Below are 144,179 nucleotides of genomic sequence, written 5' to 3' on the forward strand. Positions count from 1 at the left end.
GAAGCTATGGAGAGTCTTGAACTTGGTCTGTAGCCGAGGCAAGCCTTGAACTTGTGATATTCCTGTCTCTGTCTCAGCCTATTGAGTATTCAGGACTATAGCCAACACCCCAGGTCCAGTTTGAATAGAATTATTAGCTGATTATCTTAAAAGTATACTTGTGATAAGGCAAGCACAAGCTATCAATTAGCTTACAGAAATACTCAGGGGAAAAATCTTACCCCTTCATCAGAAAGACAAATTTTGATTCTATAAATATTCATAACATTTATGTCATTTTTAGAAAATTTCCATCTTTCATTAATCTTTTTAAATTATTTTCCCAGAATCACTTCTACTATAGTTATTATTTAAAAGCTTTTCCAGCTTCTCAGGCTATGAACCCTTTAAAAATCTAATGAAAACTGTGGCTCCCTGCTCATAATGCAAGACTTATAGCCCCAAGAGCGTCCCAGTTTGAGGACAATTGTCACGGACAGTGGAAACTGCCATGAAAATGTGGACCATCAGGTCTAAATATCTGATCTTACTTGAACAGATTAATTACTTTAGCGATCTACTTTGGAATGTACGTTTTGGAGGCGCTCCCAGGAAATGCTCATCTTCGACATTGACCGGTCCTAGCTCTATAGCAGATGGCCTTTGAATGGCAACATCCATTATTTCCTGGTTCTTGAGGAAACTGATCCGCACTATAGAATTTTGACTTTGCCGTCCCCCATAGTTCTGTGGGACAGTGTATGGTAAAGAGGCTCCTTATACACTCGATGGGCACACGCGTAAACACGTGTGCAAAACCACCTGTCTGTTGTCTGGAGAGCTATGACAAATACAGAGAAACAAAATGAAAGTAGAATGAGGACGTAAGGAGGGGTTGTGATGGGACAGAAGTTTCTACTTTCTGTGTAATTAGGTGGTCACTAAAATATCATAAGTGTGCGGGAGGTGTTAACACGTGGTTCACGCTGGATTACCCAGGATGCTTAGTGTTGGGTAGACGAAGGAAGGCAAACCTGAAGGCTGGCAGAGCAGAAAAGTGACACAAACAGTGTCCAACCTGAACGTAATCTGCCAGGTTTGGAGGAAATTCTGGAACAAGTGCTAGCAATACTTCTAACTTGAGTTTTGCTCTCATTTTCAAAATGCCCGGGAATGATTGTTTTCTTCCATTGTAAAGATTCATAAACAGGGTCAATGTGCAGGTCAATAGTTCCTGGTCCCGGCCCAGAATGATGTACAGATACTATGTGCAGACTTAAGAAAGCAGAAAAAAAATTTATGATGGTTACTAATACATGGTAGGGTGATCAAAAAATACCATTGTCATGGTTTGAATATGGCTTGGTTCACAACAAAACATTACTAGGAGGTGTTGGTCCTTTAAGAAGGATTAACGATGTTCTCACAGGAGTAAGTTTGACCTGAAAGGACTGGATTATTTACCGTAAGTGTGAAGTTTTATAAAGTGAACATGGCAGCTCCCTTTGGTCTCTGAAACACATGCTCGCCTACACACATCTCTTTCTCTTTTGCTTTCCCATGGGGAGCAGGTACAGCATAAGACCCTCATTAGAAAGCAGGAAGAGGCTACATCTTGGGCCTGCACCTCTAGACCTGTGGGCTGGAGGCATCTGTTTTCTTTATCACCCACTCATGCTTCAGATACTTGACGAGAGCAATGCAGAACAGACTGAGCCACCTGCAACTATTCTGAGCACCTTTAAATGTCTGTAGGATGGAGATAACAATAGATCCCATCACATAAGGAAGTCATGAGGACAAGGAAACTTGAAGGGTTGGAACAATGCCAAGCAGGCAGTGAGGACCCTAGAAGTCTGAGTTGCTACTGTAATTACTGTTATTATAATCATTACAACCAGTAAAAATTCCAAAGCCAGTCCGTTATAGAAATAATTGAAATCTGAATACTATTCCAAGCTTGACAAGAGTCACCTTCTGGATTAACTGTGAGCACAGATTAAACAGAGAGAGATTTATGGGGCCAGTGCAGATTTATGGGTCCTGTCCTCTCCAAAATAAACAGCCCTCAGAACCTTATAACATACACACACACACACACACACACACATGGGGAGCAGAGTTGTGTCAGGTTGTAGAGGTGGGGAGTGGCAGCAAGGGAGGGTATGGTAGCCCTCTTCTCACTACGGTTTTCCTTCATCCACCCCCCTCCACAAGGAACCCTAGTAGCGGAGAGGGAGGAGAGCGACAGGCGTTAAAGAGTTTTTCTCTCTTTATATCTAAAGGATGCTAGGTCACATCTGGGACAGGAAGACAACATTGGAGCCTTTGATTCTCTTCTGAGAGACTGGATAAGAGGCAGAGGGAGGTGCTTTTTTAAGGAGACAGAGGGAGCTCTGGTTCACAACCTGCCTCCTTCGTTCATGCCTCTACAAACACAGGGCTACCTATGTGAGCAGACGTTTTTGCCAGCTACAAAAACAAGCTGAGTGTGGGGGAGCTACCACACGCCTTATCACTACCCCTGCCACTCAAACGAGGTCTGCAGATCAGCGACGCGGGTATCAACTAAGAGCTTGGGAGAAGTGTGGGATCTTGAGCTCTACCCAATTATGCGAAATCACAGTCTTCGTTTTGACCTCAGACGAATTATTTGTACAAGTGCCTATTGTGGGCCGGGAAGTACTGCTTTAGACCATTGAGAACTGAGCTGAAGCCAGGAGTGGTGGTGCATGCCTTTAATCCCAGCACCCAGGAGGCAGAAACACGCGAATCTCTGTGACTTTGAAGCCAGCCAGGTGGACACAGCTGGTACCAGGACAGCCAGGGCTACCCAGAAAACAAAACAAAACAAAACAAAACAAAACAAAACAAAACAAAACAAAAACCCTATCTTGGAAAAAATCACATCAAAAAAAAGAGAATTAAGATGGGTAAAGAAGAGATATAAAAATTCTTGTCAAATATCTGTAGTCTATTAGGAGCAAAGATGATGACATCCTCATCTACATCAAGAATGTGGTAAAACAAAGCATGTAGCCAGTGATATGCAATATGGCCTCTTACTGAAAAGTAACAGAGGTGTAAGTGAACAGATCTACAGACTTGGACATACGGATCCTCTAGCTAAAACTTGAGCTATCGCTAATAGCATGAGTGCAGTGTGCACCCCAGTACTGGATAGCATCACCATCCTCTTTCACAGAAGCCAGTGGGATGTTTTCACACAGCAGCATCAGCACATCTGGCCCAGCATCTGGTGGTTCTAAAAAAGTCTATCTTTATTGTATAATAAACCAAGGTCCAGAAACCAGGAAGCAGGACATGGTTCTGCGGTTTACCCAAGCCAGTCTCTGTTTCATGATTAAGTAGAGTGCAGATGGGAAAGCATTTTCTAGGCATGGATGATGGAGGGAAGGGTGAATTGGGAGGCCAAAGTCCTGCTCTGTTTTCGCTGGTGGAATGATATCAGTATAAGCAAGGTTTTTGTGGCTTGTAAGAACTTCCTCGCATGTGTCTTTTCTGACCCATGCAGAAACCTTCCTGTAGATACCTTGATTGGCTGCACCAATTCACAGACACAGAAAATAGAACTTTGAGAAATGAATCAAGTTGCTTAAAACAAAACGACCAAGTGTAAAGTTAGTTCACATAACCAAATGTGTAAGTGAAGAGAGGGTGTTTTTAATTGGACATCAAAAATGAGAAAGGGAAAACAGTAAGAAGTGATTTTTTTAAGCTAGAGAGAAGAATAAAAGAAAAGAAAAATGCTAGTTTTTAAACTGTGATTTTGCCTAACACTTAACCATCTTGCATAAAAAATATTTATTTACTTTTTGTGTCTGACTGTTTGGCCTGCATTTATAGTGTGTATGTGAATGGTACCTGCAGAAGCCAAAAGAGGGTGTAGGGTTCCCTGGAAATGGAGTTAAGCACAGCCGTTAGCCATTGTGCGGTAGCTAGGAACTGAACCCAGGTCCATCTGCAAGAGCAGCCAGTGCTCTTGACCTCTGAGCCACCTCTCCAGCCCCCTCCTTATATTTTTAAATTGTGGTCCTACTTCATGTTACTGTTTACTTGACATTTTAAAATGCCTTAGTGAAATTTCAAAAACTGTGCCTGTCCATTCTACCTAAAATCATGAATATGTTTTCCAAAATTTCTTTCTATGACCACTTGCATGGTTACTCAGTGTGAAGCTGCTTATCCCAGAACTTTGACCACATTTAATCTTTTTTAAAATTTTTATTTTATTTTTATTAACTATAGTTTATTCACTTGTATCCCAGCTGTAGCCCCCTCCCCTACCCCCTCCCAAACCCACCCACCCTCCCTCTTCTTTTCCTATGCCCTTCCCCCAGTCCACTGATAGGGAAGGTCCTTCTCCCCTTCCATCTATCAGGTCTCATCAGGACTGGCTTCATTGTCTTCCTCTATGGACTAATAAGGCTGCTCCCCTCTCAGATGTACATGATCAAAGAGCCAATGCATGAGTTCATGTCAGAGACAGTCCCTGGTCCCATTACTGGGGAACCCTCTTGGACACTGAGCTGCCATGAGCTACATGTGTAGGAGTTCTAGATTATCTCCATGAATAGTCATTGTTTGGAGTATCAGTCTCACAAAAGACCCCTGTGCCCAGATTTTTCGGTTCTGTTGCTCTCCTTGTAGAGCTCCTGTCCCCCTCCAGGTCTTTCTTTCTCCACTTTCTTTCATAGAATTCCTTGCCCAAACTCTACCCAAAGTTTGTCTATGAGTCTCAGCATGTTTTCATAAACTTGCTGGGTCGAATCTTTCAGAGGTCCTAACTGCCTTGTGGATCTCTGGGTTTGACCTGCGGAGGAAAGCAGCATTAGTTAGATGTAGGGGCAGTCATTGTTATAGCTTCCACTCATAAAGAGAATAAAAATCTCAAATTTTTAATATTTTAATGTCTATATTTGTTGTGTTGGGGAGGTGTGCACATCACACATGTCACACATGGAGGTCAGAGAACAACTTGAGGAAACCGATTATCTCCTTCCACTGTGTGGGTCTTTGAGGTTGAACTCGGGTCATCAGGCTTGGGAGTAAGCACTTTTAACCTACCGAGTCTTCTTGCTGATCCCCAAACCTTCAATGTATAGGTTTGGTGATGGGGAAGAACTTAGACATGATCTGCCTCAGCCATAAAATGTTGTGTGGGGACATAGTGACTAAAAGAGGGAAAAAGTGATTTGCTTAAGGTCCCAGGCCTAAGGCTTTATTAGAACTTGACCCCAGATGCTCAGTTTACAAAAAAAAATATTTCTTTTTATTGATTAATTAATTAATTTACTTTTTTCTTTTTTTTAAAAAAATATTTATTTAATTATTCATTTTACATCCTGGTTGTAGCCCCATACCTTTCCCTTTCAGTCCCACTTTCCTTCCCTCTCCCCTTACCCCTCACCTCTTCCTTGGAGAAAGAGAGCTCCCTTTCCCATTCACCCCAGCTCATCAAGTTGTATCAGGACTGAGCATGTCCTCTTCCCCTGTGGCCTGGCAAGGTAGTCCTGCCAAGGGAAAGTGATCAAAAAGAGTATTTCAAACAAGCTAAAGAGTTCCCTTTATTGATAGAAATTGTTGTTTCTGTTTTTGGCCTGCAGGATCAAAATAATCTCACATCACCTGCTTTCTTTCCCTCATAGGACAACCATGGAGCCCCATTGGTTTCCACATCTTTTGCTTCTTCTCATCTATTTGAATTCAGCAGTGGACTCACAGAGACTTTTGCAAGAGACCCTCTGACATATTCTCCTAGTTTTTTTGGATAGGATCTGATGATGACTGTGTATCCTCAGTACCTGACATGGAGGCAAAGCTTTGTGGTAACAGCTTGATGGACAGGCTTTTTAAAAGCTTGGCACAAACACCACTGGGGTTGTAAGAGCTTTTTGCAGAGAGTGTTAACTGAGTAAAGGAGCATCCTTCTCAGAGTGTCCCTATCCTGTCCAAAGGAAATCCCAGAGATAAAGAGGCTGGAGGCAAAGAGCAGAGTGCATCTGCCTTGTCTTCTCCCCAAGGGAGTGAGGAGGCACTGCTGTTGCCATCTACTTCCGCATCTTTGCCTCACACATGGAGTTAGTGCCTATAGTTCTTCAGGGAACTCCAGGCCTTCAGCACTGGACTGGGCCTACAGAGGACTTCAGCATCATGGACTGAGGCTCCCCTCTCTTCTCATTCTCCAGTAGGCAGGCTGCCGTTGTTGAGCACCCCAGCCCCAGTCACAGAAACCAAGCTAACAGATGCCCTTTTGTCATATGTTTGTACATTCCGTTGGTTTTGTTCCTCTAGAGAACACCAGCGACCATACTACTCAAAGCAGACTGTTGACATTTCACTAGATTATAAGTGGGAGAATCTCCATCTTCTGAGAATGTAATGGAGGGCCCTTGAGGTCCACCTGCTTACAGCGACCCAGTTAAAACACTGCAGACTCCTCTTTGAATCCCTGCCTTTTCCTCTTTAAATCCCTGCTGGGAGGATCCAGGAACACTTACTGCACCTTGAGGAAGAGAGGGAATGTAGCATAAAGAAAGATCCAGTGAAAGATACATCACCGGCCCTTTAAAGCTCTATACTAGTTTGATATCTCAATTGCTTACTAGAATCACCTTGAAAGAGAGAAAGCTGCTTCAGGGGATTGCCAGAGAGATGCTGACAGGGACTGACAAAAGAACATTGCTTTCCTAACCCCCACTGCTTCAAAGTCCCTCCAAACCATGCAAGGCCCCCATCTCCTGCACAAGGCCACCAGGCCAAGTGGCAAGCTGCCAGCCTGCTGTAAATCCACTTTTGAATTTAACCTTCTCCCTGGCCTCCCCATTAGGATGGCTGCACAGACAAGGAAAACAAGAGGCGTCCCTCTGTGACTGTTAACCACCCAGAACAAATTCAGAGGATGAGCCAGAAAGAGAAACTCACAGCAGCGAGGGCAGGGGCGTGCATTTCAGAAAGCAGCGAGGGGCTTTCTAAATGACGAAGAAATAGGAACAGGTTGAAATGAAAATAACCATGGCATGCAAAATTATCAGCGTCGGTCTACAAAGGAAATGTTTAAATACAGCCAGAATCTTTGGAACGTAACCAGAGGACTCCTGTTGTCTCCAAAGCTATTCACAATAAATGGCCTCTGTGACTGCAACGTGCCAATTAAATAGTTTGTTTCTGACTCAACTTTAATTTGGCAGACAGCTCTGTTGTAAATCCGTACACTGGGACTAGGGAAAACTTGTTTCTTAGTGGCACACCCCCAGAGTTGACTCTTTGCTTAACACAGAATGTAAATATGTCACTATGTTGACTGGGAGTCAAGTGAAAAATGCCAATTGAAAAGAAATAGCCAAGTCCCAGATTAAGAATGCTTGAGATGTTCTAATTTACTAACCAGGACTTGCGTGACAGAGAAGGCACCAGGGCCCTGATGATATGGAGCAACTTCAGGAGTTGTTTTTTTTTTAACTTTTATTTGTGTGTGTGTGTGTGTGTGTGTGTGTGCACGCATGTGCACATGAACACACCATGGAGGTGAGAGGAAAACCTGAAGGAATATGTGCTCCCCTTCCACCATGTGGGTTTCCAGGGTCAAACTGCTACCATCAGATCTGGCTGCAATTTTTTTTTTTTTTTTTTTTTTTTTTTTTTTTGCCTGCAAGCCACCTCACAGACCCAGTTTCAAGACATTTTAAATTAATTAACTATCTCAGATACTGCATCCTGACTACAGTTCGCCTCCTGCTTCTCCTCCCAGGCTTGGCCCCTCCCCTTCTCCTCCATATCCACTCCTTCGTTTCCCTTCAGAGAAGGGCAGGCCTCTCAGGGGTACCTATTAAACATGGCGTAAGAAGTTACAGTAAGAGGCACATACCCTCATATCAAGGCTGGATGAGGTAATCTGATGTGAGGGAAAGAGTCCCCGAAACAGGCAAAAGAGTCAGAGACAGCACCCACTCCCACCGTTCCGAGTCCCACAAGAACACCAAGGGACACCACCCTAACATTTATGTGGAGGACCTAGGTCACACACAGACAGGCTTCCTGATTGCCGGTTCAGTCTCTGTGAGTCCCTGTGAGCCCTCGCTAGTTGATTCTGTGGGCCGTGTTTTTGTGGTATCCTTGAAAGGGGGAAGGAAGGATCGTAGAAGCCAGAGGGGCCAACAACCTCAAAACTTTTGAGGTGAGATCGAGAAACTGAACATGGCCACCTCATCATCAGGGGACAGAATTACATCTGAAGACTAGATGTTAGTCGGGGGATAAGACACAAGTAGCTTACTTGACATAATTCAATCTTGCAAAGGTCAGTAATCATATTTAAAAATGTTTGCCTTTGCTCATTTCTATTATTGATTTTGGGTTTAGCTAGGTGGACCACAAACAGCTGTCAGCCGATTGGAATGTTTTGGCAGACTTTACGGGGAGAGCCCTAGTTTTACTACAAAGCACTCTGAGGCAAGCCTCTAGAACTCTCTAGAACACAGCGATCTTTGTTGTAAACTGTGAATGATTTGTTTGCAAAGAAGAAAACTGAGTACTTTCCACCAGATTTTCTGAATGGGCAGGTACAGTGAATGCTGGGAGATAGTAGGGTAGGAGATTGGCAACATCTTAAGCTACCAGTGACCCTGTTAGACTAAATCACAGGTGGCTGTAAAAATCCGGTACCCATTTATCAATTAAAGACCTGATTGGGGACTGAAACGAGAATGGAATAGTTGAACCTGTACCCACCTTGTGACTTCTAGCAAGGGTCTAAAACCATTCCTAAGGTGCAGCCTGGCCTGTGGATGAAATAGATCCATGAGTAACTGCAATAAAACTATCACTTTGCAACATAATATAATTAAGATAATATGTTTCAAAAACATATTCTCTTTAGTTTTGAAAAGTTGAATATTTGCAGGAAAACTTCAAAAAGGATACAGACTTCCTATACAGCCCAGTTTATATAACTAAGGTATCTTTGTCCACCGTAACAAAGCTGGTTTGCTCCTGTTTTCTCGACTCCAGATTTACCTGGGTTGTGTATTAATGCCTGCCTTCAGTTCCATGTAGGATATTCAATTTCACTAGCAGGGCCATTTTCCTTTAATCTCCTCTGGTCTGCAACCAGTCTTTTTCGTTTCTAGTCTTTAGAGGTTGGTCTCTAAATCCAACCATCAGAGGCAGAGCTGTGGTTAAACTGTAATACTAAAAGGGAGAATCTAAGCACAGGATTTTGAGTTTTCTGTAAGGAAAATTTGTCCTTCTTTTGTGATTTGTTCAGTTTTGTATATTGGTTTAGAGTTTGACTCATATATACACATATAAATTATACTATGGGTTATAACTCAGTACTATTAGGTTATTATTATTGTCATTATTCTGGTTGTTCAAATTTTAGCTTTGACCATCTAGACATCTTTAGGGTAATTCCTATATCCTTTTTACATGACCCATTCCTTTAAGGTTTTGAGCCTTTTTTACTGTCTGTTACTGCAAGACAACCAAGGATTATATGATCCATGCCCCAGGCCTAGAATTATGCATTCTCCCAAAAGCCTTGATTCTAATTGCTTGGAGAAAAGTATTTTAAAATAAACATCTTCCTGTTGGATGCACGGTTAGCTATTGGGTGTCATTAGCTAACAGAACAAAATACTACATAATTGTATGGCGTGATACACAACTGTGCAACCACACAATGAGATAAGTATGTGTAAACCTATCTATCTAGATATGTATCTGTCTATGCTTATATGAAGTTAAACATGAGTTCATACTGATGTCTCAGACTAATCCAGTAAAACATGGTCCTCCTGACCCTTCCTCCTTGCTTATCCGTCACTTTCCACTCCAATAGCAAGAAATCTGGCTTTCGTCCATCATCCACTTACTTACACATCCAATATTAATATCCATATCATGCACTTTCAGAATTTATCCCGCATTCTCAGAAACAAAGTGACCAGCAAGGATCCCATGTCTACCCTAATGATTCCCAGTGAAAACACTGTGTGGTTAAGGAGTTGCCCTAAGTGGATGCCTTAAGCGGGCACCTCCTTTACCACACAGTCCCATAAATTTATCACATACCATTTCTAATATAGCTTGATTTGTGTGACATAATCTGCGTTGCATCCTGGGTGCTGTTGGAGCTTGCATATATTAAAGTAAACTTCTCAAGATGTAGTCTTCTGTTGTTTCGAGACAATGCTTTCATTTGTACTTTCGTTTTCTAAACACACGTAAATTTCTAGTTAGCCAATATGGTTAAGAGTGAAGTTTGAAGGAAATTCTTCCTGGTTGGAGGTCGGCCTGGGAATATTTGTAATAATCCCACCTTCCCCACTTTCTTCTAACCGATTTAGTGTGTCTGGTTTTATGTTGAGGTCTTTGATCCACTTGGACTTTAGTTTTGTGCAGGGTGATAAATATGGATCTATTTGCATTTTTCTGCATGTAGACATCCAGTTAGCACCACTTGTTGAAGTTGCTGTCTTTTTTTCCATTGTATGATTTTGGCTTCTTCGTCAAAAATCAAGTATCCGTAGATGTGTGGGTTTATTTCTGGGTCTTCTATTTGATTCCATTGATCCATCATTCTGTTTCTATGCCAGTACCATGCAGTTTTTATTACTATTGCTCTGTAGTACAGAGGTCAGGGATAGAGATACCTCCAGATGATCTGGTGTTGTACAGGATTGTTTTGGCAATTCAGGGTTTTTTGTTTTTCCATATGGAGTTGAGAATTTTTCTTTCAAGGTCTGTAAAGAATTGTGTTGGTATTTTGATGGGAATTGCACTGAATCTGCAGATTGCTTTTGACAGGATGGCCATTTTCACTATGTTAAATTCATTGGCACAGGAAATAACTTCCTGAACAAAACATCAACAGCACAGGCTCTAAGATCAACAATCAATAAATAGGACCTCATGAAACTGAAAAACTTCTGTAAAGCAAAGGACACTGTTGTCAGAACAAAACGACAGCCTACAGACTGGGAAAGGATCTTTACCAACCCTATATCTGACAGAGGGCTAATATCCAGAATATATGAAGAAATAAAGAAGTTAAAAAGCAACAAATCAAGTAATCCAATTTAAAAAATGAAGTACAGAGCGAAACAGAGAATTCTCTGTAGAGGAATATCGAATGGCAGAGAAACACTTAGTCATCAGGGAAATGCAAATCAAAACAACCCTGAGATTTCATCTTACACCCATCAGAATTGCTAAGATCAAACAGCCAAGTGACAATGCATACTGTAAAGGATGTGGAGAAAGGGGAACCCTCCTCCATTGCTGGTAGGAATGTAAACTTGTACAACCACTTTGCAAATCAATGTGGTACTTTCTCAGACAGGAATAGCGCTCCCTCAAGATCCAGCTATACCACTCCTAGGCATATATCCAAAACATGCTCAAGTACACAACAAGGACATATGCTCAACCATGTTCATAGCACCTTTATTCATAATAGCTAGAACCTGAAAACAACCCAGATGTCTCTCAACAGAAGAATGGATACAGAAGAAAATTGTGGTACATTTACACAATGGTATACTACTCAGATATTTAACACAAGGAAATCATGAAATTTGCAGGCAAATGGTGGGATCTAGAAAAGATCATCCTGAGTGAGGTATCCCAGAAACAGAAAGACACACACGGTATATACTCACTTATAAGTGGATATTATACATATAATATAGGAAAAACATAATAAAATGTGTACACCTAAAGAAGCTAAGAAAGAAGGAGGACCCTGGGTAAGATGATCAACCCTCACTCAGAAAGGCAGATGGGATAGACATTGGAAAAAAGAGAAAACAGGAAACAGTACAGGAGCCTAACACAGAGGGCCTCTGAAAGACTAAACCCAGAAGGGTATCAAAGCAAATGCTGAGACTCATAACCAAGCATTGGGCAGAGTGCAGGGAATCTTATGCGAGAAGGGGGAGATAGTAAGCCCTCAAGAGAGCAGGAACTCTACAAGGAGAGCAACAAAACCCAAAAATTTGGGTCCAGGAGTCTTTTCTGAGACTGATGCACCAACCAAGGACCATTCATGGATATAACCCAGATAACCTAGAACCCCTGCTCAGATGTAGTCCATGGCAGCTCAGTATCCAAGTGGGTTCCCTAGTAATGGCAACAGATGCTGTCTCTGACATGAACTCAGTGGCTGGCTCTTTGATCACCTCCCCCTGAGGGGGGAACAGCCTAGCCAGGCCACAGAGGAGGACAATGCAGCTAGTCCTGATGAGACCAGATAAGCTAGGGTCAGATGGAAGGGGAGGAGGACCTCCCCTATGAATGGACTTGGAGAGGGGCATGGGAGGAGATGAGGGAGGAAAGGTGGAATTAGGAGGGAGGAGAGAGGGAGCTACAGCTGGATACAAAACAAATAAACTGTAATTAATATGAAAAATAAAAATGAAAACAAAACAACAAAAATAATCCCACCTTCAGTCCAAAAGCACTGTAAAGTGTAATCTGAGTTGGCACTCTACTTATGTTAGTCAGGACTATTGAGAAGATTGTAGCTAAGAAAAATTGTAAATGCATATATGTATTATAAATTATGTGACATATAATTTTATGTTATATTAGAATAAATTTTATATTATATAATTAAATTGTGTATAAAATTATATAATTTAAAATAATATAAATATGTGCACATATACATATTATTTATAATAAAATATATAATATATATGTATATAATACACACACATTTGGCTTATAGAATATGGTCTCGGTAGTCTAACAATGGCTCTCTTCTTTCACATTGGATAGGCTGAGATCCAGCAGCTCTGCAGTTCATGAAGCTGTTGTCTCAACAGTCCCAAACTTGAGCTAAAGGACTAGAGGATCCCCAAAGAATGATTGTTCTTCAGTGAAAGTCAAAATGCCGAGAAATCTGGGCTTTGGTATCAGCGAAGGCCAGCAGCAGCAGCAGCAGCAGCAAGAGCAGCAACAACAATTACTGTAGCCAAAGCTTACCAGCAAGATGGAAAGACAAACAGGAAAAAAAAGCAAATAATTTTGCTTTGGCTCTCCTTATATCAGGGCAGCCACCAGAAGGTCTCGATACATTTAAGGAGGCTCTTCCTTCTTCAATTACTCTAATAAAGAAATCTCTCAGAGAGATGACCAGAGGCTAACAGTTAGCTGCTAAGCTAATATACATAATCCCTCGTGGGTAATTCTAGATCCTGTCAAGTTGACAATTAATATTAGCCATCATACCACCCAAGAGAAAAATAAAAAAGCATTAGTTAAAAATATTAAATAAGGTTTGGGAAGATGACTCAGTAGGGAAAGAGATCTCCTTGCCATCATGAGAACCAGAGTTTGAAACTGCAGAACATGCTTAATGCTAGGTATGGTAGCATGTGTCTGTAATCTTAGTGCTCTTATGGCCAGATGGGAGGTAGAGATGGATGATTTCCAGAGATTTACAGGTCAGTTGTCCTGGCACATACAGAGAGAATAAGAGAGCCTATCTCAAACTAGTTGAAGTGAGGGACATCACCTGACCTTGTTCTTTGACCCACATACACAAGCTGTGGCATGTACACTTCTGGCCTTAAACGCATAAGCACACACACCTCATACACACAGAGACAGAGAGATGGGCAGGCAGGCAGACAACGAGTTAAAAAAATGCTGAACAATAGTATAGCTGAGGTTGAATCCTGAGACATGCTTACTTCCACATAAAAATTTCTGTCAAGATCAGGAGCATGGACCATCAAGAAAGTGAGAGGACAGCTTGCTCTCTGTCTGTCAAGCCAGTATACTGGATGGTTCACGTGATTTCTCTTGAAGCACTTTGGGTGCTGAGTTCCTCCTCTAGGTGTACCTAAGTTATTTCATCTCCCCATTCATTTTCATTCATTTTTCTCTCTCCTAACCATACTGCTCCTTACCTTTCTGTCTTGCAAATGCTCAGCTCTGTGTCTGAAGGCCCCTGGATCATGTCAACTCTTAAAAACTCCAATCATATATCACTTGGTCAAATCAAATCAAAGATTCTTCAAGGAGTAGTTTTTATTTTAATTTTTTTTACAGATATTCCCTCAGACATATCTTGAACTATCGCCATTTGCAAACTCAACGTAGTGATGGATTCTAAAGCCCAACAATGGAGCTTAGTGTGGGTCGCCTGCTATTCTAACAGCCCTACCATAAAATCTCAACATCTCTGAGCAACAAATCATTCCAGAATTTGTGGGATTGTCATATTGACTTTCCCTGGAGAGATATAAAGAAATGCTTATAAACCCCACCACCACCACCACCAAGGACATCACCAATAAAAGAATTCTACCCACATTCAATGTGATGGTTCAGTGAGTTTCAGAAGCACAGGCTGCACAAAGCCAGTTGCATCACCCTAATTCCCCCTGGCACCTACACCAGCAGCTACACTACTGAAGAATCCCAACCAGTCAATTAGTTACATCATATGCAGTCTTGGAGATAGGAGGGACTGCTGCCCTCCTACTCATCCTCTGGGTAACATGTCCCAAGACATCTCTGCCCCAATGAACCAATGCTGACTTCCAGGTCCAACAGGGACCTCATTCTGAGGTTCCTCCTCATGAGGTTGAAAGGGCCCAAGGAGAAAGAGTGTGTGGTCATGGAGAATGTCAGGAAAAGGTCAAGAAACCCTGGGCTGGGGCTGGGGCTGGGGCTGGGGTGCTCGATTCCTGCTTTTGCTTCGAGCTACTCAAATGTTTTAGGGATGGGTCACATGCTGGCTAAACTAGATTGTCAACTTGACTCCAACTGGACTCACCCAGAACCCAAGCTGCCTGGAGTTCCTGTGAGGAATTTTCTAAATCAGATTACTAAACCCACCCTAAATCTAGGCAACACCTTCTGCTGTTGGTCTACATAAAAGGACATGGATGAAGGAAACTTTGCTTTTGGCCTTCTTGCCTTCACTCTTGCTGGTGAATCTATCTAAACCTGTTGCTGCCAACTCTTTTTAAGATTCCAACATAAACTGAAGACCATCAGCTCTCTGAATTCTCCAGATTGGGACTGCTAAAACATGGATTCTATAGACTGAATAACTACCAGTCTCTTGTATTTTTAATCAGGACACAACAATTATTAGACTATCTCAACCACACTTTGAGATGTATATATATATATGTGTGTGTGCGTGTGTATTTATATACATATATAAAACAAATGAACATATATATATATATCCATTTTCTTGGTTTCAGTTTTTTTTAGAGTCCTGAGTAATGCAGTACACATGTTATATGCTTAGAATAATTACTTGACCCTTAAATCAAGGCTGCACAGTTTCCAGAACATATTGAAAAGCAACAAGGTATACAGAGTTTATGTACATCATCTATGAGACACAGCATATGCTCAGTGGATGGTGGGGTATTTATCCAACCATGGACTTAAACCTGTAGCCACACCTTAGTTATGTTTCAGGACCACTAGGCTCCATGACTCCATTGTTTTTATGGGCCTATGCATAGCAGACTTGGGGACCACCCCACCACTGTAGCCACACCAGGTATCCTTGGTTATCAAAGAAACAATTGCATGTTAGCATTAGAATTGCATGTTCACTGTGCTCAGCCTCATGCTTTACCTTCTGCCTTGACCCTTCCTCTTCTGCCATTTGAAATTGTCATTAGCCAGCTGTGTGGGCTCTTGGCCTTCTAGGACCATGTGCATGCATGTGCTTTAAAATCCATGTGTCTCTTAATCACAAGGTTTAAACCGGGTACATTCATTCTCAGGGAAATGGCAGGTGAGCCTCTCCAGGTGGGAGGCCATGACATTTCTGCTGGGTGCCACCTCAGCCCCCTCCCCCGCCTCCTCCACAGTGGAGTATTTTAATAGAAGGTTAATGGAGGGCACACAGAACAAAAAGAAAACCCTATCATTGTTATTCCATGTTTTACTGTAATAGAGGTCAGCCCTCCTGGCTCCTTCCTCATATCCATCTTCAAAATGAATTGTTTAGCCTATGAAAACAAAACTAGTTTATTTATGATGCCAGAGAAGCTGTAAATGTGCTCCTGATCTGTGCATTGACTAATTAGATTAATTAAGCCTGCATGCATTTCAGAGCAGGCAGGCAGGTGGCAAATAACTTTTGAGATGATTTATATGATATATTCCATCAAGCTTGCCGTTGATAAATAATATTGCATTCATTCCATTAAGATATCGAAGTGGAGGAAACAGCGCATTCTTGGCTGAGTTCTTACCATCAGAGCAACTGTTGGGGTTACTACAAGAGACATAATTCATGCTATTTAAAACAACAGGGAGAAACCACACAAGCCAAGTCTCAGACTCAAGTTTGTCTTGGCAATCCCTTTCCTTTTGCATATGTGATTCTTTGCTGTGGATTTTGGGGAGAGAGACGGGACCTGAATCTTGATAGGTCAGAGTCATTTGCTGTCACATTTTACTAGAAAGTTCCATATCGTGGTCTTTATTAATAAACTTATTTTAAGTGGTAGCTCTTGTCAATGAGGGTGGTATTGGGTGGATACCAGCTCTCTTTCGCTGTGGTCCTAAGATGCCAACATACCTAAGAACTACTAGCAATGTTTATACAAGTGTGTAAACCTGAGCCCCACTGCCAGAAGGTCTATATGGAGACGATTCCACTGTTTTTTTTCTGTTCTTATTTTTAACCAACATCTAAGATGTCAACATTACCCCTTACTATTTGAACCTTGTGGTTTGGTCTTTGCTAACATAGGATTCTCAAGTCTGTTGGCTATATTAGCCTTGTTTTCTCTCTGAGGGTACTGAGGATTTGCTAATGATTATAAAAATTCAGACCTTCTGTCTTCATTTGAAAATTTTGAAATCAAAATCCATAAGGTATGCTGCATTAAAACAAAGCACACAGGTGATTCCTATGTGTACTGAAATTGAACAACCGCACTCTTGGGGCAAGAAATACTGGCTATGGTTGTCACAGAACCAGGCAAAGTATATTCTATTTCTTCCCTTTAGGTACTGTCTTGCTTAGAAGACAAAGATGCATCTATCACTTCGCCTAGGCCATCGCATCTCAAAGGATAATGTTGGACCTGGATAGACTTTAATGCTGGAATGGCCTGTCTGCTAGATCACCTTTTGTCTTCCTGGCCTTTCTGGTTTAATTCTAAGAGGCCCGCACAATCATTTCCATCCTGTTGAGGGCTGCTCCCAGCTTATTTCTAGGACAGACAATGGGAAGGAAGTGATTCAACAGGAAATCCCAACTACTATTGTAGCATTCCAATGTTGTTATAAAAACTGGCAGCAAAAACCCATACTTGAAACATGCCCCAATACAAACCTGATATTTTATCCAGCCCAGCTAACCTTTTTCAGTAGAGGAGACTGGTAGAGACAGTGGAAAAGAAAAGCCTTTGATGAGGAAGTTAGAGCAGGGCAGAACGAGGTAACCAAGAAAATGAGTGGCCTGTCTACTGTAGAGAGGATCAGTTAAAGCCAACTGCCCACCAAATTCATTTGACAACATCTGTAGCAAATCTTTGCGCCACTGAAACAGGAAGAAGGAGTAGTTCAAAAGCCATAATGGAGAAGCTAACTATAAGATGCTCTCTTATCATTCCATACTGCACCAGACAGGCACAAGCTGGATGGAAAAAAAAAAAAAAAAAGAACTTTCAAGTCTGGGAGGGAATGTTAGGTGAGATAAGCAGATGGTCCTCCTTCATCCTTCTTGTTAAACGGTCACTCTCCCCATACCACAAAGGAGCTAGAAGCTGACTGGAGAAACCCTGTGTCTCCTGAATCATTTTGGCATTGATTTATTCTGCTCATGACTGTGTACTGTTTTTTTTTCCTTTTATATCAGATAATCACATCATTCATAATAATTTTTGTAGCTATTTCTATCAGCCTCATAAGGAACAACTATGTGAGTAGAAATGCTTCCAAGGACCTGGGGTGAGTACAGGACTTTCTTTGAGGGAGACAGAGAAGATTGGAATAGGCCTAATGAGCAGCTGTGCACCGGAGCCTCTTTCTGGATGGGTGAGCTATATATTTGCAGGGAAAGAAATATCACTCAACCTTATAAAAATATATCCTATGTCCTAGGGATAGGGAGCGAAAAAGCCCATGGTGTAGAGCTTCCCACCCTAATGCAGAGTTCTTTGAAAAGTGGGAAGCCCACATCCTTGAGTGCAAGGAAGCCACAGCAGAAGAAAAAAAAAAAAACTTGGCTGCAAGAGGACATCAGCTTTTGAGAGCTAGAGTTTGTAGTGATAGGTCAGAAAAGTAAAGCAGCAGACCTTCAAAACAGCCTTAACAAAGGGAAAGAAAGGGAATTTTTGACAGCCCTTCCCTGATTGGCTGGAGATGGTTGAAGATCCAGCCAATCAGGGTACACCTGCTCTTTTTCCACTTTGGCCATCTTCCACCTTCCATACTTTCAAACTCCAAGGTGCAGGAAGATGCAAAGACTTCAGGACTCGGCTGTAGCCACAAAAAAAATGTCAGAAGACTTGGCTCCCTGAGCCTGAGGCAGAGGTTCCTGAAGACAAGGGTGACTCTTCTGAACCAGAGCAGTCTGACAGGGAAGCTCTCCTCCATGAGACAGCCTCCAGAACACCATCACCAGCTGCGCACAGACGACAGACTAGACCCGAGACCCTAGTCTTCAACACCTGCCAGAGACAGGACACCTACTTTTTTCATTCCAGCAAGTGACCTACAAACTTTTTGTGCAAAGCACTGCTTTCCGCTGGCATACTGAAACTCTTCAAGTGTTTCAAGCTGTAACCGTTTTCCCATCCAGCACCTCAAAGCCCTGAGAGCTCAGGGCTCTACCACTCCCAATCTGATCTCTCTACTAGCCACCCCAGAGCCAACTTTGAATTAGAGCAGAAACAGTTCTCCACTGTCATCCTCTTGCCAAGTGGGTTTTGGAGTACTTCCTTCTACCTGGCAAATAAAGTTACTTTTATTTTCCTTTTCCTGTCTGCCCACTCCATTCTTGGAGGGGAAGGCAGACAAGAACCCAGTGGGAGACAGAAGACAGTCTCCATCTGGTTCACTAGCACATTTTAAATGCCTATCCCACGAAGCATTGTCACTGAGAGGTTCTGCATGCCACTCTAATTTCAGGATTATTCGCAGTTAAACTGCTTTCTTTGATAAAGAAGGGCCTGTTGGAAAATGGATCCTTGAGAAGTCTACCTACCTGGATGTAGCCTTGTGAAAACGGGGATGACTTGATCTTGGCAGTGGAAAAAGCCAGGCACAAGCCCCAATGTTGTATAGATATTTGTTTCTACTGGGAACCTCTCCTGGAGAGAAGAGCGAGGCTTGCTAGGTCTCAGGAAGTATATAATTCTTACAAGACTCAGAAGGTAAACAAAACACTATAAGTCTCAAGTTATTAAAACTTAAAAGAGCCTCAAGGCCTGTTTCCAAGGTTATAGAAGTAGTAAAATTTTCTGGGAAGAGGAGACTCTCTGACCAGTGGAGCTGTCTGCAAATGGTCCAGAACTTGTCACTTTCACATCACTATGCTGAGCTAGGCTCTTCAGTGACCCGTACTCCTGTAAATAATGCCAATAACCTCACTAGTTCACTAAGCTGGATTTGAATAGAACCATTCTTCTTTTGATTTGTCTATATCTTTTCTGAGATGAATAGATGTTTGTTCAGATCTGCCCCCAGGAAAAGGCATGCAGCACCCAGGCAATTAAAACATAAATAAAATTAAACCAAGAGCACGTGATTTGATATTGTTGGATTCTTTTTTTTTTTTTTTTTTTTTTTTTTTTTTTTGAAATTCTGATGGCTGGACTTTAATCCTGAGGTTTAGAGGCAGCTTTGTTCATTACAGAATTTAAATAAGTCCTAATACCCTGTAAGGAAGATAAAGGTGTTATCATTGTTTTCTTTTTTGTTCAAAATTAAAAGAAATATTTTTAATTCAAACTTAATATACATGCAATACGATAATACAGTAGTTATTATTGAATCCAGAAAATTCCATAAGGATGATTAGAATATCCCCAAGCAGCTTCAAATGTTCTTTTTTTTTTTTTCAATGCAGTTTATTCAGGAACCTTGAACAATCCTCGGACCGTGGGGAAAGCCAGCCCACAGCTTAAATAGCCTCTGGGTAGCCAACCCAGGCGTGCCACGTGGGCAATGCAGATAGGTCCACATACATGGAAGCAAGCCAGATCCTCAGCCTTAGCCAAACGTGGAATTGTTCGTGACAGAGAGCACTCACCATCGGGAAGGTGGAAGGCGGAAACCAGCTCCATCTTTAAGGCATAGCATTCCGCAGCTCTCTACAGTTCCCCCTTTTTGTTTTAGACGCATCAGGCAAGAGTAGAGGTCTGATCTCTGATATTAGAAATAAATTGGGACTTTGTACCGATGTTCATTTAGGTGTCATCCACCCAAAGAGCATCAGACCCGTCCGATACCTTTTTCTCAGAGGCGGGACCTGGGGCATCAACCCGCATGCAATCAGACATGCTCTTCTCTGGGTCGAAAGCGGCTGACCCTGAGTGCAGTGCTTAGCCTCGCATCCTGAGCGTATCATTTTAGCTTTTTATGGTATCCAACCATGCTTGGGGAGAATGTCCTGCTTCAATGGCTGTAAAGGCCTGAATGATCATGGCTGCATCACACTGTTGTGAGACTCTAATCTTGCATATATACCACAGGCAAACCAAGGAGACCAACATCAGAAGGCCTGCTAACGCTCCCATGCCCGCCCATTCCTTCAGATGATTCATGGCTGCAGCAATCCATGTTGATAATCCTGTGGCTAGTCCTGCGTCCACTCCGGTAGAATTTACTGTGACAATGGTCACTCTCAGCTGCTCCATCGTAGTATCGAATTCTCCAGTCCAATTACCTAAAATACAGCTCGACAATTGTTTAGACAGATTTGCAGCACAGGAAAAATTCTCATGTTGTATGCTAGTGACTCAAAGTCCAGCATACTTTCATTGACAGCCAGGTTGAGCGATTTGCCATAGGGTATCAATTTGCTCCTGCAAGAGGTCAATCCTCTGATTGACCACCATCAAGCTTCCTTTTAGTTGAGCATTAATTCCTTTGTGTACAACTAAGGCATGAGCTACATTGGCTAAATGATTATTCAGGGTCTGAGCAGTCTGCCTAGTATGACTCATGGCTAATGCCCTGGTGGTAGCTCCAACAGCCGCCAATGAGATGGTAGTAACAATGGTGGCTGTAGTTCCAAGATCCCTTTTCTGTCTGGAGAGAGTCATAGTGTGAGGGGCATCAATGGGCACAGGCACCCAGTGAGGCATGCGAGTAACCAGGGCATACCTAAATTTACTAGCATTCCAGCATTGGGCAAAAAAGCAAGTATCATTACCACAATTACTTGGCTCTATCTGGCTAATAATGAATAAAAATGGGGGATATAGACAAACAGGTGTGGGCTTATAGGAAATATTATGAGAAGCCTTAACCCCTCGTTGGAACATCCTGCGTCAGTTCTAGAACTAGCAGTGGTGGTGTCCGAGGTCTGAGTAGGTTCAGGAGACCATTGCCCCCAGGGGCGAGACGTGCTCCATGCCAATGTTGGATTCTTTTAATTGGTGATCTCAGTCAGGCTCCTGTCTCCTTACAGCTTTATGTTCTAACAATTCATAAAATGTTAAGTATCATAATGAGAGATAGGCAAAAGGTATGTTTGGAGAAGGTCAAATGGAGAGTTTCAACTGCATGTATGTAAAGTGCACTGCTCATTCAAGGCATCCTTTGTTACTATGATTGAGCACTAAATTTAGAGGGAAAATTCTTCAGAGTAAGGCCAAACAGAGATAAGACACACATCACAATTCTTAGCATTCAGTTCTTTCAGGCACAAAGCTGTAAATTTGCTTATTAAAGTATGATCTCTCACAAATACATGTATCCAAATTTGTGACCATTGCCACAGCCCATAGAGTGGTCCGTCCATTACTCCTCAAAGTCCCTCCTCCCACAAAGTCCCACCAGTTTTCTCCCATGAACCTCAGCTCTGGAAGGATCACTGCTTTCAGTCAATATATTTTTGCATTTTCCATAATTTCATCAGCACATAACCACACATTTTAAATGCCTCATTCCTTTCACTTTACATACTTCTAAGATTTGGGCATGCTGTTTCATGTGTCAGTGGTTCATTTTTCTTTATTTATGAGTAGTGATTCTTTGTAGAATCGGATTAGGGTGTGAGTCCCATTGAATTATTTTTCCAGTTTAAAATTTTTTTAATTTATTACATTTTTTTTTCACTTTGTATCCCAGATGTAGTCCCCTCCCTCATGCCCTCTCAATCCCACCCTCCCTCCCTCTTTTCCTCCCATGACCCTTCCCCAGTCCACTGATAGGAGAAGTTCTCCTCCCCTTCACCTTACACCTATCAGAATAGCCAAGATAAAAACTCAGGTGACAATACATGCTGGAGAGGATGTGGAGAAAGGGCAACCCTACTCCATAGCTGGTGAGAATGTAAACTTATACAACCACTTTGGAAATCAATTTGGTGCTTTCTCAGACAATTAGGAATAGCACTTCCTCAAGATCCAGCTATACCACTCCTAGGCATATATCCAAACTATGCTCAAGTACACAACAAGGACATTTGCTCAACCAAATGTGTAGCAGCTATATTCGTAATAGCCAGAACCTGGAAACAACCCATATGCCCCTCAGCTGAGGAATGGATACAGAAATTGTGATACATTTACACAATGGAATACTACTCAGCAGTTAGAAACAAGGAAATCATGATATTTTTCCAGTTTTGACTCCTCAACACAACCACCATAAACCCTCATCTCCGAGTATTTGTCTGAACATATGTTTACATTTCTTTTGGAGAAATACTTGGGAGTTGCTTGCATCATTGGGCTCTTTGTCTTAGCAATTAAAAAAAAACTGGGTGGTGGTATTGCCTTGAGTTTTTATTGTTCATTTGTTTGGGGTACTAGGGCTCACATCCAGGGCCATGGAAGTACATCTTTTTAATTTTTATTTTGAGGTGCGGTTTCTTGAAGTCTTCTCTGTGGTTTTAAGTTGCATCTTCTTAATGACTAATGATATTAAACATTTTCCCACATGCCTTGTCATGTATAAAAAGAGGATATTCTGATTCTTTTACACTTTATAAATAAAGTTGTTTGCAACATTAGAAAAGGAACAACAGATTCATCAATTATAAGTAAAGTAGATATTCCAACTAACCATAAAATTCCCAATAAGCTCAGGACAAAAATAAAATGATTGAGTAAAATAGAAAACATATCTAAGTTCAAGGATCATAGTGGACAAAAGGGCCTTGATTTGGGGGCCATGGATACTGAGATTAACACAGGACAGAACATTAAGGCCCCTCAAGCAGGGACCTCAGGACATGGTTATTTACAGAGCACTTAAAGGTAAACATAGAATATTTATATTGATGCATCCCTGCCATTTTTTCCCCCAGAGACCAATTATGGTATCTTCTGGTGACAACCTCTTCCATCTGCATGTTTCTTCCATGATAGATGGAAACAGACACGGAAGCAGCACAGCCTGCCAGCCAATTCAGAGCTGATACCTGGATTAGAGTATACCATCCATGCGGGGTATTTTCATTATTTTTCTTCATACATCCCTTGCTTCTCTGGAGTTGGAAGGAAGATGTGGAAGCGTGGAATGTCAATCTAGACATCCAAGGGCCTTTCTGAGTGAACAGACAGTGGAGAAAAGATCATGAAGAGGTGCTGAGAATGGTGAAGGCAGATGCAGTCTGTATCTCCATAACGAGTGTAGTGGGCAGGAGCATCATCTCACCACGCTGTTTCTAGTTCTCTTAAGGGGCAGAGGTGAATTCAACTTGAGGGAAAAAAATGTTTCTCTGTTTTCAGAAAAAAAAATCTTAATGAATTATTTTTGATTGTCTCAAGCCGAATCTTGAGGAGGAGTAAATCAGATCTCTCCAGATGGAACCAGGGCAGAAAACCAATGACAAAATGACCCCATATAGTGTGCTGGGAGCAGTACCCACGTGTAGATCCCGGTCACACCATATCCAATTCAACCTTCATGATCACATTTATGGCATTATATCTTTTACATGCATACATATATTTATCAGTCTCATATATATATATATATCCATTTCATTGCATTTATATATATATGTATATATACATTTCAAATTCTCTTTTTAAGTGTATTTTTATATGAACATATGTGTGTGGTATGTACTTGGGGGCACACGTGTGTGCAGATGTGCATGTATGTGTGTGTATGTATGAGGAAGCCAAGGGCCGACCTGGGGTGCCTTTTTCAGTTGCTCTCCACTTCATTTATTGAAGTAGATTCTCTCACTGAACCTGGAGCTTGCTAATTCCAGCCACTCTAGCTAACCAGCTTACCCTGGGACATCCTGTACCTCCTTTCCCAGTATTGGGGATGACATGCTTGCCATGCTTTTATGTGGGTTCTGGGACTATGAACTCTGATCCCCATGCTTGCAGGACAACTGCTTTATCCCCTGAGCCATCCCCCAAGCCTGTACACTGTCTCTATTTGTATGAAAAAGGAACAACGTTAAAACTGAGGAAACACGAATTAAGTATGGACTTCCATTAATTAGAATGATCACCACTTGTTTATTCCTTGTAGTAAAATTTCATACCGTTTTAGTCATTTTTCTATAAACGTTAAAGTGTTCTGAAAACAACCTTGTTTCCTTGAACCACAGTGTCTTCCGGACTTGTCTGGAATACCTGGGTCCTGCAAACATCACTTCTTCCGGTTTTCTTTGTTCTGGTTACATTCACCTTCACATGTCTGAAGAAAAAGAGAAAGAGCAGGGTGAGAAAGAGAAAGAATTACTCTTGTGAATTGTCCTTCAAGGATTCAGGTTGACAAGAAGAATGTGGAAGGTGTCATGTTCCCTGTTCAGTTTTAAAGCAGCCGACCTGGTCTTACAGGAGTCAAAAATCATATTGTTTCCCTCTCCTATAGGCTTATTGATTCTTTGAGTATAAGTAATGCCTTCTCTTTTTTTTTTTTTTTTTGCATCACAGGTTATTGTGTACTAAGCAGGTCCTTACTAAACATGTTAATTTGAACCTTATAATGCCACTGATGAGACACAGCAGCAAGGAGCATAGTCTAAGAAAACGTAGTCAGCTAATATGCTCATCAGTTAGGTATAACAAGTGTTTGCCACATCTTTTTTAAAACGAACTCCCATTAAAATTACTCAAGCAATTAAAGATAGCACAGATTCCTCTTGTTAGGGGAGCTTCTCCACCCAGGAAAAAAAAATATTAAAAAGGTTTTCAGTTCAACAAGCAAAAACCATATTTTGAAAGATTAATTTCCATCTTTTTGACATCCTTGTCACTCAAAAATAGAAAACTTGATTTTGGGGTTTCAAACTCTGTCACTTAGAACGAATTTCAAGCTGTGGCTCTCTATGTGAAAATTCTGCAATAATGCTTTTCTGGCCAAGTCATCACGGCCTTCAAGACAGAATTTGTGGCAGAGACTCTGGCAGCTTCTAAATGGAGCAGATTGAATATTGATGGGACATTAAGAGTTCCATAATTAAAGGTGCTTCTTTCTAGCATTTCCTTCCATCCATTCAATTATTCAGGAAATGTTTATTGAGCACCACCCATTTGCCAGACACTGCTTTAGCAAAGCCTTTCTGCTTCTTGAATGAGATGTTACCTGAATGAATTAGAAACTGTATGAATGGAGGAAGCAGGGGATATATGGGTGGATGGATGAATGGATGAATGGAAGGATGGATGAGTGAATGGGTGGTAGAGTAGATGGGTGAATAGATGGGTAGATGGGTGGATGGATGGATGGATAGATGGATGGACAGGTGCATGGGTAAAAGCAACAAATGAATGCCTGGATGGATGAATCAGTGAATGGATTATTTAACAAATGAGTAAGCAAAGAGATGCCTTCATGGTCTAATCACTGTCGTCAAAAGGAAGGGGTAAATTTCAAACACAAGCACTCCTGTTTAAGATAGACTTCCAGGAAGTGATGCCACTGTGGATCTTCCTGTTGTGGATGTGATCTCTTACAACACCCATCTCCTGTGAATCTGCCATATGGGTTTTGATGTTACTGTTTCCAACCCCTTCCATGTTTCTACTCAGAGAGGGAGCTGCATATCTTTACCAGGTCCTCCTCCTCCTCCTCCTCCTCCTCCTCCTCCTCCTCCTCCTCCTCCTCCTCCTCCTCCTCCTCCTCCTCCTCCTCCTCTTCCTCCTCCTCCTCCTTCTTCTTCTTCCTTCTTCTTTCTTCTTCTTCTTCTTGTTCTTGTTCTTCTTGTTCTTCTTCTTGTTCTTCTTCTTCTTGTTCTTCTTCTTCTTCTTCTTCTTCTTCTTCTTCTTCTTCTTCTTCTTCTTCTTCTTCTTCTTCTGTGTTCTTTCATGTAACCACTAACTAATAGATCTGCTTCTCTTTTCTACCCACCAGGATCTGCTCTCCATTCCATACTCCAGTTTCTTAGAGATGTGAGACCTAGTAACTTGCTATCATGGGCAGGCCTATGACTTTTTATAGTTGTTGTTTTTCTGTTTACTTAGTTAAACTTTCTATTGTGAAGAATTTAAAATAAAAAACAATAAGCAAAATAGCATACTTTATATTCTTATCATATAGTATCATATATGTTCGTGAGCATGCTGTCAACATAGGGCTGACCCTACCCCATTTGTTCTCTCATCCTCTAACCCTAAGCTGACCCAACCACAACCATCTTCTCATCCTGTAGCCCTGAAATGGTCATGCTCCAGCCATCCCTTCAGCCTCCGGCCAAAACAGACCTGTACCATCTATCTGCCAGCCTCCTACCCAGAGTTGACCTGTCCCATCCATTTCCTTATGTTTTAATCTACGACTGGCCCTGGCCTACTCATCCCTTTAACCTCTAACTCAGAATAGAGCCTGCCCTATCCAGCCCCTCAGTTCTGTCCACACTTAATATTATTTTGAAGCAATCCACCCAGCATCACGTATTTTCTTTTAAACCTCTTCTTAATGATAACAATTTGTTTTAAATTTCCAAATTTCTCAAAGTAGTAAAAATAACACTTTCTGTTTATGACAGGACGCTGTAGGAAGTAAAAAAGTTAACAAAATCACCCAAATACCAAAGGAAAATGAGTGAATATATTTGTAGTGGTGGCAAAATTTGAGACTAGAAACTGCAATTTGCTTTCTTTCTGTTTCTTATCTCTGTACCTGTCTCTTTACTGGCCTAGTGAACTCTCAAACACAGTGGCTTTCTCTACACATGGGACAAGCCCGAAGCACCACCTCTGCCCTAACTGATGCTACAGTGGCCTTGCCTGGATCTGATCCACTGTGATCCACTGGAAGGAGACACAATCATTGTGGGAAGTAAAGAGAACTACTGTTTATTGATACTTTCCTTTGACACCAGAAGTGTAATTTATATAAACGAAACCAATCTAAACAATAAGTGTGATTACTTGGCCTGTGAATGGAAAAAGTGAAATTCAAAGAAAATAGGCAGTTTGCTCAAGCTTCAGCTTTTTTGATATACCATCCTCCTTATTCCTGGATCAGGTGTTCTGAAGCATAGGACAGACGGACAGTAAATAAAGAAGGCATTTCAAGACACAGACTACAAGTGAGTTTGATGTTTGTGAATCTTAGATACATACGGCGATATGAAACTCTATCCTTAACTCCCTGGAATCTGAGTTTCCTGACATAAGTCATGCTCACAATGTCTTCCTTGCTGGGCTGGTTGTAAGGGCTGAAAAGAGGAATGTATGTGATGTGATGTGTTTCACTCTGTGTCCAACTTAGGGTAAGAAACGAGTAAATGGTTGTGATTGTTATCATTAGTAGTACAATATACTACTCCTAGTGAGCACAAAGAGATGATTATTGAAAGTAAAAATAAATCCAGGGTCACCAACTGGGATAAAAGGCCATGACTGTGAAATGAAACACTTTGCCTTTATTATTTCCTAAAAAGAGAGCTCCAAAGAATGATAGGCATGCATTACTCTCCAAATCAACTGAACACACTTTGCCCCCGTGCAGAAATTCAAGAAAGTAGGACTGAGGAAAGAAGTTACTAAAAAGGGAAAAACTGACCCAACAAGTGAAATGTTTGAGTGGTTTTATCCAATTAAGGTAGATATTTCATCTCTGCTTCCAGTTCTAAGGAGATGCCAATAAAATTGCTTTAAAGAGGAAAATTGTCCCAAAGAATGGTCCCAGCCTTCTAAATCTACCTGAGACTTGGTGGGTGTATTTAATGAAGAGTGGATAACTACTTCTGCTTGCTCAGCTGAAAAGCATTGGTCACGAAAGGAGAAAGACAATTCTGGAGAAATTCCACCCTGGGACTCTACACTCTAGACTCTAGATAAAGCTGTCCACTTCAATTTGTTGTTTCCCAGCCAGGTTTCTTGTCACAGAGGTGATAGCTCTCTGAGGGGTGGGGGAGGGTGTCAGTGTGGGTGGCTGTCTGGCTCATAGGAATGCTACAAAGAAATCTTGAGTCAGTGACACTCAGAAGCTTTCTCTAGCCCCATGCGGAAGTTTCTGCAACCGCCGAATCCTGGTAAAAGAAAGATCCAGATAGATCTGTGAGGTCGTTTTCTACCTGAATGTCTCTGTCACCCCTTGCCTCAATCAGTAAAATCGAGCGGCCCATTTCAAAGAGTTGAAGATGTGCAGAATGCTTTTGCATATTCTTTCTACGAAAGACCTGTGTAGGGGTAGAGGGGTGGATCGGTAGCTAAAACTACCGGGTGCTCTTTCAAAAGATCTGAGTTCAGTTTCCAGCACCTACATACGGCAGACCAGAACAGCTGTAACTCCAGGTCCAGTTAATTCAATGTCCCCTTCTGGCCTCTGAAGGCACCTGCAGGACACACACACACACACATGCAAACACACAGATACACACTCATGTACATCAATAAAAATAATTTTTGAAAATAAAAGATTTAACTGATTAAACCCATGCGAACATGACACTGGGTGATGAAATAACAGGGCTTTATAAACTTAAAAATGAAAAACCAAAAAAAAAAAAAAAAAAGTGACCAAACTTGGGGAATCCAGCTCAGTGGCAACTATGGAACTGTAGTACCAGCTGTGTTAGTTAGGGTTTTATTTCTGTGAAGAGACACAGTGACCAAAGCGATTCCAGAAAACAACAACAACAACAAAAGCATTTAGTGCAGTCTGGCTTACAGGTTCAGAGATTTCTCCATTATTGCCATGGCTGGAAGCATAGTGACATGCAGGCAGACACCGTGCTGGAGAAGGAGCCAAGAGGTCTACATGGGGATCTGCAGGCAGCAGGGAGAAAGAGAGGGACACTGGGCCTGGCCTCAGTGTTTGAAATGTGACAGCCTGCCTTCAGATAACACACTTCCTCCAACAAAGCTACGCCTTCTCTAACAAGACCACATCTCCTAATGGTGCTGCTCCCTATAAGCTTATGGGGCCATTCAAACCACCACCACATCCAAAAGAGATTATTACACCCGCTTAAGTACTTAGAAAGAGGGAATAGATGGGGAAGAGCCTGCATAGAACTATAAGAAAGATCGTTTGCCGCTCAGTTGCATGCCTGCCGTTTTGTCTTGTTTAGTACACCTCCCACAGGGTCAAAAATAAACTGTTTGGGTATTGCTACCTATAGTCTGTTAAATTCTTTTTCATGAGAAGAGTATCTTGTTTCCTATACTCTTGTCCACACTAAGTTCTAAAAATGTACTCGGACATCTTAAAAAAATTAAATACCTAATAGAGGTGTTGAAAGATGCTAAAGTGTGTGTCTGTGTGTTTGTGTATGTTTGTGTGTGTGTGTATACGCTCGCACACTCGAGCGTGTGTGAAGAGTCAGATGCTGAGTGGCCCTTGGAATGGTTCCAGCAAGTCATTTCCCTTTCATTATAGCCAGCCACAATTTAAAATAAAGACTTTCTATGGCAGAGAAAAAAAAAAAAAAAAGAGGAATCACAATGACTAAGGTGAGAACCCAATTTCTGCACCTAACATCTCAGACTTTGATCTTTGAGAATAACTGGGAGTGCTTTTCTTATTCCACTCTCCTGGTGAAATCTTAAGTGACATTCAGAATGGAAGTACTATAGAAAAATAACATCCATGCAAAATCTGTGATTCCAAAGAGAATAAGTTCCTTTAAGAGTCAAAAGGGTTTGCTGAGTTTCAAAGTGGGATATGGAAGATATGAGAGCATTCTCAAAAGATGAAAACAAGAAATAAACAAGAAACATTTAAAATACTTAACATCTTCGGCCATTAAGGAAATAAAATTTTAAACCACTTTGAAATTTCATTTTACCGTACTCAAAATTGTCAGAATTAATAAAAAAATGACAGCATATGCTGGTGAAGATGTGGAGAAAGGGGAATGCTTTTCACGACTGGTGAAAAATAAAAACTTGTCCCTCCACTATCAAAATCAGTGTGTGCAAGTTCCTCAAAAAGCTGAAAATAGATACCACAAGATACAGCTCTACCACTCTTGGTCATATACCCAAGGACTCCACATCTTACGACAAGGATACATGCTATCCATGCCCATTCACTGATTTCTTTACAAAAGCCAGAATCTGGAAACAGCCTAAATATGTTCATCAACTGATGAATGGATAATGAAAGCACAGTATATTAACCTAATGGGGTGTTATTCATCTGGTCAGAAAAATAAAGTTATGAAAGTTGGAGATAAAAGGATGCAGCTGGAAACAATCATCCTGAGTGAGGTAACCCAGACCCAGGTGATGAGCACTGCATGTTTCCTCTTGTATGTAGATGTTAGATTTTGAGCTGTACATATCTGTGTTTCATTCAGAATATTCACAGACATTAGATAGCTAGTAAGGAGTCAGGGAAGAGGAAGTAATTTTTCCGAGGAAGGAAAATAAAATATAATGCTCTAAAGAGACAAAGGGAAACTAGAAAAAAGAGAATTGAATGGAGAGAGAGATGGAACAAGAGAGTAGGTTGGGGATATAGAGAGGTATACCTAACACTAAAGGCCTTTTGGAAAGCCATATGGAAACCTACTGTAGAAGCTTCTTAAAATACATACACATATAACGGAATGTAAATAAATGTTACCACATAATTTGGGAGACAGTGCTCCAATTCAACATTATATGCTACCAAATCAATCTCGCAGCATCTCGGATGGGTTACGTATTTTTTGAGTCATTGGCCAAAGAGGTCCCATAGACCCTACCAAATATTACAGGTTTATTATTTATGCTATTGGTTACTCTCCACAATGGGAAAGCCCTATTGCTGAAGACTCCACATACTTATGTCAAAGAAAATGGAAAAATTGAACTGATGCCCAAGTAGATGCTTCACTCCTACTGGCTGCTTTCACAGTGCTAGAAGGTACTGTGCATGCTACTGGAAGAGACAAGTAATCATCAATCATATTCAGCTACAAACCTTGTGAGCTATAATAGTGAACTGTCTATAAGGTAGAGCCAATTGTGCAACAGTGGCATGAATGTTATGGAAGTAACCAACACATTTCCAGTTAGACTGATGGTCTTCAAGAACCTGAGATTAGACAAGTCATGAGCTCTCGGGAGAAATGTGCTGCTAATGTAAAATGACTCCTGGTAACATACGGCTATGCACCTAGATCAACGCATCACTGTATCCTCATCAAAAAAAAAATCTTCTTCTAATAATAGGTATTAATTAACACAACTGGACAATTTACAGACATTGAGAGACCTTGAAACACTTAGCCCTAAATGAAGCTCAGGAAACTATGGAGAACAGGAGGCAGAAATATTATAAGAGAAAGAGGTGGTGGATGGCTCCAAGGAAAAAAGTATCTTTACATAAAAAAGGGCTAATTACATATTATTCACATATAAGACCTGCGCAGATTCAAACCGGACAAAAGCCCAGCATTGAGAAGAGGAAGTGGACACAAAGTCCAACCACTAAGAAGCTATTTGCAATTGGTACCTGCTAGAAGAGAGGAAACCAATTTTCTCCAACAGAATATCACAGTGTGTATCAACCTCATTTCGGGGCAGTCCTTATGTTGAAGAGTAGTCTGGCCAACACAGACTTTTGATTTCTTATTTATTTTGTGTCTACTCTTTTTTCAGAAGAAAGAACATGAAGAGTGTGAGGGTAACCGGGAGAAGATAGGAGAGGAGAAATGATATAATTAAAATACATTATTGGGCAGGGAGTGTTCAATTTGAAGGGTCGCAGGAGAAAAATTCCAACACAGGGTACTAAGGTCTGGTATGGAGGGAAAGTCAAGCATTGACCTTGGATCTGCTGATATTTGCCTTTTTGCCACTCAGTCTCCTCTCTCTCCCTCTCTCTTTCTTTCTCTCTCTCTCTTCTCTATGCTAACAAGGCTTCTGTCCTGATACGACTGTATCCACACTGGATGGCCAGAGCATGCCTCTTGTTTTCAAGTTTCTCATAGTCTTGGCAGTAACCCACTTGTGCTGCCCAAGCCAAGTATTCTTTGCCATCCCTACTTGGCCAACCCATAGCAACATGGAAACTGTGATGTCTGCATTTGAAATGCAAGTTGACACTTGGCCCACTTAATGATCATGTGCAAAATGTGGCTTAATGACAGCAGCTTTAGCTACAGTGTGTACTATGGTTTTCCTTTTTTTTTCAGTAATGCCGTTACTAACAACCACTGTAAACTTTTCATTATGGAAAATACCAACTGCGTATGTAAATAGGAAGGGATCATGCACTGGCCTGCACCCACAGACAGCTTTCCGATTAGTTTTCAAGTCTGCAACCCTAAAAAAGAATTGCATAGTTAGCAAATCGGTGTGATACTGTACAGTTACATTTTAGACTAAAGTCACATTTGCAACGTGGCAGTTTTGGCAGCCGAGACTTTTAAGACCACATCCTGCCTGGCTTAGTGGTGAAGGCCTATTCCATCATTACTGGGCTGATTTAGTCTAAACTGCTGAAGTGAATCTACTCAAGATAGAATGCATATGCTCCTTTCCTTTAAAATGAAATGTGATTTAAAAAGGTCATAAACATTTTCCTTTTTCAGGTTGCTCCATACGGACCTCCTTTTCATCTCTGATAGCAGTTTGGCAAGAAAATGTGTTTACTGCTTCTGATCTCACCCACAAAAAAAGGCCAATGAGGTAACACAGACCATGCCAGGCTCCCCTAATAATTCATTACACAGCTCATATGTGAGCTTGTCTAAACATTTCTTGAAGATGCTTCTATTTATAGCTTGTACCAGTTCTGGATAAGCCTGGTGGAGGCCATAAGATAACAGAAGAGAATCATGAGGTTGTGGTTAAACAATGGAGCCCACGGGCATCCGTGGTTCTCCACCATTACAACATTGGTTAAATGAACTCCAGAGTGAAGAAGCAAAATCAGTAGTCACATCAGCGAAACTTTTTCTTTATTGCTAAAGTGCTCATCCTCTAAACCAATAAATCCTTATATAGTTGAAAGTGAGTGCATTTCTTAAATACTCCAGATGCTATATTTTATACCTCAAAGTGCAACCTAGACTGGTGGCATTGAGGTCTGCTGAACAGCTCTTGTTTCCAATAACCACCATCTGGATATCTGTCTTTATTAAGGTGAAGACAATTATTATGTATGTACGTGTGTATGTGTTTTGATGAGTCTTTTAAAAATTATTTTATTTTATTTATTATTACCTATCACAATTTATTCACTTTGTATCCCAGCTGTAGCTCCTCCCTCCATCTTCTCCTAATCCCACCCACCCTCCCTATTCTCCCATTATGCCCCTTCCATAGACCACTGATAGTGGTGGACCTCCTCCCCTTCTATCTGAGCCTAGCCTATCAGGTCTAATCAGGGCTGGCTGAATCATCTTCCTTTGTGGCCCAACAAGGGTGTATCCCCCAGGGAGAAGTGATCAGACAGCCCCTGATCCACTTACTAGTGAACCCACTTGGAAACTGAGCAATCAATGGGCTTCATCTGAGCAGAGAGTCTAGGTCCTCTCCATATATGATCCTTGTTTGGAGTATCAGAATCTGAAGGCCCCCCTGGGCCCAGGTATTTTTTTTCTCTGTTGGTATCCTTGTGGAGCACCTGTCCCCTAACATCAACAAACCAAGTAATCCAATTAAAAATTGAGGGTATAGAACTACACAGAGAATTCACAACAGAGGAATATCAAAAGGCAGAGAAACACTTAAAGAAATGCTCAGCGTCCTTAGTCATGCAGAAAATGCAAATCAAAACAACCCTGAGATTCCACTTCATACCCATCAGAATGGCTAAGATCAAAAACTCAAGGGATGACACGTGTTGGAGAGGTTGTGGAAAAAGGGGAACCATCTTCCATTGCTGGTGGGAATGTAACTGCTTTGGAAATCAATCTGGTGCTTTCTCGGACAATTAGGAATAGAGCTACCTCAAGATTCAGCTATACCACTCCTAGGCATAAATCCAAAAGATAGATGCTCAACTACACAAGAAGGACATTTGCTCAACCATGTTCATAGCAGCTGTATTCATAATAACCAGAATCTGGAAACAATCTAGATGTCCCTTAACCGAGAATGGATACAGAAACTGGAACGTTTACACAATGGAATACTACTACTCAGGTATTAAAAACAAGGAAATCATAAAATTTGCAGGCAAATGGATGGAACTAGAAAAGATCATCCTGAGTGAGGTAACATAGAAGCAGAAAGACACATATGGTATATACTAACTCATAAGTGGATATTAGCCACATGATACAGGATAAACATATTAAAATCTACAGTCCTAAAGAAGCTAAACAACAGAGAGGACTCTAGAGAAGAGGCTGAAACCTCATTCAGAAGGGCAAGCAGGATAGACATCAGAAATAGAATACAAGGAACAGGCCAGGAACCTTCCACAGTAGGCCTCTGAAAGGCTAGGTTAAGCATAGTAACGAAGACGATGACTTTGCATTTCCAAACACACTTCCTAGTGTCACAAGCAAGTCAAACCTTTCACAGCACCACAAAGCTAATCTATATCACATTGCCTACATTTCCTTTTTCTGAAGCATACTCAACCTTGAAAAGGCGGGGGTGTGAGGGGCCCCTCCTGGAGATAAAACTAGGTGACAACTAGCACAGGGTAGAAAAATCTCTATCAAGGAGAAAAAGAAAAGCAACATAAATCCTCAAGAATTGTACTATGACAACAGTAAGTGCTCAAACACATAAAAAATGACAAACACTTGTGTATTCTGTGTAATCAGGTTTAAACCAACTTGAATTGCATTAGTTAGAAAAGTCTGTAAAATAGTAATTGAGTCTTGTTTCCTGGATAAATTTGTTGTGATACAAATAGCTTTGAATTAAAATTCATTGGTTATAGACCGTGTTTATGTTTTTACCACTTAATGACACTGCTTTTACAAACATATCAAAATAGCTGTCACCCATCAGTAGGCTCAATCTTGAACCCTGTGAATTCAAACGGGTTACAAAAGCACCCTGGCACCAAATACAAAATTGTGTTTTGTTAAGAGAGCCATTTCCTTCAACAGCCCCAGCTTTTCATAGGTGACACGTTGAGTTTCTCTATAAGAAGCTGCATGCATTTCCATAATGACCAGAGGGACACCGAGTCTGTCTGTCCAGGTACTTTCTGGCGCACCATCAATCAGGCAAAAGACTAAACAGAATAATTGAAGGGGGTCAGGGTTTTGGTTAATCACAAGGGTACTTGACCTGCAGTTACTAAGTATATTTCAGGTCTGAAGCTCTTATGCCCAAGACAAAGAAACCAGAGGATTGTTCTTTGTATTTTTATTTTTTGTCATAGTAGGAGACTTGTATATATGACTGAACATATGCACTTTGCACTGCAAGCCATTGGCTGTCTCTGGACATGGGGCAGGTTTTGCATTCTCTGCTTGCCTTGCCTGGGGGAGGGGGCAGTTACCTCTAAGGCCATCTCTTCGTCATGCGGACTCCAGCTTCAGGAAGGCAGCCACCTCCTCAGTCAGGGCCACATAGTACATAATCTACATATGTACAGAACTCAGACTGTGGATAATCCATATGGTTGATAAATTACTTGTAAATACATCAGCATACTCATTGTGTCTGCCTCAGTTTCCACATTGGGGTATCTAAAGTGCACATCCAGATTCTGACATTCAGCACTGAAAGGTGAGTCAAAGATCAAATCTCCTTTCCAAACACAACTACACAGAGGTTTTGCCCATCTCTAATCTGCTATAGACACTCCACTTCAAAAATGATTCTTCGTTAGCTTGGTAAGTTGCTGTATTTGTTTTGTTTTGTTTTGTTTTTTTATAACTATAGAATGAGGGCTGGGGAAGCAAGTTGGTGATAGAATGAGAGAGACGCTTCATGAGTGAGACACTAAGTTCCTTTATCAGTACGAAAATTAATTATTAGTTATTAATTATCTAATGGATGATTAATTAATGCCAAGGAGAGATTTCAGTTGAGGCAGTGGTTGCCTTGCAAGCTTGAGAACCCGAACCCAGTTCCCAGAACCTCCATTTATAAACAGAAACTCGGGCCTGGTGATATATGACTACAATCCCAGCACTGGAGAGGCAGAAGCAGGCAGATCCTTGCTGCTTACTAGTCAGCCAAGATAGCCTGCTTGAAGAATTGAAGGCCAGTGAGAGACCGTGTCTCAAAAATCAAACAAAAGGAAATTAACAAAAAATATCCACATACATGTGTATATATATATATATATATATACAGACAGACAGACACACACACACACACACACACACACACCACAGAGTACCTAGAAACCACCTGACAAAGGGAAAGGATGGACAAAGACAGACACCTAAACCCTGGAAAGTTCAACTCAGGAGGCCAGATGCTTTGGGTATGAATAATGACAGAAGAGGATGATGGCTGGAATCTTCCTGATGGAACACTGTCACATAGACTTCAAGGGACTCTTTCCCATCCTGTACCTTGTCTCCATACCTAAAAGCCAGATGGATGTGAAAATGTTGTGGAGACAGAAATATCATCAATCCGTGGTCATCAACTAAAACCACACTGTCTTGGATTCCACACCAACCTGGCTACATCTTTGTATGACCTCCATGATCTTGTGCACAAGGTTTAAAAAGTACTGCCTGTCTTCAACAACTGGGGGCTCAGGCTTCTTTAAGCATATGGACCAGATTATTATGAAGACAGGGCAAGGTCTTCTTTGTCTGGTTGAATGTCAGTCTACAGGCAATCACTTGTGTGAAAGGATGAGTGTCATTGTAACTTACATCAAATGGTAGCAAGGTGAGAGAAGGGAACCGCAGATCTCCAACCATGCATGTATGTGTGTGTCCCGGGTGGGGCAACCTTCATCTGCTATAAATAATCCAGTCATTGGGAACTGTCAATTGACTTCTGTGGGGTTGTGAAATCCTCTCAGTCTTCCTGTGCTTCTTTGTCCATTCACATGCAATCACAAGGTCAAGGCATCTTGGTTGCTAAACTGGCAAGTGTCATCTGCTCCTTCAAATTCAAATTTTTCCAGTGCCATATCTTGTACCAGAACTGTAGAGCTTAGGATGTGGGGAAATAATCATAAAGGCCTCCTTCTTTCCTTCCTTCCTTCCTTCCTTCCTTCCTTCCTTCCTTCCTTCCTTCCTTCCTTCCTTCTCCCCACTCTTTATTTCTCCCTTCTCTTCTCAGTTCTTTGTTTGGATCATGTTACTCAGGGAAGCATGAACTGAACAATCACAGGATGCACAATGTCAAAGGAGACACTGATGGATAGTGTCCCAACTCTAGTACTTTCTCTGGGATAGGGTGACAGACAACGATTTTACCCGAGGGAATGAGACCAGCCAGTGGTGACTCTTGGGTCTTCTCCCAACCCAAGTCTTGTAAAGTAGAAAATATCTTATTAGAAATATGTAATCATTTTAAGCTTACTTTATGCAAATTACACCCTATTAAGGAGGCTTGTGAACAATCTTTTTGAAAACAAGTTTCTGTGGGCTTTTTTGGCACAGCTGCGATCGACGGTACTAAATGCCAGCAGACTTTGCATATTTAAAATATTTAATGATGGGGAGAAAATATAAAATTAATTATCTTTGTGAGGAAAAAAAACCTGTCAGACAGCTAATTTATTAAAAACTAGTTTAGAAAATTACTACATAAAACATTTCTAAATAAGAGAAATTGATCTACCTAATAATAGCTACCGGAACTACACGAGTCATGCAGAATTTGGATTTATGTTGCTCTCCAGTCCAAATAATAGATGACATAAATTACGCTTATAATGTACAATCAGCTGGCCATGGCAATCTTGGGCAGAAGAAAGGCTCATCATACCGTGTTCACAGGTCCTAAGGTTTTATGCCAGAGCTATTTCACCGAAGGCAGGAAACTTTAATACTTCGACTCTGCCTGTAAAGTATATTTATTTTTCTGCAGTGTACTATGGTTCCTACGGCTTATTTCAAGACAACTAGCATCCCACTGCCTTCATTATTTTCGGCTTTTCGTATTGGAGATCTCTTCCCATTTTCAAAACCATGTGCATTAAATAAAAAACTCATGTATGCCATCATAATACATGGGTGAGGTGGCCAAAATGGCTAAGCAATCCTGCGTTATTAAAACATCACATTTGTCTGAGACGTTCAACTTCACATAAGGAACGTACTGTTTGAAAAGAATGAAACTCTACGATTTTATTGCTTGGAGATATTTATGCACATAGCTTCCTGAAATGGAAAGGCACACACTTTATCACCCTGCTCCCATAACTCAAAACTGTTGAATAGATTTAGTATTTTTAAAATGAATTAAAACCAGACCTGGCCAATTTAAGCTCCAAAGCTGGTGGTTTCCATAAAGTGTAAGAAGAAAATGGTGATGACGGAGAAGCCTCCACTGGTGTGAGGTATGGAGCTTTGAGAAGCCAGAATGCAGGGTGCCAAGGTAAGATATAGGTTAAGAGTAGGGAATGCAAGCCAAGTCAAATGACAGAGAGCAGAGCAGGGCAGTCGGCTTCCTAGACTCCAGAACATTCTTTTTTTTTTTTTTTCTTTTTTCTTTTTTTTTTTTTTAATGGAGGCAGTCCATGGCAGAGATCTCTTCTGGGACCCTAAGATGAAAAACTGCAACTTGCTGTTGCCTCATTCTCCCAGAATTGCTATTTCTAGACTTGTAGGGAGACGGTCACCAAAATCGTAGCCAGCTCTGGTTTGTCTGCAGCTTGACAGCTGACCTCACTCTCCTTGCTCACCTCAGCCATCACGGGGAGTTCATTTATGAACCTCCCACCAAACGCCATTGCCCATCTGGACTCCTGAAAGCGAATGGTCCAGAACTTTCATGGAGATTTCCCACACTGCAACTTAACTCATTCTTTTCATTCTGGCTTTAGCGATGCCTTAGAAAAGGAAAGGCTTGGGCTTTCATCTTCTCCAAGTCATTTGGGAAGTAATTTGTTTCATGCCTTCTTCCTGCGGGAAGACACGGAGATAAACAGAGAGCTGAGTGAAACCATAACAAAACAACAGCAAGATCCCGACGGAAAGATGCGTGTGCGGCACAAATGAGAATCTTCCAGATACACCCTACATCACTGGTCATAAGCAGACAATAATGACCTTTCACATGGTTGTAAAACAAAGGTTTTTCTGTGGAAGCTGCCACCAGCTGAGTGGGGCTATTAGCAAGCCATTGGGCCATGGGCTGTACCAGACTAGAAGCTCTTAGGGGAAAATTTGCTTTTTCTAGGCCCCTGCCTTCCACATTCTTGTGGTTCTGGCTTTGTTCTTCAGTTGTCTGATCCCAATCCAGAGTGTACATTAACATCCTCTCTAAGATCAGAGATGTGTGCCCTCTGGTTAACGTTAGGGAAAGCAACATGCGATAAGATTGGCTCAGTCTTCAAGCTCATTCACAATTTGTTACTTCTTATTGGCAGTTTTTGATGCATTCATGATTACAGAATTGTTGATATATATATATGTTATATATATATGTATATATATATATGTATATATATAACAATATGTTGATATATATATATATCAACAATATATATCATACATATGTATATATGTATATATATATATATCTTTCTCTCAATGCTTGTTTCTGTAAATATAAAATTGTAACATGGGCACTCCTCTATATTGTAACCTTATATTCATAGTACATTCCTCCAGTCTATTAGTAGAAATCCTGCCTCATTTTTATTTTGTGGTGAATGGGTGGTATGGACATCTGTATAGGGAGGGAGTGTGGTGCGTGTAGGGGTCAGAGAGGGTATCTGCTCTGCAATCTTCCATCTTAGTTCTCCGAGACAAAGTCATCACTATGCCTGAAGCTTGCCATTAGGGCTAGGATGACTGGGCATTGCGTTCCCAGGATCCACTTATCCCACAACACCACAGGGGTTACAGACACATATTTCCAAGCCAAGCTCTTAGGCAGGTGCTTGGGGTTTGAATTCATGTCCGTGCGCATGCACAGCAAGCACTCTTGCCCACAGAGACATCTCTTCAGACCCTGTTCATTCTTTCAATAGCCATATAATGTCTCACAGTGGAAATACACTGAATTTGCCATCCATTGCTATCAAAAGCTAAACCTGGCCTCCAGCTTATATTTTTTTCCTTTCTGAAATTAAATAATAATGCATTTATATCGTTAGATATTTTCACTTCTCTATTGTTGGTTTTCAGGAATAGCATTGTTAGGGTAGAAAACACACACACACACACACACACACACACACACACAAAATTTTAATGGATATTTCCAGGCAGGTTGCTTTCAAAAACTGTTTTAATTCACACTACCAATGTGTGAGAAAATATTCTTTCTGTATTCCTGTCAGTAACAGATGTTTATACTTTTTTTTTCAATTTTTAGGAATTGCTTTCTTGTCTTGAATCTATTTAAATGTTTCGCTATATAAGACATTTACATGATTCCAGAATCGTATTCCTGAAATCAACTGTATTCAAAGGAGCTTATTCTTGCCAGTGACCCATCTTTTCCTTGCCCATACCTAAGAACTTTTGCTAACTTTGAGCTTATTATTCTCTTAAAGTGTTTTATTTGTGTGGGTGTGTGTGTTTACATGAGTGAAGATGCTCTTAGAGGCACTGAACTCTGTTGTAGCCGGAGTTATAGGCAGTTGTTAGCCATCCATGTAGCTTACAAAATTTGGGTCCTCTGAAAGAGCAGGCAGAGCTCTTAGCTGCTAAGACAGCTCTCCCCGTGCTGCATTTTATTGTTTTTAACCCTTTGCCACTCATAAAATCTACCATTTCAAATTTTATTCTTACTTCCATTTTACTTGAGATACATGTTGTTTCTCATCTAGGCAACCATGGATGCCAACGTTCCTTGTTGTTCCTATGGATACCAAGCACTGTGCTACACGAAGGACCCTCAATTAATGAACCTCAAGGTCAATTTCAATTTCCAACTACTCTAAAACAGTCACTGTGAATAATCTGAGGGTAAACCATGTTTTCAAGCATATTTGAGGCTGCATTCCTAAAAATTAGAGTGTTGTGTAAAGGGTACATTACATGAATGTATAATTGTGTAGATATTAGGCATTTCATGTCTACTAGAAATAAGAGTAGCTGCTTTTGCAAATTTTCAAAATTCTATACTCCTAAAGCCTTAGATATTCATCAAGCCAACACATGAAAAATGATAGCTTCATGTAATTTGTGTTTCTTTGTTAGTGAGATTGTGAGTTTTCTCATATGTTTAGATGTTATTCATTAACAGTCTTGTTTTAAAAAAATAGAATTATTTTTCCATGTATTTTATCAATTTTTCTTTGGACGGTTAGTCTTATTTTCCTTTAAACTTTTTTAGCTTTATGCAATTTAGTGATCAATCTTTTGTGGTTAGAATTTCAAATAGTTTTAAAATTTTCCATCTGTGGCTAAGAGCTGCCTGGCCTCGAGAGAACATCCTGTTGCCTTTTTCTAGGCCAGAACTGGAATTCAGAATCTGAAACACTGTTTCTACTGACTGTGAGATGCTTTTGCACGATCATGAATTCCAAAAGCTTCAACTTAAAGCATAAGTTGGAGGACCTTCTGGTCAGCTGAGGACCTTTCCCACAGTGCCTCTCTGTCTATGGAACTAAAAGAAAATACAGTGGTGGGGCAGGTGTGGGATAACAATTACATACCTTTATGTTCAAATAGGGATCAAAATGGAAAGCGAAAGAGCCACTTGTGCAAAGCAAGTTGAAATTCTGGGTGAACAAACTCCCTTATGTGTTCAGTTTTCTGTGGTTTTCACCTCGACCTTCTGCTCTGTGCTTCACCCTCCATGTTCTTGGTTCTTCCCTCTGGTGAATTCTCCCTGCAGCACGAAAATGAAGCCTTGCTCTCTCAGCTGAGCGGTTTTCGAGCCTCTTTTCTGTCAGGAGAGTGCTGGGCCTGAGGGCCTTGTTAATCTCTTCGAATTCTCAGCTCACACCAACCTTTTCTTCCTGCACTTATGCGCTGTTCAATCCATTAGATCTTGCGTAGACTTTGTCGTCTCTCTTTGGCTTCTGCTGTGATGCCTGCGAGACATTGTCTGGAAGTTTCTAAGGCCCTCGGGTCTGACAGAGATAATCTATAATACTTAATTTCATTGCTGAGCACTCTATGGCTGTCTGATTCTTCAGAACTACAGCAAGAGAAATCTGTAAAGTATTTCATTCCTTATCCTTTATTATATGTCATGCTATCAGGAGTATTTTCTTAATTTCTGTATTATCTAACATCCAGAAAAAAAAAAAAAAAAAAAAAAAAAACAAGGACATCCAAATCATGCCCTAGGTCCTAAGAGTTCATGACATTTTATGAAATTTACAGCTAGAGAGGTGGTCCAGCTGGTGAAATACTTGTCATGAAAACAGAAGAACCTGGGTTTGGTCCCTAGAAGTCACATAAAAGCAATGTATGACCACATCTCTATGCCTTCAGCTCTGGAGATCCAGAGGTGGATCTCTGGAGCTCACTGCCCAGCCACTGAATCAGTAAGCTGCAGGCTCAATGAGAGACCCTGGTTCAAAGGATAAAGTGGAGGGATTGATTGAGGAAGTCACCCAACATTGACCTTGGGTGTCTTTACATACATCCAGTCAAACATAAATAACACACACACACATGCACACACAAACACACACTCACATTCATGCACAAATGCATACACACCTTTTAAGAATTTAAAACTTATTTTTCCTACTTGGGAAAATATCTAAGTCAATGATCGTCAATTAGCAGTAGTTTTTCTCACTTTGAGATATTTGGTAATGCTCAAACACCTCTGTGGTCCTCACACTGGGGAAGAAGGAGTAGGTAACACAATTTTGTGGAAGGTGGAGGCTGCCGATCTGCTAGACATCTGAGGATGCCCAGGAAAAGCCCTGTCTCCCACCAAGGAGTTCTCTGCCCTCAAGTGCACTGCTGATGTTGAGAATTTCTGACGCAGACAAACCCTTGTATTTTGAGGCTGAAAATGCTTAGACCCGATGAAGTGAGAGGGTGGGGAAGGTCTTTTGAAGCTCTGAGATCAGAGCGAAGACCCAAAAACCATTACTTCCTGCTCCCCAGCCATTCACTGGCCACAGCTCTCTCAGCCGGCCCTTGACACAGAGACAGGCCACTCATTTTAAGCACATTGTAAACATTCTTAACCATTAGAAGTTTGAATAAATGGATGTGATTCAAAATCATGGCAATAGTCAGTCTTGGTTGGTGCGTGGTGACCGCTCAGAATTCTGAGTCCTTACCAGCGTACTTGTTGGCTTAGTGATGAGGGATCAACAGTTTTCGATCTGCTTCTACAGTCCTGGAAATTCAGGACGCTTTCCCCCCTTGCACACTGTTTTTACCAATGCAGACAATCCAGAATCACAATGGGTGAATATCTGTTTAAAATGCCAAGCAGTCCTAAAACTTCTGATAAAAAGTAGACCTACAAATTTCACAATTTCCTTATTTTTCATTGCTGAGTAATACTCCTTTGTGTAGATGTACCACAATTTCTGCATCCATTCTTCAGTTGAGGGGCATCTGGGTTGTTTCCAGCTTCTGGCTATTACAAATAAAGCTGCTACAAACATGGTTGAGCAAATGTCCTTATTGTCTACTTGAGCCTCTTTTGGATATATGCCTAGGAGTGGTATGGCTGGATCTTGAGGAAGCGCTATTCCTAGTTGTCTGAAAAAGCACCAGATTGATTTCCAGAGTGGTTGTACAAGTTTACATTCCCACCAGCAGTGAAGGAGGGTTCTCCTTTCTCCACATCCTCTCCAGCATGTGTTGTCACTTGAGTTTTTCATCTTGGCCATTCTGATGGGTGTAAGGTGAAATCTCAGGGTTGTTTTGATTTGCATTTCCCTAATGGCTAATGAGGTTGAGCATTTCTTTAAGTGCTTCTCTGCCATTCGATATTCCTCTACAGAGAGTTCTCTGTTTAGCTCTGTTCCCCATTTTTTAAGTGGATTACTTGGTTTGTTGCTTTTCAGCTTCTTTAGTTCTTTATATATACTGGATATTAGCCCTCTGTCAGATAAAGGGTTGGTGAAGATTCTTTCCCAATCTGTAGGCAGTCATTTTGTTTTGCTAAGGAAATCATGAAATTTGCAAGTAAATGATGGGACATAGAAAGGATCATCCTGAGTGAGCTGTTGCAGAAACAGAAAGACACACACAGTATATACTCACTCATATAGACATATAACATACTAAAATCTGTACATCTAAAGAAACTAATCAAGAGAGAGGACCCTGACTAAAACGCTCAATCCCCATCCCGAAAGGCAAAGAGGATGGACATCAGAAGAAGAAGAAAACAGGAAACAACCTAGGAACCTGCCACAGAGAGCCTCTGAAAGGCTCTGCCCTGCAGACTATCAAAGCAGATGCTGAAACTTATGGCCACCTGTTGGGCAGAGTGCATGGAATCTTATGTAAGAAGTAGGAAATAGTAAGATCTGGAGAGGACAGGAACTCCACAAGGAGAGCAACAGAACCAGAAATTTGAACACAGGGGTCTTCCCAGAGACTCATACTCCAGCCAAGTACCATGCATGGAGATAACCTAGAACCCCTGCACAGATGAAGCCCATGGCAGTTTAGTGTCCAAGTGGGTTACATAGTAATCGGAAGAGGGACTGCCTCTGACATAATCTGATTGGCCTGCTCTTTGATCACCTCCCCCTGAGGGGAGCAGCCTTACCAGGCCACAAAGATGACAATGCAGCCCCTCCCGATGTGATCTGATAGACTAAGATCAGAAGGAAGGAGAGGAGGACCTCCCCTATCAGTGGACTTGGGAGGGGCATGTGTGAAGAAGGGGGAGGGAGGAGCTTATGGGGGGGATACAAAGTGAATAAAGTGTAATTAATAAAATAAAATTAAATTAAATTTAAAAAAGAAAAAAAAGTAGATCTAGAAATCACACTTGTATTTTTTTTAACCACGGACTATTTTTTCCTCCAAAGATATATATTTTTTCCTTTTAAAAAAGTGAACGTGAGGCCTGTGAAATGACTCAGTAGGTAAATCACCTGCTGCTAGAGCCCTTGCAATGTTGTAGCGGGGTAGTGGGGGTCTGTAACCCCTGTGCTCCTGTAGTTAGGAGGGAGGCAGAAAGGCAACCCCCCCCCCAGGAGCTCACAGACCAGTTAGCAGGCAAACACAGCAGCAAGCAACAGGACACACTGTCTCAATCAAAGCAGAAGGTGAGAGCCAACACCCAAGAGGAGACTACCCTGTAGTTTATAGACATTGTTGGACTAATTAAATGACATCAAACACCTACAGTAAGGATGGCAAAGGGGGGCGGTCCTCGGCAGGCGTTTGGTCTGTTTTCTTGTATCTCTTGCTTGTCTGGTAAGAGTGAATTCATACACTATGCACACGAATGTTGTGAAATGCATAGAGAGCAAGCCATCCAACCTACCTTCACATCTAACAGCTTCCTTGGCCAGAAAGACTTTTGCGGTAGCCAACACTGTTTCCTCTCCAGCCATAATGTTTACTGTTATACTTTCTGCGCCTCTCAGCTGAAGCAGAATGAGAGAAGCAGGGCTTTGATTTTAGTTTTGTTTTGCTTTGCTTTTTTTTTCCCTCCTACAAAGAGAGAACGAAACCCCAAGTGGCCTTTTCTCAACCTTCAGAAGGGAAATTTATCCACTGAATTCTGGAGAACATTGTATTATTATTATTCTGGAAAAAAAATCGATTAACTTTCTACTGTCATGATCATACTCCAGAATGATTTGAAAAGCGGTGAGTTCAGGCCACTGTCTGACAAAGTTTCATATCAAAAGACTGAAACCTTGAGAGAAATGGAAGTTTGATCCAACAGAATCAGATTTTTTTTTCAGGCAACTCTTGCTCTTATTTGTGCTTTTCTTCTCAGCTTAGGAAAAGGGATCCCATTTGGAAACTCGGTTATCTGGGCAGATGCAGCATGATGCTGGAAGTCTGCTCACCATTTGTATTTACAAAGCTAGTCCAAGTCAGAGCTAATGCTTAGTTGTTTTCATCACGTCACTCGTGCTTTAGTTAAGCATTTTGGAGCCACTGGTTCTTTTTAAGAGTCGAGCTTCTCTTAGAGGAGTAACAATGGTGTGGGCGGAAGTCTTAGAAGTGTAAACCCAAATATGCAAATGAGATACAACATGAGCTACTCAGCATGACCGCATCCTGTTTGTTGGTTGCACTGCCAGGGAGGCAGGGTCCGCACTGTGCCTTGTGGAATCATCAGACTTCTGATCTGTAATCGTTTGTCATGGCTTTCAAACTCAGGTATGTTGAGAATAAAACATTCCTTTTGTATTACTCTTCAACTCAACAAACTGCCTACAGAACACAAAAGATGGATAGACTGACAGACACCAGCAGATAACTCTTGAAGGTTTTACTCAGTGCTGTTTCCATAGCACTCCACAAGTAATGATGACACAGGCCATCTCACTCCAGGCCAAATGTTCAAGCACAGGCTTTTGAACTTGCTCTTCAGAGTTACAGCTCAGTTGAACTTGGTGACTTGCTTGCCTTAGTGATGTTCAGGTGTGCCAAAGACAGATTTATAGGGCACCCATCACTCCACATCAGCTAGTTGGGCTTATTAAGTGGGTCAAGGACTTTCTCTCATATTCTTGGACTGTTCACAGAATAAATGCCATGAGAATTAGCATGAAATTCAGCTGCACTTGAAGGGATCTGTCTGAAATTAGGGTTGCTCAGGCTAATGCCTTGGGCACACCAGGGATTCCAAATTCTAACCCCGATTCTGAAAAATCACTTATAAGAATTTCACTAATGGCGCCACTCTCTTTTAACTCTGTCCTGTCTCCCTTATGAATGGAGGAAATGCTGCAGCTTCCCAAAGGTAGACAGGAAAAGTCTTAAAAAGGTCTGGTGAGATAATGCAGTCGGGCACAGCACTTGCTGTGCAAAACTGCCAACCTGAGCTCGGTTTCCGGAACCCAGAGTGGAAGAAGAGAGCTGATCCTCGAAAGTTGTCCTCCAACCTCCCCATGCACAGTGTGACACAGGCACATGCACACACACAAACACACACCATGCACACACTAATGCACACATATCATAGATATACAAAATAATTACAAAATACCTTCTGAAGTCAAAACTAAATACGCCCTTTATATGAAACAAAGGCCTGACTGTTGTTTGATACGGCCAGGGCATGTGTTAGTGGCACATATGTATAATCTCAGCACTCTGGGTGGGGATGCAGTAGGGTCTTTAAGAGGTGGCCAGGTTGTTGTGGGGAGGCTAGGTCATTTCTCAGAGCATTGAATGAGTTCTCACTCTCAGGGGACTGCATTAGTCACCATGTTGGTGACGTGTCATAAGGCAAGGCCTCCCCTTGTGTTTTGCTCCTTCTCCACTAACACACATGGCCTCTGCTCTTCCACCATTAGTCAGAGCAACAAGAATGTGGCCCTCACACATCTGTACTTTTGTACTTTTCAGCCTTAGAAAGTACAAGCCTAATTAACTTGTTTTCTTTACAGATTGCCCAGTTCAACTCAATATATTTGGTTATAGCAGCAGAAAATGGACTAAGATGATGCTCAAATAATTTGATTATAATGACTTTAAATGTTAAGAACAACAGCTGAATTCATGGCCATTGAAATAAGAGTCAGTGCTCAAAGTGACATTATATTTTCTCTCCTTTCTGACCTCTTTCTATTTTCACACTGAGTCGAAAGAAGAAACTTGACACTTAATTTACATCTACTGGTGAAATAGGGCTAGGAAAAGGTGGCTGGCCAGTCTTATGGTTGCTAGGAGCCATTGATGATGATCTTCTCATTTGGTGGACAGAGAGTGAAATGTTTTCATTGCCTCTGATTTCTGGAAAGTTGGGTCAAAATCAATGGTGAGGGTGTAGTTGAGAGTTGGAGAATGGACATGTGAAGGAGGTCAAGACAGCATATGTCATGGTCCTCCTGTGAGAAGAATAAGTCTGATAGACAAGGAGGTGAAGTTGGGGTGCAGGAGATTTTGGGTAGGGCGTTCTTTTGCACTCAGTCTGTGCAGTCTAGTATGTACTGATAAGGCATGCTTTGTGCCTAAGAAAGTGTGATTTGGGGGAGCTCACTCCTTGCCTCCTTGCTCTACTTAGCTGGGTGTGGACCTCAGCTAATAATCTCCTTCTGTCCCCGACACTAAGGCTCTGACCCGTTCCCAGCCCTGGTCCAGAGTGAGCCATGCTTCTTCCTTCTCAGGGTTCATGGTTCAGAGCTGTGTTTGCCAAACAGGCTCTCACCAAGGCCTTTAATGGACCGTTTAATAGCCTTACTGTTTCTGTATCAACACTGAAAACACTAGGAAAAAAATAAATGTACGTAGAATAAGAGGTAATTGCCTAATAGAGTGTATAAAGCATGACATACCTAAACAACATTTAAGCATTTTTATTTGGAAGGCAAAAGGAGTAACTTTTCATTTAGGAGAAGTTTAAGAGGAGAAACACTTTTTAGTCATATGAACTTATCCTTTGAGCTTTGATTTCTAAATTTGGAATAGAAATAACTATGTCTCTGTCATATACACCAGAACATTTATAAGGTGAGGAATAGGAAAAAAGAAAGGAGAAAATGACTTCTATCTCTATTTGTGTGGGTGTTTTAAAAAACAGTCATCACTTCGGTATGAAAGTGTCACTGTATCTGCACCAGATGACAAATTTCATTTTAATTTCCTTATCTAGTCACATATTTGAATAGTGTTAACAAGTCACTTCTACTCTGACCCGATAGAGACAAGCACAAAAATTCAAACTCATAAGAAGAATAAGGAACTGCATTGTTACAGTGCCGGCTCCATCCCCCTACCTCTCCCCCCACATGCACTCACATGCAGATACCCTGCTTCTCAGAAGAAGTGTGTGAGCTTCTAGCTGTGCTCGGCATTCACAGCACACGAGGTAAACCGTCAGGCGGTGCCTTCCAGCGTGGGTTGCATGTTACACCCGGCCAGTGTAGGCCAGTAGGTGCCCCTCCCTCAGCCACACATTCCCAATCACCAGCACAGCACAAACCAGGCACGCTGGCCCACAGCTGGAGGCATGAGGATCAGGACCTCAAGGTCATCTTCAACCACAGAGTGAATTTGAGGGTAGCTTACATGAGACCATGTAAGAAAGGTAGGGGTTGATACGGGGAGGAACAGAAAGAAAATCAAGTCTGAACTATAGATGCTCCTCAACCTTCTTAATGAAACCATCAGAGCTGAAAATATGTCAAAAGAGATCAGCTACATTTTTGTACTCAGCTCCTTTCCATTAGCCTTGGGTATCATCAATACAATGATTATTATAAAAAATGAATTATTATTGACTGCCTTTGTCTTGTCTTCTGTAGTTTTTTTTTAAATTAAAATCAAACGTTTTCAATTGCATTTATTTACTTAGTGTGCAGATTTGCCTGCAATGATATGAGTGTGGAAGTCAGAAGACCACAGTCCTCTCCTTCCCCCAGGTAGGTCCCCAGACTCGGATCATCAGGCTCATCAGTAATCACCTTTGTCACTGGGCCATCTCACCACCCTTGTTTTGTATGACTTATCAAATACCAGGCAATGTGGTACACTCAGTGTTGGGTTTTGCCCCTTAATCTGGCCTTATCCTACAGCTCCATGAAGCTTTTACAGATGCTGGTCAGACATACAAGGGAACACAAGGAACTGTGTTTTTATACTATTTCCCCCTGACAGGTACCCTCCTTCTGGGAACAAATGTGGGCTCTGGATGCCTCTAGAGGCACCTGGTGCTCACAGGACATGAGCTAAACTACCAGGCAGTGCCCTCCGGGGTGTGTTGCCCCATGTCTCCAGGCTGGGAGAAGGTAAAAGGCCAAATACAATGTGTACTAAATGCACGTTGCTTTCATGCCACCTCAGAATCAGATGCGAACCCCATTAAATCAGGGACCTTCCACAAAGGAAAAGCCCAGGCTGACAGAAAAATATCCAAAGAAAGTAAGATGTTTAGGGAGGCGCTGGGGGGTGGGGAGGAGATGGTTCTGTAGAAGGAAGAACATGGCCTAAAAGACAGGAGAGGTAAAGCAAGAGAAAGGGCTGGTCAACCTAGACAGGCAGGAGGAAATTGGATTTATTGCTCATGGAGTGGGTGATGAAGAGACCCACAGAGACTCTGGGAAGCACAAAATCTTCAAGAGAGACAGGAGTATTTGGAGGGTTGGCTTCTACTGTCTTGAAGATACTTCTAGGAAGGGGACAGGGAATAAAATTTTGGAAGATGAATGAATGAATGAATGAATGAATGAATGAATGAATGCCACGTACTCTTAAACATATTTTTAATGATAAATTGGGGGCCTAACTTTGTTCCTGGACAAATACTTCTTCCCTTTAACTGTTTTCTGAAAATCCATTGGGGTATCTGAACACTAATAAAAGACAAGACGTGAGGCTAGTTCTCATCATAAATTCCCATGACTAAAAAGTTACTGCAGAACTTGGCACTGGGAAGACCCCTCAAGAGGTGGCTTTGAATAAAATCTGCATCACTCACTGAGGAACCTTCTCTGTGGGGTGTCTGGGTTTATTCCATCAACATCCCACCTCTATAATATCAGAATATTTTTTTCCATTATAGCAACTTGGAAGTCTTTTGCATCTTAAACCAAAGGCAAATGACTGTGAGGGATTAGAAGCAGGAGAGAAGAAAGAGGGGCATGTTTTCATCCAAACCACAGATGCTCAACCATCTCCTACAACTCACTGGAAAATAAATAAAGCCATATTGATGTTTAATATTCCAGGGATTACAGGACTGTTACGTGATCCCTGTGACCCAGTAGCTGAGGTATGTCATCCATTTAAATGATGCTGGTTTATTACATAGCGTCTTGTAGGTGGGCTGGGGGTTATTAGGCCTGGTGCCTTCACAGCTTGGCCATCTTTCAAGTCACAGCCTGCATTTTCACTGGCCAAAATATTTCATGTCAGTTCTCATCGTTAAGTCAGTGAACATGAAAATGTGATGTCTGTTCATTTTCACCCTCCAATTCTTTACCCTCGTTTGTCTTCTTTAAATTTCTCAGGGCCAGTCTCCCCCATCCCTCTCCACCTTCCCTGTGACGATTATGCAGAGACTCGGTTATATGAAGGCTCAAAACTTTGTGTTTGTGCTGTGTGCCTCTGCAGTTTGCGTGGAGGCAGGTGTGTGTGCACATACATGTATGCATGCGTGTGTGCATGCATGTGGAGGCCGGAGGACAACCTCAAGCATCCTTCCTTGGGTGATGCCAACCTTTGTTTTAAGGCAGGGTCTCTCACTGGCCTGGAACTTGCCAAGTAGGCTAGGTTGGCTGGCCGCTCTCACCAGAGATCCATGCACCTCCCTCTCCCCACTGAGCATCACCAGTCCTGGCTTTAAAAACCAAACCCAAACAAAAAGCATAAATTCTGGTGATGAAAATCATGTCCTTGAAGGTGACACGCTCTACCAAGGGAACTGTTCCCTAAGTCCCTATTTTCATTTTGGGGAACAGTTTTTTTTTCTCAGAAATAAATCTGTCCAATTTCTAAAAATTCATTTAGCTGATTAATTCTTTGTTGCTCTTTCGAGCACATCGAATTTGCTGCCCATCTTTTCAAAGGATTTCTCACTAATATACCTTCATGGCAATTTGTGCAGGCGATCATCTGCCAAACCCACATTGCAATGCTGTTTTCATTTGACAGATCCTCATACTCTTTTCCATCCACGTAGAGATAGTGATGACTCCATAGATCATCTTTATGTCACCTGCCAGAGAAGAATTAACTCACTAGTGCTTTGTGGCTCCGGCAGAGTCTAGATGCTGCCAAAGCAGAGGCTGGCTCCTTGATTTACCAACTTTCCTTCCCCACGGTGTTCCCTGCAAAACTTCACCCTTGAGGACTTTTATTTTAAAAGGAAATCAAGCAGCTTTGCAAGGGCATCGGCTTTGATGGCTCGGTGGGAGCACATTGAAGGAACGTGTTATCGAGTGGGGGATATATATTCCTTTTATGTGCTGCAGATAATGAGGTATACTGATTAATCTAACTCACTGAGGCAAATCGCTACATAGTTTTAAAAGGTCTACTCTTCAGTGCACAGTAATTAAATTAAAGTTAAAATACTGTAATTATTTAGAACCAGGATGCCACTTTTTTTTTAACTGACTTTGTGAACTTATAGGCTCAAATAAATGCAAAGATAAAATGGCATAGCACAAGTTGGCTATATATTATCTTGTCTATCTTGGATTTGGAATTAAATTACTCTGGAGTTCAGAGGTTAATAAGAAATACAAGATCTGTTCTCCATGTAGCAGTAGCTTTATGTTGGCAGAATTTAAAATATCAATAGAGAAGGTTAATTGATTATTTACATAGAGGCATGAAGTTTTAATGTACGCACAGGTATGCATGTCATACTGGAGCTGTCTCCTCACTTAAGACTTCTTATGCAGCAAGGGCTGTACATTATGTATCCTATGTTCTGGGACCCACAAACAAACCAAACCATCAGATAGTTATTGCTAAAGTTATTTTAGAGGTAGACATCATTCACTACTTACTTTCTTACTTTCTAACTTCCTCCCTTTTCTCCTTTCCGTACCTCCACGGTCAATCTTTATTAGCTTTGCCAGTCTTTATCTCCCAAGCATCTGTTAAGTCTTTTTCTTAATTATGCCACACTCACTCTAAATTCAGAACAAACTGCCGCCTTCTCAATGCACAGTGACTTTCTTCTGGTTCTTAAATGTTTAGTCCTCTAACTTGCCTCAGTACCTTTGCTTAGATTTTTCTGGCTGTCTAGACCACTCTTTCTTCACTACCTTTGCCTGGTGAAGTCCCTTTAACGCTGCTTCTCACAGTTAGCTTTCCCTGTCAACTGGACACAGCAAAGCATCTCCTGAGAAGGCTCTCTCAATTGAGAAGATACCCAGAACAGATTGCCCTAAGGGTATGTCTTTGGGGGGTTATCTTGATTGTCAATTGACTGTAGGAGACCCCAACTCACTGTAGACAGTGCTGTTTTGGGGGATGGTGGTCCTGGGCTCTATGAAAACAACAACAGCAAACAAACAAACTAGCTAAGCATGAACCTTTAAGAGAGGCAGTACCGGTCCTCCGTGACCCTGCTTCAAGTTCCTGCCTGGGTTCTTGCCCTGACTTTGTCCTAGGATGGACTGCAATGTAGAAGTGTAAATAAACCAAACAAACCCTTTCCTCCCACTAAGTGCTTTCTGTCACAGTGTTTTAACCACAGCAACAGAATGTAACCGGAACACCACCCTAGAAATGATTTTCTCTTACACAGGTTCGTTTCATCCTATTTCTTTTCCCCACAGGACTTAATGTAGTCCATGAATATGCACCTTTGTAAGTAGTTATTTGACTGCTACATCTCTCATTTTCCTGTAGACGCTGTGAGGATAGAAGCCTGCCTGTCTTATTTATTTATTTATTTATTTATTTATTTATTTATTATTTGCTAGTACTTAGCAAAAAGCTGTCTTTAGCAAATGCTTTGGCCAAATGTTTGCTTCCCCCACCCCCTTACTTTAAATTACTAAATACAGAAGGATTCAAATTTGTTTCAAGATTCCAGGAAAGAACAGAAAAGTGGAAGCCATTTCACAATGTAAAACTGGCTTCCTGTTTGCTGTATTTTTATGGTTAGAGAAAGAAAGTGTCACTAGTTTGTCATGATGCCTGCAATGGTACACTCTCCTGTGAACAGATTAACATTTTCTAGAAACTCAGAATAGATAGGAAAATTTGCCAGCCTGATTAAAACCAACAATCTACATTGATCTAATAAAAACACATAAAAAAAAGGACTCTCATGAAAATGGTCAGAAGAAGCAACCAGAACATTTAGACCAAGGAAAATGAGTTGGAAACTCATAGCCGTGTCAAAGTTTTAGCGGCTGCTTGGGTAAAGGAAAGCATTCTCCAACACACAGCCAATGATGGATTAGCTGACCACCCCTCAAGAGGGAGCCCCGCCCCTCATCTGCCATGCAGTGGTGTGGGTGAGGGATAGGTGTGCCCCCTCACGCCCTGCAGCAGGTGAGAGAGCTAGCCCAAGAGTGTGAGAGAAGATGCGGTTCTGCCCTTCTTAGGTTGCAGCACCTAGAGAGCAGGCCCTGTACCTTGTCTGGGCAGCACAGTAAAGCTGGCCTGGGTGGCTAAGGCTCCAGTGAGCTGGCCCAAAGCTCTGAGAACAGAAGAGCTAGCCCTGTCCCTTGCCAGCTGCTGTGCTTGGGTAAGTTAGCCAGGGCACTGCTGGGCAGCTGGCCCTGGTGGTGTGGGTGCAGGAGAGTCTGACCAACTCAGCTATCACCCAGGTCTTTGAGTTAGCCCGCCTATGAACTGCTGGAAGGGCTGGTTCTGCAGATTCAGTGCTGCTGGATCTCCATGACACAGGGCAACAACAGGATATCCAAGAGGAGTCCTGGTGAGGATCAAGAACTGATAGTGCTGATAGTGTAGCAGAAGCCAGAGGCCTCCAACCAGACCAGTGACTCATTGCAATGAACATTTGCAAGGAAAGATGTTTGGACAAAAGGGTCTACTCTGTAACATCTGCTGACACACTGCAGCTTCGAGGACAAGGTGCTGTTTGTTTGTTTTTGTTGTCATTTGTTTTCTTTTGGGGGGATATTGCAAGGGCAGAGGGTAAATATGAAGGGATGGGGGGGATGAGTGGGTTTGGGGTGCACAATGTGAAATTCACGAAGAATCAATAAAAGTTAAAAGAATAAAGAGGGAGCTCCTAAGTACAGCTGAGTAGCAGGTCAAACGGGTTCCCTCTGGGAGCCGAGCTCTGCCTTTGGTGCCACTCAAGCATCTCAGTTCAGCATCCAAAATATTTAAAGAGCATTTAACAGGCTGTAGCATTTTCGTAAACTATGAAGGGGAAAGCACAGTTAAAATGTAAAACAAGATTTTGCAATCCTTATTCTCATTTTATTCTCCATGCCAGTTGCATGTCACAAGCGTCCTTACCCCTCATCTCCACAGGTCCTCACTCTTCCTCATCCTCCTATAAGCAGATCTGCACACCTTTCTTCAATCGATCATTTTTACGTTAAGCAGACGTAAAATACCTGAAGTCTTTAGCTATTGTTTGTCCATTCCCCAAATCCTCAGCTCTCCAGAGGTTCACTGACTGTCCTTATAATTCAATGATTATGCTTAAAATTTACTACCATTTTCCATTGTGTTGGAAATGTGCAATTTCAAATTGTTACGAAGCAAATAAAACCCAGATTTGAGCGTCATAATTTATGGGGTAATTTGATGTGGTCTTATATTTAAAACCTTTGTCTTATCCCTCTTTCAGGCACCTAAGAATAGTGGAAGGGAAGTGATGTTGCCTGGATGATGCCTGTTATGGGGGTTATGTCTGAGCAGGATAAGGCACTGACAAGGCTCTGTGAGTTGTGGCAGATACTAGGCACCAAGATACAGAGTCAGAGAGGAATATGACAGACCAAAAAATAATAATAACCCAACCAAGCTGTCACTGTATTTTAGCTAAAGCCAGCAAGGAGGTTTCAGAGAGGAAGACATCTGAACCACTGGTCATTAATACGTCCCAGGAAAACTGCCTGGGGTAATTAATCCAACACTGAGGGTCAAAAACACTTACTGCCGTCAATGTGCACAAATGAGCCAAGGACCACACCTTTTCAGAAGTGAGTGGCTGTCCCTTGATGAAGTGTTTCTAATGCCCACTGTGACAGTGAGAACTAGCCCCTCAAGTGAGACATATCAGGTAATGTGGGTGTCACAGCATGCTGTGCTGTACGGTGCCTTCTGCCTCGGATCCCATTTGAGGTTATCTTTTTTGCTACCTAATGAGACGTTTTAGACTAATTACAGGCCTCCCGCCACCGTTTGAAAGACAGGAGCAGTGCTCAAAGAACAAACTGTGGTGATGATGTCATGCTAGGAAGAAAGAAGATGCCACCTGGTCCCAGAAACATGGTGTGGAAAAAAGGTAAAAAACCAAAATGTACTTCATCCTATTGATGCAGAAAGTCGTTCCCAAGTAAATGCTAGACTATAATAGTTCAAAACCACACACCTTACAGGAAAGTGTGACCACTCAAAGACTAGTTGGATGCCAGCTACCATGGGCTATGTTTTAATTGAAAGGGATTTCCAATCAAATCCCTTGTAAAACTCACGTAAGGAGTTCTGTATTGGTTGTGAACTTTCATGACACAGTGGAACCACTGCCCCGGGCCTGTTAGGTTTGTAAATTATTTACAGGCTATTCTGTAATATGCATCACATTTGCATGTTGTAAATATTTGTATATGTTGGGTGTTTTACCTTCCTAGATAGCTGTGTACCACCGGCATGCCTGGTGCCCAGGGGGGTCAAAAGACGCCATCATATGCCCTGGAGCTGGGGCCACAGATGGTTTGAGCCACCCCGTGGACGCTGAGAATCCACCCTGGGTCCACTGAAAGAGCAGCTTCTAACTGCTGAGCCATCTTGCCAGCCTCCTCCACATCATGGCTTCTTGATACAATGCTCTTATCTGATATATTTGAAACAAACACTGCGTGCTTATTTCTCTCTAAATCCTCACAGTGAAAGAGAAATTGATGCTATTTGTCCTAATTTCCTGACTTGTATTCATCAAATTGCTTTTCAGAGAGAAATAGGAAAAGGATAAAAAGGAAGGGACCTGCTAACACTCGAGGTAAGTTTACCGTGGAGGAGGCCATCTCAGCATATGTCTGTAATTTGATAGGAAGATCCTCTGTACAGACTCCTACAATCAATTGTTTTTGTTCTTTAATTGAATGCATGTGTCCAAAGATAAAGTGTTTCAGTTCAGAGGGCAGGGGATTCATTAGAAGAAGTCCCTAATAAAAGTGATTCAATCTTTGTATTTAGCTTTTAATATAAAAAATTAATTAACATCTGCATTATGAGACTTGACCTCTCCAGGGAAAGATAATCAATTCCCCCAATCCACAAGAGGCTCTGCAGAGGACGTAATTCCTAATTGTGGTACTGATCAATCATGTCAATGGCTCAGGGGGACTGTAAATGATGCACAGAGTTATTGGGCTTGGGGCTTCTTAAAGCCAGTTGTCAACACCATAGTATAAATATATACTTACAATGGGACTGTTTAATTATAATATTGATTAAATTATTGCAGCTCCTGGCATAATGTGTGAAGGTGGCATACTCTCTGGAAGGAATACAAGACAAATGAAAAGGCCATTTATAGCTCCACAAATCACAAGAAAACTGTTCCTTATAGCCCCACAATGCATACTTTCACTGCAAAGGATGCTTGCCTCCCTGAGGAGAAAGAAGAGTTTTTAGTTGAAGATTAGATCACTTTCCTCTGGTAGGGCTGCCTTGCCAGACCATGGAGGAAGAGGATGCAGGCAGTCCTAGTGAGAGTTGATAGGCTGGGGTCAGATGGTAGAAGTGGAGGGCTCCCACTCCCTGAGGACTAGAGGAGGTAGATAGGGGGAAAGAGTAAGGGAGGATGGGGTCGGGAGGAGACGAGGAAGGGGGTTATAATCAGGATGTAAAGTGAAGAAATTATAAAAAATAAAAAATTTAAATTTATTATTTATGACAATTTATTCACTTTGTGTCCTGGTTGTAACCCCTTCCTCATCTCCTCCCTGACTCACCTTCTTTTCACCCTATGTCCCTTCCCTAGTCCACTGATAGGGGAGGTCCTCTTCCCCTGCTATCTAACCCTAGCCTCTCAGGTCTCATCAGGACTGGTTGCAACCTCTTCCTTTGTGGTCTGGCAAGGCTGCCCCCCACCAGGGGGAGATGATCAAAGATACAGCCACTAAGTCCATGTCAGAGACAATCCCTGCTCCTGGGCATATATCCGAAAGATGCCCAACCATACAACAAGGACATTTGCTCAACTATGCTCATAGAAGCTTTATTTGTAATAGCCAGAATCTGGAAACAACCTTGATGTCTCTCAACAGAAGAATGGATACAAAAATTGTGGTACATTTACACAATGGAATACTACTCAGCAATTAAAAACAAGGAAAGCATGAAATTTTCAGGCAAATGGATGGAACTAGAAAAAGAAATTTAGATTAAAATATAGAATAGAAAAAAAAAGAACCTCTGGGTTGGAGATTCGGTTCTGTGATTAAATACTGCATCTACATTAGGAACTGAGTTTGATTCCCTCATACTCCACATATAAAGCTAAGTGTGATGACATACACCTGTAATGCCAGCTCTGGTGAAGTGAAACAAAGGGATGATTAGAGCTTACTGGTCTACCTGTCTAGTTTCCCCTGAAGCTTCAGTTTCAGCAAGAGACCCAGTCTCAGGAAAAATAAGGCAGAAAGCAATTGATGCAGAAAGCAACATCAACCTCAGGACTAGAAACACATGCAAAGCCATGTACACATGCATAGTTACCCACAAAAAAAAAGAGCTGAGGACATAACTCGGTGGACAAAGTGTTTTTTGTTCAACAATGAGAACAGTGAGGACCAGAGTTTGGTTCTTCAGAATCCACATAGGTATGGTATCCATACCTATGGATAGATATCCATAGGTATCCGAAGTCTGGTAGGCCTGGCAGCTGTTTGCAATTTAAGCACTTAATGAAGAAGAAACAGCAGATACTTGGAATAGGATACCAGTTAGACTACCTAGAACTGGCAAGCTCTGCATTCAATGAGAGAGCACCTTGCCTCAATAAATGAAGTGGAGAGCAATCAAGTAAGACACCTATATCAACTTTGAACCAACACATGCATGCAAACCTGCACACACACACATGCAAACACACAGGCACAGATACCAAATTCACATACACATTTTTTTTAAAGTTGAGGTAAAGTGAAGTCATTTCAAAGACGTCATTTTTTTCTTACATCGTTTTATTATTTATTTGTATATGTATTTGTATATTTGTCTGTGTCTGTATGTGGATCTGTACACATGGGTGCAGGGGTCCAAGGAGGCCAGTTGATAATCATTTGAGTTAATGCCAGCTCTCTGTCTGTCTGTCTGTCTCTCTCTCTCTCTGTGTTACTATACATTTTCTTGCTGTGAATAAGACCACTGATCATTAAGGTTTGGTTTGTACATGTTTTCAGTTCTCTTTGATATAAACCTGTAAATGGGATTGTTGTTTAAATTTGGCTTATCGCTGCCCTGTTTCTCACTGAGGCTGCGCCATTTTCCATGCCCACCAGTGATGATGAAGGTTGCAGTTTTCTCCACCCTTCCTGCTTGCCTTTTTCCTGCTTTTAAAATGATCATCACTGTAGAACATGAAATGGGGTCTCACACTGTGCTTCCCTGGTGAACATTGTTTATGAGCTTTATCCTGTGTAATCGCCTGCCATGTGTAGACCTTCTTTGGAGAAATGTCAACTCTCTTGCCCATGTTTTAACCTCTCTTTTAATCTTTCTATTATTCTATTTTATATGTTCTTTATGAATATGAGATATCAAACTTTGTCTTGTTTATATTGCAAATATTTTCTCCCCATTCTGAGTTTGGGTTTTCTACTTCCTTCATAGTGTCCTTTAACACATAAGGGATGTTTTTAAAAGTGTGTGTGTATGTATGTGTGTGTGTGTGTGTTGTGTGCACTTTGAGTGGTGCCTAGGCATGTGCATGCATGTAGATGCCAGATGATGGTGTTATATGTCATCCTGTATCACTCTCCATGTTATTTTCCAAGACAGGCTCGCTCACTAAGCCTAGAGCTTGCTTTCTTCTCTCTCCTGAACTGGGGTTGCAGACACACACTGTTATACCTGGCTTTTCCATGGTGCTGGCATCTGAACACATGCCCTCATGCCTGGAGAGCAAGAACTTTGCCCACTGAGCTGTCTCCCCAGCCTCTGTACAAGAGTTTTGAGTGCTAGTGAAGCCAAACTTGCCCACCTATTATTTTACACTTGTGTATCATTCGCAGAGACTTTTGAAAAAGCCAAGGAAAGAAGCATGTGCACCTAAGCTTGTTTCTGGGAGTTTTGCACTTATGGTCCTTTGATTGAAGATGAAATTTGAGCCTGTACTGCCCAAAAGAAGCACATGGAATGGTTGGTACAAAGCTGAGATCTTTCATTCTGTAGACTCCATGGAACTGCCAAAAGTGGAGCTGCGGTCCACTAGCTCAGGTTTTCCCTCCTCCAAAAGTGATCCAGCTTGGTTAACCATAAAGTCTAGCAAATCTTTCATTTGACATAGTAAATATGAGGGGCACATTTTTTCCAAGGTGGATAAAATAACAAAAAAGCTAAGACTAGAAATGCATGAGGTTCATTGGCAAGTTGGCACTGACAAGGTTTAGATAGCCAAGAAAATTTCTAGTCCCCTTCACAGTACTCATCCTACCTGTTCATTTCTTCTTCATTTCTTCAAGTCATGTGTTCACAACCAAATGTCTACTTCATAAACCTTGGTCAAATCAATGGTATCTTTGAGAGAAAGACACAGCAACTTCTGGCAAGGGTTCTCTAGCCCTCCAGGTATGGAAGACAGAACAGAATGTAAAGTCTTTAGCAAGGCCTGGTCTATTACCACATGCACTACAAATCAGACTATAATAGCTCATTGGACTGATGAGACATGAAACATGTTATTGAAATATCCACCCATTTTTTTTCTTTTCAGAAGAAAGTATTACTATCATATTTTCACAGTTACAGTTCTTTGTAGGAAAAAGAAATGTTCAAAGTAACTATTAGAAATATCTCTGTGAGGCAGATTAAACATTACATACCTCTAATGTAAAAGCATTAAGTGCTCCTAACCCATTTGTTCTGCTAATGTTCATGCGTGCCTGCGTATGCCAGGCCTTGTGTGCATGGCCGTACTACATCTTCACTGTTGTCACAGACATTATTGATGAGTAGGGGATGAAGCTAGGGGAAGGAGCAACTGCCTTACATTAGGGAAGCTGCTCTAAGGTGAAGACAAAGAATGAACCAAGTTGCATGGAGGCTGAGGACTAAGGGTGGCTTCATGGAAGAATGCCTGATTTGAAATCTGAACGTTCAGGAGCAGTGAATCCTGGGAAGAGAACTGTGTAGATTGCGTGTAAATTATTGACAGAAGACAGATCACATGGGAAGGCTCTGAGGTAGAAGGAACATGGTGGCCTGAGAGAGAAAACATAGTTGGGTAAATGCTTATCATATAAGCAAGAAGATTTGCGTTCAGTCCCTGAACCCACATAAAAATCCTAAAATGTTGATGTGTGCCTTTTTTTAACTAGGAGGAAAGAATCAGGAAGATCCTTGAGGCTTGCTGGCTGGCCTGTCTAGCTGAATAGGAGAACTCCATTTCCAAGAGAGAGAGACAGAGACAGAAACAGAGACACACAGAGAGACCCTGTCTCAAAATAAACAAACAGTGAAAGACTCCTGAGAATGACATTGGTGGTTAAACTCTGGCCTACACACACATGTATGTACACATATACATATATATATATATATATATATTCATATATACACTCAAGCACACCTTCACATACACACAGAGATTTTTTAAAAGAAGAATGTGACCCTCTTTCACAACTGAAGTTGCTAAACAGTTTGTTATGACAAAAGGGGGTGTGAGGGAGCTGAGATCTGAGACCACACATGCAAAGGGACTCTTAAACTACACTAAGGATCATGGTCTTATTCTGAGGTTCATGTGGATTCTGTTGATTTGTCCTGGGTGGAGAGCAACAAGAGCTGATTTTAATCATTTTAGTTGTTAGTATAAAAATAAATATGTTGCAAGAGATGAGAATAAGACACACGCAGGAAGATAACTATGGCAGTGTTGAGGTAAAATACACATGACATGGTAGTAGAATAATTTGGGATTTACCTATTTCAGTGGGTTCATGAGTGCTTCCCCCAAATTCATGTCTACCTACAAATGGACAGTGTGATGCTATTTGAATACTCAATCTTTTGCAAATAGTTAAATGAAAATTAGTTTGCACATGGTTAAGGTTCACAGAAAGCCAATAGCTAGTATCCTTTCAAGGCCATGTAAAGACAGAGAGAGACCTCCCAAGTAAAAGTCTGTGACAACAGAGTCAGGTATTGGACTCATATTGTCACAAACCAAGAAAACTTTGGATCATTCCATGCTTATGAGGACAAGGGCAGACTCCAACACTTTAGTTTTCAGAGGCAACATTTGCCTATATTGACACTCTCATTTTAGATTTCTGATGTTTTAAATGATAACAAAATCAGCATCTGTTTTTAAGCCATCAAGTGTATGGATTGTTATAGCAGGAGACAAGCATAGAGATAAGTGGAGGTGAATTGAATGGGTGGGTGTATGAGAATTATCAACTGTACTTGACAGTCACATGACTATGTGGCATTGAGGAGGATATCAATTAAAACCAACTCTAAGTTTTCTCACTTAAGCAGCTGGGCATTTGGTGTCACATATTTAGTAGAAACCACGGGGGACAGAGAAGGTGAGAAGGGGATTTTTATTATTATGGTATTCAAACTACATTTATGGGTGGTTAATACCACTGGCTTCTCTCCCAGAGGACCTGAGTTCTATTCCCAGCACCTACATGGTGGCTTCTAATCACAGGTAACCCCAGTCCTGGGGGATCTCATGCCTAGTGGCTAAGCCCTCACAAGTGATGCAAAGAGACATCCATGTAGGCAAAACACCATGCACAAAAGAGAAAAACAATTTAAAAAAATATATTTGTAGGTAGATAGATGGGTTTGGCCAACTGGAGCACAGAACTGTAGTTTGAGCATGAAAGTTAAAGAGCATTGCTCTTTGGTAATTTAACCTAAGTGGTAAATGAGAACATTCTGCTCACATGATTCATAGGAGCAGAGCCGGATGAGAGGAGGCTCGCATAGGGCTTGAAAAGCACCAGCATTTGTTATCAGGGAAAAGAACAAATGTTCCCCCACTGTGTTATTCCACACAAGGTTTTCTCATGGCCCTGCCGAGGGTGCTATTTGTGGGAACAGCAAACCACACTTCAATAGGTTAGGGGGACACAATAAGAAACTGGACGTGTCTCTGAGACATCGCTCAGCCTCCTTGCCTCACGTGCATCCAACCCTGTATTCGGTCCTTAGCACTAAGTGAAGCTCCTCCCATGATGGCACACAGCTGTAATCTCAGCATGGGGGAGAAGGCAAGAGGATCAGAAGCTCAAGATTATCCTCAGCTGCACAGAAAGGTCGAGGTCAGCCTGAGTGTATGTCTCTGAAGAGGAGAAGCCAGGACGGAGTCAGGTGTGGTTTCTGAATAGCGGGATACTCAGTGTCTTGTAAACTGGAAACGAAGGAATTCTGTTCTTACAGAAGGAGGAATATCCTCTATAAATATAGTAGTATATAAATATATAGTATAAAGATAGTAAAATTGGTGGACTTGAGGCCTTTGGGTTTTTATTGCCATTGTTTTTCATGCACTCAAAGTATCATTTGCTAATGTAAGACAGAAAGTTGATAGGCTTTAGGATTTATGCCAGACACTGTCCTCTGCACAGGATGTTTAATAGTGATAGCAAGTCAAAAACCAATTGTTTTGATAGTCCCATTATACAGCTAAAGAATGAAGTCACAAAAAAAAGCACATTAACTTTCTTGCTCCAGGCATCACATTTGGCAACTTAAATCTAGGGTATCTGAATCCATAGTTCATGCCGTTGATCTAGATACTAACCTTCTCCAGTTGAAATTGTGACTAAGAACTTATGGGCCCAAATTGTGGAAGGAGCATAACTTTTTGTTGTTGTTGTTGTAAGGCTCTTTTCTGCATGGATAGGCATTGACACTATGGTGATAGAGGTTTGGGGTTTGGATACAGATAACAAGCTGCGTGTTCCGGCCTCTGTGAGGAAGGATACAAAAATTGAATATATTGGTTGGTGGAGAAGAAGATCTTGTGCCTTCTATGTCCAGATGATAAAACCAGATGTCTGCATGGATACTGAAGCACTCCAAAGGATGATTGAAGGTCTGAAGTGGGTCAAGCCTGGACCTCACTCACTCTCTGTCACCGTTAGTTTCCAGCCAGCCCTTGTCCTCTGTTGTTTTTTAGCTTATGTATAAAAGCTCCCAGGAAATTTCAAGTCCCAGTATTTCTGGGGTAAGTGTCTCGGCATCTCTTATGAATACTCCCATCCAGAGAAAAGGAGGGGTTTGCCCACATTGTTATTCACAGCATATGCTTCCTTTCAGATCTTTCATTCCTACATTTGTCACTTGGGAGGGCTCCGAGTTAAAGAGGAGGGTTGTGAGATATCTAAGGTATTTATTCAAAGTCTTATTATAGTTTATTTGTCTTTGTTTTTTCCCCTCACTCTGATCTTCTCAAATTCCTCTGTAGCAAGAAGTTTAATGGGGGAAAATACACTTTGAAGATTCCCCCCACCCCAGTGACCAGCTAACACAGCAGGATTACTTTATTTCAAAGCTACCCCATTAGTTATAGCCCTGTGAGGAAATTGTAGTGGACTTCCTTTCTCATAATTGTAAACAATTAACTCAGCATCTTCCCTGGATAAAAGAGAAGATATTCCCCCACACACACCATGAAACCTCCATTTTCAGGGAACTCTGGCCAGCTATGTGGGAAATTCTAGGACAAGTAAACCTAAATGAGAGGGACTGACTAGTAAGTGTCTCCTGGAATGTTGGCCAAGGTCCCCTGCTCTGCTCCATCAGCCCATCACTGGGGAGCCTTATCCAAGAATCCCTAGGGACCATGTGTGAGCTAATGAGCCCTGGGAGGTCTGGCAAGTTCCCATGGTCACAAGCAGAGTTGACAGGAACCAGCTGACAAAGAGGACACACAAATGCTCAGGAGACAAGCGCCTGAAGTTGGCTGGCTCATAGGAGGCAAACATCACTTGTCACTCCCAAATCAAAACGACAGATTAGTAGGACCTGGAAAAGAGAGAATGAAAGGGAGCCAAGTCCCTGCAGTCTGTGGCCAATCCTGTATCCTCTCATAACCCCTTCATCCGTGTGTCAAATTATTGTCTTTACACAACTAAGTGCAGACATGAGCTTCCAAAACCTTGAAGCTCTCCATCCTTCATTCTCTGGAACAGTGACCCAGGATACCTGGGAAATTTCCAGGGAGATATTTAAAACCCATTTCCACTGTCTACCTTTGAGATAGCTTTATATATATATATATACTTACATTATTGCTTCTGGCTTTGACATCCCTAGCTACCTTTATAATAAACATGCACATTATAAAACAAATACAAAATTAGGTAAACTTCACTCTCTAGCTTAAAGCTAGGTTATTTTATCTCTTTTTTTTTTCCTACAAAGTGAGGAAGAATTGACAACCCTCCTAGCGACACTTGTCCTGAGGTTTTTGGCCAATGGTGTTGGAATTTCTGCAATGGAATATTTATTGAATTCGTAATTTTCATAGAGGAGTCTCTAAGTCGACGCCACAGTGTTCCCAGCACAGGCTAGAAACATAATAGGGATCACACTGAATCTGCATCAGAACCTTTCAGAAATGCCTTCTAATGTTACTTGAGATGTTCAAACCACTTTCTGTGTGGAGAAGAGAAACCCCCACAAATTATACCACTCTGTTCCATACAGTTTTGCCACCCCCCACCCCAAACCTACCCCAAATCAGCAGTTGAAATCCTCGTCCCCAAGGTGATAGTATTAATAGGTGGACACATTAATTTAGTCTTCACAAATCAGATTACTGTACGTATAAAACAACCTCCCGCCTCCTCCCCTAAACAAAGTTTACTTGCACACGAGGTCACAGGGGATAAAAAGAGAATCCTAACAGCAATTTGGTTTTTAACTTCATAGCTCTCTGGTTTTCTATTGTTTATAAACCATCGAGCATTTATAATTCCACTATAAAAATTCTCACATTGGCTAGCACAATCGAATTTCCCTTTCCACCCCACCTCTATCCAAATCATCAGTGTTCACTGGCTAGCTACACCAACTCCACTTGAAAAGCTCAAGCGTTTTAGGAGCCAGCATTTTCTCATGCCACTTCATGCCATTTGTTTATGTGAAAAGCAAGTGTTTTACTCTTCGCATGAGAATAAGCCGAGAAGGTGAAGGGGGATTACTTATGAAGCCTGCATAGTCACATGCTTAAAACTTACTTCAAAAGCGCCTATTCAAGATGCATTCAAGGACTGCAGAGATGGCTCAGGGGCTATGAACACTTACTGTTCTTGCAGAGGTCCTGGGTTTGGTTTGCAACACCCATGTCGTGACTCACAATCACCAGTAAACCCAGTTTCAGGGGTCTAATGCCCTCTTCTGGCCTCTCTGGCTATTGTATACAGGTGGTGCACATCCATACATGCAAGCAAACACAGATGTACTTAATAAAATATTTTTTAAAACGTACTCTAACAACATAAATCTAAAAGCCTCTGGATGCAATTCACCCTGTCTGATTTCTGAGGTACAGAGCCTGGCCTCCGAGACAACTGTACAGAAAAGCAGCAGGGACACTCTAGGTATTGACATCATTCTACTGAGAGACCTTTAACAAGATTTAGCGGGGTATATGCTGTTTTGAATCAGGCAGTCACACTTCTTATGAGGTAAGTCATGTGTTATAACTACCTTCTTCTATTGGCCAAAAGGGAACTGTTTGCATAAATTTAAATACTTCTTTGAAGTATAAAGCTTCAGAGAGATGGAAATAGATTTCCATAACAGTCTGTGCTTTTTAGGTACATATCACAAGCTGGGGACTGTGGAATTCAGTATAGATACAAGTTTCATTTCATGCTTGCCTAATCTAAGTTGAGGACATAAAACTGCAGAGGTCAAGTGACATTCCCAGGGTCATTAAAAGAAGACTCAAAGAAAAGGTTTGTTTTCCCCCAAATCCACCAACTCTTTTCTTCTATATCATTACAGCGGGGATTATTTACATCAGTTCTAATAATCCATGCAAATCCTGAATCACATGCCTTTAGCCTCAGGAAGAGAATGGCAGTAGAGGACATAAAACAAGGAAAGCCAATGAATTTAAAAAATTCAGCAAAACAGCTTTGTGGCTTTGGCCTGTAATGACTGCATATGATACGTGTACATGTATACATATATATGTATATGCGTATGTAGATATGTGCATGTGATATGTATGCATACATATGTATATGCATGTGTGTGGGTATATGTGTGTGTAAATGTATATTTCTTTTTAAAAATGTTACAAACAGGGCTGAGACGGTAGTTTAGCAGGAGAATACATACCTGGCATACATGATACCCTAGATTCAGTCCCTGCTACTGACAATTTAAAAAAAATCAATTAAAAGAAAACTGAAATGCCCAAAATACTCCTTTTTGTGATTAAGTATTTGTGAAACACCTTAAGTAATTTATCTTATGAGTACCTTTCAGAAGGACCTCCTGGTATTACTTAAAGTACATGGGTTCTCTTCTCTTTACAGGCATTTGTATAAATCAAATTCACTCACTCTCCTTATTTTCTTCCTTATTTGTTTGACTCATTTAACAGAGTCTAAGCCAGGTTTTCACAATGGCCTTATGCAGTTTTTCATCTTTTGAGATTTAAATTTGAGATTTATGTCTTTGCACTCCAGGCCTTCTCCTTTCCTAATTTATTTCTCACTTACTTCAAGCTATCAACATATCCCTGCCATCAGGTTTGATTTATACTGCCCCGGAACATAATCCAATCATGAATCTTCTTTGGGAATGCCAACATGGCACCAGAAAGAAGTTGCTTTAATGATCTTTTTTGAGGAGAAAACAAAAGGCAAAAGGTGGGTGGATTTTAAACATGTAATGAAACAAACTCTATAAGCAGATGGTAATATAGAGAGAAGAAACTTGTTTATTTCTCAGATACAAGCTGGAATTAACCTTCTTACACAAATAATATCCAGAATAACCACAATTTTTCTCCATCTCCACCATAGAGCTCATATGTACCTCCACTAATCCCAGGTACTTTTGGCAAGCAGGTAAATCTACCTGATGCCTGTTGCTGTGTTCCCCAGATGAATGAGCTAAGATATTCTAAGTTGAAAGGTGATTGTGTTGGATCTTTGAAGGAGTCTGGTAATTGGAATTCTGCCTCCTGGCCTTAGCAGATGTGGGTCTTATCCAAAGTTCCATTTCTCAGAGACTGTCCTTGGCGGTCTCTGTAGGCAGGGTGCTCTGAGCCTGAGAAGTAGATAGCAAGCTCGCTGCAACCTTGGAAACCAGACAGCAGACTTTGTGTGACCTTGGGTGAATTCCTGGATGCCTTGCCAGGTGGCACAGATGTGTTGCTACCGTGAAAAAAATTTGCTTGTACCGTTTGCTTTATAAGTGTTGTTTGCACATTCAGTAAACTGAGACTTGATCAGGAATCTGTCTTCTCTCCATTCTTCGCATCTCTGTCCCCCAATTTCCACTCCCTCTTTCAGGTGGACTCTGTTCGACTAGCCTGCATAGACCACCACCAATGACCCAAGGGAAAGTTATTGGCAGAATATGGCCGTACATGCCACCCCTAATAAAGCCTCAGCTAGGGCAGAAGACAAAGAGCTCTAGAGATAGGAAATGAAATATTTTGTTGGGTTTCTAAATCCTATTTTATAATTGAAATGACTATGATTCAAAGATTCTTATAGTTAGTATATAGGGTTTAATGGCTGCCTTCTCTAGGTAAGGTAGCTACTGCAGCCTGAGCCATGTGACTATTCCAGGTCCCTCCATATTTCTCAGGGTCCCTGATTGCACAATAGCCACTAAGATTCAACACTTATCCCTGGGCAGTATGGCCTGAAGAGGGAAAGTTGCTTTGCATCTGTAAGTCCCTTGTGAAGAGTCTAATACATGTAGATTCTACCTCAATGGAAAGGTCTCCTGAGGTTCTAAGGGACACCTCAAGTTTTATTTGCAAAGATCAAGTCAACAAACAGAAAATGCACTGTGTAAATTCCTCAGTCAACAAAGTCTTACTTTTACTTAGTTTAATTAACAAACTTTAATATAGCATTTACAGCATACAAAACACTCTGTTAAATAAAACATTGTTAATATAGAAGAAAGAAAGAACCTTTATTCCCAAAGGCAACTTGTTCTGAATTTGACCAAGAAGCCTTAATGATAATATGTTAAATATATATGCTACTTTTCTCCTCGTGACAAGGTACCAGACAATAGGTAAGGGTGAGTTTAGTTTGGCTCACAGTTTGAAGGTATACCATCCTAGGGGCAATGCATGGTAGCAAGAGTTTGAGGTATTTCATTACATGGCTTTTGCAGTAAGGAAGCAGAGATGAATATTGATGCTCACTCAGCTCCCTTTCTCCCTATTCCTTCTGGAACCTCATCACATGGGATGGTTTCACCCATGTTCAGAGTAAATCTCCCCCTCCTTATCTTTCTGGAGACACTAGACACACTCAGAACCTTGTCTCCGTAGTGATTCTAAATCTAGGCAAGGTGACAGTGAAGATGAATCACAAGATATTTCTTGAGCTTCAAATGTATATTGGGTGTTTGGTAGCACTAGAGGATTTAAATTGTCCCTACTCTCATGGAGCACTCAATGAAGAGGGCCACCATTGACATGGTTTGGGGACTGGCTGTGTATTCTAATTTTGCAACATACTAGACAAGTGCGTGGATGCCTCTGGTGTTCTGTTTTCCCACTTTGACTGAGAATGACAATAGTACCTGGCTCATGATATCTTATTTACCACCCAGAGCTGCCATCATCTTCATCGTCGTTGTCATCATCATCACCATCATCATCATCGTCATCGTGGTTTAGTGACTGCACTCAGATCTTTCTCCTCAATGGTCTTAAGGTCCGTGCTCCTAGAAAGTTACCCTTCTCAACTCCATTCTACCACAAACCTCTATGGAACTGGACTGATGGGGCCTGGCATGAAGGATTTTCTCACCCACTCATTGATTATGCAAAGGGCTGTAATGGGTGGTGAGTTCACCAGAAGCAGATGGTGAACTAGACTGTGAGGCTTGAGATGGTTATGCAAGGGAAGAAGTAAGATGGGACGGGGAAGAAGATGAGCGGCAATCAGCCCCCAAATTCTCTACCAGTCCTCAGGGTGTTCTGTCATAAGATTGTCTCCTGTTGGGCACAAGTGGAACAGCTTTCTGAGTTTCACACTATCATTTGCTGGAGAACTTGGGATGGCTGCCCCAGATGTTCCTAGATGCTGCAGATCAAGAATGGCTTCATAAGAAAAACAAAACAAAAAAAACCCTTGGGCATGAGTCATAGAAAACTCACAGAAGTTAGTGGGCAGAAGCTACCGCGATGTTGGTGATAAAGCAAACACATCTAGATCAGGAGCTGTGGTGCTGTGGACTTTCCAAAGTAGAAAGACTGCTTCTGGAATAAGATCACTAAATAACAGGCATTAACTCTCTTTAAAATTTTGATTGTATTTTATTTTATTGATTGATTTGGTGAGAGCACAGTATGCATGCATAATGCCTATACAGAGGTCAGAGAATGACCTGAGGGAGAAGGGTCTCTCCTTCTACCATGTAGGGGATAGAACTCTGGTCCTCAGACTTGGAAGCATGTGCCTTACCGACTGAACCACCTCAGCAGCCCACGTTTAGCTTTTGAAGCTAAGAAAATGGTAAAAGATAGGTGGAACAAAAAGTGATACACTCTTGCACAATCAGCATTTTAGGAGTTCTTTCTTTCATTGACTTTTATCTTTTCAGTTTAAATTGCAGGAAAGTGACTGAAAGCTTACATTAATTACATTTTTAATTAATTTACATGTTAACATCTGTTTGTCTATCTGTCTGTCTGTTGAGATAGGGTCTCACTATGTAGCCCTGGCTGGCTTAGAACTTGCTAGGTAGATCAAGCTGATCTAAAATTCACAAGTATACATCTGTATCCCTAGTGCTGGGGCTAAACACTTGTACCACCAAACCCAGTTACAACAATGGATACAGATGTTTCTTTACCATAGGCCTATGAAAATGTCAAATGACTTTTTTATTTAACTTTTTAATTTATATAAAAAAATGTTCTAAAATTTTATGTTTGGGGGATTTTTTTTTTTTTGGTGGTAAGAGGATCTTCAATGAATTAATAGGCTTCTACATATTATTTAAACAGAGAGTGATTTTACATGAGCCCAATTGTCGACTGACTTTCACCCACAGGCTCTTTCATTTGTTGTATGTATGGAGACATTACATTGCAAGAGGTACCGCAAGTGAAGCAATGTGAGATGGTATCCTCATAGTAGTATCAAGGAAGGACCGATCTTGTGACAACTTAGGAGTTGTCTCAAAGCACATTATGAAGCATAAACTCAGAGATGTCATGATCCTTAAATTTTTTTCCTACAAACACTCAAGCTGTTTTTCTAGTTGTTTGTTTGTTTGTTAATGCTAAAAGATTAACACCAAAATATGAGGCGCTAAAGACTTGACCTTGGTACCGAGTCATCATAAAGATGTCTATTCTGCCTCCTGGCTCTTCCCATTGAGTTAAGGAAAGTCTTAACAATCATACATTTCTGTCATCTGCTTGAATGTAAACTCATGAAAGAACGGACCCAAGCATCACAGAGACACTAGATTAAATCCAACACACAGAAAAGATTTTTTTTCTGGCATGGAAATTTCGTAACGAGTATATTTGTGCTGGCAATACAATTAAAATTCCTACATTATAATTGCTTAAGCATAATAATTCTAAAATAATCATTGTTACAGAGAGTCTTTTATGTGATTACAGGATCAAATAAAATATTCAAATAATCTCTAATGTAAGCAAATTGGGTTTCACTAAACCAGTTTATTGGTTGTGTTGTACAAAGGGCCCTATCTGTTTCAAAGAACCCATCAGAATTGTGGGTTTTTGTTTGTGTGTTTGTGCTTTGATTCATTTTGGTTGTGCTGGGAAACAAACCCAGGGTTTTAAGCACTCTAGACAAGCCTCCACTATTGAGCTATGTTCCCATCCTAGGTTGTAATTTTTTCTTTTTTGTTTTGCTTTTAAGTAAATGGTGACTTTAAAATAAAAGAGTTCCTTTTTCTCATGTTTAAAAAATAGCTGGAGATGGGGTGGGCACAGCCTCAGGAGGGATTTCAGAATGCAGGTTCTTGCTCCTTTCATACTCCTCCAGCTCTTATTTTCAATGTCTCATTCATTATCACTCCCCTTAATATATTTCTTGAGCCCAGGTTTGGAACAGGATGACTGAAAAGGGATCAAGGTTTACTTTAGCAGAATCAATTCCTTTAACCAGAAAAGTAGTTTTTCACAGAAGCCATGCCATATAGCCATGTGATTACATCTAATTGGGCAAACTCTCCTGGATGGAGAAGCTGAATTTCTATCTTTTAGAGATGGGAAGCTGGGCACTTTGTTACACACACACACAAACACCAATATACACACACACACAAACACACACACACACACACACACCCTAGTCAGGGTGTTATCATTAAGGAACAGCTGAGGCTAAGAAATACGACTCGGTGATAGAGTACTTGCCTAGCATATGCAAAGCTCTGGGTTATCCCGAGCAGAAAGATGGAAGTACAGAACATAGATACATGGAGATAGATAGATAGATAGATAGATAGATAGATAGATAGATAGATAGACAGATAGATGGATAGATAGACTACAGAAGGACAGACAGATCAGAGATAAGTAATGACTTCACATGTGGTTATTACTATCATTTTATACACAAGAAGAACCAATTTCCAGGGAATTAGATAACATTTGATATCACAGAGCTAACAGGTGGATGTCAGAGAATGAGTTCAGACCTGTCTGGATTCTTAAAACTGTTCTCTGTCCACAGAGATATCCATGGGGGACTATGGCCTCTGAAAATCAAATTTTAAACATAGCTATTTTGTAAAATAATTACAGAATTTAAACAAGGATCATTTATAGGTTGAGCTTATAAAAAGCAAAGAAAATGATGTCTATAATGTTTCATTATTCCAGTTTTATGTCCAACAAACTAAGCTGTAAGTTTTCAAGTTGTCAAAGGAACATCCTTGGTCTTGGACTCCATTAGAGCAACTGTGTGAGCCACTGTGAGAAGACACATTCCCCAAAACCTTCTGGTTCCTTTGACAATTTCACTAAGATATCTTTCTTTGAACCCTTTAGGTCATTCCTACTCTCTCCCCCCACCTTTTCCCCATCTCCCTCTCCAAATGCATGCACCATTCCTTATCCCCATTTCACACATACACCCTTTGCAATGTGCCCTCTGTTCTGGGAATTTTCTAGAGTAATTTCTCTTCACAGAGACCAAGAGAAAATGATGGGAAGATACAAAAATGACCCTCAGTCCTAGCAGCAGGACAGCTTTGTGTTGCTAGGAAACCAGAGGTAGGTGCTAACCATCCCTCACTAAATGAGGGCAGCTCCCAGCAGAATAATGCTTTTTGTGGAAAAACCTGGACCATGATTTCATTCCCTACCTTCAACTGGCTTTGTCCAAGTATATGCTTTTATTCTTCAATAACAAGCTGCAGAAATAATTAGAATTAATTTTAGGAATGTAAGTTGTCTCCTGTAAGAAAGGTTGGAGGTGCTATATTGTGAAATATTCAGCTATAAGGTTGAATGATTTTATTTTGACTCTTCAGAGGCTGAGGCAATTGTTGAGAGAAGGGGAGAGACAGGGAGAGAGGGAGGTAAAGAGGGAGAAAGGGAAAGAGAGAGAGAGAGAGAGCACAGATACTGTTCTGCATTGGAAAAACTAGAAAATATTTAAATTAGATTTGGGTTAAATATATGATGGAGAAACTTCAGCTGGGAGTTTTTACATCTCAACAGAAACAAACAGATACACAGCAATAAATATGCCATCCACCGTATGTAACATATTGCTTCATCATTCACAAGGTGTGTCTGTAGAATTGATTTTTCTCACTGTGCTTGTCACAGACATATGTTGAAGAGGGTTTTTTCATCTCTCTTTTTGAAGGTAACTAAACTTTAATGTCTGGAATCATACCACCGAGGGTTAGGGTCAGGATGTAGAGGGTAAAGTTAATAGAGAATTGCAGGACAATTTGCAAACCAATGGTTTATCAGAATAAATACTTGCATGTCAATTTGTACCAGACTCTTTACAGACATTGAAACAAAAGATCTGACCTCAAGGAACTCATGTTCTGGTAGAAGAGATGATTAAATGGACAAGATGAATACACTAAAGATGAACAAGGTATCCATGGGGTGATACCAGCACGGGAGGGCTCTGCACTGCTGCAGATGTGGAGGGCTCGTTTCCAGCGAGGACCAGATGGAAGTGAATAACTTAAGGACTGTTAAGGAGAGCAGATGTGGCAGGGTGAGAGACCGTGGAGCAATGCAGCTGAGGCAGCAAAACCGAGTAAAGCGTCCAGTGAAGCTAGAGGCCTGGCAAGGAGAGAAAGCCCATAGTACAGGATAGGGATGGCATGAGAACATTCTAAAGAGTTCTTTGGCAAAGCCCTACACATTACGACTTTGGCTTGTCCTGTAAGAGAAACATCCACGAGAGTCCTAACAGAAAAACTGTCCTCTTTTAGTTATCCCAGCGTTCTTTGCAGCTACATTCACACTACACACCTAGTCATAAGAATCTGTTTATGAGTGGATGTGACAGGCATGATTGCCATATCAGGGCAGTAAAGGCACAGCTTGCCTCCTCCACCTCTCTCTGCCTCATTCCATGACCTTCAAGTAGATGTGATTGACATAAGAACCTTCTTACCTACATCAGACTTTACCTGAATAACACTTAAATTCTGGCTCTCTGAAGCCCCTGAGATTGTTAGAGTCCATTTGTTGCTGCAGCAGAACTTGACCTAGCTGACTGATACAGACTCCAAAGGATTAGAACTATCTGTCTTCTGTTTTAACAAGCTGAGTTCAGCTGCCCCGGGTAGCCTATGAGATGATGGGAAGAAGACAGCAAATAGTAGAGAGAGCCCAGAGGGAGTCCACTGAACTGGTGCAGGTGGAAAATAGTGGTGTTTGATTGTCATAGTAACAGTGATAAAACATGGGGAAATTCCATGTCGGGAGAATTGTTGCTGAGAAACTGAAATAACAGTTCCTGAATGTACAGAGTGGTCAGTTCTGGGGGAAAGAAAACACTTATTTAATGATGCTGTAACCTACATCAGAAGTCTTAGCACCTGGATGCATACTGTCAGCCATCTTTATGTTCTGAACACATGGTCACATTGGATCATCAGACTGGCTCTGTACTGCCTCTAGAGAGGAACAGCGGATACTGCTGACTTATGTCATTCAGTTTGTACTTTTCTTCCATCGAGAGATCCATGTCAACCTTAGGTTAAATAACTGTCTGTAGGTCTATTCACAATTGGGTTTTCAGGAGAGGCCAAGTGCTGTAGCAAGCAGCTTTTCCACATTTATGGCAGAGTATTTGCTGTGTGACCCTCCATGCAGTGGTTCTGTCATCTGGCTCCACCATTCTCTAGGACCTCAGTTTTCTGCTACTTCCTCTATATCTAGGTATTGAGAGAGAAGAGAGGAACATCAGAGCATTTCATATGTGGTTTAGACTATTAACAGCATTTGTTGCCTCCTTGCATTTCTGATGGCCTAAACTTGGTCCATGGTCTGGCCTAACTTCAAGGGAAGCTGCAGGAGACTGTCTAGTCACTCACAGGCAAGAGAGTAAGCATTGACTGTAGCTTTGCTACTGCATACTAGCCTGTTAATGCATCCAGCCTCAAATCCATCTTTTTGAAAAAAAAAAAAAAAAAAAAAAAACAGACATCGGTAGAAGGCTTATTTAATATAAGGTTGATTGCCTCCATCTCAACCAAGCACAACAACTGAAATGATTTTTATTTAGAATATGATTTTGATACTGTCCTAGTGTGTTTGGCAAGTAGTGATTACAGAATTGAATACACCTGTTGAGCAGCTCCGACGATGAGTAAGAAATAGTGTCTCTTACAATGAACTCATAGTTGAGCAGGAGAAACAAACATCCAGAACAATATTATGGGGAACTCAGAACAGTATGAAGAATAATTCTAATTCTCATGACAAGGTTTAAGGCAGAGTGTTGGGCTGATATTATAGGTAGATGGTACTTAAAGTGAAAAAAAACAAGGAGAATTGGCCAGGGAGAAAAGTAAAGTAAGAGAATTATCAAAAGAAATCATCAAAAGTTTATATTATAAACCATCAAAGATGAGCTTCTGAAGGAAAGGGCTTGGAAGAAGCAAGTAATTGTGACATTGGGAAGGCATTAGCCCCTGGATGAAAGAATTCTGACATCATTCCATGAGCCACACTTTAGTTATTTTCATGTCCCTGTGACAAAACCTGAAATAAACACCTTAAGGGGAAAGAGGTGTATTTTGGCTCATGGTTTCAAAAGTTTTCATCCATCAAGGTGAGATAGAAAAGTGAGGTTTGTGATAGTGATGGAGTGGGGACTCAGACGCCTCACATCTCAGCAAACCAGGAGGCAGAGAAAGCTGGTTCAGAACCGGAGGTGGATAACTCCTCCAAAGATCTGGCCCTGGGCTGGCTTTCCCCGGGGTCCGAGGATTGTTCAATGTTCCTGAATAAACTGCATTGAAAAAAAAAAAAAAAAAAAAAAAGATCTGGCCCTGATGACCTACTCCACCAGCAGGCCCAGACCTTCAGGTCCACAGTTTACTCAAACAGCACCACCAGCCTGAAAACAAGCACTCCAATCATAAGCCTGTGAGGGTCCTTTCTGATTCAAACCACAAGGCAGGAGATGGAAAAGAATAGCAAGTTGTCTCTCATGTCTTAGAAAAGTTGCCTAAAGAAATGGGGATTGGAGGTTGGAAATGGAAGGAACAGGGGACAGGCAAATAGTTAAGACGCTACTATGACCACACATGTAAAGATGGAGAAAAGACTTGTATAAGTTTCAACCTTGAAATATAAAATCAATAGGCCTTAAAAAATGTCAAGGGAGGCCATAGGGAAGGCAAAAGAAGTTAAAAGCCCATCACACTTACCTCTGTGTCCCTAATCCTTGGCTCACTGCCTAGAATTTAGCAAGTATTGCTTTGTTTTGGGTTTTTTTTTTCCTGCCCAAGGGAAACGGTTTTAGAAGAATTGAGAAGGTTTTTAGATATAACATAAATTCTTTTCTCAAAAGGGCTCTAATCCTGGAAATTTGTTTAATAAGGATTAAGAGCCTTTCATTACAATACACTTTGTTGTCCAGGCAGTAAGGAAATGGGCACTCCCATACATCACCCGTGGGAGAGTAAATGGTTGCAAGACTTGCAGAGGGTGATTTGGCAGTATCTATTAGAATTATGAATATATATATATATATATATATATATATATATATATATATATACTCATGGACCCAGTGATTCTGCTTCTGGAAAAATTTTTCAAAGATATATTTGCACATGTTTAAAATGGCTCATAGATGTGTTCTTTTTGAATTCTTGCTTTAAAGCCGAAGACTGAAGTAAGTCAAATGTCCACAAACAGAAAAGTGAGTGAATAATTTATGTAGGTTCATGAAATAGAATTATATATGGATGTTAAAATAAAAGAGAACATACGTACATTTCCCATGCATTCATAAAGACCTTCAAGATGTATAAAGTGAAGGTGGTAAAACTAAGAACTTGTCCCCAGCATGCTCTCTTGGGAAGAGAATCCCAGAGATTAAAATTTATATTTATTCTTACCTTTTTATGTTTCTTTTATGAAAATTATCAAATGATTACAAAAGCTTTAAAGCAATAAGGATGGCTCAAAAATATCAAATTAAAAATTATCATCTTCACAATTATTTAAAATGTAAAACACCAAAGCCCTTCTCTATTCCATCCTTGTCCCCTGTCCTCTATTCTCAGGTTAACATTTTTATTTAAATTTGCACCAAGATACACATAGTACCAGACCCTTACTAAGGGGTAAGACATGAGAAGACATGGAGGAACAGGAAACCTAAGGGCTGAGTCTTGAGAACTCAGAAAGCTTAAGGGACTGAGCTAAGGGGGCTCCCTGCTTGAAAACAGCAGTCGGGGGTAAAGAGGCACACCTATGAAGAGCTTTGCCAGCATCAAAATGAGTCAGTGTCTCTGGAGTACATGTGTTTTATTGGGCTGTGTGTCTCAGAGATGCTCTTCTTTAGATGCCGTTTACTGATCACATAGCTATTGGTTAATAAAAAAATATTGGCAGAGTTTTCTGGAACAGAAATATTAATAAACTTGAGGTTTGTGGTTCCTTGAATTTTTCTTCTAGGTGTTTCATAAAAATTGGATTACTCTTAAAAGGTGAAGTAAATTTTGTCTGGATCCTCTGGCAATACACCAGTGAAGGAGGGCTCCATTTGTACAGTTTTGATAGACATGCCAATTTGAGCATGAAGTTTGGCCATTATCTATGAACTCAATATTATTAACTAATTTACATCAAACTGTGACCCATTAAATCACAAGTGTTCGTATCGCCCTTCTTATACAGTCTTTGTATCCAACGGTCCCGCTGCAATCCACGGAGACACTGGACAGTAAGCTCTCTTCACTTCCTCACAGTCACAAGCAGAGTCCATGCCAACACTCAAAAAATGCTTATTTTCCTTAAAAACAAAATTGCTCACTTTTCTCACTAACAAAACAATGAGAAACTGAGTAGAATATATTTAAAGAGGGGATGAAAACAAGTTTAAAAATGGAGTTTTATTTCTTTTTACTTTATTATTTCTTTTGATTTTTGAGATTATAATATAGTTACCTTATTTCCTTCTTCCTTCTTCCAAACCCTGCAATATACCCCGCCTTGCTCTTTCGAATTCATGGCCTCTTCTTTCATTAATTGTTGTTGAATGCATAAATGCATATGTTCCTAAACATAAGCTCCTTAGTCTTCTGAATGTTGCTTGTACGTCTGTTTTCAAGGCTGACCAGTTGGTACTGGAAAATCAATACTGTGCTCTTCCCTGGGGAAGGCGATGTCTCCCACTCACTTCCCAGCCTTCTTTTGGTGCCAGTAGTTCTTTGTATAGAGTTAAGACTTCCTGAGCTTTTCTCCATTCACTTTTGCATTTCTGATGTCATCAGGTTTTGTTCAGCTCACATGTAGGCATTCATATTGGTGAGACTTCATGGGTGTAGCTGCTGGCATTCCTAAGAGACACAGTCTCACTGAAACCTCCCTGATCCTCTGGCTCTTAAAATTTTTCTGCCCCTCTTCCACTATGTTCCCTGAGCCTTAGGTGTGGGAATTGTTTTGTAGACATTGCATTTTTATTGGTCACGATTTTCTGCAATGGTTTCTGTCTGTTGCAAAGAGACATTTTCTTGAGCAGTAAGAACTACTCTTAGCTGTGGGTATAATGATAAATATATAGAATCAATTAGGGATTATGCTGGTTAAGTAAAATGGCAGTTTAAGTTCTCCTCTAAGATTCATGATTCCATTAGCCTTGGATAGCAGGCCTGAATTTTTCTCTTGTTGAGACTGTCTGAAGTCCTGTTAGAAAGCTACTGGTTACCACCAAGGTATATATGGCATGACTTTACTTTTAAGGTTATCATGCCATTCTGGTCATTGTTGTGATTCATGAGCATCACAGCTTGGTAGAACTGTTGGATGCCTCAAATATTTTTCCCTCACCAAGCACCTCCTTGACATTTATCTTGACTTTCTGGAGGGATACACTTATCAACTTCTCAAACAGTGGACTCTGGTGTTATCTCCTTAGCACACACCTTCAGACCTCAGAGAGGGAGATGATGAATGTCATTTCCACAGATGGGCTAGAGGATCCTGACAAGTGCCTGTACCCATGAAGTTCTGGCAGGCTTGAAAGCCTGGGTTTTCATTTGCTGTTTCTGTGTAGCAGCCTCCTACCACCCATCTGTCCATACTTCAGCCTTTGCTTCTGCTGATCTAGGGAAAAGAAAATAATGTCTTTTCAACATTATTATTATCATTCTCCATGAAAAGAAGTTGACCCTGGCCTTGAGGAAGGACAGAATTGTGAGGAACAGCCTTTTCAGGATGATGACTTCTCTCTTTCCTCAGCTCTTGGAACTGGTACTCAAGCCAATATCTAGAGGTGAGATTCTCAAATGAGCTAAGTGGATTCATTTGTTGCTGCTGACCACTGAAGAGCTTGGAAATCTCTTAAGTCTTTCTAGTGGGCCCAAAGTCCTCATGCTGATTGCGGTACTTGTTCACTCTGCCTTATAAGCATTATTATATTCTAACCAGTCCCAACCACGGAATAATACTCCTCCCAACTGGTGCTTACTCATTACATGGCATACAGTAGGCAAGCAAAGGTTCTAATAAAACACCCACTAACATTTCCAGACCTAGGCACCATGATTCTTCCCTTGATACCAGCACCAAGAGCTAAGAATGAGCCCAGAATGCACCATGCCTCTTAAAATCTAGTTTTGATTCAGATATTTCTGCTATATATAATCTACCTCACTTGCCAGTATTTTTGTGACTTTAAACATGATTACATTTGCTTGTCATATAGCTTGTGATATAGTTGTTAGTCCTGGGGAGATGTTTGAAACTGTTTCAAAAGTGCAAACCTCAGAGTTGGCAGACAACCCTTAGCTGTTAGTTTTCTTAGTGGAAAATGGAAAGTTAACATTTCTCACCTTCACTTGATGCTGCTCGGATTGCTCCAAAGACTATTGGTTTTATCCTGAAATTACTTAGACTATTGCTAATGGCTCAGAAAATGACACCCAAAGTATGGTACTCTTTCCCATAGTATGGGAAGCTAACTACTTAAAACTAAAGAATACTGGGAAGGTTTTTGACAGCCATCTACTGACATTCACCTGTCTCCTCCTCCTGATTGTCTTTCTCCCTAAAAGTAACACACAGAAGCCAAACTTATCCCTTTATGTGAATAATAGGAATGGGAAGCATTACTCTAAACTTCTCTCTTCTTTCTATATAAAAGAAGATAATTAAAACAATTTTCCACCCTATCTTGCCTGGAAATATCTATAAATCACCAATTCTAGAAAGTGTCCTACATCATGTAGGAAGGCGTACATCATAGAAAAGTTGAGAAATGAAACAAGCAGAACTGGCTGGGTTTTTTTCTCTTGGTCTGTGACTCTTGTAAGTTAGGAACTTTTGACAGGTAGAGAAAATTTGCCTGGAAGCTCTGGTAATTTGATAGCCTCTGAGGCCATCATCTGAAGAATTTTAATAGAAATGTCTTTAGACAGATTGTCCAATCATGTTTCTACATGGCCATTTATTCTCCATCAAATCTAATACTAAACTCTGGCTCTTGAGTCATTCCTAAAGTCTTCTGAGTCACATAAAACAGTGATTAAGTGAATTTCTATGCTGTGTCCTTCTTAACCTATTTCTTGTTCTAGGGATGTATTGGGAAGAGAAGGCCACAAGGGCCAGTTTGTGTTTAGACAATATGGGACTGGTATAAATATCAGCATGAGTCAGCTAAAACAGGGTTGACATCAGATATCTGGGAACCTATGGGTCAGATATCTATGGATATCAGATATCCTATGGGAACCTATGGTGACACCAGATGTCTAGGGAACTCCAAAGTAAACAGTGCTGCATTTTCTTTATAATTATTTTCAGCAAATTATTTATCTTTTGACTGCCCTCTTACAAATATGGCCTTGAGTTCAGAGGCCTTAGCCTTCACTTTTGCTGGCTTGCTATGTGTGTCAATCTCCATCCCTGAAAGCAACCTGTGTGCCAGACTGCATGTCTGCATCTGCCCACCGTATGTGGTCCATGCCTGTTGGCATATTCCTGGGTTTCTGCCTAGTACACTGTGTGTCTTTAAGTAAAGTCTGTCTCATCTCCTTGTGTTTCCTCTTACTCTCTTCAATCACTCAATCTCTCGTGACCCTCCTGGCATCAGAGCTTGGACGTCACAGGATGTCAGCCATGATTTTTACATAGACAGCCGATTCAAAGGAATGACCAGAAGCAAATGATCAGCAGAAGAATGGACCAGAGAGTGAACTCTGCCTGGAGGAAACCAACCATGATTTCAACATGTTCTTAAAGAGACTTACTATTTAAAAGAACTGCTCTTACTTCCATGAAACATCATAAATGACGAGAGAGACCGACATTAGAAAAAGAGTAAACACTCAAACCCATAGGTTCCAGTTATATAATTTATTGCAATTTAATAACTTAAATATGTTTTGTACAACTCCCTGAAATACGGTTGTGGAAAGGAATGTTTCTATTAAAATGATAGGAATGTTAGCTAATGACACAAACAAGAAAAGCTACTAAGCTTAGTGTGGGCAAAGAAATGGCAATATATATATATATGTAATATATATGTAATTATTACATTAAATATAAACATATTTGTGTATATATTTACATACACATAAGTATATACTTATATATTTGTGTATCTATAAACACATATATAATATATGCAGTATGTATAAAGACATATATATAAATGTATATATGTGATTATGTATGTGATTCTTCTCTCAGGTTGGCCATATGACATGTTTTAGTTTTTCTTACTTAAAAAAGAAAATAGAGCATTTTGCATGATAATCATGAGAAAGAGGATGGAAGGTTTTGTCATCAGAACCCAAACTCAAGCAAAGGGACAGGCACATCATGGAGTTGGAAAACTGAGGTGTATTTATGTTTTAGCTAAAAATACAGTGTATGCTTTATTTCCTCCTTTAACTTTCTGCTTTCAAAAACCAATTAGCTTAGTACTAGTCTGCACTCTTCCTATAAAAGTCTCTCTGGGAGTGGTTGTGTATAAGCTTCTCCTAGCCATGACTGCCTTCATTCTACCTCATTCAACAAGCTGGCAAGCACTCGGTCCTGGAGGTAGCTGGCCTGAAGGTTTCTATTTAGCAAGTGACAAGATAAAAAAATAAAGTATAGGGGCTGGAGAGATGGCTCAATAGTCAAGAGCACCTGTGACTCTTGTAGAAGAACCATGTTCAGTTCCCAGCAACTACACGGTGGCTCACAACCATCCTTAACTCTAGTTTGAGAGGATCCAATCCCCCCTTCTGAGCTCCAGGAACACCAGACACTTAGGACTTTCATAAATTGTCATCTATGCAAAGGTGGGCTTTCTGTGATGTAGTTGCCTTTGGGTTATCCATGCTTCTAAATAAACTCACAGGCTCACCAAGTTGGAGTTCGGTAGCATCATTGCTTTGGTCTCTTAGAGGTTTCCTACCTAGGGAGGGGGTAGTAAATATTTGCTCACATATGCCCAAGAATAGTGTCATAAATGTTCTCAGGAGGATTGCCTGAGGTAGCAGGATTAATCTGTGGCTTCAAGGATGAATAGGAACAACGAGGCCCATGTGGAAAGGAGCAGGGTTTGGAGATGGCATGCTAACAGTCTAAGTAAGATAGGAAAAAACTGGTTTAAACCAGAATTTCTTGAACCTTTCCCATTTGGAGTCTTCTTTTTCCCTATTTTTTTAATAAAAAAAAATATTTCGGTCATATTTTTCCCCTACCCAACAAATCTCAGATTTCACCACTTCCCTACCTACTAAGCTTCATGTTCTTGCTCTTCTTCTATCTCTCTCAACACACTCAACACATACCACACACCACATCACACACACACACACACACATGCACACACAGAGTGCAAATCAAAACAGTCTAAAAATATCAATAAGACAAAAAAATCAAAACAAAGCAACACACACACAAGAAACATGGAGTCGCTTTTGTGTTGGCCAACTTCTGGGCACGGAGCTACCCTGGACTGTTTGATATATTCAGTGATAATTCATTTGAGAAAATGAACTTTCTCTTATCTAACAGAAAATAGTGTCTTGATTAGTTGTGGGACTATGTGTCCACAGTCTCTGTGAGTTCCTGTGTGTAACGATCCTATTTTGTCTGGAAAACATTGTTTCCTTGAAATTATCCACCACCTCTGGCTCTTCCAATCGTTCTGTCTCCTCTTCCATACAGATCTCTGAGTCTGGAGTGGAGGGCATGATAAAGTCATCCCATTTAGGGCTCAGTATTCCCAAGTCTTTCACTTTCTGCACTTTGCCTCTTGGGCCCTTTTTAACCCATGTCGTTTTTATGCAACCCCAGACATATAGGTATAGAACATAGGTACACAGATGAAACATTAAACAATCCATCATAAAGAACTTTGTTTTAAGGCAAGTCTTTGGTAAACATATAATTTTATCACTTACTAAAGATGAAATCAAATTTGCATACACAGGTGAGCACTTATGAAACACCTTGGATTCATGACACATTTGGTTTTAAATTAGTTTCTGATTTTGTTGTGTGATCTAAAATACTTGACTCTTACCATTTTTTTTAAGCCCCAGTTCAGTTACAGAACTCCACCATGGGGTCTATGAACAAGCTATGGACTGAGTGTTACTGCCCCAAAGAGTGTGAGGGGTGGAGAGGAGTGAGGGTGGGAGGTACCTGGAACACAACACACCAGGCAGGAGCCGTCCTTTGGTTTGTAGAAGACGTGATCAGCTCCAAGTACTGTGAAACAGCAAAAGGAAGCCAAGGCCAACGAACGTCCTGTAAATGATTTGACTCTATTCAGTCGCATTTCCTGAACTATAAAAATCCTGGTGCCACAGTCAGTCCCATGTCTATACAAGATTCTCAGGCCTGGAATCAACCAATCAAGGAGTAAAACTCATTTTTAAACACAACAGAACCATTATGAATATCATGTTAGGGATTACGGGTGATCTAGCAATGACTCAGAATCCACAGGAGGAGATGATATGTGGAGGTTATAAGCCAGGGCAGTGCTATTTTGTATGTGGGCCTCTGTGGATTTAGGTATCCACAGGGGTCACGGGGACAATTCCCCACAGATGCCGAGGCGGAGCCTTTCTGCAGAGAAGCTATTCCTGTAGCTTTCCAATGGCACCACACTCGCTCTCCCACCTCCCACCCACACTAGCAGCACCATTCTTTCAGCTACATCAGTGGCTGCGTCAGCACCACACAGCTCCTGCCCTTACCAAAACAATCCCATTTTGCTGCCCTCCCCTCAGCTGTCTACCCCCACCACTTCCTGGATTTTCAGATCCTGCTGCCTACCATTACACACACATGCACATACACACATTAATTTTTTAAAACATTAAAAAAAAACAAAGAATAAAAGAATCAGGCTGTCATCCAAGAAAAGTTGTTAAGGCCTGTCCACTGTAACTTCACAGCACGTTTGCTTTAATACCGAAAGAGGATTCATCTTGGCCAAAGAGAAACAAATGAATATGCAGTGATTCGCCACTTGCTATAAAGCCTTGCCAACAATTCCCACTGCTGTGTTCTCTTCTGTTTTTATAATCAATTAAAAAGGCTCAGTTCGTTAGGGGCCCTTCTCCACCCCCTCCTGAAAACGGAGGGCGAACGCAAGTGGCTCTCAGAAAAGGCACAAGGCTCTTCTGAGAACTGTCTAGCAGGCGGCCTTCTTACAGTAACACTCCATTTTAATGGTCTGTAATGCGAAACTGACAATGGAACCCCCCGCTGAAGTCCCCTCAGCAGCTTCACTCTAAATAAAAATGATGGTGCTGCCAGAGATAGGTCACAGTGGAGATATGAGCCTCGGCAGCTACCGGAGGGCTGGAAACAGTGAGCCAGCATCAACCCCCACACACACACCCGCGCCTCCCCCAGTTTCAGGAAGAAACCCACTTTTCATCTTTGCTTCGGGCTCTCCAGCTCTCCATTTCCATGTTTAGGTGAGCCTCACTTACACAGTGAGGGAATTTCTCCTCAGTGAGGAGACACAGTAGGTGTCAGCTTCCTGAGAGCAGGATTGTTCTTCCCAGAAGCCAACCGAAGCCTAGTTGGTTTGAATGCTCCCTTGTGGGTGAGCCAGGGACACGGGGGAGGCAGCTCCAACTCGCCAGCACGACACCATTCACATAAGTACCCAGCATCCACTCACCAGTAGCAGCAGATTGAAGGTAATGTTTTAAGAGGTTTTTCAAGCTGCTGGGAAATTGTGGGCTTGAGAAATGTTCTTTAAACCTTTTGAAATTCAAATTCCATTTTAGCAAAGACGTGGAAATGGGAACCAGAGGAACGGACCGGAGATTGACAGCTTACCCATTCACCACCCTCACCTCTTGCTACCCCTGCCACCCACAGAGCCCTTCAGAAGGGCTGCTGGATGGCTTTGTTAAGCCCCTTCCAGGGCTTGGTGTGGGAAGAAGTCGCAAGGAGCAGAGAGAGGATGCTAGAAACAGCTTGACTGAGGGTCTGCTGATGGGGCACAAGGCCTGGTAGGATGTCAGGGAGGGATGCCAGGCTGGTTGGTGCTGAAGCCAGAAACAAATGTGGGTATAAGCCACAGAAATGTAAGGAGCAGTGACTGTACATTATCGCAGAGAAGAGTCTAGGCGACACTTCACTCACTCAGTCATACCTGACCCATTCTATAGGCATAGCTGGCATCCAGATGGTGATGACTGGGTAATAAAGTAATAAATATGGCCAGGCTAGATCTTGAGAAAGTCACAAAGCTTTAAAAATATCCATTAATGGTGGGACCTAAAGAGGATCATCCTGAGTAAGGTATCCCAGAAGCAGAAAAACACACAATTTATGTACTCATTTATAAGTGGATACTAGACCTATAAGATAGGATAAACATACTAAAATCTGTACACCTAAAGAAGCTAAACAAGAAGGAGGACCCAGGGTAAGATGATCAATCCTTACTTAGAAAGACAAATGGGATGGACATTGGAAGTAGGAGAAAACAAGAAGCAGGACAGGAGCCTACCACAGAGGGCCTGATTCTGCTTAGCAGTGTAAAAGCAGATGCTGAGACTCATGGCCAAACTTTGGGTAGAGTGCAGGGAATCATATGAAAGAAGAGGAATTAGTAAGACCTGGAGAGGACATGAGCTCCACAAGGACCAAATATATCTGGGTGCAGGGGCTTATCTGAGACTGATTCTCCAACCAAGGACCATCAATGGATAGAACCTAGAACACCTGCTCGGATGAAGCCCATGGCAGCTCAGTATCCAAGTGGATTTACCTAGCAAGGAGAACAGGGACTGTCTCTGGTATGAACTCAGTGGCTAGCTCTTTGACCTCCCCAGCCCCCCATGGGAGGAGCAGCCTTGTCAGGCCACAGAGGAGGACATACAGCCAGTCCTGGTGAGACCTGATAAGCTAGGGTCAGATGGAAGGGAGGAAGACCTCCCCTATCAGTGGACTTAGAGAGGGGCAGGGAGGAGATGAGGGAGGGAGGGTGGGATTGGGAGGGAATGGGGAAGCAAGCTACAGCTGGGATACAAAGTAAATAAACTGTAATTAATATAAAAATTTAATTTAAAATGTCCATTAACCCAAATAAGTAGAAGGTAGCTACATGTGGAGACTCTGAAGGACAAAAGTAGAGACAGGGGTTGCCCTACAAGGAAGAAAGAGGCTGTGTGTGCCTCAGCTACAAAGCAGGGTTCACAATCTTCCCCCAACTCTATTAGCTGGAACCCATGGTAGCAGCATCTAACTTATAAGGCTGCCTACTATATTAAATAAGACAACCTATGAAAACTGCAATCCCAGGGCCCATTATAAATACTTAAAAACATGTCAAAAGTTATTTCTCTCTATAAGAAGGGCAGTACATAACCCTTCCCTGCCAGCTTCATTTGTCCTCACCACCCCTTGCCTTCTCTCTTGCTTCTCCAGAGAGGAGTGCAGTAATGATTTAAGGATTTCCCTAGAGCCCTACTGCACATGTCTGGAAGTTTCTGAAGAGACCCATTAGAATTCTTATGTACCTGTAAGTAAAGTAGATTCTATACTTTCTATCATTGATTTTTTTCCCCATTTAATTTAGTATCTTCCAAATCCTTCTCAGACTACATGTCATTTGATATTAGCTACTGAGTGGAGAGAAAGTGGCTGCTCAAGACAAGCTAGTGTTAGCTTTGGATAAGCAAGAAGACTGTCTACAATGACTGATAGATGGCCCACGTTAGAGCCTAGTCAAGCACACAGTTGTATGATGAAGCGGCATGCACCAGATCTAGGCTTAGCCTGTCTCTCCTTAAGCAGCCTGAGAAGGAAGTCCGGGGACAGGGAAGTACCACGTCTCTTGTTAGAAGGGGAAGAAGAAATGAGGAGCCTTCTTCAACACACAGACTTTGAATTCTTGCTTCAGAAGGGGGCGTTCACACAAACTCTGTGGCAGGGAGAAGCGTACTGGGCAAGCTTTCTTCACGTCAGTAACAACATCACTGAAGAGAAAGTCAAACTGTCTAATACCAACCCGGGAGAAGTGCCAGTTACAACAGTGTAGTACGTCATAATCGTGTAATTATTTAACACTTTTCTTTGGCTAACTCAAGTTGTTTATAAACAGACTAAAAACGGCTAGGAAGATGGTTTACTCAAATAGTCCCAAGTGTTGAACTGCTAACTGTTCACCCACCTCACTGATTTAGTACAGCAGTGCCTAGAATAAATCAATACTGCATGTCATCATGGCCGATACCTGATCCTTCATCAAAGTCCCAGCCTATTTGCCACGTTTGAATTTCCCACTCCACAAATAGAGTACTCACATCACTTTTCATTAGCTGTCTCAGTCGTGGTCACCAAACATTGGTTTGTCCATGGCTGTATTTTCTAAAGAACAGAGAGGAAAGAAGCTCAGAGAGGAAAGAAATGAAGCCAAATCTCAGTTCCTAAGACTCAAAGAAACTGAGGTGTTCGTGACGGTATTCATACGCCTTCCCGACATTCCCTTGTCCTCTGTGAAGAAGTGAGCACAGGGGCAGAAATTGGCTCAGTTAAGTGCTTGCTGTGCAAGCCTGGATAATATCTCCAGCACTCAGGAACGCCAGGCACCAGGCATGATGGTATGAAACTGCTATCTTAGTGATGAGGGAAGAGACAGGTAAATTCCTGGTCTTACTGGTCAGCCAGCATAAACAAACGAACGAGCTGTTGGGTTAGTGAAAGACGAGGCCGCAGAAACTAACATAGAGAGAAACTAAGAAAGACACCTGACAGTGACCTCTGGTCTCCACGTGCACATGCATCTACATGCTCATGTCCCACATGATCACGTATACAAATCACACACACACACACACACAAACACACACACACGAGTGTACTTTAAGTAGGCAAGGTAGGATGTAAAAACATGGACGGCAGCTATAAGGAAGGCTTGCCATATGGATTGATGTGATGTTCAGGGTCCACACACATCATTCCTATTAAATAAGAGACGACAATGAAGAAAATAAAACCATTTACCTCGTGATACATCCCTGCGCACCTCCTTCCATGCTCAAGGTGGTGTAACTCAGCGCGCAGCACCTGCCCATCCTCTGCTTCCCGCTACAGGGTGGACATGCCTTCCCCACTTAGAGCAATCTTGTGTCCTCTCTTTATTTGCATGACTCCTACTGATTAGTCAAATCGCAGCTTCTTCCAAAATCTTCTCAGCTCCACCAACACAGTGACACTGGGTCCTTTTTATGTGATTTTTTTGTGCAAAGCTTAAAGTCCCCATCTTAGCGTTTATCGTCAATCTCTTATCTATTACCCTTCAGTTGCAAGTCAGTGAAACCAGCGGGAGGGGATGTGAGTGATACGGACGTGGTGTTGTTTTACATAATCCAAGGATAAGCCTGAAATTGGGTCTTAGGAAAGGAGTAGAGCTAATAAATGGATGTTCATATTTTTTGCTCACTTCTATATAATTGCTTGATTCTCATCTGTCACTATAAAGCGCACAGCTCTGTCACAGCCATATGGAAGAATGAGACAATCCAAAGCTCCAGCTATTTGCATAAAACTAAATGTCCCTGGATGACATCCCCAAATTTCTACCATCATCTTATTGGCTCCATTTACGTTAGGCATATGATAGAGGGATAAATTGAAAGAAAAGAGCAAGTACTATGGAATATGCTTTTATTCCCAAAGATGAGCAGGACAATGGGGTTTGTAATTTCTCATTCATGTATCTATAGTCCCTTCTATAAGCAGGCTTTCTAAAAGTAGGTCACTCTGCTGTGCCTATTGTATTGCCATTGTAGCCTCACAAAATTGTGCCACATAAAATGCTCAATAATGCTCAATTTGTGATAAAAAAAAAATGGGTTGTATAATTCCTTCCACATCAATGACATCTTCTCTAACTTTCTGTCTCTGCCTCTTGTTTCTGTCTGTGTCTCCACCTCTGTCTCTGTCTCTTTGTCTCTCTCCCTTTCTACCTCCCTTTCTCTCCTTCCTTCCTTCCTCCCTTCCATCCCTTCAAAGCCCCCACCCTCCCACACATATGCTATGCCTTGTCAGTGCCAACAGCATTGGTTTAAAACTTTGCGTACCTTAACCTCTGTAAAAAAAAAAATCTCTTATCCTTCAAAAACACTCCCAGAGACTTTGCACTTTGTAAGTCTTTTCATATGAACTAAAAATAAGAAGCATCAATTATTTATATCTTGCACTGTAGCAGGCATGGTGCTACGCATGTTACATTTTTTATCTCCAATCTTCCTGGCACTCAATATTTTCTCCTAGAGTTCAGACTTATCTGAATAACTTGTCCAGGGTCACAACTAATAAATATCCCTCAACCATCTGAATGCAAATCCTGATCTCTTTCTGCTTTCCAACCTCTCCACTTATGTGACTCATTAGTCTGCAAGTCTCTCAGACCCAATGTTATAGCTAAATTTATGTCTATCACCACAGAACCTAGCACATCGCATATTTCATGTGTGCATGCTAAGTACACCCAATAAATATTTGTGGAAGAATGAATAAATTGAACACATGAAAGGATGTATTCTACTTAAAGAAAGCAGGAGCACTCAATACAAATGAGCTTTTCTCTATCCCAACAACTTTGTAGTCTTAAGTCTATGTCAACAAACTGATTCAGATGAAGAAAAATGTCAACTCCAAGAAACTGTAGATATAACACGTGGAATATCAAATAGTGAGGACTTCTAGAGGGATCCAGCACTGTGGCATATACTTATAATCTAAGCATTGAGAAGACTGGGGGAAGACAATCATTAGTTCAAGGACAGCCCTGACCCTATAGTGAGTTCTAGGTCAGCCTGAGCTGTAGAGAAAGATGCTGTCTCAAAACAAGGGAACAAGCAAACAAATCTTAAAACTTCTAGAAAAAAGTATTGATAATATATATATAATAATATATAATATGCCCTTCAGAAAAGCAAAATAGTAAAAAGGGCTTTAGAAAAGGAAGAAAAGATTGGTCAGGTTTGTTGTGTAAAGCAGCCCCGAAAGACTCAAATCAGTACAAGCTACAGCTATTACTCTCAGTTGCCTAATACAGCTATATGTTAAGACTTTATTGTTGAAGCCAGCACACTACTTATTTATTTATTATTTGTTTATTTGTTTTGGATTTATATGTATAAACGTCTTGCCTATAAGCAAATATGAAAACCATTTGTATGCCTGGTGCTCATGACGTCCAGAAGATGATGTTGAATCCTCTAGGGCTGGAATTAGGGATAGTTATGGGTCACCATGTAGCTGGGACCAAACCCAGATTCTCAGCAAGAGGAACAGGTGCTCTGAACTACCGAACCATTCCTCCAGCTCCCAAACACGCTTTGAATGCAGGATATAGAGAAATCAAACTTGAGCTTTCCAGGAAGTGTTCTTTTTGCTACCTAGCTTCCATAGCGCTAGAAGGTACTGTGTAAGTTACTGGGGGAGACAAGACATCAATCGTTAGACCTAGCACTGCACTCTGCATGCTGCAATGCCAACTTAGGAGGCAAACTTTGCCCACGGGTGCAATGGTGGAAAGTCTGTTTATTTGGGAATCAACTGCTCTCTTCACTGGACTTGAGGCCTTCTCCACAGAGGAGAGTTTATGGTAGTATTGCAAACACAATCAAAACTCATGGCTAGAGAAGTCAGAGAAATGGAGAAAGGACGAACGTTGTTTTGCTAAGCGGTCATGGTGCCAAAATGCCTTCTAAATACTTACATTCAGAGATTTGTGAAACAATAAACTGGTCCAAGAAGTTTCTTATTCCAAGGCCTGTGACGTGCTGAAAAGAGATCGAGTGCTCGGCCACAGATAGGACATCTCTATCAACCTTCCAACTCAAGGCACAAGGGATATTGGTGAAGGGGGGGGGGCAGAAAAATGGCAGAATGGCACACAGAGCCAGAGGGTAAGAAAAAAGACTAACAAATACTAACCTCTGGACGTGACATGATCTGACTGTTGTACTCACTAAATCCCAGAAGCTCTGACTACCTGTGTAAGACCTGCACAAGCCAGTCAAAAAAAAAATTCTATTTTGAAATGAGAAGGAGATCCCAAGGCCCCTCACCTAGCTGAGGAGCTACTGACCATGAGCTGGGTAAGGGTGGGTTACTTTTCTTTAGTGGGATGCCTGCCAGGAGGTTTTACATGCTGCAGTAGTTGGCCTCATACCTATGTGCATATGCACAGAACTAACTGGACTCAATGGTTATTTTTCTTCATAGCATGACATTGAGAAGGGCTGTTCTAGGGTTGGGGAGTGTCTCATGGGGAGTTAGTGGCAGGGAACAGAGCAATGGATGTGATTAAGATACATTGTATCCACATGTGAAATTTTTCAAAGAAAAAAACAAATGCTTTTTAAAAATTAAGAACTTCTATACACCAAAGTCCTCATTAATAATGATCAAGTACGTGGTAAAGTTAAGAATAATTCAGGGTTCATATCCAGAAAAATGAGCAATCAGCATATTTAAACACATGCCGCAGCAGAGAAACACAAGGGCTGTGGAGCGATTTACGGAAGAGTTGAAACTTTTGTGTCACATTGGGTGGCAATGTCATCTGGTATAATTACTCAGTTGTACTGATCTTCATGTAAACGTGCAGCAAAAGATATGCACAAGTCTGAAAATATCTCAAATGCTTACCAACAATGCAACAGATGAGTAAACTGTGGTGACAATGGGATGGCATGTCTTGGTTCATATCCTCTGCTAAGCAAAACGATCAAAGGAGTTAGGAGCCCAAGGTAGTTATTTGAGGGTAATGCCTATGAAATAAATGGATCAGGATATGGCTTCAAGCCACAATGCAGACCGGATATTGGTGAAAGAGGGAGCAGGAAGGGAGGGAGGACTTACCCTATGTACAGTGTCATGGAGATGTCTGACATGGGCTAGTAGGGGCATCCAACACAAATATCATCCATGGAGGAGTCCCAAATATAACAGATTGGGCTTAAGCCTGAATTTTTCCTCTCAACCGTCTCATCGGTGGGCTGGTTGCTGCTCAGGGAGAGCATATCCTGCACCCGAATACGCCAGCAGATCCCAGAGGCCTCAAAGCAAGACTCTCCCATATAGTTGGCCACCAAATGGGAGAAAAGAAGACCAGTACAGGTAATCAAATTACGACAGAATACAGAAACATAGGATGACCTTACAATCACAACACGGGGGAAAATCCCCATACACAAAACATTGCACGGTTCCGCTCATAACAGAACTGAAAAAAAAACATCCACAAATAATTTATGCCTTAACAGAAATACATACTATATAAACCCAAAGAACGTAAGCCTGAGAGAATAACGGCTTTGTAGACTATGCAGAGAGTTGTGAAGAGAATAAAATAATTTCTCACAGAAGACACAAATAAATTTATCAAAATGTTTCTATTGCTAGCGAACTTCTATTGTGCACAGGGAGCAGGTAACACACTAATGTTTTTTTTTATGTGTATGAACAACTTTTTGATGGGTTAATGACTATCATATTTTTATTCTAGAAAGTCCTGAGTAAACAAATAATAGCTTAACGCAGCACTTCTCAGCTCGTAGGTGACACAAGGAAAAACTTGAGAAAAAAATGACAGTTATGATGTTCTCTTTAATTGGGCTTGCGTTCTGCTTTGCGCAATAGTCGATGTCTGTGTTATTTAAATATAATCTCCCCATAGCTCTTCCCCACACAAAGCCTGCCGCTCTCCCTCTTCCCGTGGTTAAGCCCAATCTGCAAATATCCTCAAAACGATCACGGAGTGGGTGGGAACCAGGAAATGTTTAGAACATGGCACTGCGGGAGGGCAATGTGTTGGGGGACAGAGAGAGTTGTCTAGGCTACCAGAACCTACGTGCTCCTTACGCAATCAGCGAACAAACAGAAGAAGAATGCCAGCCTTGCTCGTGGCTGCTTCCAGTCCTGTGCAATGACACAGGCTAAACACGGACACGTGCAGAAAAGAAGGAAAGTGTGATAATGGAACAGGACATAGCTGAACTGAGTTTGATCTCAGTGTTACTATTAGCTGGGTCTTTGTGGGGCTGAGCAAGTGTTTAAACATTCTGGGCTTGAGTTTCAAGGTTAGAAACTGAAGAAGCTCAGCCATTTGATTTCTGAGCTCCTTCTGGCAATTTTGTGTTCTGATTATAAATTCTATGTATAGATACTGTGATTTTGAGTGAACTAACTTCTTTTCTTTGTTTGTTTTTTTAAGGCAGTGTTTCTCTGTGTATCCCTGGCTATCCTGGATTCACTTTGTAGACCAGGGTGGCTTCAGACTCCCAGAGGTCCACCTGCTTCTGCCTATGTGCTGGGATTAAAGCATGTGTGACTAGACCTAGCTCTTAACTGTTTTTTTTTTTGTTCTTGTTGTTGTTTGTTTGTTTTTTAATTTAATGAGATGGTGATGGAAGACACTTTGCCTGGACATCTTCCCTTTACTCCTTTTCCTTCTCTAGCAGAACTCCAATTTTCCTCCCTATTACCTGTTTCTTGAAAGAGACAAGAGAAGACCTCTCTTATCCTAAATCTGGCTGTAATGTCTATTTAAATGACAGCCTGTAAAAGTGGTCTCACACTTGCATTTGGTTTTACACACACCACTGACAAATGCTCGGTGAGGGGAGTGCATGGGGGAGGAGGCATTTAGCAGATGGGGGTCTTTTACCCTCTAGGCTTTGTCCTATCTAAGTATGACCACTGGAGCCATAAAAGTTAATCTGGGCCCTCAGGAAAGCTAGCCTAAGGTGAGGATAGTACTGGCAACCCGTGATGGCCAACACTTGATACCAAATACTGGGTACTTCATGACACTCTAAGCCACACAAAATACTGTGCCCTAAGCCTGTCCTGTAAACATCATCTTATGCGAGCTCTATTTGCTCATTGTTTGAGCCCAGCTTGATCCATTATTTTCCCACTTTCTGCAAAAGCCATCATGATCCAAGGGTCATAATATTTACCATACAGAAGAACTGTGAGTATGTCACAGCGCCAGAATTTATGGGTAGTTTAGTAGATTTACAGCAAAATACATAAATACATTAATAATATTACTTGACATGTATGTGCATTTTAATCTTTCCTTTCGCAGAATTTCATTATATAGTTTAGTACAGAAGGAGCTGGAAAGATGACTCAATGGTTAAGAGTGCTTACCGCCAAGTTCAGTTCCCAGAACCCATGTTTGGCAGCTTACAAGCACCTGTAACTCCAATTCCGCCCTAGCGCCTTGCATAATAGCGTTTAGTTTCCCAGTGTGGTAAAGCTCTCATTTTTCTTCAGGTTCTCACTTGTGCTCTCTAATACACTCACCACTAGTGTATCGATGAGTAAGTGCAGAAGTCACTCATGGTGGCCGAGGACATTTTTACAATATTCACAGTGTGTTTTAGCCTGAAGAAGGTATGCATCTGTATATATATTCACACAAACAGAGAGGCCAGTTTCTTTTAACATTAATGAAAAATTGGACAATGAATGCTAAAACTGCAAATAATTATAACTTTAAAAGTACTTCACTTAAATACAAAAAAACTCAAAAGAAGCTTAAGACATTTCAAGCAACTAAAATGTGTGGCTGAGTGGTGTTTAATTAACAGGAGGGAGATGAGGAAGGAAATATGGGGAGAAGCTAAAATTAAGGGTTCCTTGCTGGAATAGGTGTGTCCTTGTTGGAGGAGGGATGTCACTGAGAGTGGGCTTTTGGGTTTCAAATGCTCAAGCCAGGACCAGTGTCTCTCTCCGGCGTCTCTATTCTTCATGCTGCCTGCAGATCTGGATGTACAACTCTCAGCTCCTCCAGCACCATGTCTGCCTGCATGTCACCATGCTTCCCACCACATTGCTAATGGGATAAATTTCTGAAACTGTACACAGGCCGCAATTGAGTGCTTTCCTCTATAAGAGATGCCATGGTCATGGTGTCTCTTCACAGCTATAGAACATTGACTAAGACACTGAGCATTCAAATGACTGGATCTTTGAGTCCATACCTGTTTCTTGGGCTTTTTCTTGAGTTCTTTTCTTTCGGTTTGTTTTGTCCTCTTACAATGTATTCATTATATATTTTTTTATTTTCTTATCCCTTAAGCCTGTTTTCTAATGAGAGACAGAAAGAGAGAAGATCCAGACAAGAAAAGACGGGAGGAACTGGAAGGAGTCAAAGGAGAAAAAAAACATAACTAGGATTATTATATGAAAAAAATCTATTTTCAGTGAATTAAAAAAAATTATAGGTGTCAACTTCAGTGGTCCACGGTATAACCAGTTGAAAAAGTTTTCCTGGGTATGCGTGGGAAGGCATTTCTAAGTGAGATTGGCACTTGAATCTGAAGAATTAGCAGTATATATTTCCCTTGCCAACAGCAGCTGCTGGGCATCATCTAATCTGTGGAATGTCTGAAGAGACCCAAAGACCAGGGAAGCAAGGGTTAGTCCCCTCCTTCCAACCCCAGCGTAGGACCTGGGACACCTTTTGTCATCTTCTCGTGGCTTCAAGTCCAGCATGTCCATTTGCAGCACGTGCTCCCCTGTTCTCTGGCCCACAGTCTCTTCTCGTCTCCCGCAGAGAACGGGACTCATGGATCTTCTGAACCTCTTTACCACCGTGAGAATCAGCCTGCGCTGATATATTCACATCCGCTTCTCTCTTCCCTTCTTTCTTTCTCCCCTTTTCTCTCATCTCTCCGCTTCACTCCCTTCCTCCCCGCCTGGTATAGATTGCTCTTGATCCAAAACCAACGATTCTCAAAGTAGGTACAATTAAAGACCATTAGGATTCAAACATTTGTTCAATATTTGCTTATAGTCATTAATTGTTTTCATGTTTGGGGTGTGATAATGATAGTTAACTACGTTAAAAATCTCTTCTGATTGAAAGATAAAGTCTGACATATTTACAGATTAAATTATATGTGGATGGGGATTTTTTTTTTTGAAAGAAAATAATAGGGGCAAGGATCAAAGAGAAATAGCAGGAGCTGGTCCATCATGGAAGCTTGAAAATAGGTATATGAGAATTATATTCAGTTTATTTGCCTGTACTTTTTACAGGAAAATATCTTTTCTAAAATATGTGTGTAGAACTTTAAAATTCAGTTAAAATAATTTTATCTAGAATTTTGGTACTCATCACTATCTTGAGTCCTGGTTTTAATTTTAGTAGACAATCGTCAGCAATCTACAGGACCATCAACTTCTCAAAAAAAAAGGATGAGCAATGCTAGCCTCTCGAAATTGTACACTTACTAGAATTTATATGTTTAATAAGAGCATCAAAAGCTACATTCTAAATACAAATGCATTTTCTTGTTTAGTGTTTCACACTGTTGAGAATGAATACAAGGGTGGAATTGGGAACCATAACAGGGGGTTCAGAAAATGCTGAAAGCAAAACAAAAATACAAATTTTCTGAGGGGGAAATTTGTTCTTTGAATTTTTTAATATTGAGAACAAGCAAAAAATAGACTTGTGTAGAACACCATACATAAAATTATTTGACAGCATATTATATGTTGGATGTAACTATTCATCCAAACAACGAAATGGGTAAAATTACTAGTTATTAGGCCCTCAATTTGAGTTAGTCTAATCGCATCCTTGCTTGCTCACATCCTTGGTATATGAACACTGATGACTTGCACATCCTGACCATGAGTGTGTGAGGACTCAGACTCACTCTGACTCTGGTCCATGTTGGCATGCACTCATGAGGACAATTTCCAGGATACACGTATTGGCATCTGTCTTTAAACCGTATACTACTCCTTTTAGAAGACAGTTACCCAAAATGGTACAAAACGCTTTTTTTAGTATGACAGGAGTCCAAAGTATAAAAGAATTCTGCAGAAGTGATGATTTTAAATATCGGGAGAAGACTTGGAACAGAGAGTGTGGTCTTGGTTTGAGAATTCCATTGGAGAAGAGAAGTCATTCCAGGTTCAGGGATAAGCAAGATAACACAAAATTGTGGAATTCATACAGTCTGTAAGACTCTCCTTAATGGACTATTCATGGAAATAACCTAGAACCCTGACAATGCAGCCACTTCTGATGAGAACTGATAGACTAAGATCAGAAAGAAGGAGAGGAGGACCTCCCCAATCAGTGGACATGGAGAGGGGCATGCATGCAGAAAGGGGGAGCAGGGTGGGACCGGGAGGGGAGGAGGGAGGGGCTTATGGGGGGATACAAAATGAATAAAGTGTAATTAATAAAAGTTAAAAAAAAAAAGACTCTCCTTAATGGAGTCAGGCTCTAATCAGTTTTGGCTTTGAGTGAAAATCTACACTGGATTAGTCTCATCCTGTTAAGTACCTTGCTCGGGAGCTGAGACATTATAGCTACAACATGGCTAGCAGAGGAAATGAAACGGAAGCCTATGAACAGCAGAGTGTGTAACAGGAATGCAAATTCAGAGAACTAAGTATAGTTTTATTTTGGGCTTATAGAGTAAAGGTGACTTAGGTAGACCCAGGGGCCAGGGATCTCTGTGCCTGTGTGCGGGCCGCTAGTGATCATTAACTTTTGAGAGGGAAAATATGTTACATAGCCCTTGCAAGTAAAAATGATTAAGGTATTCCTTGTAGCTATTTCTGTATGTCATAAAACCAGCAGGATTTTTAGAATGGGCTGATATGTTTTATCCCAGTTCTCCCTGAAGGGAATTAAAGGGCTGAGACCTGTAGAAATTTATTAGTCTGACAGGGTGAAAGCAATACAGAAAGGAGTACATGCATTCCCAGTGACTCATTCGAGTCTCTGTCTAAAGGCAAAGCCTGGACTTAGGTTTGTGAAGCCAGCTTTTAGTAGACTGTTTAAAAGTGAAGGGATTAGAAGAATCAGTCATTGATCTCTTGATTCTAAGGCTAACAAAGAACTCCCCATCACCACACCCAAAAGCTGTGCTGTGTAAACCACAGCATTTTAGCAGCCGCACACAGGGGAGGTTCTTTGTTTTCCCTGTGAAAATCTGAAAACCACATGATGTTCTAAGTAGGAGAAGAGTTGGGAAATAAAACTTCTGAGAATATTTTCTTAGGATCCCTTTGAAATGGGCAAGTTAGAAATTGCTTTGGATGGTATGCTAAATGGAGCAAAACCAGGGCTCTTTAAAGAGTGTCCTATCCTCAAGCCAAGTGACAGTACGACTTACTGCACAGGTAAACAAAAACATTGGTTCCAGTCTGAGTAGTTCCCGGTGCAGGATAATGTATGGTTCTGGCTGTGAAGCATGTTGAATAAGTAGTTCACAACCTTTTGGGATGAAAGTTTGTGGTTACAAGGATTATGGGTAGAGGAAATGCGATGTTGATGAAGGTGAGATATAAAGCAACTGAACAAATATGCTGACTTCATGTACCTCAGGGAGTGCTGCCTTCCACAAAGGCATTATCTTGGGAAGCTACAAGCTTAAGCAGGTTGAAGCAATTCCTAAAAAGAATCTCTGTTCCTTTTGCTATTGACTATAACAGGGTGAACTTAAAAGTCCTTTGAAACTTAGTCTGGTGACAATTTTCAAAGAATTACAAATAATAATAATAATTTGTTGAAATGAGAGTAAAGATTGCCGGTCACTTTGAAGGCAGAACAGATCAGTCTCACTTTACTACAAAAACATTATATGTAAAAATATTAATACTGCACACCCATTGTGAAATAGCAGCATATAGTAGAATAAAAAAATGTACATATCCTCTGACCTAGCAATTTCATTTTATAGACCTGTTTAGACACTAACTAGGATGCATAGGTTAAAACTAGTCGTTGCAAAGTTGGTGAACATGAAAATGAAAACATACTAATTAGTTAAGTGAAATGCATTATAGCTACAGCAGGAAACATGCAGCTATTCAAGAGTGAAATAAACCATGCATATTTTGTGTGATGTGTCAGCTACAATCAAACACTGGTTTCAGAGGGATTGTGAGACAGGGTTTCATTCAAAAGAGGACAGGGTCACTGATACCTGACGTCTACAACATCAGCATGAAGAAAGGAGTGGCCTAGTAACTAGGTTCCTGCCTTTTCTCATATAACCATCAGTTGAGGTCAAACTGGGTAGCTCTGCAGAAGAAATTTAAGGAGAATCTTCAACTGGGCATAGACTTGTTGGCAAAGTTGTAGGGCAACTTTTCCAAAATCAAGTCGGGTGGCACCAGGAGCCAGCACTGTGAACTCACAAGGGTTGAGGAGATGCACTCTGGCTCTGTTGCAGTGGCAACAGGTGGTTCTGCGTTTTGGTTACTGGGTAGTTATACTTTCCTTTTGTATACTTATGAACAAAAAGGAGAAAGAAATAAAGACAGTGTCGCGGTATTTGCCCTACTGTTTTCATTCATACAGCTGAATGAAGCCACTACTCTCCATAGGACTAAAACTGGCTGGACATCTGTGGCCTAAAGTACCCAAATGGGTGAAAGCCGAAGCTTCACAGCTTGTGTTGGAATTACAGGAAGGATGGAGTTGTGCCTGATGTCATAGCTAAGCTGTCACACAGAGCCTTCGCACAGCGAAAACCCCAAGGCATGTTTGAGCTCGTGTCCTGCACTCTCCATCTTTGTATGTTTAATACTTTTGAACAGGCAAGTCTTAATTTTATTTGTTTCTAACAAGTACACAGTGAGACAGCCTTTTAAACTTTCATCTGAAAATAAAGGTTGTAGAACCAATAGCTACAGTTTATCGTTCTTGATCTTTGGGGAAGGTTTGAACAGGTATTCAGTTGTCCATTCAATTTTGTCAAGTGGTGGGAGGAAGGCATGGGATGAGAATTAAGGAAACAGAGTTTTGACTGGGTACCTGGGAGGCCTTTGTAGATGCTATGAAAAAGAGTGTCAGTAAATGGTCGAAGCCTGAGCTTGTTTCTAAGTTTCGATGAGGAAATATAAGTCAAAATTGAAAAGTTACTCCTGAAAGACCAAGCAAAGGCTGTTGAGGAATGTGACCTTCCCCCGGGGAATTGTGGCCACCACAGGAAGAGGGATGTAGCTTTATGCTTGCCAACTAATGCTGGCCCAGAATCCTTTCTGGAGTGGGCCTGGAGAGTTGAACCAACAGTGATTCATGATATTTCTGTTTGTCTTTTCAAAAGTCTGCTGATATTGAGAGTAACTTAGAAAGACCAGTACCTGGGGTGAGGGTAGGAGTCATACCACATTCTAGCCCCACCTTTGCTGCCTGCCTTCTGCCCTCTAGTACGTCTGGATATTGTTGACTGAACTGAAGGAAGCTTTCACGTGCTCTGGATGACTGGATATTTAAATAGAAAATAATGTAGAACTTTCATTTTTAAGTAGGTTTAATTACATGAAATGGGTGATTAATATATAATTTTTTAAAGAAAAGCTTCGAATACTGAATAAATGATTGTTCAAAAGTCTTTTTCAGCACAAAGCTTCTCGATTGAGAAATTATTATCAAGAGTTTGAAATCCACCACTCTCATCTTTTAAAGGGCTTGAAGATTTATACAGATATCAGAATAGAGTGTGTTTTTATAACGTTTCAAAAAAACCTATTTAGGAGACAATCATACTTTTCCTTTTTCTGTCATTTCTCTTTTTTTTTAACGTCCTGAGAGACATTGCTACGTAGGAAGAAAATGATATTTGATGCTAAATAGTGGTGAAACTATCCTCAAATGAGTAGCTTGTGCTGGATCTGTTTCTTAGCCGTAAAGCTGGAAACAGAAAAACTTTCCTCAGTTCTCTACGTATTTATCCATCAAATGGAGTCTTCCACAAGTCAAAAGAAAATTCTTTGGAACTGAGAGCAGACAGCATATATGACTGTTGCGGTTAATTTCACATCGGCGAGTCCAGGAACAGAATCCTAACCTGTGTTTACCCTTTCCTCTTCTAGTGAACCATTAACTCTACTGTCTCCTTTTTGTTAACACACGCAGGGGTCCACTGGGGATAGCCCAGCTTTTTCCTTCTTTACCATGCACCACAGACAAGCCTGCCTTCCCCTGAGCTCTGTTTACCCGCCCTTATCACCCACCCACAGTCTGCTCAGCTGCCTAGGCATGAGACTAAGTGACAAAGAGCCATAAATGCGACGTTTTCCTTGAGAGATATCAGCAAAATGTTACATTGTTACCCCAATTGAGGGCAGAAAAGGAAGATTCTTGAAAAGGTGTCAGATTATCTTCTTTTGTCAGAGGTGAAATGGATAATTAATTTGCATCTCAGCCTTTCTGCAGCCATTTTACACCTGTCTGGTAGAATAAATTAGAAACCATGAAAAATCATCAGCTCCTTTGTTTGGGTTTTGCTCAACAAAGTCTTAGAAAATACCAGTGTTCCCAAAGTATTTTAAAAATAACAGAAATTGGGATCCCGCCACCATCCATCATTTTCAGACCTGATGTCGGTTTTACATGAAGGCTTGAGTGATTCCCAAGGAGCCAGCTGAATAGGGCCTCTGAAGATGCTGAACAGACAGGGATGTGAAGCAGAGAGAGGACTGGAGAAGACTCAAGCTGAAGAAAGCAGGGGAAAGAGAAGCTATCATTAATGGCATGTCCAGAGATGATGGCTTTGTACAAAGAAAACCTAAGCATTTTCAACTGCTCTTTGAATGAGGATTCTGATGTCAATATTCCAGTGTGGCAGGAAAAGGAAAGGCTGATTTTAGGATGAGTGAAGAAGGGTAGAAAAGGGAGAGAGAAATCAAAAGACAGTCTGGATCTATTGCAGAAGACTTTAAAAAGCTTAACATGTGGCTGGGGAGATGGTCCAGTAGGTATATAAGATTTTCTTATGGGTATGAGGACCTGAGTCTGATCCTCGGAGCCCCTGTGTAGAAGCCCCTGTATAGAAGCACTTCTAGTCCTAATGCTGGAAGTGTGGAGACAAGTCAGATCTTGGGGGCTCACTGGGCACCCAGGGTAGCCTACTCTGTGAACAGTGGGCCCATGAGAAACCCTGTGTTAGAAACTAATGTAAGTGATTTCTTGGTAACAACACAGAAGATTGACTTCTGGCACCTACGTGTGTTGATGCACACACATACAAATACACACAGGCACAAATGTATAAGATGTGTTTGAATAGAGGGATACAGGTGTTTTTAAGCATGGGGAGATGATAGTATCACAACCGAGCTTGACAATAAAAATAAAATTTGTGACCTTATAGAGGACAAATTGTGAGGTGAGATAGTCAGAATCAGGATCCAGTGATGAGCACTAGGATGGCCTAGCTACGGTTAGGCTGGAGCTCAGACGGAACAGGGATGCCCAAGCAGAGGCAGGAATAACCGTGACAGAGGGTGGGAAGAGTCTGGGGTCTTTGGAGCACGGTGATCAATGACAACACAAGAGATAGGAAGGAAAGGAAGAGAAGACTAAGATTTTTTCATTGTTTATTATTATTAGTTACATTTTATTAACTCTGTACCCCAGCTGTATCCTGCTCCCTTATTCCCTCCCAATCCCTCTCTCAGCTTCTCCCTGCCCCTTTCCAAGTCCACGGATTGGGAAGGACCAGATGAAAGGGGAGAAGACTAAGATTTTAATGATGAGTTGTTACGATGCTGTCCACTAAATCAGGATGGACCAAACGAAGAAGGGTCTTTGCAAAGGAGGTAGGTAAAAATGGAGCTAGAGTAGCACCTGCCAGCCAAGCAGAGGAGACCAAGAGGATTATGAACAGGTGGTTGGAGCCTTGGAGAAAGGATGGTATGGACGAATTGGGATGGGAAGTCTTTTTGTTGTTATTTGAGATAAGGTTTCCTGCGTAGCTCTGATAGCCCTCTGTCTGTGGCAATGTCTTTGGAAAGGATTAACGGAGGAAGGAAGACCCACTCCGAATATGGGAAGCTGAGATCTCAGACTTGAATAAAAAGAGGAAGTGAGCTGAGCACTAGCATGTATGTCTGCTCTCTTGACTGAAGATGTCATGTGACCAGGCCCCTGATGCTACTGCCACCATGCCTTATCCATCACTATGGGTCATATCCTCAAACTGTGAACCAAAATACACACTTCCTTCTTTAAGTGACTGTGTTGGCTAGTCTGTCATGGCAATGAGCAAAGCAACCAATACAAATGTAGATTTTTTGGGGTCCACTGGCATAAGGGTATTAGGTTAAAAACAGGAATGAAATAAATCCTCCAGATTTCCTACTACTTAATCATGGAATGCCCGTAGAGAAAGGGAGAAAGATGAAAATCTTGAGAAGATTCCTTTGGATGGGGGAGTAAAAAAACAGAAAAAAACATTCAGTGCATCATAAGTCAAAGGAACTCCCTTCAGCCACTGCATAAGCCTTTGCAATACGAACCAGAGTGAAAAGACAGGGGAATCCAGCTAAAAACTCATAGTTCAGAAATGTAGCTGTGAAAGATGAATGAGGTGGTCATTTGGGTATGAAAGGCAGGCACAACATTTAAAGTATGCATTTAGAAAAGAAGAATTTCATAAAGATGAAGCCAGAGGAAATGCCAGAGAGAAGACCCGTCAGCAGCCAGCAGCTCAGCTACATACTGTAAAGTGCCTGCAAGGAGAAGGGATCAGTGCCCAAGCACAGGTTTTGGCGCACCCTGTGGTCTTTTCTTGCACAAAGTTGTATCCTGAACCAGTCTCACTTGGAGGTCCAGGTCCACGGATCCTAGAAAACAGCCTTACTCAGGCTAGGATGGTTCAGGCAAGCAGCACAGAAGAGTGGCACCTGGCAAAGAGGCAGCTGGACAGCCAAGTAAACTGACTTTAGGTCTCGGGACACTGTGAGTACGGAAAAGCTCTCGCAGAAGGTCTTTCTGGGAAGAAAGACATCTCTCAAAGAAAGACATCTCTCGGGAGGAAGCCAGCAGCTAGAGCAAGCCTGAAAAGGAATTGTTCAAAGTAGCTCAGGCCCATATTAGCCAGAGGAGGGGAGGCAGGGGGATCAGATGAATAACAGTTTCTGAGCAGTACTGGGGCCGCAGTTGAGATTAGAGAACCCTGATTTGTAGCGCATCCATTTATATATAAAAATTAGACCATGTACATGAGTACAGGCTGTCTAGCCAAGAGCTAATGCACATACGCAATATTTTGTCTCCAGTAATGGTACTTAATTTTTTTTTTTTTTTTTTTTTTTAGTAAACTCCAACAGTCAAACACAATTTTAAATTGACCTCCTTCCTGGTGCTGGTACATTTAGCAAATGCCTTTTACTCACTCAGCATTTCTTGTTAGTTACTAAAAAAACCAAACAGAATTGATTTGTTTTCCTCGGCCATTCTAGAATCACTCCATTCACGAAGTTGTATTTGGGAGAAAAGAAAAGGGCAATCAAATGAGTGTTTATCTCGAACTAGCTTCGATTGGGGGAGGCAAGAAAAATAACCTCTTAGAGATATATCTTGGATGCTGTGGCCAGAAAGTAACTCACTTTGTCTTTGTGAGTGTCCCACACAGGATCCCTGGAAACAGGTTGGCTCTAGGCCTCAGGGAGCACCTTCATTTGTCCTAGGTCTGTGATGGCTGTCAGACTCCTGCCTGCCTCTGAGCCCCTGCCCTCCTGTTGGAGCTGGCTGACATCTTACTGAAGAGCAGCACAAAGAAAGGAGGGTAAACAGATGGTGATTTGGAAAACATTTTTCTTTAGAGGGGGATTTACAAACGAAAAGAAAAGACCCTATTCTCACATACTCAGATAGGGAGCTCCTGAAGTATTGTCAGTCAAATTGGTGGGAGAGGGAGGCCATTGTTTGGAAGAGGGGGCTATTTTCTTGGTTTCCATTTCCATATCTCTCTTTATAGAATGCTTAATAAGCATTTCCCAGTGAACCTTCACAGAAGACCCCAAATGGCAAACATCCCTTTGTCTTAATGGCCCATTAGGGAAGGACCATTGGTTTCTAATACCGAAATATTTGTCTTCGGGCCACCGATAGTAAGCCCTGAGGCTCAGGCTAAAGAGGTTAGAGCAGTCAACGGTAAGGCTAATGTTGTTGATTCAAGTCCCAAGAACACATCTGATTTCTAGTTCTGCATCTTCAGTCTTCATAATGCCAGCAAGCGCAGTTCATATTCCTGGGCTCTGGGTCTGACCCCTGGGCACTCTTATTCAACAGATCCTCCTGGCATTCAGTGGGAGGAGATATTATTCTGATATTATTCATGGGAGGCCTTGAAACCACACAATCATTAAATCACAGTGCCTAACAGTGGCAGTGAAAGAGAGAATCCAGACCTCAGATCAAATTGGAGCCAAATTCAAAGCAGACAGCAAGGCCTTGTCTCCATGCCACCCCCCAAAGCTCGCTCTTTCTCTCTTTCTCTCTTTCTCTCTCTCTCTCTTTCTCTCTTTCTTTCTTTCTTTCTTTCTTTCTTTTCTTCCTTTCTTTTTTTATTCCCACTCCCAATCATTGCTTTTTCTGACCTCTGTCCTAAAGGTTCCAATTTCTAAACAATTGCTAGTACTATTGTGTCTCTTTTATCGATATTGTTATAATACAAGAAGCTCCAGGTGCAATGCAGTATTGAATGCCTTAGAGCCGATGTCTTGTTTAATTTTCACTTGTGCTGTGAACATGTGGCTGTGTGTAGTAGTTTGCTAATGCGTCTCAAATGTAATACAAGCTTCCACCCCCACAAAAGCTGTGATGAGTCATCGTTAAACTTCCTACCCTTCACTCCTTCACTAGGGTGAGCTGGTATCCAGAACAAGAAAATGGCTTTTGGCCAAAAGTTATGAGGTATACCCTAGATAGTGACAAACAAGAGGCTCTGAACCCACTCTGAACTGTAGATACATCTTAACTTCTTTCTTAGAGTATTCTGCCATGATTAAAAGGAAATAGCCAAGCCCAGACCTTCTCTGAGGTTCACAAGCCAGGAAGAAGACTGTCATCATGCACAACTGACTAAGGAATAATGGCAGGTTTCATGCTGAATGAGAGCCTTTTAATTCTATAAACATCAAAAATAGGAACCCTACACATTGAAAATGGTAAGAGTCATTCAGATCCGTGAAGGTGTTCAGTCCACAGCAGTCTACTCCTGGCTCCGCTCTCAGCTGTGCCCTGGCAGTCACAGTGGCCAACAGCTGAAGAGAGTTCAGGATCAAGGCATCGTTCCTGAGATGGAGACATTGTTCCATGGGGGCGTCCTTGTTTACTGTACTTGCGGCTCTGGATTTGATACCTTAGCACTTGGAGTATATTGACTGAAGAACCAGTAGTTCAAAGTCATTCTTGGCTACTAAGCCAGAGCCTCAGGGTTTCATCTAAGTGCCCAAAGACAAATGCCTTGCTGCTTAGAACTAATGCAATAATGTTTAGTGAACAACAACAAAATTTTTTTAAACATAGGAAAGGGGATCTTGCTTACTTTACATTTGTTTGTTTGAAGGGTTTTGCTATACTAGATAGACCTCACTATGTAGTCAAAGCTGGCCTTGAAATTATTATCCTCCTATGTCAGGGATCTTGATAAAACTCTACCCTTCTAACTCAGCATCATATTTCTTACCTAATAAAAAATAGACCCTGTTTTATCAAATAAGTTTTTTAACTGCAAGTATGGTTAATTAGATGTCTCAGTAGGTGTAGGTTCTTAGGGCAAAACCTGACAACCTGAATTAGATCCCAAGAACCAAAGTGATGGCAGGAGAAAACTGTCCCATAAAAGCTGTCCTCTGATCTCCACATGTGTGCACAAGAAAGTGGGGGGGGGGGAAGGGGGGCGGAGAACAAAGACTTTACCCAGCAGGGTATTGAAGAAGTTGCTGAGACTTATAGCCAAACTTTGGGCAGAGTGCAAGGAATCTTATGAAAGAAGGGGGAGATAGTAAGACCTGAAGGGGACAGGAGCTGCACAAGGAGAGCAACAGAACGAAAAAGTCTGGGCACAGGGTTTTTTTTTTTTTTCTGAGACTAATACTCTAACCAAGGACCATGCATGGAGATAACCTAGAACCCCTGCACAGATGTAGTCCATGGCAGCTCAGTCTCCAAGTGGGTACCCTAATAAGGGGAACAGGAAATGTCTCTGACATGAACTCAGTGGCTGGCTCTTTGATCACCTCCCCCTGAAGTTGGGGGCGGCCTTACCAGGCCACAGAGGAAGACAATGCAGCCAGTCCAGATGAGACCTGATAGGCTAGGGTCAGATAGAAGGGGAGGAGGACCTCCTCTATCAGTGGACTCGGGGAGGAGCATGGGAGAAGAAGAGGGAGGGAGGGCAGGATTGGAAGGGAATGAGGGACTGAGCTACAGGAGGGATACAAACTGAATAAATTGTAATAAATAAAAAAAGAAAAAGAGAACTAGGATGGCAGTGTTTTAAAATTTGATATGCTACCTAAATGCAAATTATTGCTATCGATCCTTTTATGATAGCATAATCTATACTTTCTTGTACAAAACACATTAACTATGTGTTTATGATCATTCTCTTAACAGTTGACTGAAAGAAGCAACATTTTTCATTATAAAAACCATTTATCTCATTTCTTCTCTGTTATGATGACAAGTGGGCCCTGGATAGACAATCTGTGAATATTGTGTCTTACCAAACTGGTTCATAGGGTGAAGCTATTTGAAAACCACATGATCAGAAGTTCAACTCTCCAACTCTTAGCAGACAAGCAGATTTTGAAAAGATACACTTTCATAAAGAATATAGACAGTGGCTGAGGATGTAGGTCAGCTGGTAGAGTGCTTGCTTAGCATGCTGAAAGCCCTGTGTTAGTTCTCCGGCCCCTCCTGAACCACGCATGGTAGCACACACCTGTAATCCTAGTGTTCATGATAAAGAAGTGGCAGAATCAGTAGCTCAGGTTTTTTATCACTATACAGTGAATTAAACGGTGCTCTGGGGATATGAGACTATATTTAACAAAAAAAAACCAAGCAAATCAAACAAGAATGTGAACAAAGGTAAAATATACTTTTCCTGGAAGCATTCTTTTATATTTCAACCTGGACATCATCTAGCCTGCTAGAGACTTGGCACACCCAAATACATTTTATTTTTAAAAAAGAATATCAAAGAAACAACACTCTAAAGCCAGGTTCAGCTATAAGAAGCCGCATCTGTCTTTAAGATCACACTGGCAGATTTGTGATAGCTGTGAGACTTGGGCTCTCCCACTCTCGTCATTGTCCTTGTATCAGATTATCTCTGAACTACTGCTCACAACAGTTTAGGTGTTTCTGATGGCATTTTACTTCTTAAAAAGCATAAGAAAGCCTCTGCTGGTAAAGAAGTTTATTGTAGTTACAAATGGGTTATATTTTTTTTTTTAATTTGAGCAACAGACGTGTATACATTATGAACAAATCTCATTTTATCTGATTTTTCTCCTATAAAAAGAAATTTCCCTTAACAGGAGCAAATGCTGGGAAGAGTTTGGAAACCAAATATATTTATACAATAGACACTCAACCAAAGAGATGGGCTGCAAGAAAATTAGCATGTCTTGAAGGACATTATTCCTGAAATGTCAGTCAGTCATTACGACATTTGCTCCTCTGGTGGTATTCTCAAAATAGATTATTGTCTCTGAATTTTTAATAACAATTTGGTGGTTCAAAATACTGACAGTGATATATGACAACGGCTCCAAAGAAATCTTCTGGCTTTCTATATTCCATAAACAGAACACAATTCTATCTCTGTAGGCAGTGTCAGAGTCATTCTTAATAAGGATAATGTTGAATCCATCTGCCAAGAGAAGGTCAAAAACATATATAGAAAATAAATCATAACTAACATAGCATTGGCTAAAGGTTAAGGATCTAAAGGACAAATTCATATTTGGACACACAAATCACCCCTTATAAGATAATAATTTAAACATTCCTACCTCTGGAGTGGTGAAGAACTGACTTGGATAACTATTTTTCCAAAAATACTGTAATGTTGAATGGAGCAATGAATGAAAAAATGTAACCAGAAAGTATGCTGGGAACTCAGAGCTCTATTAGAGTTTTGATTATTTTGATGGCGCCTTAGGACTAGCTTTTAAAGCTGTTTCTTTGTACTAGTAAAATTTAATCAATGTGCATGCTGACTCTAGAAATGTCATTCTTGTATCATTCTAGAGATTCATAGATGAATTAGTAATAACTGTATAGGTAGCTGTATTAGTTACTGTTGCATCATTGTGAATGAACTGTATTTGATGTACACAGCCTAAGGGTTGGGATATTGTGTATTTCAGATCAGTTTTAAAGCATTCTCCTCACAGGTGCTTGATCTCAAGTTCTTGTGGTCAATGTATTAATGGTAGGGGTACGTGCCAGAGTATAGCAGTTTGTATCACAACAGCTAGGAATCACAGAATGAGACAAGTAGCCAGGGATTGTGTACGCCTCAGAATCCACTTCTGGCGACGTACTTTACCCAGATTTGTTCCACTCCTAAGTTTTCAGAACATCAAAACATAATATCATCAAGCAAACATCAAACATTCAAAAATTATGTGGGTGTTTCCATTCTTTGCCAACAGGACCACAGTTTCAGGGAAGCAAAAAGTATCTAAAATTGCCCCAAAGCAGGTCTCCCTCTAGCAAGGATTATCCCTCTAGCAAGTTCTAATATGTTCGCCAGCTATTCTGGCTAGCTGAGTTCTACTGGAGCAGGACTCTGGCTCAGCTAGCATCATCTTCCCAGCAGCCATTCCCAGTGGAGGTAGCCAGAAGATTGATGGCTTTTGGCATCCTCTCCCAGAACCCAAGTCCCTCTTGGTTCTGATAAGTATTTACAGGAAGATGGAAGAGAAGTGTCCATCCTAATAGTCTTTGTAATCGGCAATTCTGCTTCTTACCCTGGGTTTCTCAACTGTCATTGTCATGTCTGGGCAAAATCATCTAACCAGAGATTAGATGCCATGATGTCTTCTCTGAAGAGTACTCAGTTTTTCATTCTGAATTCCTTAATCCTGAAAGTGGCTGAGATCATCTTCTGCTAACGATATCTCAATCTCTATAAAATGTTGTCTCTCCCTTTTTGGTACTGATGGTGATAGCTTAGGATACAGCATTCTCTTCTGTTCTCTACAGATACTGGAACAGATGTGGTACACATACACACATGTAGGCAAAACCGCCCATACACGCATAATAAAATAAACAGATCTTTAATAAAGTGGTAGGTGTTAAGCAGCAGTGGCTCCCCCATATCACCCTTGGTTTGCCTACATTTTCTTATGAATTGGAAATTCATCACCCCATGCTCCTTTTCGATTTGGAGTAGGGGTTTAGGGCAGAGGGAAAGAGTATGTATGTATCACATCCTCTGAACATTTATATATTTGCATAATGTGGATCACATTGACTATTAATTGGATACCCAAAACCAATCAAGTTTTAAAACACAAATGTTCTCTTCTGGTCAGCCACACTTTCTTGTAAATGTCTCAGGCTATCACAAACACTGTGTCTGGAAATGATAAACTACATGTGAGTCTGTCTCCGGAATATCACCATTTCAGTGTCTCCTAATAATACCTGCCATGTTAGATGGGTTCTAGTACAGTAGGAAAGCAAATTGTACATTATCCTAATAGATTAAGAAAATAATATCCCACTTGGATCATTTCCTGGGCCTCTATCCAAACCATGAAATAGCTTTGCTAGTCATTAAATGTATAGGAGGAAGGTGGGCTTTTTGTTCATAAACTGTATTGCATTTCTAAAGGGCACTGTATTCGTTTCCTTATGAGTGTAATCTAATCAGGAAAATAATTGATTCATAGGAGGATTGCTCCCCTGACAAACCTGCCATTGTTTCAGACTGCAACAGTAATGCAAATTTCATTTCAGGTCTTTAGTTTACACATGGGCACTAATAAACAATTATTTTCAGGAAATGCTTTAAATATTTACATTTGCTCCTTTAACCATTTCATCGTTTTGCTCACTTTGCAGTGTGGGTTAGACAGATAAGGACAACTAAGAGCAGCTAAGGTTTAGAATGAGTAGACAGGCAACTTAGGACCAAATGAGTACTCTCCAAGTCCTGAGCCAATAGCATATAAAATGACGACCCATTGCTGTGACATTGGTTTAGTCTGTGCATCCATTAAACAATAATGACAATATAGTAGTGATTCATGAGGATGCTTTGTAGTTGGTGTATTGCTTTAATTTTCTGTCCAAGCAACAGCCAGTCCTGCGATAATGGATTTACTGGCTATGATACCAACATGTGACACAGAGATTTTTATCATTATATTTATAATCAGAAGACCCATGCCTTCATGCAGAATAATACCTAAAAATTTTGGATTCTATCTAGATTTGTAGGTACCCTTTTAATTCTCAGGAAGATTTTGGTATATACCATGAATCTCAGTTTCTACCTGCTAGCTTTTCTAAAACCTGCCAACATCTGGGATAACCATTGAATTGTGTTGATTTGATGTGTTTGTGTATTCATTATCCTGAAAAAGAAAAAAGGGTTATTATTTAAGAGGTCACTGAAAAGCTATTTTATGTCCTAATGTCAAAACATAAATCTTTCTTCAGCTAAAAATGCGGTTTTTAGATTAAGTGTGTGTGTGTGTGTGTGTGTGTGTACATGTGTGCACGTGTGTCTTGACAGGCATATGGAAGTTAGAGAACTTGTGGAGTCAGTTCTCTTGGCCTCGTGATCGAACTCCGATCTTTAGATTGGGCAGAAAGCACATTTACATATTAAGCCACCCCAATGGCCCTTAAATACATTTTTAGAGGTGAATTTTATACACAATTTGACTTTTCACAGCTGGAGGAGGCTTCTGTCTATGTTCCAAGAACTAAAATCTCCAGTCAAAGCAACCCACATGTTAAACATCAGCCCTGTTTTATAGATGAGAAAAAGTGATGTCTAAATAGAAAGAAAATATGTCCAAAACGTATGGAGCATTCAGGGCTGTCAGAGAGCAAAGCAATATGGGATATACCCACTATGAAACAAAGTATTGGCTAAGACAACAGTCAGTATGGTTAGCCAAAGCATCCTCCTCATGTAGAAAATGATAGTTGAAAACTTGATGTACTTACTTTTGATTTTATTTTTATTTCCTACTTCTGCATCTTGGCCACTAAACTACCCTAGATTCTACTCAAACCCACATACATTTACAAACAAACAAACAACCTACTTTAAAGTATCCAGGGTCAGCTCAATAAACGCTTTGGTCCGTTTATTTGTCTCTGTTTTGTTCTTGTTTTTGTTGTTGTTTTTTCCTTTGTTTTTGTTTTGAGGTGTAGTCCTCTTAGGTAGCCCATGATAACCTATAATCAATGGCAAACCTCCTACTTCAGTCTCCCAAGTACTGGTATTACAGGTGTGTATGACTACACTTAGCTCAGTAAATATTTACACACATACACATAAACACACACACAACACAAGCATGCACCAAATACTTCAAAATAAGCAAGCCATTTCTCTCACTCCATAATGAACAGGTTCACCAAGTGGTTGTGGCACATGCCTTTAATATCAGCATTTGGGAGGCAGAGCCAGGTAGATCTCTATGAGTTCAAGGCCAGCCTGGTCTACAGAGTGAGTTCCAAGACATCCAGAAAGAAAGAAATCCTGCCCCAAAAAGCCAACAAAAATGGAACAAAACAAAACAAAAAAAAAAAAAAAGAAATTTTAGCTCAATCTGGATTTGGTGGTTCATGTCTTTAATCTTAACACTTAGGAGGCAGAGGCAGGTGGATTTCTGAGTTTTGGGCCAGTCTGGTCTACAAAGCAGGTTCCAGGACATCCAGGTATATACAGTGAAACCCTATCTTGAATAGCACCCCTACCCAAATATTTGTGGCTCAAGGAACATCATTTAAAGAGGGGACATAAAGACAAGAAGAACCAGTGGTCAAGGAGAACTAGGGTAAAACAGTGTCTTCTGGGCTTAACTGTTCTGCTGCTGCACCACACACTCAGCCGTTGCAGATGTCCGCATAAGACTTGTTCAAGATCAAGACAGCCACCATTCTAGGGTAGAGGGAAGAAGGGCTTACAAACCTTTTTCACTGCTACCTGAAGAGCTATGGGCAGCTGACAGTTCCTGGGGGAGGACAAATAAGTTTTTTTTTTTTTCAGAATGTCCCACCTAAAAGGTTGATCATACTCCAGATGGCCCTTTATCCATGTGTGCAGTGGCAGCAAGAACTGGACTCAGTGGGTTGTATATTTTTAAAGTCATGAAGCTAGAAGGATTACAAGGGTGGCAATCTAGGAGAAGCCGGCAGTGGGGTGTGGTGAATATAACTGAAATTCATTGCATTTATACATGAAAGTTTCAATATATATATATTAAAGACATGTTTCTTCAGCAACAAAGTCCCAGAGCAAATGGCACTAGCCTTGATAGCTTGGATCCCCCAACTTAAGTCATGTACCCATATCTTAACTCTTTGCCCTGTCAATAAAGAAAGGGTATTCAATCATCTATATTCCTTGAAATTAAGAGGCCAGCTCTGAGACTCCCAGAAAAACTAGTTGCCACAGACATCTCCCCAGTGGAACATGCAGAGAATGTACAAAGAAAATGGGTATAAATAACATTCTATTATTGTGCACAAGGAACTTTCAAAGAAAGTTTTGAGCCATTTTTTATAAGTCATCAGATCTGACTTGGTCCATATGCAGACAGCTTCACTGAGGTCAAGAGAGGAGGTGACTTCTCCATGGCTGTACAAATTGATAGGGTCAGAGATACATACTACGTTATACTCAACTATGTCTGATTTTATTTGTTTTGAGACAAGTGATGGCCAGAGAAAAAGAAGATGATCATAGCGTTTATGTAAGTCAACACTCTCAGATGCTTCGTCAAATTCAGTTTTTATATATTGTTGAAAAAGTGGAGGATAGTCTAGAGGGAAAGCAAACTGCTAGATGAAAAGGAAATCTAGTATGTCCTCCAAAGACCATTCCCTTCAAAGCAAATTGAGTATGATTATAAGATGGCCATAATAAAAAGGAAGATGATAACAAGTGGTAAGAAAATGGGAAAACTGAAATGTTCAGACATTACTAATGGAAATGTAGAATGCTTTATTCTGCTTACGTACGAGTGCCCAAAAAGAGTATTTTGATAGCTAAAGACTATAACACCTCAAATGTCCACCAAATGAGGATTGGATAAACAAAAAATGACATATCCACATGAAAGAATACTATACAGCTATGAAGAGTTGTGAGGTGCTAGTGCTAAAACATGCTAAAACGTAACACCACTTGAAAATGTGCTAAGTGAAAGAATCCAGACAGAAGAGGTCACATATTACATGATTTCTTTTATAGTAAGTGTCTAGAGTAGCCAGAAAGTAAATGGGTGATTTCCAGGGCTTGAGGAGAAAAGAACAGGAAAGCATGTTTGTGTGCTGATTTGTTTTTACAATTTCATACATAGTTCCAATGTATTGTGAACATATACACCACCTATCAGCATCTTTTATCCCCTTCGCATTCCTGCAGACTCTGTACTTCATGTTCTGTATCCCCGCTACTTTTGTGTTTTTTTATTTAAGCCCACCGAGTCTATATGAGCATGTTTGACGTGTTATTACTAGAAGGAACATGGACAACTTACCAATGGGTAAACTGCTGAAGAAAATGATAGTTTCTTCCCTGGTAACTATTAACCATCAATAGCTCTTCATGAAGGGTGGGGCCTCAGAAGCAACTGCTCATCCCTGACAGAATGTTGAAATAGCCAATCTTGCATGTATCTTGTGTGACACATTCACAGCTCACATGTATTCCTAAATGCAATGGCATGTCATATCCAGAAGACACCACTTCTTCAAATGTTCTGAAATGAGATAATGGTAATGGTTGCACGCTTTTATAAACATAGTAAAAATAATCTCCTTGTGTGCTAGGTAAATGGTTAAATAGAGGATACGTAGGTAGGCAGGAAGGTAGGTAGATGATTGACAGATAGATGGATGATAGACGGATGGATGGATGGATGGATGGATGGATGGATAGACAGATAGATAGATAGATAGATAGATAGATAGATAGATAGACAGACAGATAGATAGAATTGCAGTAGTAATAACCTACCAAGTATTAATTCTTAGGTTGCTTGTTGGAACCTAAGACACAAGCAAGACAGTTATGCCCTTGTGAAGAGTATAGTCCTAGAAAGGTATGTTTTCTCTACCAAAGGAGAGAAAGCAAAGAGTAATGGAAACAAAGAGCCAAGTGTTCTCCTTGGTTGAGAGACAGCCACCAAAGCTTTCTTTAGGAACACACCAAAGGTCTGCTTTTGGGATTATGTAATAGCTACTGTTTTATCAAGTAATTAGGAGAAAAAGAAAGCACTTCACCAGGACTGCAATGAGAGTGTGACAGTCTCCTGCAGCTGAAGGACAGTGACGCTCAACAGGACCCACCAGGTATCATGCATTGTGCCCTGCAAGGTGATCCCTTGGAGACATGCTGCCTCTCACCCTCACCAGCGCCATCGCTTTCACTACCAGAGAAGCTCCTCTTGCTATGGAAGGAGTCTCAACAAGGAAAGGAGAGCATACACCATAGAAGCAGGAGATTGTCAGCACTCATAGGAACCACCCATCAGGCTTCAGGCAAACCTAGCAATGGGCAGAGAAACTGCGAGAGAGACGTTAGTAATGACTGTCACAGAAAATATCCAAAAGAACACAGTCTAAAATCTCTCTCACCCATGGGTTTCAGCCCATAGAACAACTCTATTTGTACCAGGAACTTCCACATGAGTACTACAACAGCATGAAATGACAGCCCACGTAGAGATGGTTTATCCAAATAATCTGCTTCACAAACCCCAAATCTCCAGGCAGATACAAGTAAGCATTGGCATATGGCATATTCATATTCTAATTTCCAATCTACAGTCGGGAGCAAATTTCCTTTTCTACTCACAATGCCAAACATTCATGAAGATGAGGGAGCAGCAGCATGGAAGTCTCTTGACATAGTGAACGTCCCACTTTTTGTATCACTTTGCACATATCTGGTAAATCTTTCAAGGGCTCCCTGCACTTATCAGAATCATGTCATGATTTACTGAAAAGCCTAGTGAACAAAAGAAATGGCTGTACTCGACCTTTGTATGTGGAACGCTTATTCAAGGTAGTGCCTGTGGAACTCTGTATTGTAGCTGGCACTGAAGAAAGGAAGATCAAGGGTCAGTTAGGAGACATGGAATGACAAAGGAAGGGCCAAAATGTGATAAAATATTTTTATAGAGAAATGTTTTTTAAGACTTGGAACTTACTTACTATGGTTTTGAAAGCTTATAATATTTTGATGCTATGTGAAAATACAATATACTAGGCTCTTTGGGTTTTAGTTGCTGAGTCCCCATCCAAACTCGTCTATGGAAACTACTCAGCATTGTCAATTGTGACTTTATTGTTTATATCTAGAGACCAGTGAAGGGTGGTATCAAAAACTAATAAGCATAACTGGCCAATCCCCAAATCCCTTACAGCTGACCTAATGCAGCTGTCTAATTAAGAGGATTTAAGTAACATCTATTGAGCACTTACTATTTACCCAACCCTGCCGCTAGCTAAGGACATTCCTAGGGAAGTTCCCTGAATCGCAGTTCCGGGTCTTAAAGAGCTTGCTCTCTAGCTGGAGACACAGAAAGAGCATAATTAAACCTAAGTGGAAGGCAGGCTCATTCTTGTTAAGTAAAAACCTAAGTCTGTCCTCAGCTTTGCAGTTTGGGAAACTGACTTGGACAGCATCAAGAGTGAATTAGTCACTCAGGAAAAAAAAATTCAAGAATAACAACCACAGCCTTCCAGGTATAATTCTCATTTTCTCTGCTTTGATGTAGACTCACTCTCGTGATCATCACAGCCCCTCCTTAGGTATCTATTAGCTTTCCATCACAGTAACATAACAACTTAAAGGGGGAAATATTTGCTTGGGATTCAGTTTCAGTCCATGGGCACTTGGTTTTGTTGTTTCTTGACTAGGTCTAAGGAGAACATCATGGGAAGAAGCATCTGGTGGGAAGAAGTGATCCAAGATGGCGGCACAGAATATGAACTGTATTCAGTCAGCAGGAGAGCAGTGACTGCACAGCCACTGACAAACTGATCTGCGGGCCCCAAAACACCAGTGTCTGTGTTTCCCAGGTGAGAACAGTGCCCATGGTGAGGGAAACAAGCCAGTTCAACCTCAGGTTACTTAGCTAATCCTGGGAAAAGCTCTTGGGAGCCAGCACACAATCTCCACCATCTAGTCACATGCATGATAACTGTTCTTACCTTCGTAGACCAAACAGCGGGCCCCAAATAACCAGCATTTGTGTTTCCCAGGTGAGAGGAGAACCCATGGTGAGGAAAACAAGTGGGTTCAAATTCAGGTCACCTGGCTAATCCCCAGAAAACTTCCTGGGTTCCCACTGGTGCTCTTTCTCAGTGTATAGCAACTGCTCTCACTGTTGCATGAACACCTTCTGGTTAGTGGAGTGTGAAGCTAGAAAATCTAGCCTCCTCATGCCCAGAAGCCTTAAGCACTGTTCTAAAGCTTAACCCATCTCCCCGGGGAGATTGACCAGACCTCTGGGCTGGCAGGTTCTCCAAAAAGGCTGCACCCAGCAAGCACAGTGTCTGGGCAGCTATAGCTCATTAACCTCAGAGCAAGAATGCCAGTGGCAGGTGGATAACTCTGGGACTTCCTCTAAGGAGATGAGAGCTCCCGGGCTCCTGAGGAGTCTAGTTAGTCTACGGGAGCATACATCTGAGGAGAAAAGCTGGCAAGTCCCTGAGGACCACTTGCCAGTCAGAGACCACACCTATCAATCTAAGAAGAGCTCCTCTCCTGCGGGAACATTCAGCTTCCTGCCCAGGGATCTTCCTACATTCTCTCCCCTTCTCCCCAGAACTCCAGTGTGCACCAGAAACTACCAACCAAGGCCAGAGACAACTAGATGGCTAAAGGACAGTGTGAGTGCGCAATCAACAAAAGCCAGAGCAATATGGCATCTGTTAAACCAGTTATCCCATTGCAAAGAGCCCTAGATACCCTAATACAAATGAAACACTCTAAAATGAGCTTAAATCTATGCTCATGAAGATGATAATGGAGAAAACAAATAAAATCCATAAAGAAATACAGGAGATACAGCCAAACAGATTGAAGCATTTAGAGAGGCCTGAAGAGAGGAAATGAAAAAAATCACTCAAAGAAATATAGGAAAACACAAACAAACAGGTGAAGGAAATCAATAAAGTGGTTCAAGATCTGAAAACGAAAATAGAAACAATAAAGAAAGCACAAACTGAGGAAAACCTGAGGAGAGAGAACTTAAAGAAGAAAATAGGAACCATTGAGGTAAGCATCAGCAACAGAACACAAGAGGTAGAAGAACAGGTGTAGAAGAAGATACAATGGAAGAAATTGATACATCTGTCAAAGAAAATATTAAATGTAAAAAATTCCTGACATAAAACATCCAAGAAATCAAGGACACCATGAAAAGACGAAAACTAAGAATAATAGGAACAGAAGAAACAAAAGATGTCTAGCTCCAAGGCCCAGACAGTATTTTCAACTAAATTATAGAAGAAAATTTGCCAAATCTAAAGAAAGAGATACCTATAAGCGTACAAGAGGCCTACAGAACACCAAATAGATTACAACAGAAAAGAAAATCCCCCTGACACATAATAATCAAAACTCTAAATGTACAGAACAAAGAAAAAAAATATTAAAAGCTGCAAGGGGAAAAAAAGCCAAGAAACGTATAATGGCAAGCCTATCAGAATCACACCTGACTTTTCAACAGAGACCATAAAAGCCAGAAGGATGCAAATCAAAATGACCCTGAGATTCCAGCTTACACCTATCAGAATGGCTATGATCAAAAACTCAAATGGCAGCATATGCTGGGAAGGTTGTGGAGAAAGGAGAAAACTCCATTGCTCGTGAGAGTGCAAATTTGTACAACCATTTGGAAATCAATCTGGTGCTTTCTCAGAAAATTAGGAACAGCTCTACCTCAAGACCCAACTATACCATTCCTGGGCATATACCCAAAGATGTTCCACCATACAATGAGGACATTTGCTCAGCTGTGTTCATAGTGGCTTTATCCATAACAGCCAGAAACTGAAAACAACCTATGTGTCCCTCAACCAAAGAATAGATAAGGAAACTGTGGTACATCTATACAATGGAATACTATTTGGCTATTAAAATCAAGACATCATGAAAATTACGGGCAAATGGATGGATCTGGAAAAGATCATCTTGAGTGAGGTAACCCAGACCCAGAAAGACACACATGTAAGCAGATATTAGCCATACAATTCAGGATAACCACACTACAATCTGCACCCCTAAAGAAGCTATGTTACAAGGAGGCCCCTAGGGAGGATGGTTACTTCTCATTCAGAAGGGCACTGGAAGTGGTTGAAGAGAGAGAACAGGATGGGAGTCTTCCATAAATGTCCTCTAAAAAAAAAAAAACTCCACCCAGCAGGGGATTGAAGCAGAGGCTGAGACTCACAGCCAAACTTTGGGAAGAGTGAAGGAAGTCTTATGAAAGAGTGGGGGGATAAAAGGACCTGGAAAGGACAGGCGCTCCACAAGAAGACCAACAAATCTGGGCCCAGAGCAGCTTGCGGAGATCAAGGACAATGCATGGAGAAAAGCCAGGTCCCGTCCTCAGATGTCACCTATAAGCAGCTCAGTCTCCATATAGGTCACCTATTAATGGGACAAGGGGCTGTCTCTGACATTAACTCTGTTGCCTGCTTCTCCATCACTTCCTCCAAGCCAAGTAGCCTTCCCAGGCCACAGTGGAAGAGTATGCAGGCAGTCCTGAAGAAACTTGATAATCTGGGGTCAATTGGCAAGAAAGGAGGGCTCCCCCTTTCTGAGGATTAGGAGACAGGAATAGAGAGGGAAAGGGAGGGAGGGTGGGAGCAGGAGGAGACCTTGAAGATACTACAATTGGAATGTAAAATGAACAAATTAATTTTAAAAAGAACAAATTAATTAAAAAAAAGAACTATCTGGCAGGGGAAACTCCCACAGGCAGGGAGCAGAGGGAGCAAGAGGAAGGGGTCAGACACAAGATGTCCCATGCCACAGTGATCTGTTTGCTCCAATCAGGACCTCCTTCTAGTGTCCATCACCATGCAAAAATGTTATCAAATTATAACTTCATCAATAACATAAATGAATGGATCCAATCGCCTTTCAATGATTGATATCTTGGGACCCAGACTTCAACACATGGTGGGGTGACTTCATATCCAAGTCATAACAGTGCTAACTGCATCCAGCAGAGTAGAAGTATGAACAAGGATGGTAAATCACATAGAATTTGGGGCCAATCAGCCTGGTTGGAAATAGAGTTATTTAACAGATTCAATATTATGAGAATTTTTAGACATAAATTTTACCCATAATGACCACAGATTTAGAAAAACTCAGTGAAATACATGCAAACTAAATATAGGCATATATCAAGGAAAATCATCCCATGATCAAGTTGGCTTTATTCTGGACATGCAAGAAGGGTATAAACTGACTAAGAATAGGAATAACATCTGAACATAGCAAAACCCAACATGCCTTCATGATAAAAGTCATAGAGAAAAAAGAACTAAGGGAAAATATTTCTTTTTTTATTTTTGTATTTATTCTTCTCTCGTAAATTACATTATAACCACAGTTTCCTTTCCCTTCACTCTTCTGATTACTTTCTCCTCCCCCAGGTTCACTCCTCTTCTCTTTCCCTTCAGAAAAGAAGAAGAAGGAGGAGGAGGAGGAGGAGGAGAAGAAGAAGAAGAAAACACACACACACACACACACACACACACAACAGGCCTCCCATGGATATCAACCCAACACATCATAACAAGTAACAGTAAGACTAGACACAAAACCCTCATATCAAGGCTGGAGAAGGCAACCCAGTAGGAGTTTAACAATCCCAAGAGCAGGCAAAAAAGTTTCCATTCCCATTGTTGGGAGTCCTACAAGAACACCAAGCTACGTATAATCATAACATTTATGCAAATGATCTAGCTCAAAACCATACAGACTTCGTGGCTGTCGTCACTTCAGTCTCTGTGAGCCCTTTCAAGCCCTGCTTAGTGGATTCTGTGGCCCATGTTCTCCTGGCATCCTAGACAACTCTGGCTCCTACAATCCTTTCTCTGCTCTTATGAGAGGTTTGCTGAGCCCCACCTAACATTTGGCGGTGGGTCTCTGCCTCTACTCTCATCAGTTGCTGCGTGAAGCCTCTCTGGTGATGATCGCGCTAGGCATCAATATACGAGTATAGCAGAATATCATTAGGAATCATTTCGTTGACTGTTTTCTTCTTTTGTTTTTGCCAGTTGTGTTTGGTTCTATCCTAGGTCTCTGGACTAGTCAGCTTCTGGTTCCTGATCATCCAGGCACTGTCAGGAGTAGACTCCTTCTTGTGGCAGAGATCTCAAGTTGGACCAGTCATTGGTTGGCCACAAGTTCTGCACCACCATTACCCTAGCACATCTTGCAGGCAGGCCAAATAGTAGGTACAAAAGTTGATGGCTGGCTTAATGTCCCAGTCCCACCACAGGAAGCCTTGCCCAGTTATGGAAGATGGCCGGTTCAGGCACTGTATTCCCCATTGCTAGGAGTCTTCACTCGGGTCACCCTCATAGATTCGGGGGAGTTGCCACCACACTAGCTTTCAGTAGTGCCCCTCAAATGCCTCCCAGTTCTAATTGGTTCTCCAAGTACTCTCTTCCTCCATCCCTCCTCTCCCCCTGCCTGATCTCTCCCATTCCAATCCCCACCCAGATCCACTTATAAGTGAGTACATATCAACATATCATACTTGTCTTTTTGGGTCTGGGTTTACCTCACTCAGGATGTTTTTTTTTTTTGGGTGTGTGTGTGTGTGTGTGTGTGCGTGTGTGTGTGCGCGTGTAAAGATACCTCCTCCTAATATAGGCTGTGTAGGACAAACTCACAGCTAACATCATTCAAAATGGTGAACAACTTCAAGCATTCTGATCAAAATCAGGAATGAGATAGAGTAGTCACTATCTGAACTTCTTTTTAATATAGTGCTTTAGGTACTGGTTAGAGCAATAAGAGAAGAGAAAAACAAAAGGACACAAATAGGAAAAGAAATCAAACTATCCCTATTTTTAGGTGACATTATATTATATATATATGAGATCCTAAATATTTTACCAGAGAACTTGTATAAATGAGCTACACTTTCAGCAAAATGGGGGAACACAAAAGCAACCTACAAAATTCAGTAGCATTTCTACATACCAATAACAAAGATGCTAAGAAAGAAGTATGGAAACATTCCTGTTCACAATTAGCCTCTAAAAAATTATAAAAAATATGTAGAGATAAACCTAACCAAAATGGTGAAAGACTTTAAATGAAATACTTTAAATGAAAGCTTTAGATCTACAAGCAAAGTGACTGAGGAAGACGCTAGAAAATGGAAAGACCTCTCATGCTCACAGATTGGTAGAATTAATATTATGAAAATGACCATTTTCTCAGTTTACAATGTTTTTTCTTTTAAAAGCAGTAGCAACCAAAATTACACATCATTCTACACAGAAATAGAAGACAAATCCTAAAATTCAAATAAAACCAGAAAAGATTCCAGATAGCAAATCTGATTAAAAAAAAAATATCGAGGGTTTACTATTCCAGATTTCTAGATATATTATGGACCCCTGGCAATAAAAACAGCATGGTCCTGTCATTACAGTGGACATTTATATCAATGGAACCAAACAGAAGGCCCAAATGTGAGGACAGGTAAGTGTACCATCTGATATTTGACAAAGATATCAAAAATATAAATTGAAGAATCAACAGCATCTTCAAAAAATGGTTTTGGAGAAATGGGATGGTCACATGTAAAGAATGAAATTAGACCCATATATATCACCCTGCACAAAACCCAACTCTAGATGGACCAAAGATCTTAGTATGAAACCTAAACCACTGAATCTGCTAGAGGAAAATGTAGGCAACACCCTATAGGAAATAGGTGTATGAAAGGACTTTCTGAATAGGACCATATCTGCTTCAGGAATTAAAAGTCAACAACTGACAAATGGTATCTCATAAAACTAAAAAGCTTCTGCAACAGCTGAAGAAGAAGTCAATCAAGTCAAGACAAAACCAACAGAATGGGAGATACTCTTTGCGAGCTATACATTTGTTAGAGGATTCGTATCCAAAATATAGAAAAAGCTCAAAAAACAAATAATAAAGAAAACAAACTGTAGGCTTAGATTTTTCTCACCTAACCTACTACATTTAAGGTTCTTAAACACTTATACCTCCCTCCCACCCACTGCCCAGAGATAGGGGAGAAATGTTATTAAATGGTGGCTGTAGACCTTTTTGGAAGTAGTTCCTCGGATGAGCCCACTCTTCATTGCCCGGATATTAGCAGTCCAGTCCAAACGCCAACACTAAGCAACAACATGAATCAGCCCGACTCAGAAGATTGGGACAAGTCGGCAAAAGCCACAAGACTCAGTTGGACTGCCCTGAAAACTTCCCTGCAATGTTTCTCTCTGCGAAGTCAAATACAGAAGCACAAAGATCAGCGCAGTGATACTGATCCAAAAAGTAATGTCTCACTGTCCATGGGTTTCTATCTATCTCCTGTCCTCAGAGTCCACCCGTGGATGTTTTCAGCTGACCAAAGTCACACTACTCACTCAAGACAGCTCACAGCAAAACATCACATGCCCTCTCCCAAGCCAGCCTCCACCAAAACATCACATGCTCTCTCACAAGACAGCTTCTAGCAAAACATCACATGACTCAACTGAGTCTTCAAGGAAACCAGAAACTTCCACTTCAACAAATAACCCAGTTTAAACGTGGGTTACAAATATGAACAGAGACTTCTCAAAAGAATAAGTTAAAACGGCTAAGAAATATCTTTAGTGCTCGCTTCGGCAGCACATATACTAAAATTGGAACGATACAGAGATTAGCATGGCCCCTGCTCAAGGATGACACGCAAATTCATGAAGCGTTCCATATTTTTTCTGATTGGCCTGCGCTTTGAGGGAGGGAAGGATTGGCCTCCTGAGGGAGGGGAGCAGCCTTACCAGGCCACAGAAGATGACAATCAGCCACTCCTGATGTGATCTGATAGACTAAGATCAGAAGGAAGGAGAGGAGGACCTTCCCTATCAGTGGACTTGGGGAGGGGCATGTGTGAAGAAGGGGAAGGGAGGGTGGAATCCGGAGGGGAGGAGGGAGGAGCTTATGGGGGGCTTCAAAGTGAATAAAGTGTAATTAATAAAAAAAATTAAAAAAGAAATATCTGTAAAGGTGTTAAATATCCTTAGAAATGAAGGGAATGTAAATTTAAAAGCTTTGAGATTTCATCTTACCCCCATCAGAATAGCTAAGGAAACAACTGACAATAAATGCTGGTGATGATACAGGCAAAGAAAGACCCTCATTTATTCTTGGTGGAACTGCAATCTTGTACAGCCATTATGAAAATCAATGTGTATAATTCTCAGAAACCTAAAAATATATCTAATCCTAACCCTAACCTTAACCCCTAACCCTAAACCAACCCTAACCCTAATCTCTAACTCTAACCCTAACCTAACCCAACCCTAACCCTAACCCTAACCCTTAACCCCTAACCCTAACCCAACCCTAACCCTAACCCCTAGCCCTAACCCTAACCCAGCTATACCCCTTCCTAGCAAATGCCCAAAGGACATCCTACTCCACATGCTTCCTCAGCCATGATCACTGCTGCTCTACTTACAATAGTGAGGAAACCTAAATGTTCTTCAACTAATGGATGGATAGCAAAAATGCAGTACAGATACACAACAGAATTGTATTCAGCTTAAAGGAGAAGGAACTGAACGATTCTGTAAAGTGCCCTTGTTTGGTAGGACCAAGGAGTAGTGCCAAAGAGAAGTGAGTGACTCAATGTGCTGATCCAAGTCTTCCTTGCTTGAATAGGCTACAAAGAGAAGACCAAGATCATCAAAGATGCTTTAAGAAGTGAGGCGCAAACAGGTCCCCCAAAGTTCCCACTTGTCCCAACAAGTGAGCCTTGGGGTGTGAGTTGCATCAACCCAGACAAATGGACTCTGAGACACCCTGCTCAGTGAGCACCTTTGCCACCACGCATGACAATTCTCACACTCCAGTCTCAGCCTTGCAGATAAAGCTGAGAGCTCTGGGATGCAGTAGTTACCTTTGCTTGTTTCTTTTTCAACAATTCCTATTACCTGAGACTTCTCTGAATAGGTAATAGGCTACTTATATCCCCGAGGATATAAAACAAAGGCCAGGATTATTCATGTGGTCAATAAATGAGCGCTAAACCCTTGCTGTGGTTCTAGCAAAAATAAAACAAAAATTTCTTGTGCTCCTGGATTTTATATATCCCTGAGGGTATGCTCAATAAATAACTATATAAAAATGTGTCCTGTTAGAGTTTGGGAGAGAGGTATGGAATATGCATAAGAACAGGGATCGGAGTGTTTTCTTAGAGTGGAGATTTTAGCTGAAAACACTGTGTGAGAATTTTAATGGGAAAAAGAAGGGATATATTATTAATGATAATCACTGTTTGGGGTATTTTTTAATACACCCTCAAAGACTGGAGGAGGATAAGGGAAATCTCACACTCTCTGAAAGAATAATTTCCAAATCCCTAAGGAAACACATTTATTCTCCTCTGTAATTAATAGTAATTTGATGGGAATTTTTTGGAAAAGAATGAGTGGGAATATCTTTGATCTGTTCAACCAGAGGCACATAAGACAAAATGAACACCCACATTCTAGTCTGAAATCCATCTGTTTTGTCCTGAATTGCTATTCAAACTTTGGTTTTTTGATTGACTTAGTCCTCCTGAATCACTCCTCCAAACATAAAAAAAATTTAGCCAGTGCCTTATTTTGTGTCACTATGCCACTTAAAATTCATATGATTTTTTTCAACTACCATCTTACATCTTGTGGGAGATGCACAGTTCTCCTTGGGAATATTTAGACTTTTGAGGTTTCCATGACTCTTGTTACCTCTGGCTCCAATTTCCAGCTTTCGCTAAAGTTTCTGCTCTTGCATTTTGTGTCTTTGGACTGTGTGCCTTTATTCTTTTACTGGTGCCTCATCATTACCACATTTCCAAACTCTTAATACAAACACAGACTTCATCCCACTCCTAAAAAACATCTCTTAGGGATAAACATTTACTGACAAAGATGACATATTGCTAGAAAAAAAAAATTTAGCAGCTAGCCTAAATTTAGGCATTACTCTTTTCTACTTTTTAGCAAGTTCTCTAAGAATCATTTTCCAGTTAAAAACCCAAATTTTTATAAATAGACCATAAACCCCCCACTTTCCCTGTCCACCCCATCATGCCACCTTTGGTCTCCACTATTTGCTTACTGTTGCACATTTGTTTAAGGAAATACTTAACATGTCTCTCTCTTTCCTCCTTCCAAAAAATCCCCAAATGTCTAATCTTTCCTTCTAAGTAGTCTATTAAGCTGTTTTCCTCCAAACAAATATAATTTCTTCCCTTGATAGAAAAAAAAAACTAACAGTAAATTTTAACTTTCTATTTCCTACATGAAGAAACTCTGAAAACATATCTAAGCTGTTTTGAATGAAATGTTGTGACCCTCTCAATATAAACCTCTCATTTTCTTGCTCAAGTGGAAAAGCATTGTGGGTCTCCCGCCACCGTCACCACTACCACTGTGATGGCGTTTTAATAACAGACAGTCATCTATTCATGTATCATGTTCCTCTGGTTAGCTAGAAAATGGAATGGCAATGCATTTCTTTAAATTGCATTTGGCCTAGCTTAAAACAAGGGCAATTTCAAAGCTAGGTCTGTATGTTAAGAGGCTTCCTCTGTGGGAAAGTAGTCAAGGATAGCCGCAATCACAGCGAGTCTCCACTCTCAGGAAGTGCTGTGGCACAGTGTGAAATTGAAAATAAAGAGTATTTTCAACTGTTCGGCATTGTATGTAAACACTTGGCATCATTAGCGGGCAGAGCTGTGGTGTGGAGCAAGCTAGGAAAATGTCATTTCCATATGGATTTATATTTCACTGTCTCTGAGAATTAAGCTCATCTTTGACATGTGCACAAGTATGGGCTTGCATGTTTGTATGCATGTGCCAATGGTTACCCACATGGACTGGATAAAAATTAGAATTCTCTGCAACTCATAATGCTGAAAAACTCTTAAAGGAACTCAATGTAAGTGTCCATTCCACCTGGACTGTGGAGAAAAGCAGAGAGCATCAAAGGCCATCAATTTTGAGTTAGGAAATCCGAGTTATTAAAAAGCATAATCAAAACGTGTATGAAGTTGAAGAATTATATATTATAAATAAATCTAAGAAGAGGAGGAGAAAGGTAAGGTAGAAACTGTGATGGGCCCACAGCAAACTTTGGACTTAAAGCAGCCTGGTTTCCCTCATCACCCTACACACCATTTGAGAGGGATGTGGGGCCATTTCTACAGTGTATGGGGAAAAAGGACAGATTTGGGAAATGAAGTGGGTTCTGCCCCTTAATCTTTGTCTTCTGGATCTCTTAAAGAGCAGAGCCCACTATTAACAGTAGCTGCCAAGAGAGCCAGGCCATGAAACTCAGTGGATCTGAGCGCTTCCACCTGGAAGTAATGTGACACGCATGAGCTAGAACATGAGAGGTAAGTGGACCACTTCCAGAAGGTGACCTTGGAAGCACAATGACCCAGTAATTCTTTCATCCAAGGTAGCCAGGGACAAGAGCACTGATGGGTGTGTGCTGTGGGGGCTCAGCTTATGTCTGGTGGAAGATGTCAAAATCATCAAGCACTTCACATGCCTCAGCAATGCCAATGGATGGTAAAGGACACTGCATTTTACTGAGTGACATTAAAGAAAGAGAAGACCTATTTTATGTGTGTAGGTGTTTTGCCTACATGCATGTCTGTTCACTACATGTGTGGCTGGTGCCTGTGGAGGCCATAAATGTTTCCTGGGGCTGAAGTTACAGACAGTTGTAAGAAGCCATGTGGGCACTGAAAATCAAACCCAGGTCCTCTGAAATAGAAGCTGAGCTGCTGAGCCAGCTCACCAAGCCCGAGGCTTCTTTTAGTATATATCTATGGGCTCATCCAATTCAAGGAGTACAAATAAGGATAGTTTGGAAGCTCCAATCTTGGAGTAGAATTCTACTTTTTTATAACTCTTTTAAAATTTTTATATTAATTACACTTTATCCACTTTGTATCCTAGCCATAGCCCCCTCCCTCATTCCTTCCCAGTTCTACCCTCCCTCCCTCATTTCCTCCCATGCCCATCCCCAAGTCCACTGATATGGGAGTTCTTCCTCCCCTTCCATCTGATCGTAGCCTATCAGGTCTCATCAGGACTGACTGCATTGTCTTCCTCTGTGGCCTGGTAAGGCTGCTCCCCTGTCATGGAGAGGTGATCAAAGAACCAGCTACTGAGTTCATGTCAGAGACAGTCCCTGTTCCCTTACTAGGGTACCCACTTGGATACTGAGCTGCCATGGGCTATGTCTGAGCAGGGGTTATAGATTAACTCCATGAATGGTCCTTGGTTGTAGTATCAGTCCCAGAAAAGACCCCTGGTTCTGTTTGGTTCTGTTGCTCTCCTTGTGGAGCTCCTGTCCTCTCTAGGTCTTTCTATCTCCTCCTTCTTTCATAAGATTCCCTGCACTCTTCCCAAAGATTGTCTATGAATCTCAGCATCTGCTTTGATACCTTGCTGGGTAGAGTCTTTCAGAGGCCCTCTGTGGTGGGCTCCTGTCGTGTTCCCTGTTTTTTCCCTCTTCTGATGTCCATCCCATTTGCCTTTCTGAATGAGGGTTGATCATCTTACCTTACTACAAAAAAGAAACAAAGCCTTATAGGCTTTTGTAGTAAGACCTATGAATGGGTTTCTTCAGTGTCTGCTGTTATGTCCCCCTTTTAGTTTCTGATTTTGCTGATATGGATTGTTTCTCTCTGTCTTTTAGTTACTTTGGCTAAGGGTTTATCTATCTTGTTGATTTTCTGGTAAAACCAGCTCTTGGTCTCATTGATTCTTTCAATTATTTTCTTTGTTTCTAATTCATTGATTTCAGCTCTGAATTTGATTTTTTTCTAATCGTCTACTCCTCTTGGGTGTGTCTGCTTCCTTTTTTTCCCTCTAGAGCTTTTAGGTGTGCTGTTAAGTTGCTTGTATGAGATGTCTCAAACTTCTTTCTGGGCACCTAACTTTCCTCTTAGCACTGCTTTCATTGTGTCCCATAAGTTTGGGTAAATTGTGCTTTTATTTTCATTGAATTTTAGGAAGTCTCTAATTTCTTTTTTCATTTCTTCCCTAGCCAAGCTGTCATTGAGGAGAGAGTTGTTTAGTTTCCATTTGTATCTAGGCTTTTTGTTATTTCTGTTGTTGTTCAGGCCATGGTGGTCTGATAGGATACAAGGGATTATTTTAATCTTCTTGTATCAGTTGAGGTTTGCTTCGTGCCTGACTATATGGTCAATTTTTGAGAAGGTTCCATGGGGTGCTGAAAAGAAGGTATACTCTTTTGAATTAGGGTGAAAGGTTCTATAGACATCTATTCAGTCCATTTGATTTAGGACCTCTGTAAGTGCCATTATTTCCTTATTTAGCTTCTGTCTAGATGATCTGTCCCTTGTTGACAGTTGATTGTTGAAGTCTTCCACTATTAAGGTGTTGGGATCAATGTGTGATTTAAGCTTTAATAATGTTTCATTTACAAATGTAGGTGCTCTTGTACTGGGGGTATAGATGTTCAGGATTGTGATGTTCTCCTGTTGGATTTTTCCTTTGATGAGAATGAGGTGCCCTTCTTCATCTGTTTTGGATTAATTTTGGTTGAAAGTATTTTATTAGATATTAGGACAGCTACCCCTGCTTGTTTTCTGGGTCTGTTTGTTTGAAAAACATTTTTCTAGCTCTTTACTCTGAGGTAGTGTTTATCTTTGTTGCAGAGGTGTGTTTCTTAAATGCATCAGAATGTTGGATCCTGTTTCTGCAACCATTCTGTTAGTCTGTGTCTTTTCATTGGAGAGTTGACTCCATTTCTGTTGAAGGATAATAGTAACCAATGAATGTTAGTAACTTTTATTGTGGTGTTGGTGTTACTGTGTTTCAATGCTTGTTTTATTATTTTTGTTGTTGTTGTTGTGAAGTTATTTATATTCCATGTTTTCTTGGGTGTAGTTGTTTTCATTAGATTGGAGTTTTCCTTCTAGTATCTTCTGTAGAGCTGGGTTGCTGTGAAGATATTGTTAAAGGTTGGTTTTGTCATGGAATATTTTGTTTCCTCCATCTATGTTGCCTGAAAGCTTTGCTTGGTATAGTAGTCTGGGTTGGTGGAGTTAAATTCTTTTTTTTTTTTTTTAATCTTTTTCTTTTTTTTTTTTTTTCAATGCAGTTTATTCAGGAACATTGAACAATCCTCGGACCCCGGGGAAAGCCAGCCCACAGCTTAAATAGCCTCTGGGTAGCCAACCCAGGCGTGCCACGGGGGCAATGCAGATAGGTCCACATACATGGAAGCAAGCCAGATCCTCGGCCTTAGCCAAATGTGGAGTTGTTCGTGACAGAGAGCACTCACCATCGGGAAGGTGGAAGGCGGAAACCAGCTCCATCTTTAAGGCATAGCATTCCGCAGCTCTCTACAGTTCCCCCTTTTTGTTTTAGACGCATCAGGCAAGAGTAGAGGTCTGATCTCTGATATTAGAAATAAATTGGGACTTTGTACTGATGTTCATTTAGGTGTCATCCACCCAAAGAGCATCAGACCAGTCCGATACCTTTTTCTCAGAGGCGGGACCTGGGGCATCAACCCGCATGCAATCAGACATGCTCTTCTCTGGGTCCAAAGCGGCTGACCCTGAGTGCAGTGCTTAGCCTCGCATCCTGAGCGTATCATTTTAGCTTTTTATGGTATCCAACCATGCTTGGGGAGAATGTCCTGCTTCAATGGCTGTAAAGGCCTGAATGATCATGGCTGCATCACACTGTTGTGAGACTCTAATCTTGCATATATACCACAGGCAAACCAAGGAGACCAACACCAGAAGGCCTGCTAACACTCCCATGCCCGCCCATTCCTTCAGATGATTCATGGCTGCAGCAATCCATGTTGATAATCCTGTGGCTAGTCCTGCGTCCACTCTGGTAGAATTTACTGTGACAATGGCCACTCTCAGCTGCTCCATCGTAGTATCGAATTCTCCAGTCCAATTACCTAAAATATAGCTCAACAATTGTTTAGACAGATTTGCAGCGCAGGAAAAATTCTCATGTTGTATGCTAGTGACACAAAGTCCAGCATACTTTCATTGACAGCCAGGTTGAGCGATTTGCCATAGGGTATCAATTTGCTCCTGCAAGAGGTCAATCCTCTGATTGAACACCATCAAGCTTCCTTTTAGTTGAGCATTAATTCCTTTATGTACAACTAAGGCATGAGCTACATTGGCTAAATGATTATTCAGGGTCTGAGCAGTCTGCCCAGTATGACTCATGGCTAATGCCCTGGTGGTAGCTCCAACAATCTTAAGTTGTACTATAGAGCAACAGTTTTAAAAACTGCATGGTACTGGCATAGAAACAGAATGGTGGATCAATGGAACCGAACAGAGGACCCAGAAATAAACCCACACACTTATGGATACCTGATCTTTGACAAAGACGCCAAAACCATACAATGGAAAAAAGATAGCATCTTCAACAAATAGTGCTGGTCTAACTGGATGTCTACATGTAGAAAAATGAAAATAGATCCATACTTGTCACCCTGCACAAAACTGAAGTCCAAGTGGATCAAAGACCTCAACATAAACCAGACACATTAAATCGGCTTGAAAAAAAAGTGGGAAATACCCTAGAACTCATTGGTACAGGGGGAAATTTCCTGAACAGAACACCAACAGCACAGGCTCTAAGAGCAACAACCAATAAATGGGACCTCATGAAACTGAAAAGCTTCTGCAAAGCAAAGGACACCGTCATCAAAACAAAGCGACCACCTACAGATTGGGAAAGAATCTTCACCAACCCTTTATCTGACAGAGGACTCATATCCAGTATATATAAAGAACTAAAGAAGCTGAAAAGCAGCAAACCAAGTAATCCACTTAAAAAATGGGGAACAGAGCTAAACAGAGAATTCTCTGTAGAGGAATACCGAATGGCAGAGAAGCACTTAAAGAAATGCTCAACCTCATTAGCCATTAGGGAAATGCAAATCAAAACAACCCTGAGATTTCACCTTACACCCATGAGAATGGCCAAGATCAAAAACTCAAGTGACAACACATGCTGGAGAGGTTGTGGAGAAAGGGGAACCCTTCTCCACTGCTGGTGGGAATGTAAACTTGTACAACCACTCTGGAAATCAATCTGGCGCTTTTTCAGACAACTAGGAATAGCGCTTCCTCAAGATCCAGCCATATCACTACTGGGCATATATCCAAAAGAGGCTCAAGTACACAAAAAGGACATTTGCTCAACCATGTTTGTAGCAGCTTTATTTGTAATAGCCAGAAGCTGGAAACAACCCAGATCCCCTCAACTGAAGAATGGATGCAGAAATTGTGGTACATCTACACAATGGAATATTACTCAGCAATGAAAAATAAGGAAATCATGAAATTTGCAGGTAAATGGTGGGATCTGGAAAGGATCATCCTGAGTGAGTTGTCTCAGAAGCAAAAAGACACACATGGTATATACTCACTCATATAGACATACAACATAGGACAAACCCACTAAAACCTGTGCATCTAAAGAAACTAAGCAAGAGAGAGGACCCTAACTAAAACGTCCAAACCCCATCCAGAAAGGCAAAGAGGATGGACATCAGAAGAAGAAGAAAACAGGAAACAACCTAGGAACCTACCACAGAGGGTCTCTGAAAGCCTCTGCCCTTCAGACTATCAAAGCAGATGCTGAGCCTGATGGGCAACTGTTGGGCAGAATGAACGGAATTTTAGGTAAGAACTGGGAAATAGTAAGAGCTGGAGAGGACAGGGTCTCCACAAGGAGAGCAACAGAACAAGAAAATTTGAACATAGGGAACTTCCCAGAGACTCATACTCCAACCAAGGACTATTCATGGAGATAACCTAGAACCCCTGCACAGATGTAGCCCAGGGCAGTTCAGAGTCCAATTGGGTTACATAGTAATGTGAAGAGGGACTGCCTCTGACATAATCTGATTGGCCTGCTCTTTGATCACCTCCCTCTGGGGGGAGGAGCAGCCTTACCAGGCCACAGTAGAGGACAATACAGCCACTTTTGATGTGAACTGACAGACTAAGATCAGAAAGGAGAGGAGAACCTCCCCTATTAGTGGACTTGGGGAGTGGCATGCAAGCAGAGGGAGGAGGAAGGGTGGGATTGGGATGGGAGGAGGGAGGGGCTTATGGGGGGATGCAGAATGAATAAAGTGTAATTGATGAAAAATTTAAGAAAAAAGGGAAAAAATAATTTAAGAACCTTAAATTACTTTCAAAATTGGAGGAAAACATGGAGTTAGTCAATTGGCATGGAGCACATCTCGCCCCTGGGGGCAATGGTCTCCTGAACCTACTCAGACCTCGGACACCACCACTGCTAGTTCTAGAACTGACGCAGGATGTTCCAACGAGGGGTTAAGGCTTCTCATAATATTTCCTATAAGCCCACACCTGTTTGTCTATATCCCCCATTTTTATTCATTATTAGCCAGATAGAGCCAAGTAATTGTGGTAATGATACTTGCTTTTTTGCCCAATGCTGGAATGCTAGTAAAGTTAGGTATGCCCTGGTTACTCACATGCCTCACTGGGTGCCTATGCCCATTGATGCCCCTCACACTATGACTCTCTTCAGACAGAAAAGAGTTAAATTCTTAAGAGTGTGTTGGGAGTCAGTGTTGGCTATACCTTTCAATAATATTAGTTTCTTAAGGAGCCAAGTGATTTTTAACTAAAAAGACTAACATTTACAAGGTCATTGTATCAGAAACATAGGGATCTGGTGAGAAGGGAAAAAATTATAGCCTTCCAGACAGGAGAGGTACGTGAAGGATGACCTTTACCTGGTGTCACCTGCTGCTCTTTTCTTGATGCCACAGGAGTGGGCATCCAGTGTACAATCTCCTTGTCCACAACTCCTTTGGAATCTGTTAAGATTAACCTAGCTGACAATTTGTCTTTCGGTGGTGAGTTCATGCATTCAGTGATGAGAGGTTATTTCAGAGTTCTCTGGAAAGGAAACATCTTCAAAACCTTTATAGGAGGTGATGTCTCTATTGAAGTACAGACAGATCTCCATGTCCATGGAACAGTGACGTTCATTAAACCAACCAAGAGCAGAGGTGTCTAGGACTCCACCGAGATGGTTAACTTCTTGAGTCAAGGTGCCATATATATATATATATCAATGTCTCTGGGAAGGTATTGTTTAGATGAAATTAACATTTCAATCTGAGCAAAGATAAGCAACCCTCCTAATGCAATGCATCCCCCACAACAAGTTGAAACCCTTAAGGAAAAAAAAGACTGACTTCTCTTGAAAAAGAGGAGTTTGTCAACAAAGTACAGTCATACTCTAACTCAACCACTGGGTGGGTATGTGTGTGGGTGAGCTCAACCCTTTCGTACAGTTCCTTACATTGTGGTGACCCCCAACTGTAAAATTATTTTCACTGCTACTTCATAACTGTAATCTCGCTAATATTACGAGTTGTAATGTAGATATCTGTGTTTTCTGATGATCTTACGTGAACCCTGTGAAAGGGTCAGTTGATCCTTAAAGGGGTCATGACCTACAAGTTGAGAACCAGTGCTTTAGCTGCCATACTGCTTTTTCAGGGATTCAACCTACAGGTGTATTTTACACCTGCAGCCCTTAGACTTGACAGCTGCTCAGCATTAGCCAACTCTTTATGAGTCTCCTCTCCTTTCCTTGCCCTAGCATCCCCACTCTCCCTGTCTGGCTCCATCTCTTATTCTCTCTTTTTCCCTTCAACTCTCTCTGTCTGTCTGCCTATCTATCTATCTATCTATCTATCTATCTATCTATCTATCTATCTACCTACCTCTAGCTCTAGCTCCTGTCTTTCACACACACACACACACAGAGAGAGAGAGAATCTCTCTTGGTTCTGTTTTTGTTTTTTTCTATAAAATGCTGACTAATAGTGATAAGAAGTAATAGTGGGGCTAGAGAGATGGCTTAGAAGTTATGACTGCCTACTGCTCTTGCTGAGTACCCAACTTCAATTGCCAGCACTTACCTCAAGCAGCTCACAACTGCCTCAACTCCAGATCCAGGGGATCCAACCCTTGGCCACTGTAGGTTACCTGCATTCACACTGACAAGCCCGTATGCACACATTCATAGAATTTTAAACAATAAAAACAAATCTTAAAAGAGATATTTATATCTCTATTATGGTGATTCTGCTGAAACCATTCCAGATATTTTATAAACCAAAAGAATTCACTGGCGTTTAACAGCTATAATATTTCAAAATGCCTACTTGAAAGAGGTAAGAGTTGGAATAGGAGAAATCTCCACGCCACTCATGAGTCACACCATCACAGAGATTCCCCTGATCAAAACCAAATGTCATGTTGCTGCTTGAGAAATGTCACATAATTAGATAGGGGCTGAGTAAAAGTCATCCACCTGCCACAGCATGAGGGAGGGGATGTGAGAGGGGATGAATAGGAAGACAAAGCTGGTGACACACAGTGACATAGTTGTGCCGAGTGTAGGGCTTGGCCGTGGAGGCACAGCAGGCCCCACAGCATTCAGCCAGCACAATGGCAAGAAATGCCGTGAGCAGCTCATCCCATCAAAGTCCCTTTACTGCCCATAAATCACAGAAACCCCACAGCATCTATAAGAGCAAAAGAGAGCCCTTGTACCTTCCCACTCTTTCCACACAGGATGACCCCCATGGCTCAGCTTAAAGGCTAGACCATGAAGAAGGGCTATTCGCTATTGATCATTGATCTTTCTACTAACTTGGTCAGGTTGAAGTATTTTACCGATTCAGATAAAATTATAATTTGCTTTTTATAAGATTCCTTATGAAAAGTTTATAATTTATCACATTTTTTCCAAAGCAATCATCTCTAAATCTTTTGATGAATGTATCCCTATAATTGTCATTTAAATAATGCATCACGATGCACAAAATAACTGGGGTAAAAAGGGAATTTAACAAATACATCTTTCAAGAATTAACCTGTCTGGGCTATAGATATAACTGGGTGATAGAGCACTTCCTTAGCATGCTATGGCTCTAGGCTTAATTTCCTGTACATATTTAAAAAGCTGATGGCTGCTGAGAGAGGGAGAGGAGTTTTCTTCAAAAATACCACCCTTGAGAGTTTCCCATGCTTCTGTGAGTGACCTACACACATGTTCATACCGACAGCGCTAGGTAAACTCAGTGGTTTGAAAAGAAGAGATACAGAGTTGGGAAGGAATAGTGGAGGGGAAACAGTGGAAGAAATGGAGGAGTGGGAATAGGTGGTGTATCTGATCAAAGCGCATTATGACATGTATGACATTCTCAAACAATAAAAGCAAACCAAAACAAATCAAAACCCAAAGAAGTATGCAGCCTAACCTTGACTCTTTATTCCTAAATTATATTCTTATAGCATTTATTGATATGTCACGAGTACCGTAAAACAAATATAAGAGTAGACAGGGGTCAAAACGTGTCATCTGCAGCAATACGGTTAGCTCTGGAGGACAACAAAGAGCCTCCATTGTTCTGGAACCTTCCAGAATCCACCAAGCCAGCAATTCATAAGGAGGCATCTTCAACCTGCAATGAGATTTTCATTTAAAATGCTATGGCTTCTAGTAGCAGCAGGACCCTTCATTACAACTACTTTAAAAAAATCATTATGATTTACATTCAGCTTATGAAGGAGTATATATATATATTATCTATTCAGAGTTCATGCCTAAACCTAACCCTCACCTGTCCTTGGCAGGGGGTTGGCTGTTGATATTTTTTACCACATGAACACATAAGTTAGGATACACATAGACTAATGCTGTCCTCAGATCTGGACAGAGAAGCTCATTTTCCAAGTGGCGAACAGTGGATGTAGGATTCAGAATTGGTCACAGTGCTGAGAATAAGTGATCTTCAGTCCTCAGCCCTTCACCGGACATTTATAACAACCTGTCCATGGCCCCGAGAATATCACAGGAGAGGAAGTAGAGAAACCGTAAGAGCCACTGTCTTTTGGATATGACACAGTTGTTAAAGTCATGATGCACTGGGAAACAGTTACCTGCCTACAATTTGCATACCTACAAGCATGAGAGTAGTCCCAGAACTAATAGACATTAAAGTAGATGACATAATGGCTGAGAAGCATGCCGGGATCCATGAACATGGGAGGAGGATGAGAGAGGGCAATAGGGAGTGAGTGTGATCGAAATGCTTGTAGACATGTGTTAAATTGACAAAAAAAAAGAGTTTAATTTAAAGACTAGAGTAAAAAAGAAAAAATGGAGCATCTAACAACTTTTTGTCTTTGTTCTAGGAGGTGGTCCCATGTGGATCTCACTTGAGGACAGTGACCCAGAAGAATTCTTCAGTTCCTGGTTGTCTAATATTAATTTCCTGGAAACACAAAAGGCAGTAACTTCACGTCAGCTTGTTATGTACAAGTCAGTCCAATGAGGCCAAACCTACCCACACACAAAGATGTGAGGGAAATTTCTTTGTAACAGAGTCACCATCAAACTCTCTGACTCTTCTCCCTTAAGGGAAGTGGTTTTTCAAACATCCTAAAGAAGCCACTTCAGCATCTTCTCAGAGCATGGCTTTGTACTCTTCCATTCAGTACACTCATCTTAGATGCTTTTAAAATAGCACATTATGTTCTATTCCTGTAGCTTAAATTTGTTTCTCCTCTCTCTCCTGTAATACAGATTTAAACGTCCAAGGGCGGGCAGGGTCCTCAATGCCTTTCCATACTGCAGGTGATTCTTAGAGTCATGTTTACCTAATTCTTCAGAGGCTAATAATTCACCACCTCACTCTGGTCCAGGAAAACAAGGTAAGTTTAGTGGTGTCAAACAAATTGTGGTGGCCTTTATTCATAATGCATTTGCTTGAAATGCCAGCTTCCTGCAAATATATGCCAGGGAGCCTCAAAAAATAAAATAAAATAAAACGAATAAGGGTGCATAGCATGATGTCACACAAAGTTTACTGACTACATCACTGAACATCTGTGAGGTAGGACAAGGACAGTCAGCTCTGAAAGCAAGCAGGTCAGTGGTATAAGAAAGGGCAAGCATGCCTTCAGTGCTTGTCAGCTGGGACATAGAGATGCATTCAGCCATCACTGCACAAACAGAAAGTTTGGAGTTTCCTCATTATGGAACTGTTAAAATCTGTGGGGGTCACCAGTCCACAGATTAACATTCAGGATTCTCAAAACAAAGCAAGCAAGACTAGAGTGTGAGCATGGCATTGCCAGCCATTGTTCCAATAAACTGATGAGCTATTTACCATAAAAGATGTAGTTTGTGGGAGAAAGCATCACCCTGAAGAGGACCATGACACCAGTTTGCTTCAGCAACGGCACAGCAGCTTAGAGCTGGAATGCTTATTCCAAACCCTTTTGGACCGAAGATGAGGAAGGTGAAGGACAAAATGATTTTCTGGAAAGGCACCACCAACTAGTTAAAGAGTCAGGATTAGATTCAGAGCAGTAAGGAAGAGCCAGCAGCAAGAACTAATTTATTTTACAGCCGTTCCTTATGTTTGTGAAGTAGTTCAGTTTGAAATAGCTGTGATGGCATGGGCATAAGAATAGTTGATTCTCTGAGTCACTTCAAGAGCTAAATTTTATTTCTTGATTGCAAAAGTATTACACTTTGGTGACCTGAAACCACAGATATTTACATTTTTAATGGCCTATTCATTTCTCTAAACATCTGCCCATGTTATTTCAAACATTTTTTTTTTCTCTAGCCTAATACAAACAGATTTGTATGGTGCCTTTATGGACAAATCAACAGATACGTATTTTTGTTCCCAAATGGGCGTGTGTTCATCACATTGCTCCATCATTTGCTTTTCTCACTAACATATTTCTTTTGCATAGATGTTCTTTGGTTTTTGGTTTTGTTGCTGTCGTTGTTGCTGCTGCTGCTGCTGCTGCTGCTGCTGCTGCTGGGGTTTTTGTCTTGTTTTGTTTTTATGAATTATTTGAGAATTTATCATGACCTGTTCTGATCCTATTCACCCTCCCTCCCCAATTTTGTGTTCTTCCCTGACCACATTAAGGGCATTTGTGCTGCCCAAATATTCTTGGCTGTATGACCTTCTGCTGGAGTGTGGTCTCCTTATCAAGGTCCACAATGTTTGAGGAAGCTGACCTTTCCTCTTCCAGCAGCTAGGTATAGTTACCTATAACTTCTTGGCTAGGGGTGAAGCTTCCTCCCTTCATGCTGAGGTTTGGTCGAGTTTAGGCTTGCAGGGGTCTTGTGTCTGGTGTCACAGCAGCTATGAGTTCATATTGTAACTGCCCCTCAGTTTCCAGAAGACACTGCTTCCTTGTGGTCATCTACTGCCCCTTCTCCATGATGACCTCTGAGCCACTATCGCACTCCATGGTACATAGACACGTATAGATATTCTGATATTTATTCTGTAGAGGGAAAAGTAGGCCAGTTCTAATTGCTTATTACTACAAAGAATACGTACTCTTAAACCTATGACCCTTGATTTGCATGATATCCTTAAGTCAGATTGGTAAAATGGGCTTGATGAGCTTTAAAGCGTTAGTAAGTCTGGGGGGTGGGGGAGTCTTTCCCACATATTCAAATAAAATCTTTCAGAAACTACTTTGGAAAGCAGGGTGTAGATGATGGCATGCACCCATGGTGGAGTTTTTGGTTTTTTTCCTTTTCTTTAGAGATCCCTTAGTTATAGGGTGATTTTTCCCCATTTATCTTGAAAACCAATTTAATGAATCACAAATGAGCACATGTCAATGAATATTCATGGTCTCCAGTACAAGTGTTGGAAAATGACTTTAATTTTCAAACCCTGACCTTGTTATGACCCTTAAAATTAAAATATTGTACTGTGATGTAAAACAGTTTTATATCACAGTTTATAAAGAAAAACAGAAGGTACCAAAGGTACCACAGTTAGTGACACCAACTCTCCCTGTTTTTAATCTCCTGTCTTCCTCATGAAACTCCTCCTCCTCTTTCTCAGTTGATATTTCCTGGGCATCACGGGCCAAGTGTATCATAGACCCCATGAGACTGTAGTTATAGGCCTACTTCTACCTCTGTTCAAACACTCCGCAGAAACTTCGATCTTGTTCAATTAGCACTTTGTAAAATTTAAAGAAAGAAGCTTTAATGTGAGAAAGAAAACAAATATTTATCAGAGTGTTCACATGTGTCAACACTCTAAGTGGCCATTGTTTCTGCCCACAAGCTTCTCTCCCAGAAGGAACTATCCACCATGTTCCCTAAAGGAAAATTGTCTTGGAAGCTTCTACAGCCAGCAAGTGATAGAAGAGGATGCCAAAACCAGATCTTCCAGTGTGTGCCTGTTCCCCATGAATCCATGTGTAACCTGTTCCCCAAACAGCTTTTCAGATTGTCTAACCACACTATACCATACGGATGAGAGGACATTTCCAAAATATGCCCAGGATTTTCTGAAGACAATAGAGATAGCAATAGAGCCAATCTTTGCCTCAACACCTAGTCTAGTGAAATCATTGGGTGTAGTTAAGTTTTTGTAAATGGTACTAAATATGACTGTCAGTATGAGAATGGCTTTCTAGCCCTTGTACTCTTTTAGAATAACTATACTCATATTTACTCCAAGAGTCTAATTTCGAAAATGGACGTTGCCTTGACTGTTGCCTTGACTGTTGCTGTGATAAAATACCCTGACAAATGCAACTCAAGGAAGAGAGGGTTTTTATTTGGCCTCTGAACACAGGTTATATCATTGTGAGGAGATCAGTGTGCAGGGACTTGAAGCAGCTAAGTCACATCCAGAGTCAAGAGCAGAGAGAGAATGAATGCATGCATGATTGGGCTCAGCTCCTTTCACATTTTGTATATTTCCCAGGACCCAGGTACCACCCACTTTTAGTCTGGGTCTTCATGTATCAGTTAACATGATCAAGGAAATTTCCCAGAGACATGTCCACAGTCCAGCCTGATCTGGATAATGTCTCACGGAGAGTATTGCGAGGTGATTGTAGATCATGTTAAGTTGACATTTAAGACTAACCAGTATAGATGAACACAAATGCCTGTTCAGTGTAGTTCCCTCCTCAAGACCTTCCTTTCCATGATTACAGATGAGAATTGAGTTTTGCAACCTTCATTCCATTTCTGCAGCAGAATTGGAAATCTGACAGTGTCTACCACCAGCCTTAAACATTCACACGGCTGTAGAGAAGGAAGAAACCAGACTGTGTTCTGACTGCCATTGCCCTGCTTCTGTAAGACCTGGCGCAGCAATTTCACAGGGTGCATAGAAACAGGACCGTCAATTTCAGCAAGGAGGAGGGAAGTCCAACAGGATGCTTTTGGACCGCCATTGTAGTCTCCACTGTCCCTGAAAACATACTCTTCAGTAACAAAAGATAGAGTCGCTGCTTCTAGAACTTTTCGAATAGGACTTCTAAGTGAAATTCCATGTTTCATGAGAACTCTCTTACAAGTATCCACTAAATAAAAGTAACTACAAATAAGATTTCCTGGTTTGATTTTTATCTTCAGCTTCCCGCTATATTTGAATGAGCAATTTCTTTGTAAGATAGATGCCCCGTACAGTTTCTTTCATGACTATGAACCTCTGGACTATCACGTGGCTTCCATTTTCTTTTAACTGCTCATCATGATGCATAAAACAAAGTGGGTTTAAGTGGAATGTACTGTGCACACATACAGGAATGCCACACCCGCCCTCTTTCCTCCAGTTAAAGGTGACAGCCTAACAGGCCCCACTTTACTTCCCAGTGCGTTGGTGATGCTAGTGAAAACAGCATTAGTGTGAAAAGAATATTAGAAATAATATGCAAGGAGACTGAGGAGAGTGAATACATTTTTACTCGCATTTTGAAATTGTCCTCTATAGCCTTCCATATTACCAAATCAGCCCCATGTTTTCTACTCAGCAAAAACAAATAGCCTATGTGAGCTTAGGTAGGTCAAGCCAGGAAGCTGATAACTTTTTTCATTAG

The 144,179-nt window shown here is 41.1% G+C and overlaps 1 long non-coding RNA gene and 1 other non-coding gene across 3 annotated transcripts; one reads left to right on the forward strand and one right to left on the reverse strand.

The window, feature by feature from the left end:
* Positions 1–24,241: 24,241 nt before the first annotated feature.
* On the reverse strand, positions 24,242–86,467 carry LOC132647990 (uncharacterized). 2 transcript variants are annotated; one of them, XR_009586313.1, is made up of 3 exons: positions 86,328–86,467; positions 85,086–85,190; positions 24,242–24,837 (listed from the first exon to the last, which is right to left on the reverse strand). It is a non-coding gene; the product is annotated as an uncharacterized LOC132647990 (long non-coding RNA). The 2 variants fall into 2 exon arrangements; XR_009586312.1 differs by lacking the exon at positions 24,242–24,837 and adding an exon at positions 38,175–39,541.
* A 39,356-nt stretch (positions 86,468–125,823) lies between these two features.
* Positions 125,824–125,927, forward strand: LOC132648174 (U6 spliceosomal RNA). Its single transcript, XR_009586551.1, has one exon. It is a non-coding gene; the product is annotated as a U6 spliceosomal RNA (small nuclear RNA).
* Positions 125,928–144,179: the final 18,252 nt, after the last annotated feature.

This window comes from Meriones unguiculatus, chromosome 15, assembly GCF_030254825.1.
Source record: "Meriones unguiculatus strain TT.TT164.6M chromosome 15, Bangor_MerUng_6.1, whole genome shotgun sequence".
Taxonomy (NCBI): Eukaryota; Metazoa; Chordata; class Mammalia; order Rodentia; family Muridae; genus Meriones; species Meriones unguiculatus.